Source organism: Apus apus, chromosome 16 (genome assembly GCF_020740795.1).
Source record: "Apus apus isolate bApuApu2 chromosome 16, bApuApu2.pri.cur, whole genome shotgun sequence".
In the NCBI taxonomy this organism is placed as follows: domain Eukaryota; kingdom Metazoa; phylum Chordata; class Aves; order Apodiformes; family Apodidae; genus Apus; species Apus apus.
The window spans coordinates 3,179,400-3,320,274 of record NC_067297.1 but is presented as its reverse complement, the minus strand read 5'-3'; the positions used below and the strand labels follow the sequence as shown (position 1 = coordinate 3,320,274).

General features: G+C 54.1%; 1 protein-coding gene across 1 annotated transcript; it reads right to left on the bottom strand.

Annotated features, from left to right (window-relative positions):
- Positions 1-53,933: 53,933 nt before the first annotated feature.
- Positions 53,934-120,035, bottom strand: RBM19 (RNA binding motif protein 19). Its single transcript, XM_051633605.1, has 25 exons — positions 119,915-120,035; positions 118,602-118,784; positions 117,945-118,070; positions 117,696-117,734; positions 116,533-116,749; positions 115,222-115,478; positions 114,518-114,592; positions 114,188-114,266; positions 113,445-113,516; positions 112,263-112,463; positions 111,298-111,428; positions 110,804-110,925; positions 109,992-110,088; positions 109,381-109,491; positions 108,356-108,556; positions 107,764-107,881; positions 106,502-106,662; positions 105,204-105,264; positions 103,447-103,526; positions 101,925-101,980; positions 100,412-100,528; positions 75,207-75,312; positions 68,880-69,000; positions 62,053-62,165; positions 53,934-54,594 (listed from the first exon to the last, which is right to left on the bottom strand). The coding sequence occupies exons 1-24, from the start codon at positions 119,948-119,950 to the stop codon at positions 62,074-62,076; spliced, it is 2,859 nt and encodes a 952-aa protein (XP_051489565.1). The 5' UTR covers positions 119,951-120,035; the 3' UTR covers positions 53,934-54,594; positions 62,053-62,073.
- Between the last annotated feature and the right edge of the window lie 20,840 nt (positions 120,036-140,875).

Sequence of the window (140,875 nt, the reverse complement as noted above, 5' to 3'; positions counted from 1 at the left end):
TTTCCTCCTTTTGTTTGATCCACGACGTTATTTTTGCCGGGCTGAGAAAGGGTTTTCTGCCCGGGGAATGTAAAACAAACCTAAAAATAGCTCCTTGTGAGCCACAAAGCATCACCCTGCTCTGCGGTTCCCTGCTTCAGGTGCAAGTTTTTCCCATCCAGCAAGGAGAGAGGAGCTTTTCCTGGGGATCAGCTTCCTCTGGGCACCCGGGGTTGCCCCCACTACTAGAGAAAAGGTGTTTTGTTCAACCTCAGGGTCTCAGAGGGTTCCTACATCCACGGCAAGTCCTTTTTCAGGAGAACGCCCTGGTGCAAAGCTGACCTGTTATTTTAGGGCTGCCCTGCCCCCAGCAGCTTCTATTAGCCAGAGGGAAAGAAATAAATCCTATTTCTGAGAACCTTCATGGTTTCACCTCCTCCACGCTGGCACCCTTCAGATACTTCTGTACGAGAGGATTGCGTGGATGATTTGGGATCAAGAGGACCAGAGGTTTCTCTGGGCTCTTTCTCCAAGAGTCTTGCAAACCTGCCCATGCACCCAGCCATGCTCCTGCATCAGAAATGGTGGCACCCACTGGTGGTGTTGAGAGCTTCACCTCCAGGTTTTCTGGGAGGTCTCAGTGTTTCCTTGTGCTCTGGAGCCCAGGGCCTCTCTCTGCTGTGAATCAGCACTCAGAGTTCCCTGAGTTTAAGTGGCATTCCAGGGCCTGAAGGGGCTCCAGGAAAGCTGGGGAGGGACTTGGGACAAGGGCAGGGAGGGAGAGGACAAGGGGGGATGGATTAAAACTGGAGGAGGGGAGACTAAGGTGAGACATGAGGAGGAAATTCTGGGCTGTGAGGGTGGTGAGAGCCTGGCCCAGGTTGCCCAGGGAAGCTGTGGCTGCCCCATCCCTGGCAGTGTTGAAGGGCAGGTTGGATGGGGCTTGGAGCAGCCTGGGCTGCTGGGAGGTGTCCCTGCCCATGCAGGGAGGTGGATCTAAATGATCTTTAAGTTCCTTCCAACCCAAACCAGTCAGGGATTCTATCATAAACAGGAGCTCTACATGCCTGAAGAACCCCAGGCTTCTGCAGTGGCTCTCACAATGGACCATCAGCTCCAACTCAGCCCAAACCATCACTTCTTCTACTGAGCATGGCTGAGAGCTGAGCATCACCCAGCCCTGCACCACCCCCAAGCAGGCATCAGGGTGTGAGGAGGGTCCTGACACGGGGCTGAACAGGGTGCAGCCAAGATTTTCCTCCACCTGATAACACCCCAAGGCTCTGCTCTCTGGGATGGGGCCGACGCTGAAGCAGAACCCTGGAGTATCTCCAGACTTGGGACAACTTCTGGAAAGCCAGTCTGATGGCCCTGCTGCCTGCATCAGGTGCTGGAAAATGAAGATCCAGAATTGAAGACAAACCTGTGTCTCCCATCCCATCCCTGGTGGGTTGGGGGGGGGAGGGAAAGCAGAGGGAAGCAGGGAGCCAACCCCCCCCCCAACCCTGAATCCTGGATGGATCTTCAGCAGCCACGAAGAGGAATAAAACCCAAACAAACCCCCAGCCCCCCCCCCTCCTCCTTGTCCCCAACTGCTGATGGAGGAAGAAAACCCTGCAGCAAAGGACCCTCAAGTGGGTAATCTCTCCTTCAGATGTGCCCCAGCATCCCCCTGCCATGCCTGGCCCAGTAGCCACCACTTGAATTAGCACCAAAGGATTATGGGAGGCAGAGTCATTAATCTAGGTGACAAACAGGACTCTGAAGGAATATTTGCACCCCGAAATTGAAAAGATTAGGCCATATTTGTCAAGGATTGGTAGGCTTTATCGCCTCCAGAGCAGATGCTGTTAAATATTCATGAGCTGCATAAGTGGGAGAAGACCTCGCTAGGCCTGATGACTTTCAGAGAGAGGAGGGAAAGGAAAAAGGGGGGGGGAGGATTGAGGGTGTGTGGGGGGACACGGTGGCATTGCCACATGATGGTGGCACGGGTGGGGAAGGGGATGTGTGGGGTTGTTCTGTGGAGAGGGGATGTGGCTGGTGGGCAGGTGGAGGATGAGGGTGGTGGGACCCCATCCATCCATCCATCCATCCATCCATCCATCCATCCATCCACCCACCCACCCATCCCACAGGGCGTTGGGTGCAGCATCTCCAGCCCCTGTGCAGGCAGATTTTGCCTTCCCTGCTCTGCAGGTGGAGCTGCAAGCTCTGGGGGAGGTCACTGCTGTCCCCTCAGCCAGCCCTTCCAGCACCCTGCAGATGGGTAACAAAGGGTCCTTCAAAGGACTTGGGTGATGAGGTGAGCTGGGGCTGGTGCTGAGGGACTTGGGGGCCACCAGGCTGGGACTCTGGGTGTCCCCAGATGTGTTCTCTGAGAGAGAATGTGAGCTGGAGCTGGAGTGAGGTGCAGGGGTTGGGGAGGAAGGATTTCAGCTGTGGTGGGGAGATGGAGAGGTGGGGAGAGGAGCTATGGGGGGAGAGGGGTGGAAGAGTGGGGAGGTGGTAGAGGGAAGTAGCCTGGGGAAGGGAAATGTGGGCGAAAAGCAAGGTGATGAGGAGAAGATGGATGGATGGTCAGAAGGAGACAAAAAAACTGAGGAGGAAAGAGATTAAGTAGGAAAAAAATAGGAGAAGTAGAAAAATGTGCATAGTCATTGTCTTCTCCTTCACCTCCTAAGCCTTAACCTCCCTCAGGTTTTGAAATGACCTTTCTGAGAGCTGGTGACTCCTGTTGTTGACCCCTAAGTGGCTTCACTTAGGGCAGATGTCCTCCTGGAGCTGCAGAGCCAGGTAGAGGTTCTCACAACAAACCCCTCACCGGGATCAATCCCACGTTGGCTGGACTTCCCCAAAATGCAAAATAGTTTGGGGAAAAACCCCACAAACAGTGGAGTTTCAGGCTTCCCTGGAGACACAGGAGCTGCTGCCCAGGTCTTTCCCCCTGGCTCTTAGCAAGGAGGTCAGAGGGCTGGGGAGACCTGAGATCTCCCAGTCCTCCTCCCCAAGTTTTTCTCTCTGTATCTTCCAGACACACAGGGTTGGGCTTGGATCCCATTGGAACCAAAAACTCCACATTTCCCCCCAAAACCAGGGAGAATTTCAGCAAAGCAGAAAGCTTGGTGTGCAGCCAGCTGGTTCCCCTCGTGTCACTCCACTGATAAAGGGAAAAGCCAGGGCTGGCATGAGGAAAAAAACCATCAAATAAGCTGCAAAACCAGCAGAAACCATTGCCAGGCTGGTGGGGGGTGACAGAGATTTAATTTAGTGCAGTCCAGGGATTTTCTTTTAAAAAATGTATTTTTTTTCATGTTAGGGGAAAATCCTGATTCATCAAAACTCTTCCTTGAAAGAGCAGGTCGGACCCACCAACGTCTTTGCTCAGTTTAAAGAAAACCCCCCAAAGCAAGAAAAAGAGAACCAAGCTGGAATTTTCTACCTGGAAAGGGCAAATTGTTGCAGGGGTTTGCTGCTGGGACATTTGAACCCTCCTGCAGGTGGGTGCTGAGCACCCAACCCCTCTGCTGTGCCAAGCAGCATTTCCCAGGAGGCTGGGAACAGGTGTGTGTGGGTTGGGAGGGGGAAAGAAAATTGGGAATGCTCCAAATCTTCGTTTCTATCTCAACCTTCAAGAGATCTTCATCAGGTTGTGGCCTCAGTCAGTGAGAGGGAGCTGGGCTGCCCAGCTCTCCTTCCTTCCCTCCCTCCCTCCTGCTCTTCCCACTCTCCCCAGGCCCCCACCAGCCCTCACACAATTTCATGTCTTCCAGCTCTGTCCCTATTTGACAAACAGGTGATTTTGCTAATGAGGAATAAATGAGATTCACAGGATGAGAGAAAGGGAACAGCAGCTGTCGTGAGTGCAGGATGTGCTGGCTTTATTAAAATAATATATGGCCACATGCTTAGTATTAGGACTCGCAGTTTGAGAACTCCCATCTCATCCTCCCCCCGGCTCGGCTTCCCCCTCCCTCTCCTCAGCTCCCCCCCTGGAAGGTTTTCCAATCAGCAAATTACCGGCTGGAGAGCCCGGCCCATCCCAGGCCATGCATAGGAAATGTGTCCTCCTGGGGGCTGCGGTGCGGGGAGGGAAGGGGAAGGGGGAGGGAAGGAGACAGGGAAGGGGAGGGAAAGGGAAGGAGACAGGGAAGGAGAATGGGAAGGGCAAAGGGAATGGGAAGGGAAGGAGAAGGGCAAAAGGAATGGGAAAGGAAGGAGAAAGGGAAGAGAATGGAAAGGGAAGGAGACAGGGAAGGAGAATGGGAAGAGGAAGGAGAAGGGCAAAGGGAATGGGAAGGGAAGGAGAAAGGGAAATGGAGGAATAGGGAAGGAGAAAGGGAAGGAGGGAAAGGGAAGGAGAAAGGGAAGGAGAAGGGCGAAGGGAAGGAGAAAGGGAAGAGAATGGAAAGGGAAGGAGAAGGGCAAAGGGAATGGGAAGGGAAGGAGAAAGGGAAGAGGAGGGAAAGGGAAGGAGAAAAAGAAGGAGAATGGGAAGGAAAAGGGAAGAGGAGGGAAAGGGAAGGAGGAAGGAAAGGGAAGAGGAGGGAAAGGGAAGGAGAAGGGCAAGGGGAAGAGGAAGGGAAGGAGAAAGAGAAGAGGAGGAAAAGGGAAGGAGATAAGGAAGGAGAATGGGAAGGGGAAGGAGAAAGGGAAGAGGAGGGAAAGGGAAGGAGAAGGGCAAAGGGAATGGGAAGGGTAAAGAGAAGGGGAAGAAAAAGGGGATGGGAAGTAGAAGGGAATGGGAAGGGAAGGAGGAAGGGAAGAGGAGGGAAAGGGAAGGAGAAAAGGAAGGAGAATGGGAAGGGGAAAGGGAAGAGGAGGGAAAGGGAAGGAGAAGGGCAAAGGGAATGGGAAGGGAAGGAGAAAGGGAAGAGGAGGAAAAGGGAAAGAGATAAGGAAGGAGAATGGGAAGGGAAGGAGAAAGGGAAGAGGAGGGAAAGGGAAGGGGAATGGCAAAGGGAATGGGAAGGGAAGGGTAAAGAGAAGGGGAAGAAAAAGGGGATGGGAAGTAGAAGGGAATGGGAAAGGAATGAGGTGAGGAGGGATGGAAAGGGAAAGTGGAAAGAGAAGGGGAATGGGAAAGGAGAAGGGGAAGGGAAAGGAATGAGGGGAAGAGGCATGGGAAGGGAAATGGAAGGGGAAGGAAAAGGCAAAGGAAAGGGTTAAAGAGAAGGGGAAGAGGAAGGGAAAGGAAAGATTTTGGTGCTCCAAAGGGACAGTGATGAATCCTGGCAGCTTCCCCTGGGAATCCAGCTGCTGGACTGCCCATGGTGGGCAGGAGAAGGTGTAAGGCTCACTGGGGCTGTGGCTGGTGGTACCAGCCAGGAGGGAGGTGGGTGGATGGTCAGAAGGTGATTGGGGAAGGAGGTGGAGAGGTCTTGGGCAGGAGGGAGATGCTCGTGACTAACTTTAGCACAGGGAGAAGGCAGGGCTGTGGCATTCCTGGGATGGGTGACTCCAGGCAGTGCAGGATCAGCCCCATGTCACGGTGAGTGGCACAGCCAGTGGTTTGGTTTATTTTGGAGGAAAGCTGCAAGGGGAGGTTAGATGAATCCAAAGATAAAGCAAGATCAGTCCCTAGAAAGGGAGGGAGGGGGATTAAAGGAGGAAAATAATAAAAACAGAGGGTGGAAGCCAAGAAATCTCCCAGCAAGACAGGAAAAGTGGCAGAGATGGAAGGCAGAGGGGACAGTGGGACATGGAGTATCTTGCAGTACCTCCCTAGTAGCAGGTTTGTGGTAGCCCAGATGTTACCACAATCATGGCCCAGTAGATATTCTTTTTCTGCAGGTTTTTCAAAGCTGAGTTTTTATTTATCTCTCTTCACCTGGACTTTTAACAGCTGGAAGAAGGTGCTTCCTTGGCTTAGCAGTTTTAGTTAGAACCCAAAACGTGGTCTACAAGGGATACTTCTGCTGCTGGAGTACCAGGGAAAGGTGAAGTTTTTAAACAATATTTCTATGGCCCTAGAAACTCAAGAAAAAACCCCAGAGATGGGCTGACAAAGAACCTAACCAAGCAAAAAAGTCCTACAGTCCTCCCCCAGAACTGTGAAGTGGTTAAAAAGAGAAGATACACTATTAAGAAACAATTGAAACAATTTAAGAAACAATTAAGAAACAGTTGTTTGTTGTTGTCCACCATTCTTCTGGTTCAGTTTTTTTTCTGGTGCAGTTGGTTCTCATCCCCAGGAGAAAGCTGCTTGTGTCTGCCCTGGGCTGGAGCTCTCCTAGGGTCAGTGGGACTGAGCTCCAGCTCTGGTTGAACTGGTGCCTGAGCCTTTTGGCCAGCATGGAAGGGTTTAGCTCTCACTTCTCTGGGCTCCAGCCTGGAGAAATCCTCCCTTCCCTGCAGGGCAGGCGAGCAGGGAGGCAGCTCTGGGTGAGAAAGGGTAGAGTGAAGAGGAGGAACAAGGAGAAAAGTAGATGGTAGCATTTAGATTTATGAACTGACTAAGGCTCTACAACCCAGAGAGCTTTTATCCCCCCATGAACATCTCACTGATGTTCTCTCCCAGCCTTGGAAGCTGCAGCATCATCCCCCAGCAGCCCCTTTTGCATCAGTGCCTGGACCACAAACCCTCCTCTACCACCACAACCACCAAATCCCAGCTCCACACACACACACACACTCACTTCCCAGCAGCTTTTCCCCGTCCCTGGGAACACGGAGACCCCCCCTCCCTGCTGGGTTTCCAGGGGCAGGTCCACACCCCCCCTCGGCTGTTTGCTCAAGCAAGCAGGGAGCACCAGCACCAGGTAAACAAGTGCTCGGTGAATAATTGACTCCACGAGCGACAGAAGAGCTGCTGGTTAACAATTTGCTGGGCAAATATTATTTGACCATTTCTCGAGCTGCTTGAAGAGGACAAATATAACCTCCCTCTACCTCGGGAGCAGCTCGTGTGACAAGAGCAGGCTGCAGCTCCTCAGATCAATTATTGACAGGGGACAATGCAGCCCCGTTTAGGGGTGTCACAGCAGTCCCTCGAGTCCTCTTGCCACGGAGGCACAGGTCAAGCTCTGGTCCTTGTTGTCCCTCTTAGTCCAGGCGGGGCCACCAGAAGGGTGGGCTTGGTGGCTTCATCACTGCCTTGGCAGCTTGGAGGGGAGGTGGGCCCCCCCCCCCTCCACCTCTCCAGGGCTGCCAGTAATCCCTGTTGTCCCCAGGTCTCTGGAGGATTAAGCTCCCTTCTGAATGCTTTGGGGAGCCCGGGGAATGAGAGGAAGCATCTCAGCTTCTGCAAGGAGGGGGGGGGGGGGACAGGACACACACACACACACAGGGGATGGAGGAGGGGACGAGCTCCAGCAGGGAGGTGGCAAACTCACCCCCCCCCCTCCCCAAAACGGCTCAGGTTTGGGAACAAAAAGCTGTAGTGACATGAAGAGCATCCCCCGCTGAGGCCCCGGGGCCGAACTCCTGCTGCTCTCCAGGCTGCGACGTGCGTGGCTCCCGGTGCTCCCCCCGCACCCATCACCCCTGCCCCCCCCTTTTTCCTTTTTTTCCCCAGGTACCCGCAGCTCAGGGAGGTACCGGGAGCTCTGGCTGGTGCTGAGGAGAACAGGGAGAGGAACGGCCTCTCTGGTGACCCAAGGGCAGCCCCGATGTCCCACCCTTGTGGTGGCAGTGGGGGGGGGGGACACACAACCAGCCGACCTCTGCAGCCCCCCCCGCCCCGGGGAGGGGGGTTTAGCTGCTCTGCTGGGTCCAAAGCACCGGACACAGGTGCTGCCCCTCCCCTGGGGCTGCTTGTGATCTGAAGCCAGCCAGAAGTTCTGCTTTTGCCCGGTCCGTGCCTCAGTTTCCCCAGGGGTTTCCCAGCGCCGCGCTGCTTCTGGCTGCCGGTTTCCTGCATCCCTTGGCGACGGGGAGACTGGGAATGATTCCAGGAGAAACCTCTCGCTCTTCCGTGGAGGTGAGGAAGCCAAAATTGTCATTACTGCATGATGAACTCACGACAGAAACAGGAAGAACAATCATAAGGGGGATTTATTATTATTATTTTTTTAAAGCTGCCTTTTTTAAAATTTCAAAACATTAGAACTTGAGGAGACTTTGGTTGCTGTGGTCACAAGTTTGGTGGAAGGGAACTGAAGAGCAAGCCTTGCTTTCCCTCAGCAGCTCCAGCAGGGTCCCCACCCCTCCCAGCACAGCCCCCATTCCAGGGAGTGATTAAATGTAGTATTATCTTATTTATTTTGGCTTCCCTCCTTGCCAGTCCCCTGCTGTAAATTAAATGATTGCCGGGTTAGATTAGCAGAAAGCATATGTGGAAATTACCTTTTAATTTCTTAATTACATTGCACTCACCTGCAGCTCAACCTGCCAGTAGAAGGGAAGTGTGAAGTTAATTTCCATTGATGTATTATCCGCATTCTTATAAATTAGGAGCCTATTAGAGAGGAAGTGTATCAAGAATTCATTGTTCCTAATCACCCTGTGGGACACGGATGGGATCTGCTTTCAGGCTCTGGAGGTGTCCTACAGAAATTGGGTTGGTTTCAGGGCTGTGGGAGATGGTGCCTGAACCTGAGTTGCCCCCAGGGAATGTCGCCAAGGGGTGAGGGATCATCTCTGCCCGGTCAAGTTGGCAAGGATGCAGGAATAGGAGCCCAAAACCTGGTATTTTTCTCAGCCCCAGCTTGTTGTTGCTCAGGGATGTTCCAGCAACAAGTTCACATCACGATGCTTTAGCCACAGGAGCTTGGACAAGGCTAGAAAGGGCTTGGGGGTGGTTTGGTGGCACCTCCTGAACCCTGGAGCAAACGAATCAGGAATTTCTCAGCTCACCAGCATGTTCCTTCCTTCCTTCCTGGCTGCTTGTCAAGGCAAGAAAGAAGGAGCCTAAACCTGACCTTCTAAAATGACATGCAGGTCTCTTGGGCCCTCAGCTCAGAAGCTCCAGCAAGTCCCTGGGGTGTCCAGGTGTGCAAGGAGCACGTTCCATGCTCAGTCGTGGTGTTTTTTCACGTTGGTGGGATCTAAGGAAACGAAATTCACTGTGAGAATGTGTGAGCAGCAGAACAGGGACAAAAGGAGATCATGGCATCTCCATCCTTGAAGGTTCAAGAACTGGCTGGTCAAACCCCTGAAAAGCCCAGTCTGAGTCCAGTGCTGGGCTCGCCCTGGGCAGGAGGTTGGATCAGACACCTCCTGAGGTCCCGTCCCACCTGCAACATCCTCTGCTTCCCTGTGTTTGCTGCACCTCAAGGGGCTGCAATTACCACTCGTGGCTCCACTTTGAGCCCTGCCAACCCCACCTGAACCCCACGAGCGGGGTGGCCCAGTTCCCTTGCAACCCCAAGAAACCACACTCCAGCTCCAAAACCCTCCAGCAAAACCCAACGCTAGGCCAGAAACCACCTGAGTTTTCATTCCCCCCCCCAACTCTGCACAGACCCTCACCTCACTTGACCGCTCCGCACTCATCTCAACCTCCCCCATCCCCCACCCAGAGGTCACATCACTAATTAATCACCCTGAAGAGCCCCTCAATTAACTGAAGCCATGATTGCCCTGACCTGTTCCCTGTCGCCCTGTGACGTTTGGCTGAGGTTGTTCTGTATTACTATTATTATTATTATTATTATTATTATTATTATTATTATTATTATTATTATTATTATTATTATTACTACTACTACTACTACTACTACTACTATTATTATTCTTCAATTGTGGCAATGATTGCACCCGAAACCATTAGCACTCATTACTCCTCCGGTGGGTAATTAGAACAAGGCTGGATGAATCGCTACCGACTCTAATGAAGTTGTTGCTTTTTTTTTGGCTTTCTCATTGTCATTTATGGCGGTCAAATTACCTTTCTGCAAAGCCAAGCCTAATATCAGCCTCTTCAGCTACGAGGTGGTGGGGGGTGTGTCGGTAATTACTGCTAATTGATGGGGGGGGAGCGGTATAAGCGGGGAGCGGGGCGCTGGCCAAGGTGCTGAGCGGGCTGAGCTGGGTTTCTTTTTTCTTGGGGGGAGATGGGGGGGTTTGTGTTGTGATCCTGCCCTTCCGTTGTTCTTTTAGTCCCCGGTTCCTCTCCAGCTGGAGAGTTGGGAGGGGAGAGACTTGATGAAATCCAACAGGGGCAAACGCGGAGTCTTGCATCTGGGGAAGAGCAGCCCCATGGATCAGTAGAGGTTGGGGGCTGAGCTGCTGGAGAGCAGGGTAGGGGAAAGGGGCCTGGGGGTCCTGGTGGGCAGGAGGGTGACCATGAGCCAGCAGTGTGCCCTTGTGGCCAAGAAGGCCAATGGATCCTGGGGTGTGTTAGAAAGGGGGTGGTTAGTAGGTCAAGGGAGGTTCTCCTGCCCCTCTGTTCTCCTTGGTGAGGCTGTATCTGGAGTATTGTGTCCAGTTCTGGGCCCCTCAGTTCAGGAAGGACAGGGAACTGCTTGAGGGTCCAGGGCAGAGCCACAGAGATGCTGAAGGGAGTGGAACATCTCCCTGATGAGGAAAGGCTGAGGGAGCTGGGTCTCTTGAGCCTGGAGAAGAGGAGACTGAGGGGTGACCTCAGCAATGGTTACAAATATGTTAAGGGCAGTGTCAGGAGGACAGAGCCAGGCTTTGTTCAGTGATGTCCAGTGATAGGACAAGGGGCAGTGGGTGCAAACTGGTGCATAGGAGGTTCCATGTGAATATCAGGAAGAACTTCTTTCCTGTGAGAGTGCCAGAGCCCTGGGACAGGCTGCCCAGAGAGGCTGTGGAGTCTCCTTCTCTGGAGACATTCAAACCCACCTGGACACGTTCCTGTGTGATGTGCTCTGGGTGACCCTGCTCTGGCAGAGGGGTTGGGCTGGGTGGTCTTGCCAGGTCCCTTCCAACCCCTAGGATTCTGTGATTCTGTGATTCTGAGTTTAAAAACCAACCCCACCCCACCCCAAACCAAACCACCTGCCCCTTCTCTTCCCGGCAGGGCCCCACGTTTTGCTTCCATTGCTTTGGGTTGAATCCGTCCTGGCTCCGTGATGCTCCTCTCTTAAGGTGTGATGGAGCTGGGTTGTGTCAAGGCCAGGTAGGTGAAATCAGCCCCCCTTACCCCCACAAGGGCTGAGGAACAGAGAGGAAGGGGCTTGACCACCTTCCTGGTGGGCTCCAGAGGAGGATGCCCTGACCCACAGCTCCCCTCCTGGGCTGGGGCACAGAGGGGTTAAACCCAGGTACTCAGGGGATAAACCCAGCAGGGAGCCTCCCCAGGTCAGTTAGGAAGCTACAGCTGTTGGCACCTCTTTAGGTGACAAAGTTCTGCCATCAGGTGGTGCTTAACCCACCCTGAGATGTGCCAGGCTGGGGAGAAGAGTGATAGAGGAGCCTGCACCACCCGAAGGGTTGAAGCTCCAGACCATACAAACATGAGAGGAACGGGTTTTAAGCAGGTGATGATGGACAATGCTTCCCATATGGTGTCAAACCTCCAAGCTGGAATGCCCATCTCCCACCAGGGTGTCCTCCAGCTGCAGGTCTCCTGCTTGGCTACAAACCAACCCCCCAAAACCAAACCAAACTTGCAAGCTTATGTAGAAGTTTTTAGACAAGGACTGTATTTGCAGGTCTCAGCCTGTAGTTCTTGGCTCTGGAACACCACAAGTGCCTTCTTCACCCAGAGAAGATTGCTGGTGGTGGGAGGCTGGGCTGGTCTTTCCCTCCTTCCTCCCACAAGAATCCTTCTCCCATCACCCAGTTCTGAAGCAGAGGAAGAAGCAGTGAGGACTGATTAACCTCCTGAGTGCAGCAGCACTGGGAAGAGTCCGAACTCAGGTGAACCTAAGGACCATTTGGACCACTCTGGACTGTGCCCAACGTGGGGTGGGCCTGGATCTACCTGGGGGCTCCACCACATCACCCCCAGACACCTCTTGCAATGTCTCTGTAGCATCATGCTGCTGCTGCCCTCTGCCTTCAGCAGGCAAGTCCTACTGGGCCACCAGCAGTGAGGACTAGTGGTCCAGGGCTGCACTTGGCCAGAGAACCATAGAGTGCTTTGGGTGGGAAGGGACCTTTCCAGGTCACCTAGTTCCAACCCCCTGCAGTCAGCAGGGACATCTGCAACTAGATCAGGTTGCTCAGAGCCCCATCCTTGAGTGTTTTCAGGGATGAGGCACCTCCCACCTCTCTGGGCAACCTGGGCCAGGGTTTCCTCCTTATATATCAAGTGTGAATCTCCCCTCTTTCAGTTTAAAACCATCACTCCTTTGTCCTGGTCCTACAGACTCTCCTAAAAAGTCTGTCCCATCTTACAAGTCCCTTTGAGTACTGAGCTGCCACAAAAAAGCTCTCCCTGGTTCCTTCTCTTCTCCAGACTGGACAGCCCCAGTTCTCCCAGCCTGTCCTGACAGCAGAGGTGTTGTGGATCATTTGGGATCATTCCTGTGGCCTCCTCTGGACCTGTTCCCAGAGCTCCACCTCTTCTTTCTTACGGGGGGAGGCAGGTGGTGGCCCCAGTTCATACCACCAGCAGCCCCCAAGGTCTCCTCCCCGTGCTGAAACCACCCAAACCGGTGCTCCAGGGAGCACCCAGCCCATTCCCCAAAACAGGGCACGGCCAAGACCCCCTGCCCACCCCAACCCCTGCCCAAGGAGCTGCTGGTCCAGGCCCTGATGAGATCGTTGTCATCAGGGAGCAGGGAGGTTAATTGCTGTCCCCTTTGTGTGCCCTGGGAGAGGAGACCCAGCTCAGCTCAGGAGCAACAAAGTGGTTTGGACTGGGAGTGGAGGGGGGGGGAGGGAGGGAAGGGGGGTGTTGGACAAGCAGGATTGTGCAGGACTTTGAGCAGAGCTGTGTCTTGTCTGGTCTAGCAAAAGAGAAGTGCTTAACAAGTATTAAGAGACACAAATAATTCTCCTTTTCTCCTCAGGCTCATTCTTTTCTCTCTTTCTCTTGGCTTGTAAATCCTGCTTATCGCATCTGAATAGCAGAATGGTTTCACACCGGACCTTTCATCTGGCCCAGAGCAGCCCCCAGAGGGGCAAAGTGGCTGAGGATTACCTTTGATTTGATTTGATTTCTTCCACTCCTCCCCTCCCTCCTGGGTTGTTGGTGTTGTGGGGTTTTGGTTTTTTTTTTTTTCTGGTTGGGGTGGGTTGGTTTTTGTTTCTTGCCCCTCGCTCGGCGTTTGTTCTGGGAAGGAGTGAGGAGCAAAGGAGGCTTAAGTGGGGGATAAAAGGGGGGGGAAACCCCTAAAATAAAAAAAAAGATGAAGCGTGGAGGGGGTGTTACAAACTTAAGGGGATCTGGATCTATTCAGAGTGCCTTGTCCACAGCCTGGCTGCTTTTGTTCCCCTGCCATTCTTTAGCTGATTTCTTCACTCCCGGTAAAAGGGCTTTAATTCCCTTGTAGATACCGAGAATCCCTCCTTCTCCTGCTCTCCCCTCCTTCTCCTCCTGCAGCCCCGTTGCACCCTCTCTCCCACTTTCTCAGCCTCTTTATCCCGTGTCCTCCCAACCGCCAACGAAGCCCAGGAGTGGTGGAGTTTTGCTTTCAAGAGGGTGAAAGTGAAGGAGCAGGAGGAGGCGGAGGGGACGTGTGTGTGTGTGTGTGTGTGTGTGTGTGTGTGTGTGCACCTTCACCTGGGTCCCACCTGCCCCAGGCTGGAGGGGGTTTTTTGGCTCTCCCTGACTTTTCTGACATAGGTTTGGACCCCAGGATGTTTTATGCACAGTCTGTTCAGCTCCCAGCTCCAGGACGTATGGCAAAGGCCCTCAGGAGGGAGCCAGCGTTGGAGGACGAAGAAGGATCTCACCCCCAGGCCCTGGTGGAGGGTTGATGGAGCTGGCAAGTGCCACCAGAGGGCAGGTCAGGAGGTGGGTGTGGGCTGGAGACCTCCCTACAGAGCTGGGGTGGGTGTAACTGGGCTGGTGCAAAGGTCAGCAGAGCAGCATCCCCACCACCCACCGGCCAGTCTTCCCCCCCACTTAGTGAAGACAGGTTTGGCCAGATGGGGAACATCTCAGAGCACCAGGCTACCAACCATCCTCTGCCCGTGCTCCCGGTTGCCAACAGTCTGGGGGGCAAACATGTGCAAAGGAGATGCTTTTCTGACTCTGAAACTCGTGGTCCTTGTGCAGGAACGGGTGGTGCCTGACCAGGAGATGCTCAGCTCCAAGTGACCATGCCATCTCCTGATGCACTGGGAGGACAATCCCTCTCCCTGCATTCCAGGAAGGAAGACTTCACAACTGCCTAGCCAGAAAAGGCAGTGGGTGTTTTTGGAGGCTGCCTTTGCTCCAGCCAAAGGTTCAATCTTGAGGACTCGAGACCAGTGAACAGGTTGAATCTGCTGGTCCTCAGTGGTTCTCACCATGGGAAGAAAGATGCTCCTCACTGGTTTCCAGGGACAGGGGATACAGAGCCTTCCCCTGGGGTGCAGCCCTGGTTGGAGATGGAAAACACAGCTCAGAAAAGTCGTGCTGAGGATGAATGGGTGGTTCTTTCCATTTTCTTTTTGGTACACAAAACCCCCCCACTCCCCTCCCCTCAGTGAAAGCAAACAGGTCTCCCACATTTCCTTCCTCCCATGGGAATTTCATCCCTCCTCCTCCTCCTTCCTCTGAGGAGGAGGCAGCACCATCCAGCCTCTTCGGAGCAGAAGCCGGGGAAGGCGCAGGGAGGAGCAGGGGGAGGGAAAGGAGGAGCTGGAGATGTTTGCTAGCAAATAAAACCTGTGTGCTCAAACCCTCTTCCTCTGCCCACCTCCCCCCCCCATCCCCGGCAGCGTTTGCTCAGCAAACACGGCTAATTCAGCACCTCGCCAGCATTTCGTTCTGCCTGCAAAAGCAAACCCTGTATCCCAGGTCCCCAGTGGCCTCCCCTCCCCTCTCTTCCGGGGGGCTCTGGGGCTTTCTGGTCCAGCAGTGGAGAGAACCCCAGAGGTGGGGCAGGAGGACCTGGGGATGGGGTCCTCAGGCTCTGTTAGGACCATGGAAGACTTTGGGTGAAGTTGGGGTGTAGAGGTAAGGGCAGGTAATGAGAAAGGGGGAGAAGAAGCAGGGGGAGGGGGTGGCTCCAATTCAGGGTGTGAAATCAAGGATTAACAGGGCAAGGGACAAAGCTGCACCCTGCATCCCTGCTGGGGAGCCAGCCCAGCTCTCCACACCTCCCTCTATGCCCCTTCCCCAGAAGATGAGCCTCTTGGTGGGGTTGGTCCCACCAAGACAGCACGAGGAGCTGGGGGGGGGGGGTGGAAAAACCAGCCCTCCCCAGCTGTTCTCCAGCCTTCAAAGCTGGGACTGGTTTGACCTGTGTCAGACCAGTGCCCAGCAAGGAGGGCACTCAGGGGGAAAATGCAGAGCTGGGGGGGCACGAAGAGGAGTGGCTGGACCTGCTGCTGCCCCGTGGCAGCCCCGTGCCCCCCACCTCTCCATCATCCCCCCCATCCCTCCATCCCTCCCAGCCTGGTAAATCCCAGGTGGTGGCAGCAGGTCCTGCCCATCCTGCCAGGCAGCTGGCACGGAGCTCCAGGGGCAGATAAATGCTTCATGGGCCTCCTGCGAGGAGAGAAGGCAGGAGAGGAGGCCAAGAGGGAGCAGATGTCACCACCTGAGCTCCGTGGCTGGCTTGAAGTGACAGGGACCTGCTTCCCATGGGGAGGAGATGGCTTTCCCCACCACTTTCCTTTTTTCAGGAGCAAAGACCTGCTGTGGCCTTGAGCACCCACGTGCTTCTGGCTCAGGCACGGGTGATGGATGTCTGGGTGCCCAGAGCACGAGGTCCTGCCAGGATGAAGGCCAGCAGGACGTGGCTCTCAGAACAGCTCTACCAAAAGCCACGACACAAAGCAAAGCCCCACCAAGCAAGCCAAGCCTCCCTCGGGCTCGGTCCTGGCTTCAAATCAGGGTGTCCCTCAGTTTAGGTGAGAAGCTGAGCAGAAGGGAAGGGCCTGTGCACTGTGCAAGCAGGATGAGGAGACCCCCAGTGAGACACAGCACCTGGGTGGGAGCTCTCTGGCAACCTCCAGCATTTCTCAGGAATCTCCAGGGTTGCTCTTTTTCATTTCCAGGGTGCAGAGTGAAAAGCAGGAGGTTTGGGCGGCTCCTTGGGAGGAGAAACACTTTGTCCCTGCCTCTGCCAGACTGGCTGCAGGCAGAGGAGAAGCCACATGAGAGAAGATAAGGGTGGAAAGCCCCAGAAGGGCCTTCAGCTGCCCCACCAGCAGAACCAGGCAACGACAAGCTGCAGAGCTGCCCCCCCTTAATTTCTCCCAGCTATTTTTGGGGACAGCCTTAGGGAAATCATTAAAAAAGAAAAAGCTATGACAGCATTTTGAGCTGTGCCAGCCCGTTCAGCACAGCCCGAGAATCCAAAAGAGAGGTTCTGCCTTCACCACCCGGGCTTCTCTGGGGTCATATCGAGCAGTCAGGAGGTGTTTTTTTCCCTGGGAGCCTGCAACGATCTAGTGAGCCACCAAAAGGAGGAGACATTGCTGCTCCCTGTCCCCGGGGGACACGTGTGGGAAAGGATGGAAAACGTGAATCTCTCTGCCAGGTGCAGGGTGGCTGCTCAGGGAACCTCTTCAAGGGGCTGGGAATGTTTTCCCTGCAGACAAGCTGTTCACACCTGTTAAATTACAGCAGCCCCCCCCAGCTCCAGTGACCCCATTTTCCTACCCTGTATCCATCAGCAAATCCTCATCTGAAGCTTGGGTGTCCCCTGGAAGGAGCTGGTGCTTTTTGACTCAACCCAGCGTCTAGAAATGCCCTGGGGAGCCTTTTGTGCTGTTGCCCCCACCCTGGGGGGTGAAGTCCCCAAGGTTTCTCTCACCCCCCAGCCCTTCCCTTGGCTCCCCAGGGCGGGTGTGGGTTTGGGAGGTGGGATTTGCAGCTGGGACCTGCTTTGTGCTCCCAAGATAGCCAAGCTGGGAGGGTTTTTTTTTCAGCAAGAACCTTTGAATGGAAGATGTTTGAGCAGTTCAAAGGCAGGCAGGCAGCAGCAGGCAGGCCTGCACCATGTCTGTGCTATCTCTGCTGGACACAGCAGAACTTGGGGACATGAAACCCAGGATCTAAAACTCGGCGTGGCCTTTGAAATATCCTCACTCAGAGACTGAGCTCGACAGAGCGAGGCACAAAAACTGGATTTGGAGTTGGGCAGGGGCAGGGAAGGAGCAAGATAGGAAGGAGAAATGCTGCTCCTGATGCTGCCTTGGTGCCTTGGCTCTGAAATCAAAGCCCCAAGAGGAGCTGGGCAGGGCCCTGCTGTCCTGTTGCTCTGCTTAGCCGTGAAAACCTCTTTGCTTGCTAAAAAACATCCCACCCTTCAAGGCTTTGGGGTTTTGTCTTGATGAATTTCTTGTTGTGGAAGGTGCTTCAGAACCAGAGCTGTGTTAAGTCAGAGCTGGGAGGTGCTGGTGGGACGGGCAGGAACAAGCTGGTGTGGGGAACCTCTGCTGTGACCTCAGCCAGGGCTGTCGCAGAGATCAGAGAAGCCAAGAACGGTTTGGGTTGGAAGGGACCTTAAAGACCATCTGGTTCCAACCCCCCCCCCGCCACAGCCAAGGACACAGCTCTCTGCTCCTGCTGCTGCTGGTTTCTGAAGCCACCCAGATGTTTGGCATCTCCTGGGGGAAGCAAGGGGAGGACGGACCCTGCGTGTGAGCTGAGCTAGTGTCATGGTACCCACTGCTGGGACCATTGAGGCTGGATATTAGGAACAATTTATTCACAGAAATGGTGGTCAGGCCCTGGCACAGGGCAGTGGTAGACTCACCATCCCTGGAGGTGTCTAAAAACTGTGCAGATGTGGTGTGAGGGACCCAGTTGAGCAGACGACTGGATAAAGTTAGCTCCATGGTTGGACTTGATGACCTTAAAGGTCTGTTCCAACCTAAACAAATTCCCTGATTCTAGGATCCTGGAGGTGACTTTTTTTCATCAGCTCCCACACGTGGGTGCTCACACTGGTCACCTCCTGGGCTAGGAGAGGCCAGAAGCAGCAACGTCCTGGTCCCAGCCATGTCTGCAAGGGGTGCTGCCCTGCAGAAGGAGCCCTCCTTCATGCCCCTGCTCTGCATTATCATCCCCCCTCCCCTTTAAATTCATCTCCCTCTGCCATCCGGGGCTGTCCCTGCTGGAAAATTACTCTCACAAAAGCTCCCTCAGCAGTAATTACCTAAATGGGGGGAAGGGAGGGGAGATCCATTTAGAATCCACTTCATTGCAGGATGAGCTAATTAATTAAGGGTTTCACTGACAACTGGAAGGGAAAGAGTGTGTTAAATAGGAAGGTTTTCAGAGCTTGATTTATGGGATCTGACACCCATGGTGTCTTTGCCAACTTGCCTTCCCCTGGGCTGTGGGGTCCTGCTCGTTGTCCCTCTGGGGATGCTGAGGGAGATGTTGCCTTCCTGGGGCTGCCAGAAGGTTGGGGAACATGTGGGGGACAATCTGGGGCTGGGGGGGAGGGTGGGGAGGTTTGCTGGCAGATGAAGCTGGGCTTGGAGGGGGCTGTGGCCACCCAGCTGGCAGGGCCACCCCATCTGCCTGGCACAGAGAGCTGGGGAGGAGGAGGAGGGTGGAGGGTCCTGCTGGGGGGGGGGGAAGGAGGTTGCATGAATTTGGGTCTCAGCTGCCTCCACCTTGTTGTCCTCCACCTCCAAACCCTGCCTGTGGTGACCTCGGGGGGGTCCATGGGTGGGGGTTGGGGGTGGATGGGGTGCAGGGTGTGGGTTCCCCTGACTCTGAGAGGCCCCAGATAGCAGATTAGCTCTCTCCTCTGCCACTGGCTCCTTGCGTGGCCCTGGGCATGTCACTTAGCTCCTTCCCTGCCCATCACCCTATCAGGTCCTTGGCTTGGACCTGGCAGACCCAGGAGGACCTTGGGAAGTGTTCCTGGGTACCAAACCTGGTTGCACATCCCCAAACCTGCTCCTCACAGAGCTGGCACCAGTGCTGACCCCCCACCCAAGTCTCTCTTTGGGGACCGATCCTCTTCACCTCATGTTTGGAGAAGGCCCCAGATGTCCTCAGGGATGGGGTGAGCAGAAGACAGGACCAGCCTGGCCCCATCCACACATGGCCAAGGGGGAGCCTGGGGGGGGATTTAGGCTGCCCAGGATAAAGCTGCTTGGCCCAGGATACCCTAAGTCACAGCTGGAATGAGTTTGTTGGGACTCAGATAAGACTATCTGGACTGAGCTGGAGTTGATTGAGGGGGGGGGTGACTTCCACTCCCCACCTCGAGCACCCCTTTGCTTTGACAGTGCTCTCCTCACCTTCCCTTCTGTTTATTTTCCTGGGGTTCTTGGAGTAGGTTTTGGGGCTTGCCCTGCCCACTCCCCCTCCCCCAAATTCAGCCCCCAGAGCCTGGAGCTTCTCACCCACCCTGGGGGTCTCAGGGGACAACCAGCTGTGTGCTTGGCTGGGGAGAAAAAGACAACCTGAGGGATGTGTTCGTTTGAGGCAAAGGTCAAAACGTGGAGGGGGAAACCCAAAACTAAAAAGAAGAGGGGAAAAATGAATAAATCAGCAGGTTTGGGGAGGGGGGTTAATTTGGGGGGGGTTGTTTGTTTGCGTTCGGGAGAGGCTGTGATTCCCCTGGGAGGGAGGAAAACTGCCAAGTTTCACACCTTTGCTGGAGGTGAAAATTTCTCACGTTGGGGTCTGGGGGGAGAGAAGAGGAAGGGGTGGGGGGTGGGGGGTGGGAAGAAGAGCAGCAGTTTCCTTCCACTTCCATCTGCTCCTCCAAGGATGAAGGGGAAAGCCGGACAAACAGCATCCCCGGGGGGAGGTGGCAGGGGCTAAGGTGGGAGTGATGGCCCTGGGATGGGGACAGGGTAAGGCTGGAGGGACCCTACACCCTGATCCCACCCCCTCCTTCCCCCAAACCTCTCCTTGTTGACTTTGCCAATTGTTTCAGCCACTTGAGGAGGCAGGGAGGGGGTTAAACCTAAACAAACCCGACGTGCCAAATAAATAAATGAAGGCCCTTCTGGGGCTTGGGGGGGGGGGGGGGGGTGGCCCCGTGTCTGGCAGGCCTGTGCTCCCCCCCCCCCTCCTGGAACTGCCCCCATCCCCTCCCAACACTTTGATTGCTTTTCTTTCCCTTTTTTTTTCCCCTTTTTATCTTGATGGCTTCTCAATGGAGGGACCCGATCGCATCTGGGAGGAAAATGGACCAGATTTCATTTCTCACACGAGTCACAATGGCTGCCCTGACAAAAGGGGAAGGCGGCTTCATTGTCCCCCCCCCCCCCTGCAGCCTCCCCTCCTGCCTCTGTCCCCCGAATTAACCCCTTTCACCCCCTGCCTTTGTGGTGACACCACTTCTGGGGGGCTGCAAGAACAAAGGAGGCAGAAAAGCCCGGCCGCGTGTCCTGGGGAAGGGGTTGGTTGGGGGGGGGGGGTGTGTGTGTGTGAGGGGGTGTTCCCTGTCCCTGCACGTGTAGGGGGGTTGGAACTAGGTGGTCTTTAAAGGTTCCTTCCAACCCAAACTGTTCTGTGGTTCTGGGACATGGAGCTGTTGGAGAGAGTCCAGAGGAGGAGCAGCTCTGCTCTGGAGCCAGGCTGGGAGAGCTGGGGTGTTCAGCCTGGAGAAGAGAAGGCTCCAGGGAGACTGGTTTGGGTTGGAAGGGACATTTAAATCCAGTTCCAACCCCCCTGCATGGGCAGGGACACCTCCCACCAGCCCAGGTTGCTCCAAGCCCCATCCAACCTGCCCTTCAACACTGCCAGGGATGGGGCAGCCACAGCTTCTCTGGGCAACCTGGGCCAGGGTCTCACCACCCTCACAGCAAAGAATTTCCTCCTCATGTCCAACCTCAATCTCCCTCTTCCAGTTTTAATCCATCCCCCTCATCCCATCCCTCCCTGCCCTTGTCCCAAGCCCCTCCCCAGCTTTCCTGGAGCCCCTTCAGGCACTGGAAGGTGCTCTCAGGTCTCCCTGGAGCCTTCTCTTCTCCAGGCTGAACATGCCTCTGTAATTTCAGAGTTTGGGAGCTGGTTGGAATCTGGGGATTTCTCTCCTGTTGGTTTCCATCCTCGGGGGTCTCACCTCAGGGAGGGTCCCATGTTTTGTGTCTCCTGATGGTTTTGACTCCCACACTCCCTTGGATCTGCTGGGAGGTGACACCACTGCCATCAACCCTGCCAGAACTCCCCTTCTCCCTGCAATCCCTGCCCTCTTGCCCTGAGCTGCACCCATCTTTGAAGTCTAAAAATAAGAAAAAGAAAGAACAACAACCCATCCCACCCCGAGATCTCCTTGCCCCCTCCCCAGTCCTCCCACCAAGCTCCTTGGCTGGAGCCTCCAGCCCTTTTCTTGCCTCCTCGGGGTGTCCCCAGCTGGGACAGCCACTTGCAGGTGAGTAGGACAGAGAGGGGAAGGATCAGGCAGGTCTTTTGGGAAGGGATTTAACTAGCAGTGGGATTTCCTTCCCCCAACACCAGAAGGTCACCACGTGCCTTGCAGGGCAGACAAGGACCATTCCCAACTGCAGCATCCCTTTAAATACCCAGGGACTGCCCTCCCACCCGGGGCCTGCAGGAGGTTAGATAAGAGAATAAAAAACCCACAATGCTTGGCCCTTTTCTTTTTTTCTTTTTTTTTTTTTTTTATCTTTCCTTTTTTATTATCTTCTTATGGCTTTAGAATTATCTCCACAGACACTACATGAATTTAGTCAGGGCAGGTAAGGTCAGACTCAGACACAGTCGCTCATATTTATGTATATTCACTGGGCAAGGGAGATAAATGGGAAAACAGGCACGGAGAGGGATGGGGAGGGAGGGGGTGGGGAGGGTGGGATCCATCCCAGGGGAGGGTGGGATCCATCCCAGGGGAGGGTGGGATTCATCCCAGGGGAGGGTGGGAAGGGGTGGTGGGGTTGGGATGGAGGGGGGTGTTGAGCAGGGTGTGGAATGGAAGGGGATTTGGGAGAAGAACAACACCTTGAGGCTGCTGCTTCTGCTCGAGCTGGGGAAGGGCAGGATTCCCTGGAAGTCACCATGAAAAGTCATGAGGTTTTTGGTCAAGGCCAGTCTTCTGCACCTTTGTGACCGGGGGACTCAAGCCAGCAACCTCATGGGTGGGCTCATGAAGCAGGTTGTAGTTAGGTCAGGCTTTGGTTGCTCACTGAAGACACCAAAAAAGTTAGGTGAGATGGCTCTTGTTCCTGGTCTTTGGCACTGAAGAGAGTGGTGGGTGATGTGTCTGGGCTCTGGCTTACAGGTCAGATGTCATGGAGAGGTGGAGATGACTGTGTCATGGAGAGGTGGAGACGACCACATCACAGAAAGCTGGAGATGACCACATCATGGAGAGGTGGAGATGACCATGCAACAGTGAGGTGGGTACCTTGTGACCTCACGCTGGCTGTGGCTGGAAGGAGGGTGATGGCAGAAGGGTGTGAGTTGTGGTAGACACAGGGCATGGGAAGCCCAAGCTGGGGTTTGAGAGGTGCTGGGCTGGGGAGCTTCCCCAGAGGTGTGGGGACACCAGGCGGCTGCTGCAGCCCCTGCTCAGGGCAGGCTGGGGGGGGAACTGCCCATGGTGGCCTTGGAGGTGACTGAGCTCCTGCAGCAACAGGTCCCCTTCCTCGGGAAGGCCCATCAGGTGTGGGAGCTGGAGTAACCTCCATCCCGGGCAACTCCAACCTCCTGTGTGGCAGAGGGACCCTGCAGGGAGAGGCAGGGTGACAGGGAAGCCCCAGCCCAGGATATTGGTAGAGCTGCCGAGGTGACCAAACCACCCACCTGAGCTCCAAGTGCCCCCAAGCACCCATTTTGCTGCCACCTCGTCAGGAGAAGAAAAACAAACTGAGGGACCCAAAGAGTCAGGGCCAGCTTGTCTGACCCTTGTGCCAGGTGGCACCTACCCACCTAGGGCTTCACATGGTGACCTGTGGGAACCCACCCTTGGTGTCCACCAGCACCCCAAGGGCTGGGCATCACCTGTCTCCTGCAAGGAACACTTCCCAGGGGCTCCACGTGGGCCAGGAACACAGCCAGGGAGGTGATTTTGGCCAAGGTCTCCTTCCCTCACAGGGACCTGGGTGGGAGGAGGGGACAGAGAAGAGGCACAGGGACCAGATCTGGGCATCAAACTGTTAATGCCACGAAGCCTCCTGAGATGCCTGAGTGGAGGGAGATGCTTTTTTTTTCACGGAAAATATACAATAGACCAAAGAAACTGTGCAGAAATTGCAAACAAAGCACGCCCAGGAGGAGATAAAATACTGAGTACAAGGGCACCCACCGATTAGAACTTGATTTAAACCCACTTAATTCACTAAATAATAAATGCAGATTTACCAGAGGTGTCAGGACTAAAAAGCATCCCCAACAATGCAGTTATTTAATAACTGTTTGCTCTCAATGTCAACCCAGCAGGGCTAGAAAATACAGGTAGGGAAGGGGAGACCAAAGGGTTTTGTTCTTCTTTTTCTCAAGGCCTGGTAGATCTAAGGGGCCAAAAGAAAAGGAGGAGGCAGAGATGAGCCAGCCAAGATGAAAGCTCCTTTTACCCAGGGTAACAGGGAATCCTGATGGGAAGTGGGAAGAGGGACAAGAGGGAGGGAGTTCCCTGCTGGTGCCCAGTGACAGAAGGGGAAAGAGGTGGTGGTTGCAACCAATGTGGGCATCAAGCCCACGGGAACCAGCTTCAGGGGTGGCTCCTCCCTCCACGGGCAGGTGGTTTGCAACCTTTGGGTCAGATGTGTCTGTTGTCCTGGAGAAATGAAAGAGCTGGATGCTCTGTGGGTGACTGGGGATGGGGGCGAAGTGGAACCAGGTGGTTTGTTGGGCTGGTTTGTCCCCCCGGGGTTTTGTGAAGGGTGATTTTTAGTGGCCCTGGGTTGTTTTTTTCTTCTGGGTGCTGCACTGGCAAGGTTGGGACTGCCACCCCCCAGGACTGGGAGAACACAGGAGAAGTGGTGTCAACCTAGCAGAGTATTTCACCCAGAAGCTGGAGGAAGGTCTCGGGGTCTTCGAGGGGGTTCAGCTCCACCTGGGGGAGCCCCAGGTGCTGCCAGATGTGCTCTGGGTGGCCAGCCACCTAACAGGAAGGTGGGTTGGGATTTTTCAGCTCAGTACCCCGGGCATGGAGCATCCCTTGAATATTTTTGAAGCTGTTGAACCTGATGGCCCCACGTGTGGATGCGCTCAGGAAAAGTGGTGGTTTCCCCCCCCAAAACCCCATCTTCTGGCCTCTCCTTCCTTGCCTTCTGCTCCATGCCCACCCTGCTCAGCATGGGTTGGGAAATTCAGGCTCATTGCTTGCTGAATCCTCTTTTTATTTGGTCTTGATATATAAATTTGGTCTCTACCCCCACTGCCACCCTGCTGGTGAAGGTGAGCTGCTCCTTGCCCAGGTCTTCCTTGCCCCAGGTCCACTGAAGGCCATTTCCAGCAGCTCCCCAAGCACTTACTGAGCGAGTTGATGCTGTTGAGAGTGTCAAGCTCTGCAAAAATAGCTCTGGGGTGGTATCAGTAGGTGGTGCCCACTTTGGTGGGCAACACATGAAGGTCCTGGCAGGGCTAGGGTGGGACCTGCAAGCCTGAGTTGGTGGGTGACCTTGCTCTGCTGGTCTGAAGGGGCTCAGCACTGAAGTGGGCTGTGCCAGGGTAGAAGGAGGTGGATTCATGGATTTTGCTGTAGCCTTTGGAAGGTCTAAGGCTGGTTTGTTGTGCACCCCATGGGATGTGGCATGTGCATCTCCAAGGCCAGCTTTGACCCTTGCTTTGAGGAAAACCAGCTTCCGTCCCTGTCGTGCCTTTCTGGTGGTGACAGTAAAGCCCAGGGTTGGAGACAGCTCTGCTGGGGGCAGGTGGAAGGTGGGAGGTCTCTTGAGGGGCTGGGAATGAGCCCAGCTTGTGGGACACTTTGCTGGGTGACCCTCCAAGAGGGCTGCTGCACAGAATCATAGAATGGTGGGGGTTGGAAGGGACTTCTGGAGTCCAACTCCAGAGCAGGATCACCCAGGGGAGATCAGACAGAAATCTATCCAGATGGGTCTTGAAAGTCTCCAGAGAAGGAGACTCCACAACCTCTCCATGTCACCCTCACAGTAAAGTGGTTTTTCCTCTTGTTGAGGTGGAACTTCCCCTGTTGCAGTTTCTGTCCCTTGCCCCATGTCCTGTCACACCACTGAAAAGAGACTGGCCCACTTCTTGACACCCACCCTTCAGATAGTTGTAAGCATTAATAAGATCCCCTCTGTCTTCCCTTTTCCAGACTGAACAGCCCCAGGTCTCTCAGCCTTTCCTCATCAGACAAGATGTTCCAGTCCCTTCATCATCCTTGTAGCCTCCCTTGGACTCTTTCCACCCGTTCCCTGACTCTCTTGAACTGGGAAGCCCAGAGCTGGACACAAGACACTTTGCTCTTAAGTGATTAAACCAGGGGAAACAAATCTCTTCAGTCAAATCTGACCAAATCTGGGGGGGAGTAAGGGGGTGTTTCCAAGCCCACCTCTTCCCTCCCCATGGGAACACTGCTCCCAGGGGGGCTGGCAGCACCCACACCACTCCTGGCACTCCCCAGCCCTGCAGGTTTGGCTGAAGGGCAGGGGCACATCCCTCAATGATGCTCCCAAACTCCCCCCCCCCGCCCCGGGGGTGTGTCCATCACCCCATCTCCAAGGAGGACACCCCCAGCCTCAGCACCAGGGCTCAGGGTGGGCAAGGAGGAGCCCCCACTCCTCCCCTAGCCCCACGTGTTCCCAAAACCCCAGCTGATCTCCCCCCAAAATCCCATCCCTGGCGGGGCAGCAGAACACAAAGGACCCCCCCCCCAACCCCTTCCAGCACCACATCCAACCCATGCTGGAGGTCTCTGCTGGGCTCCCCTTCCTTTCCCCCCCCCCCCCATCCTCCAACCTCCCCCCCCCATCTCCCAGCCTTATCTTCTGTTGTCTTCTTGTGGAAGGAGAGATAAAAGTAATTCTTATGGATGCTTCTCCAGCAGAGGTTTTTGCCTCCTCCTCCTCCTCCTCCTCCTCCCCCCCCCCCGCCCCAGCATCTCCCTGCTCCGTCCAGATAAAGGGTGAGGACCAAGCACATGTCATTTTCTTTGTGCAAAATCAATATGCAGCAAAGTTTATCTGTCCGACATAGCGGGAAGCGCTAATTTCATCCGCGTCAATTACTTTGATGAACGTTCAGACCGTTCAGGGTGTGAGAACAAGATAAAAGAATTACTGCAATAAAAAGCAGACGCCCTCCGAGGAGCAACTCAACCCCCCCCCCCCCCCCCCCCCCTTTCTGCTCTGCCCTCCCCGCCCCCAAATGGCCCCTCCTAGGGTTGGGTGGTGCTGAGAGGGGCTGGGGGTGGATGACCAAGCTGTGGAGGGAAGGGTTGGGAAGCCTGGCTTGATGGGGAGGAGCCCAGGTTGGGTGAAAAAAGGTCTGGGTTGGGTGAGGAGTCAGCCCCCCCCCCCCCCCCCGCTTTAGGTGTGTCGGCATTGCTGGGCAGCAGGGACCTCCCAGGTTTGGAGGTGGCTCGTTTGGATGTGCAGGGAAGAGGTCAGGGGCATTTCCAAGGTTTTCTGCTGCGCTGCTTGTTCCTGGTGATGGGTCTGTGAGCCCTGTCACACCCTGCTGGACACGGGTGTGGTGGTGGAAATGCCAGGGCAAGTCACTGGGAGGGATGGGAGGGAGGGAGGGGTGGGTGGGAGGGAGGAATGGGGGGAGGGAGAGAGGGAGGAATGGAGGGAGGGAAGGTAGAGGGATGGCAGCCCAAGTCAAGGCTTGGAGATCCACCTGGAGAGGGTGAAAGTTGTCACTGAGATCACTCAGGGCAAAAACTGACTCCTGTGCTGTTGCAGAAATGACCCTCAGCAGAAGTGGTTCCCAATGGAGCCAAGTGTGCTCTTCTCCATCTCCCCCTGCTCAGCAGGAGCACGTGCCAGGGCCTCTTTCAGACCCCTCAGATCCCATCTATCCCAGGAATCTCATCAGCTGGACACTGCCCTCCTGGTCCCGGGATGTGCAGGGGCATGGAACAGCCTGAGGTCTCCTACAGGGGGTGCCAGGAAGGTGGGGAGTTTTCCACATGGAGGCCTCAGGGGGTTGTCCTGGCAGGCAAAAGCTGACCCAGCTCTGGCTAAAGTCTCATCCTCAGTCAGAACCTGATTCTTGCCCCATTTTCATGTGGGAGGCATCACCCACCAGGCAATTTGGCAGCCAAGCCCCCTGCCCCAGGCAACCAAAAGCCAGGATGGGAGGGGGGTTCTGCTCCAAAATCCCTGCACCCTACCAAGCCTTGCTGCATAAGAAGTCACGTGAGGCATAAAGAGGTCCTAGAAAGCCCCCAAAATGAGGATGGGTGCAGGAGGGACAGGCAGGACCCAGCTCCCTGTGTGCTGCAAGGAGAGATGCTGGCAGTGGGGGGTCCCGTGGGATGCAGCCAAGGCTGGGGGGTGCCCAGAGGCACAGGGACGTGTCCCTGCTACCAGGCCCCAGCTCCCCCATTCTCCAGGGGGTCACCCCCGGGGTGGGAGGCATCCCCCACCCCAACTTGCACCCTGTGCTGTGCCCCACAGATCCACCCTGGGGTTTCCACCCCAGGGAGCAAGCTTTGTGTGGGGGATGCCCCTCCAGGAGGGTTTTTTGGGGGAGGAAGCAGAACTGGTGGCATCTCAGAAGCAGGGGGAGAGTATTTGGGCTGGCAGGGGACAGGGAAGCCCTGGCAGTTGGGCACCCCTCTGCTCGGGGGGGGGGGGGGGCCGGGGGTGCCTCTCTCTCCACTGGCTACAGGGGGAGCCAAGACATCGAGCTAAGCTGAGATGTTCGTTTTATTCAGGGAGGAAGGTAGGGAAGGCAGCTGGGGGTGGTGTGATCCCACCAGGGCCTGATGAGGGCTTTGGGGGCAGCTGGGGCAAGGCCAGATTTTTGTGGGGGGTGAGGTTGGAGGTGCAGCACCTCAGCACCCTTGGGGGATGGCTCCATCATGTCTTCACCTCTTCACCCTTGCTGGGGCAGGTAACCTGGCCAGGTGGTCACTCATCCCACCTTTCATCCCCCGGGGTCCTGCAGTGAGGAGTTCCCCACCGTGGCAGGAGGATGTCCCTGCTCCTGGGGGGTATCCAGGACAGGAGCAGGATCACTGGTGACAGAGAAGTGTCTCAAAGTCACCAGAGGGAACATAACATGGGCAGGATCCCAGCCCCCTTCCTCCTCCTCCTCCAGCCCAACCCAGTGGGTCTCCTTGATGTTGGTACCACCATCTGGGGTGGTTTGTGCAGCAAAGAGAGACCCCAGAAGAGATGAACTGAACCAAGAACGAGCTCCACCAATAAGGCCCTCCCAGCCAACAAGAGCTGCAGGATGCTGTCCTCTCCAAAAACCAACCCCCCAAGCTGTGGCCTTCAGACTTGCCCGGGGAGGAACCATTTCATTTCAGAGACAGTTTCAAATCACCTCATTAGTTGCTTGCTGGGGGTTTTGTTTCGTCTTTCTTAAATGAGACAGTCCTTAATGGCACTTGGAGGGTTTCACCACGAGTGCCAAATGAAAAGTCTGTCTAATTAGTGACACTTTGTTTGGGAAGAATCATCCAATTCCACTGTTGTTTGGAACATGCAGACTGGGGCAGTGGGTGTGTAAGTGTCTGGGAGAGGGAGAGACCAACCCACCAGCTGAGTTGTGCAGCTAAATATTCCAGGGTGGGTGTCAAAGCATCAAGTTCCTGCTTAAGCTTGAGGTTTAGCTTTAATTGGGACTGTCTGGGAGCTGCCTGGGCTGCTTGGTCCCCCCCAAAAAAGCCTTTAGGCTGAGGAGGGCTGGGGCTGCTGGAGATGAAGCCCCGATGAGGAGTCAGGGCAGGATGTGGCCCCCCCATTCCCAACCTGCCCCTCTCCCAGCTCCCTCCTGGAGCACACAGTGGTGCTGAGGCTTGGATTATCTTCATTTCCAGCTGGAGAGGGATGCCAGCCCCTTCGATGCACGCCTGGGAGTTTTGTTCACCTCTTTCCTGCAAGAGGGAGCAGAACCCGCTGGGGGAATCAAGGGACCAGCTCCCCCCCCATTCCCACCTCCCGGGAGCCGGGTTCCCATCCAGCTGACTCTTGCTCCCCCCCCCCCTGCCTCTCCCGGCTCTCTGGGTGCTTTTTTTTTCGGGTTGAGCTCCACCCTGGGATAACCACCTGGACCCTCCTGGGTGACCGATGTCAACGTTTCCCAGCCAGGGGTGACATCCCAGCCGCTCCATCCCGGGATGCTGCTGCTTCCCCTGACTCCTCGGCTGCATCCCAGGGCGGGGCAGGCCCGGGACCCTGGGCCACCTCCCCCACTACAGCCTGGCAGCCCTCAGCTTGTCCCCACCGCTGTCCCCTGCCTTGTCCCCGCTCCTCCTGACCTGCAGCCCCCTCTGCCGTCCGCTGCTCCCGCCCGGCCCCGCCGCAGCCCGCAGGGACCACACACCCCAACTCCCTTCTTTTTCCTTCCTTCTTTTCCCTTCCATTTCCCCCTTCTTTTCTCTTCCTTTTAATTTCATTTGCCCCCTTATTTTTTCTCTTTTTTTTTCCTTTCTCCCCTCCCTCCTTTTTCCTTTTTCCTTCTTTGTTTTCTTCATCTTTCCCCCTTCTTTTCCCTTCCTTTTCCTCTTCCTTTTCCCTTCTTATTTTCCCTTCCTTTTCCCTTTTCCCTTCTTATTTTCCTTTCCTTTTCCCTTATTTTCTCTTCCTTTTCCCTTCCTATTTCCCCTTCCCTTTCCCTTCTTATTTTCCCTTTTCCCTTCCTATTTCCCCTTCTTTTTCCCTTCTCATTTTCCCTTTCCCCTTTTTACTTCCCTTCCTTTTCCCTTTTCCCTTATTTTCCCTTCCTTTCCCCTTCTTACTTTCCCTTCCTTTTCCCTTCCTATTTCCCCTTCCTTTCCCTTCTTATTTTCCCTTTTCCCTTCCTATTTCTCCTTCTTTTTCCCTTCTTATTTTCCCTTTCCCCTTCTTACTTCCCTTCCTTTTCCCTTCCCATTTTTCCTTTCTCCTTCTTATTTTCCCTTCCTTTTCCCTTCTTATTTTCCCTTTTCCCTTCCTATTTCCCTTTCTTTTTCCCTCTCATTTTCCCTTTCCCCTTATTTTCCCTTCCTTTCCCCTTCTTACTTTCCCTTCCTTTTCCCTTCCTATTTTCCCTTCCTATTTCCCCTTCCTTTTCCCTTCTTGTTTTCCCTTTTCCCTTCCTATTTCCCCTTCCTAACCCCCCTCCCCTTCTTATCTTCTCCTTCCACCCCCACCCCTGGGCAGGCCAGGCTTGGTGAGGCTCCGAGCAACCTCTTCACTGCAGGGAGGTTGGACTGGGGGACCTTTCAAGGTCTCCTCCAACCCCAAACCTGCAGTGATCCCATGCGTGGCAGGTGGAGGAGGTGTGTGCACAGCAGTTTGCACGCCCAGCTTGGCCTGCACACGAGGGGTTTGCACCCAGGCACCTGCCAACCCAACTTTGCTGGGTCTCTGGAGCTCCTGGCAGCCTTGCCATGGCTCTTGGAGTTGGCCCAAGGGTTTGGGGGGGGACTAAGGGAAAGGTGGAGGTGAAGGACAGTGGCTCAAGGCTGGCCTGGCTCTGCCACCAGCAGAGGACAACTGACCCCAGTGCCCACAGCCACCCCAGTGATCCTCAGAGCCTGTTGCTTCTCATCCTGAGCAAAGGGTGGGTCAAAATCAATTACAAAAGGAGAAATTAAAAGGTGGAGATTTTAATTAAAATCCCATCTTTTTTCTTTTTCCTAGGCTGAAGCTGGCTTTGTTAATTGAAATGAATTAGTTTTGGCCTTAAATGAATCAAATTAAAATGAAAGTTAACATTATGGTCAATCTGTGTTAAAGCCTGCACAGAATATAATCTATTCACATTTAAATGAAATATATATATATATATAATTTGAAATACATATATAGAAAGATAGTTGTACATACTTGCAGTTTTAAAGCAAGTTGCATTATCAAACCACCACAAGTCAGACTTCAAGCCTGAGTTCCTGGAGTTCCTCTTGCTAAGAGCATAAAAATTTCCTTTCCCTATTTATTTCCTATTTCCTTCCCCTATTTATATCCTGTTTCCTTTCCCTATTTATTTCCTATTTCCTTCCCCTATTTATATCCTGTTTCCTTTCCCTATTTATTTCGTGTTTCCTTTCTCTATTTATTTCCTATTTCCTTCCCCTATTTATTTCCTATTTCCTTCCCCTATTTATTTCCTATTTCCTTCCCCTATTTATTTCCTGTTTCCTTCCCCTATTTATTTCCTATTTCCTTTCCCTATTTATTTCCTATTTCCTTTCTCTATTTATTTCCTATTTCCTTCCCCTATTTATTTCCTGTTTCCTTTCCCTATTTATTTCCTGTTTCCTTCCCCTATTTATATCCTGTTTCCTTTCCCTATTTATTTCCTGTTTCCTTTCTCTATTTATTTCCTATTTCCTTCCCCTATTTATTTCCTGTTTCCTTTCCCTATTTATTTCCTCTTTCCTTTCTCTATTTATTTCTTATTTCCTTTCCCTATTTCCTTCTGCTTTTCTCAGAGCCTGGTTGGGCCAAGTTGGGAGGGGAATTCAAAGGTTGAAGGCAGCAAAATGTGATTTTTGCCTTCCCAGTTCTGGAGGATAAAGGCACCTGAGAGGAGGAGTTTGCTGGGGGACAGGGTTTTCAGGTCCCTCGCTGTCATCAAGACCTCCTGTCTTCCAAGAACCTGCTTAAAAGGGAAAACTGATGTTCAGGACCTTTTTTCTTCCCTGTTCAGCTTGTTTAAGGCTTTGTTCACAGCTTGAAAAAAGGGGACGTGCACAGCCAGGCCACCGTGCTGTCCCCGCCCGCTGCCAACAGAGGTGGGGTTTCCTCTTCCCACCAGCTTTCCCAGCACCCCAGCCTGAGGATGAAGGCTCCCTCCACACCCTCCACACCTCCAACAGCAATTCTGGGGCATCCTGAGCTGCTCTTTGGGATGGAGACCTCCAAACCCCAATTAATGTTTGCCCACCACCTCCAAACCCCCATTAGTGCTTGCCCACCACCTCCAAACCCCCATTAGTGCTTGCCCACCACCTCCAAACCCCAGTTGGTGCTTGCCCACCATCTCCAAACCCCAGTTAGTGCTTGCCCACCACCTCCAAACCCCCATTAGTGCTTGCCCACCACCTCCAAACCCCAGTTGGTGCTTGCCCACCACCTCCAAACCCCAGTTGGTGCTTGCCCACCATCTCCAAACCCCAGTTAGTGCTTGCCCACCACCTCCAAACCCCCATTAGTGCTTGCCCACCATCTCCAAACCCCCATTAGTGCTTGCCCACCATCTCCAAACCCCAGTTGGTGCTTGCCCACCACCTCCAAACCCCAGTTGGTGCTTGCCCACCACCTCCAAACCCCAGTTGGTGCTTGCCCACCACCTCCAAACCCCAGTTAGTGCTTGCCCACCACCTCCAAACCCCCGTTAGTGCTTGCCCACCACCTCCAAACCCCCATTAGTGCTTGCCCACCATCTCCAAACCCCAGTTGGTGCTTGCCCACCACCTCCAAACCCCAGTTGGTGCTTGCCCACCACCTCCAAACCCCAGTTAGTGCTTGCCCACCACCTCCAAACCCCCGTTAGTGCTTGCCCACCATCTCCAAACTCCTATTAATGCTTGCCCACCACCTCCAAGCCCCCATTAATGCTTGCCCACCACCTCCAAGCCCCTGTCTAACAGCAGCATCTTTCTCTCCTGTCTCCTTCCCTCCCTCCTCATCCCCTCTTTGTCCCGGGAGGCTCCCCCGGGGCCAGACTGTGGGTTAGTTCAAGTCTAGCCTATTTAGATAACCTTCTGGTGGGTCTGCAGAGAGCTGCACATCCCTGCTGGAGGATCTCACTACAAATGAGCCAATCCCCCTAATCTCCTTATCGTTGTAGGCCCCAGCCTCGGGGCCTGGTTATCTATCCGGATAAAAGAAAAGGGAACACTGCACAGCACCTATCCCAGCAGAGACCCCTCCCCTTTAATCCTGCCAGGGTTGTTTCTCCCTTGATCCCCCCCTCCCCGTTGCAAATCCCCAGGGAGAAGCCCCCCCCCCCCCCCCAACCCCTCTCCCCTCCCTTCACGCCTGAGCAGGGAGGCAGAAAGGACAGGATTGGACTGGGAAGCACTGGGATGTTCTTATCTCCCACACCTGGAGTGGGAAAAAAGGGATTGGGGGGGGGGTGGCCATAAATCCACCCCCCCCCCCCCTCAACCTCCAGCTTAGAGGGGTTGGGAGCTGCTCCCTGCCCCTCCAGAGCTCCCTGCCTGATAAGTCCCTTAATCATTCAGGCCCAGGAGTCCCCCGGGGTGCAGGCTAAGCCCCCACATTCCTGCCCAACACAATCAGGGCTCTTCCTCCCTCCCTCTTGCCATTTTTTCCCCCCCTCCTTTCATTCCTGCCCTCCACCCTTTCACCCCTGCTGTAGCCCCCTCTTTATTCCCCATTTTTTTCCCCCTCCTGTGTCCCCCCCATCCCTCCTCACCCCCCCCCCCCCCTTTTCCCTCTCCCTTTGCTCTTCACCAGCCCCTTCTCCAACCCTCCCTCTAATTTCTGATTAATATGTTCTTAGCCAAGGAAAAGGGAGAGGGGGAGAGAGAGAGAGAGGAAGAGAGCAGGAGAGAAAAGAAGGAATCTTCTAAATAAATCATTTAGTCATGTGAGGAGCTAATCTCCAAGTGACTGCCTGTGTTTATCTAGTTTTTAGCAGTGCATGTTAAATAGTGATATGGGCCTAATTTTTTTTTTCCCTTTCTTGCCTTTTTTTTTTTTTCCCTTTCTTGCCTTTTTTTTTTTCTCCTCTTTTTCCCTTTTTTTAAAAAAAATATATTTATTTATTTTTTTTCCCCCTGCTGGAGCTGCCGTGAAGGGATTTTTTTTTTTTTTTAACTTCATTTCCCAGAAAGAAAAATGGTGAAAGCAGAGATAAGGTTCCCCCCCCCCCCCACTCCCCCCCAACCTTGAGCAGCTCTTCCCCTCCCCTCTCCCTGAACCGGCGCAACGGAACAAGATGCTGCAGAGAAGGGGGCAGCCCAGGACTTGGTTGCCAATTGCTTGGTGCTCTTTCTTCACACCAGGAGGGACTCGGCACCCCTGGGGACCCCTGGAGCACCCCAAGCCCCTTCCAGCCCCCTCCTTTTTGCAGAGGTCCTGCTGTCCCCTGCCTGACCTTGGTCTTGTCACTGAAGCACCTGCCTCTGCCCCACCACACCTTCTACAGGGTGTGGTGGCATCTCTGATGGGGTTTGGAGCCAGCTGAGCTTGGATTCTGTTGGGGAAGAGGCCAGTTTGGTGAAGGAAACCCCTCATTTTGCAAGAAAGCAGGGAAATAGTTCCCTTGGGGAACCAGCCAAATGTTCTCCCTTCTCTGGATTTTCCCTCTCGGTTGAGGGGGAAGCTGACCTGAATTTTGAGCCCTTTCTGGATCCTCCTCCTGAAGAGATGAATGTAGACAGCAAGTGGTCCCACTCCCACCTCCCCCTGGGGCATCACAAACCCTTCCCATTTTTCTAGCTCTTTTTTTTTGGAGGGGAAAATAAATGGACAGGCTGGGGATGCTCAGCTGATTGTTTCTCTCTGCTAATCATAGAATCAGATCATAGAATCCCAGACTGGTTTGGGTGGGAAGGGACCTTCAAGATCATCCAGTCCCAACCCCCCTGCATGGGCAGGGACACCTCCCACCAGCCCAGGCTGCTCCAAGCCCCATCCAACCTGCCCTTCAGCACTGCCAGGGATGGGGCAGCCACAGCTTCCCTGGGCAGCCTGTTCCAAGGTGTCTAATGGAGGGGAATGGCAGGGACCCCCCTCCTAGGACAGGGATTTGGGGGTGGATGGGAAGATAAATGGTGGAGAAAGGAGGGTGGAAGCCATGGCTGTAACTCAACTTCTTGAAGAAGACCTCTCTTCCCTACAACATTTTCTCCAGATGTTCTCCAGCCCCTGCAACTCACCTGCTCCCCGGGACAGCTGGGCTAAAAAAAGTAGGAAAAGAAATCCAAATAATGATTTGGAATGCTCCAGGAAGGTCCCATCACAAGGGGCTTTTCCCTGAAGCCTTGGAAAACCCTCTGGCCCTTCCCCTGGAACTACACCAGAGCCTCCTGGGTTGGGTGGCTAATGAGTGGGGCAGGAGAGGAGCTAATTCCTGCTGAGAGCTGGGAGGGGAGGGAGCCCAGAAGTGATTGCAATTAAGCCCTGAGCATTAAAAACCTGGTAATGAGGGGTGAGGTGGAGGGGAGGCAGAGTGGTGATTGAAATGATGGCCAGTTCAAATATGGAATGGCTGAATGTTCTCTGGGAGAGATTTATCTCTGCTTGGGCCTCCCCTGCTCATTTATTTCCTTAACCAGCTCCTGATTGGAATATTCACCCACTCTGCCCATGGGGGGATGTTTGGGCAGGGTGTGAAGGTCCTTTTTATTTTTTGGGGGGGTGGGAAACATCCTGGTGGGCTCATCCTGCTGAGACCTGGCAACTCGGTGCATCTCCCAGAGGGCTGGGCAAGGTTTTCCATCCACACGGGGAAACTGAGGAAGGGTGGGAAACTGGGAAGGGTTTGAGAAGCAGCAAGGGGAGGGGGGGCTGTTGGCTGGAAAGGGGGCAGAGGGGATTAAATTGGAAGAGTTTAGGTTCTCCAGAAAAGAATGAGGGAGGATGAGAGGTTTGCAAGACGTTGTGACCCCCCCCACCCCCCCCCCACTCCTTGTTGAGTGACCAGGAGGTGGAGAGATAAAGGTGAAAGTCCTCAGGGGGAGGCAGCAAACCCTCCTCATCCTCCTGCCCAGGGATGGAGGGTCTGGACCCTCCCTCCACCACCACACTGGAATGGGAAAAAAAAAACCAGCAAGAAGTGCCAGTGCCAAAAATCCTCCCTCCCTGGCACATCCAGCCTTTGGGAGGGTGGTGGTGTGGGGACCCCTTTCCTGGCAGCAACCCCCCCAGCCCCCCTTCGTCTCCCCCTCCATCACCCCCTTCCCAGCCTGCTTCCCCCCTTCCAGAGCATCCCTGGGGCTGGGAACAGCTGTTGGAGAGCTGAGATCTAATGGCTGCCTGGAGAGCAGTTAGTGGATAATTAATATTTGCAGCACAGGGCTGTGATTGCTCTACATCTTCCTCCTGACAGCAGCGTGGGGAGGGAGGGAGCCCAAACCTGGGGAGGGGGGTCAGTGCCCAGCAGGTCAGCAGGGACCTTCACCCATCCCATCGCCCGAAATACCTGGAGATCCTGAGGTTCCCTAGGATCACAGAATCCCAGCCAGAAGCCCAGACCTCCAGCCATCCCACCACCCAAAATACCTGGAGATCCTGAGGATCCCTGGAATCATAGAACCCAAATTTGGGTTGGAAGGGACCTTCAAGATCATCTGGATCCAACCCCCCTGCATGGGCAGGGACACCTCCCACCAGCCCAGGCTGCTCCAAGCCCCATCCAACCTGCCCTTCAACACTGCCAGGGATCATAGGAAGCCTCTGGGTGCAGAAAGAGGGTGTCAAGATGTGGTTGTGAAGGTGCTGGGGCTTGGTCCCTCCATCCCATCCCAACCAAACCTCAGCCCTGGCCTGGAAAAACCCTTGGATGAGCTCCAGGGGGGTGAGAAGGTTGCTCCTCCTCCTCCTCACTCACCTTGTGCCTCAGGAGAAAAGGCAAGAAAATGGAAAGTGCCACTTGAGCTCCCTTGCCAAAAAAAAAGAAATCCTGGCTGGTTCCCTTTCCTGCCCCTGGGGAGGCAGGATGGGGGTGCTCTGTGCACCCCCAGCCTTGGGATGGGGGTGAATAGGAGAAATGGGGATCCCCCCCACCTCCCCATGGCCCAGGCCTCTGCACAAGGAGGTGGAAAATCCCTCCTGGTTTGTGTTCAGTGCTGAGAGGCTGGTTGGTGCTGGGCAAGGATCCTTCCCAGGGGGGGAGCAGGACCACTCAGGTCTTGGGGAGACCCTCCCAGGACCTGTGGGAAGAAGCAGCTGTTGGTGCCAGGGGCTCTTCTGGGTTCCCCCAGGTGACACAGGGAAGGGGAATGGAGTCTGGGGTCTCACCTCCATCCCCAGCTCTGTCCCCAGCTCCATCCGTGCCTACATCCCTACTGACATCAAGGAGCTGACATCTGGAGCTGGAAGGGACCCAGAAAGACCACCCAGAGCCAGGGAGGGGTCTGCTCTGAGCATCACCCTCAGTGGCTTCCCAGCAGTGTCTCTGTGCCTCAGTTTCCCCACTGGCCTGACACCATAGCAATGCTTCTTGGCCACAAAGCTATGAAAAATCAGCTGCCCCAAGGAAAAAAAGTCCATCACTTTGGTCTCCCCCCCTCACCTTTCCCATCAGGGCTGCCAAGACCGCCCAAGGAGTGGGCACAGCAGTAATTAACAGTGGGTAATTGCACCCTTGTGGGCTCCCCTCAGCACCAGAGGAGGGACAGGAACCCACCAAGGCAGAGGGTGTGATGTGCTGAGGAGGAGGAGCTGAAGAGCCCACGCAGAGGAGCCTTATTCTCTGCTCTGCCACTGCCTTGGTCATGTCCCTTCATCCAGCCCATCCCAGTTTCCAGCCTGGACCCGTCAGCACTGGGATGGGGCCAGGCTGGAGGTCTCAGGCCCTGCTTTGGGGTTAATATGAAAAATTATCCCCCCCCCCCAAATCCCCAAACCCCTGCACTTTGTAACTGCCAGATGCCCCTTCCCTGGAGCCAGCACAGCCACGCAGGGACTGTCCCCAAGGCCACCTGGGGCTGTTGCCACCTCAGAGGATGGTCCATGTTGGCTCTCTTGGCTGGGGGAGGGTTTTCCAGGGGGGGCCCAAGCAGAGGATGGCTGCTCTCCCTCTGCCCTGTCCACTCACTGGCTTTGGAGCCTGGGATATGTGGGCCTGTCACGAGTTGAGCAGGTCTCAGCATCTCCCACTATTAGGGAGGAGAAGGTATTGAAACAAGCAGAGGAGGATGAACGTGGAGGGGGGACCTGAGAAACCTCCCCCCCCCCCCGCCTTGCAAAAGGATTTTGGGGGTCGTGTCCCCTCGCTGGCAGCAGGTGCCACAGGGCACCAGGATCCTCCTGGGGCTCCAACCCCTGGGGAGGTGCAGGTGGGGGTGGGAAGCCTTGCAAACCTGGTGCCAGGGAGGGGGGAGGAAAAAAACCCTTGGGCTGGAGGTCTGAGCTGGTGGGTGGGTGGGGAGCACCCTGAGTTACACTGACACCCCACGGATGTGTGGGACACCAGGGGACAGCAGGACAATGCTTTGGGACAATGGGTCACTTCAGGGCAATGGGAAGATTCAGGACAACGGGTCCTTCCAGGACAACATTCATCCTTGTCTTGCCTCCAGCCCCATCCCCAGCCGTGCCTTTCAGCCCCGGGTGCCCCCCAGCCCAGTCCCCCCAGCCCAGTCCCCCCAGCCCAGTCCCCCCAGCCCAGTCCCCCAGCCCTGTTCCCCCAGTCCAGGCCCCCAGCTCAGTGCCCCCAGTCCAGCCCCCCCCCCAGCCCAGTACCCAGTCCAGCCCCCCATTCCAGCCCCCCAGTCCAATCCCCCCAGCCCAGTCCCCCAACCCTGTCCCCCCAATCCAGGCCCCCAGTCCAGCACCCAGTCCAGTCCCCCAGCCCAATCCCCCCAGTCCAGCCCCCCAGCCCAGGCCCCCAATCCAGCCCCCTAGCCCAGTCCCCCCAGTCCAGTACCCAGTTCAGCCCCCCCAGCCCAGCCCCCCAGCCTAGCCCCCCATTCCAGCCCCCCAGCCCAATCCCCCCAATCCAGCCCCCCAGCCTAGCCCCCCATTCCAGCACCCAGTCCAGCCCCCCATTCCAGCCCCCCAGCCCAATCCCCCCAATCCAGCCCCCCAGTCCAGCCCCCCATTCCAGCCCCCATTCCAGCCCCGCCTTCCAGCCACCCAGCCCAGTCCCCCCAGTCCAGGCCCCCAGCCCAATCCCCCCAATCCAGCCCCCCATCCAGCCCCCCCCGCCCAGTCCCCCCAGTCCCCCCAGTCCAGCCCAGTCCCCCCCCCTTCCCCACAGCAAGCCCAACCAAGTGGACAATCAGGCTGCTGCTGCCATCGCTCCTGGGATTAAAAGAAATCCCCTCCACAGGGGTGGTGGGGGGGTCACCCCACAGCAGCAGCACCCACCTCCCACCCACCACCCGCGGGGGGGCTGCTCCATCCCTCTCCTTGCTCTGAGCCCTCCAGCTCCTCCTCAAACCCCCTCCTGGGAGCCTGGGCTGGCACGGGTGGGAGTTCCCAGCTGGGGAACAGTCTCAGCTCAGCTCCGGGTGCAGGACCAGGCTGGTTTCCTCCTCCCTCCGCAACCCTCTTAGGCTTAATCCCCTCTTTAACGCCTCTTGGAAGGGGGTTGGGAGCAGCCCAGCCTGCTCTGACCGCCCCCCCCCGCCCCGGGTTGTTCTCTCATGGTCATTTGGAGAACTCCCGACTTGCCAAGAGATCAGAGGAGGCCGGCAAATCCTCGCTGGGAAGCTAAAGGGATTGTCACGCTGCAAGGAAGTGTCCTCAGAGAGCAACCTGGGAGCAGCTCCCTGGCTTTGTGGCTGCAGGGCTGGGGGTGGTGGACCCCGAGGGGGTTTGGGTGCCCTGGGTGAGGTTTGGGAATAAGGAGCTGGGGTGAAGCAGTGGGAGGGATGTCGGTCTGGGGTCTTCCCGCTGCCCAAGGGGTGCTGGGTGGGATGCAGGATGGATGGTCCCACCTCTCTGAAGCCCACCTGGGATGCTCAACCCAGCACCAGACTTTGGTGGTGGGGCAGGCTGTGGCTGCCCCATCCCTGGCAGTGTTGAAGGGCAGGTTGGATGGGGCTTGGAGCAGCCTGGGCTGGTGGGAGGTGTCCCTGCCCGTGCAGGGGGTTGGATCTAGATGATCTTCAAGGTCCTCCCAACACAAGCCAATCCATGATCCTATCATCTCCCAGCTTCCCCCAACCCTGGCCCCAAAACACCTTGCTCTGAACCACCCCCCTCACTAACTGCACCCCCTCCTTGGCTGCTCCCACCAAGTCAGAGCTGCCATCCCAGGGCCCATCTCAGGGCAAACCCCCTCCCCAGGAGATCCTCAGCAGCCCCGGGAAGCGACACCTTTCTGTTCCTCTTGAAATTAATCAAACCCAGAGCCCCTCTATTAATACTGTGGTGGGAATTAAAATCATGCAACGCATTAAAGATGTAATTTAAAATTAATAACTCATAATTATTTATCATGGTGTATCAGCGGGGCCATGAATTTTCTCTTCTCACCCAACATTCATTTCCTTCCCTTCCCTCCTTCTTCTGCCTCTGGACTATTATGAATATCTACGAGTGATTTTTTTTTGGGGGGGAGATGCTGAGTTTAAGATATAATGTGCTTAATTTTTTATTTATTTTATTCCCTCCCCCCATGTTTCTTGGGGTGGGTGGGAGGAGAAAGGCTTGGCCGTGCTGAAGAGGAGGTGGGTGCTGCTCAGTGCCATGTGCTGATGGCTTTGGAGCAGCCAGTTGGTCCCTCCCTTTGCTCCCAGCTGTGCTTGGTCATGGAGGATGCAGAAGGACTTTGGGAAAGGCCACAGGAATGGTGAGAGGTTTCCATCTCCATCCTGCTTGGGACAAGAGTGGGACCACCAGGAGCTTCCCTGCTGCCCTTCACCCCACCCAGGCTTTGGGGTGAAGCATCACCATGATGTGCAAGCTGGATTCATCCCTGCTGGCCTTTGGCCACCCCCAGCAGCTCAGGGTGGGGGGCAAATTGGCCCTTTCAGAGGGAAAATGTGGAGGAAGAGGAGGTGAAATAGAGGGGGAGGGGGAGCAGGAGAGTGAAGCCCAACCCCAACACTGCTCCTGCCTCTGCCAGTGGTGGGAATCCAACCCCAAAGAGCAGCTGGGGAATGCTGGCAGGAGTTGGGGGGGGGGGGGGGGAAGAAGAAATGAAGAGGTGAAAGCAGCTCTGTCTCTTTAAAAATAAATAAATAGATAAAGACTAAGGAGAAAAAAAAGAAAACTGCAATAAGTGTATGCAAATGTGTTGAGCTGAACGTGGTGTCTGTGAAACAGATGAGGGAGAAAGTGCTTGAAGCTAGAGAGGAATGAGGCAGCCAGTGCTGACCTCGGGGTTAATAATTTTTACTTCTCCATCTCATTCCCTCCATAAAAAAAAAATACGAGGGGGGAGGGAGGGGAGAGGAGGAGAAGGAGGGAAGGGCTGGGGAGCTGTGGTGGCAAGGGGAGCACCCATGGGTGGGAGCTGGAGGGGCTGGGGGGTGGGGCTGGGGATGATGTGGGCTGGGGTCGAGCCCTGGTTGCTGAGCCAGGGGTTTGCAGGAGGCATGAAAGGCCTGGGAGATCCAGGCTTGAGCTCTCCTGGGGGTGAGGGTGGATGTTGGGAATGAAACCTCCCATGAAAGAATCCAAATATTGTGACTTGGGCAGAGCTGCTGAGTTCCCCACGTGGGTGAGCCCAGCCTTGGCAGAGGAAGGGAGGGGGGGGGAAGGAAATGCTTCAGCATCACCCAGTGCTTTGATCAGCTGGGGAAACCTCTGCTGGGAAATGGTCCTTTTCCCTCAAATCAATGGTTCTTAATGGGAAAATCCATCTGCTGCCCAATTCCCCCCAGTTTCAGCCCCCAGCATTCCGAGAGGCCTGCAGGGCTCCCACGGGCTGCACCCAAGGTGGCCTCAAAAGTGGATAAATCAGAGAGGATAAAGCCTCCAAGTATTTCCCAGTGTAAATATTTCTTAGCTCCCCTGTCAATCCCCAACCAGCAGGTTTTTCGGTGTCTTCTAAATGAATTTCCTTACATTTTGCTGCCGTGGTTGGAGCCAGGAGGCTGCAGCTCAGCTCCTGGGATGGTGCTGCCTCCTCTGCTGAGCTACAGCTGCCTGAGCACCTCAGTCAAACCAAAGGTGCTGATTTCTGTCCAACCCAGGCATGTTTTTTAGCTGAAACCCCCCTAAAATTCCTTCCTGGGTGCAGGTGGATTTTCCATGTTACTGCCTGCATCCATCCCTGCCTCCATCCCTCCCTGCATCCCTGCCTCCATCCGTCCCCACATCCTTCCCTGCATCCCTCCCCACATCCTTCCCTGCATCCCAGCCTGCATCCCTCCCTGCATCCCTCCCTGCATCCCTCCCTGCATCCCTTCCTGTATCCTTCCCTGCATCCCTCCCTGTATCCTTCCCTGCATCCCTCCCTGCATCCCTCCCTGTATCCTTCCCTGCATCCCTCCCTGCATCCCTCCCTGCATCCCTCTCTGCATCCCTCCCTGCATCCCTCCCTGCATCCCTGCCTCCATTCCTCCCCACATCCTTCCCCGCATCCCAGCCTGCATCCCTCCCTGCATCCCTCCCCACATCCCTCCCCACATCCTTCCCTGCATCCCTCCCTGCATCCCTCCCCGCATCCCTCCCTGCATCCCTCCCCGCATCCCTCCCTGCATCCCTCCCCGCATCCCTCCCATGCAAACCTGACCCTCCCCTCCCCACCCCACCCATTTCCATCCTCCCAGATCTCCCAACACCCTCACCACCACCCCCCCAAAAAAAAAACCAACCCAAAACCCTCCCGGTCCCGCTCGGCCGAGCCCGTCCCCCCGCGCCCATCACCGCGGCGTCGCGCCCGCGCCGCTCGGGGCCGCGCCTCCCTCCACCCCCGCTCTCGGGCTCTAAATGGAAGCGGCAGATCGATCCCGAGTGTGCCGAACTGACACGGAGGCTCATTAGGGGTTAGTTTTCATCCTCCTGCTCCCTGGCAGCCTTCACATTATCCCATCAAATTTATTTACTATTCCATGAATACATAAGCAGCGGGGAAACGCCGGCTTTTTATATATTTACACTGTAGATATTTCACGGGAGAGTTATGTGTGGCTCTGAGGCAGAGCGCGGGGAGCCAGAGGGGAGCCGGAGCAGAAGGAGGAAGCAGCTGCGAGGGAAGGAGCCAAGCGAGAGGTGGGGGAGGATGAGGATGGAGGAGGCTCTGGCCGGGAGGAGTGACCCGCTGCAGACGGGGGGTTAGGAGCAACCCCCCTGCCCGGCCCCCTCTGCAAGGCTGGAGCTGCCCCCTCCTCCCCACCCACGGCACCGGGGGGGGGGGTGTCCCCCAGGGTTTGGGGATGGATGGAGGGGTCGGGGTGCAGGGGTTGGGGTGGGGGGGGGCGGTGAGAAGAGGGAGCGGAGGGGGTGGGGAGGCAGCAGGGCACCTCTGGGGACATCCCTGCTCCCGGCCGTGTGGGTCAGACCCCCAGCTGGAGCCCGTTTACCCCAGCAAGGAGCAGGACTTGCTGTTGGGATCCCCAAACTGATCCCAAGGCTCATGGCCACGCTGGGATCCCACCCATGGAAGCCCTGGTGGGAGGGGTGGGGGGGGTGCAGCTGCCACCTCGGCGATGTCCCCCAGCCCTCTGGCAGCAGGGACAGGCACAGCCCGTGCCCTGAGCTGTGATGGATGGGCTGGAGCTCCCTCCAGCACCTGGTTCCCACCTCCCACTCCTTCCCAACCACCCTCCCCAGCCAGGCCCCACTTCATGCTCCCTGCACTGGAGCCTGGGGGCTGGGAAGTCGGTCACAGGTTGTGGTTTTGGGGCAGGGGGGGAGAAGGGGGAAATGGCAAAGAGGGGAGGTCACTCACAAAACTCTGCCTTGGCAACACCAAGCACCTCTTTAAAATCCAGGTGGGATTATATTCCAAATTACAAGAGGACCGATTGATGTCTCCTTTGGTTTTCCCTCCTCAGCTCCAGGTCCATCCTGGCTGGAGGAGGAAGATCTGCCCCCCTCCCTGTGTGGTTCAGGACTTCATGGTGCTCAGCTCAGGATGCTTGGCTTGCCAGGGGGAAATAACCCCTATTTTTTCCCCCCCCCCCCTCCTGAAATTGGTCCATCTAACCCAGGAGGAGCCTGGCTGAGTTCATTCCCAAGCCAGCTGTCAGGTGTTGGGATGGATTTGTGACACCAGGAGGGCTGAGGGCCACAGCCACGTGTGTGCCACCAGCCATGGCACCAGGGGGTGGTTTCACACTGTCCTGCCTCTCCTGAAGGACACACGGACACCTCAGCACCCAGCCAGGAGCAGGGCTTGGGGCACCACTGCCCTCCCAGGGGGATCTCAGCCTGGTTCCCATTGTGGGCAGGACCAGAAGAGCAGGAGGCAGGAGCAGGACTCAGCTTCCTCCGTTCCAGCAAAATGGATGCAGGGGATTTACAGCCCAAGTACTTGGAGCACGAGGGTGGGATCTGCGTGGAGCCCTTCCTGGTGGCTCAAAATTCAGCTTGATTCCCCTTTCCTGCACCAACCAGGGCCAGCTCCTCCAGCAGCAGGAGCTTGGCCACCCCTCCCCAGCGGCAGGAGCAGCTCTGCTGTCCCACAGCTTTCCTTGCTGAAGACATCAAAGGATCTTCTCCCTCCACCCCAAAACAAGATACCAGAGCAGCTCATTTTCTGGCCTCTCCACATCCAGCTGAAGCTCCATCCACGGGCTGAGAGGGGGACAGAAGAAAGGGGACAGGCCCTGTCCCTTGAGAACCCAGCTAGAGAAGAGCAAAGATCCCCGTTTCCAGAGGGAATGTAAGGGAATAATAATCATAAAAAAGGCTAAAATGAAAAAAAAAACCCCACAAAGCAAGCCTGATGGTGTTCATTTTAACTGATCAGCCACTTGGAGCCTGATGCCATTAGAGAAAATAAATAGACAAGAGCCACTCGAATGGTACGTGCAGAGAGGAGATGGGAACAGAGACAAAACGAGAGCTGGAAGACAGGAGGAGGCACCAGGGCTCTACAGGAGAGGGAAGAGCTGGAGAGAAGCTGCTGCCTCAAGCCCCTGTCTTCTTGGGTCCTCCCAGAGCTCCCTTTAAAAGGCACTGGGTGATGGAGCCCCTGGTCCCTGCCCAGCCCCCTTGGCCCTGCTGTGTCACCTTCATCACCCTCAGGCTGCAGCAGCAGAGCTCTGGGCAGCATTCTGCTGCTCCCAAAGCATCCCTGAGCTCTTCCCACGGGCTGCCAGAGCCATCCCTGGGCATAGGGGGGGGTGATGGATGAAGGGGGGTGATGGATGAGGGGGTGACACAGGTCCCAGCTCTGCTGGCTGCCTCCCGTGGTGGGACTGTCCCCACAGCGTGAGCAGCCACGGGTCACAAACTGGTTTGAGTTGGAAGGGACCTTAAAGATCATCTAATTCCAACCCCCCTGCATGGGCAGGGACACCTCCCACCAGCCCAGGTTGCTCAGAGCCCCATCCAACCTGCCCTTCAACACTGCCAAGGATGGAGCCCCCACAACAACCCTGGGCAGCCTGTTCCACCACCCTCACACTGAAGAATTTCCACCTGCTCTCTAACCTACATCTCTCTTCTTTCAGCTTAAAACCATTACCCCTCACCCTCTCACTGCAAGCCCCTGCAAAAAGCCCCTCCCCAGCTTTCCTGGAGCCCCTTCAGGTACTGGAAGGCCACTCTGAGGTGACCCCAGAGCCTTCTCTTCTTCAGACTCAACAACCCCAACTCCCTCAGCCTGTCCTCATCACAGAACCCAAGGATCATTTTCATGGCCCTTCTCTGGACATGTTCCAACAGCTCCACATCTGGGGGCACCAGAGCTGGCCACAGGGCTCTAGGTGAGGTCTCACCAGGGTCAACCCCTCCCTCTGCTGGGAAAAAGGGGGAAAAATTCAGCAAAACAGCTTCACTGAGCGTTGGGGGGGGTTTATTATCTGAGCCTCTGGAGCCCTGTGCTGGGCACACACAGCCCATGAAGAGAGGAAAAGGAGGTGGGAGATGCCTCCTCCTCCAAGAGGAGGGCTGGGAATGGAGAGCAGCAGCACAGGGTGGCTGTCCTAACACACCTTGCCAGAGATGGGGTTTGGTTCTTGTTGGTCTCCTGTTCCCCTGGCCCAACCAAGCAGGCAGACCCTCCTTGTGTCACCCCTCCATCACCTGGGGCAGGATCAGTGTCCAGCAGGGCTCCACATCCTCTCCATGCAGATCCTGCTTAAGACATCAGTGTTCGGATCCACCTTCTCATGCAACAACCAGCTTTGGAGCCCCAGATTCCCCTAAAGCCCCCCCAAAATCTCACCAGGATCTGCCAGCTCTGCCACAGGGACAGCAGCAACACGGAGCTGTCTCCTGGTTTCCCATGGAGAAATGAAGACATTGCTCCTCTGGAGCTGCCAGACAGTTGCATAAACGTGTTGGGTTTGGGGTTTTGTTGGTGTGGTTTTTTCCTGAGACACCCACTTTCTTCCTGAGACACCCACTTTCTTCCTGAGACACCCACTTTCTTCCTCCTCTCTGCCCTGTAACACTTTCCACCCCAGCCTGTTCCATCCCTGGGTCCATCTCTCTGGTATCACCTGATGGTTTGGAAGCCCTGACTCCCCCAAACCAAGGATCCCACCTGAAATCTCCACGAGCAAGGGGGAGAGGGGGCCAAAAAAGGGGCCAGCAAACAGCTCAGCTGGTGGAGATGTGAGAGGAGAAAAGGGGAGAAGGGAGAGGAGCTGCAGGGAGGGGACAGGGCTGGAGGGTGAGAAGAAGCACCACAAGGTGAGGGTGGGGAAAGCCCCATCGGAAGCTGCTGCTGGGAAGGGGTGGTGGAGCAGGACTGGTCCCATCTGCTCCCCCTGTCACCCTGTCCCTCCTCCCGGTGCTCTCCAGTGGGCATGTGGCCCTGCCAGGCTGCAGAGCGATTGCTGTCGTTTGCCTCTGCCCCGGGGGCTTGGTGGTGATGGAAGATGCTTCTGTTCATACAAGAGAAAGCAGCAAATGTCCGGAGGGGGGGCGGGGGGGCGGGAGGGAAAGCAAAGCAAGCAAGCAGAAAAAGAAAACCCAGAGGGTTCTGGAGATGGATGCGACAGCCCCGGTGGCTGCTGGGGGCGAGGGAAGGGTTAACCACGGGTTCAGGTGGGGAAACGGGAAGCTGAGGAAACCCCGGGAGTAGGAAGAGCTTCAGAGGAGCAGCCGGCAGAGGAGCGCTGCTGAGCGGGCCCGCAGCCAGCAGCCCGGGGTCCCGCAGCCCGCAGCCCAGGGTCCCGCATCCCGGGGTCCCGCATCCCAGGGTCCCGCATCCCGGGGTCCAGCATCCCGGGGGCCCACGTCCCGGGGGCCCGCATCCCGGGGTCCCTCATCCAGCATCCCAGGGTCCCGCATCCCGGGATCCCGCAGCCAGCATCCCAGGGTCCCGCATCCCGGGATCCCGCATCCAGGGATCCCGCAGCCAGCATCCCAGGGTCCCCCATCCCGGGGTCCTGCATCCCGCATCCCAGGGTCCTGCATCCCGCGGTCCCGCATCCCACACCCCGGGGTCCCGCAGCCCGGGATCCCGCATCCCAGGGTCCCTCATCCAGCATCCCGGGCTCCCGCATCCCACAGCCCAGGGTCCCGCAGCACAGGGTCCCGCATCCCGGGCTCCCGCATCCCAGGGTTCCGCACCCCGGGCTCCCGCATCCCGCATCCCTCCCGGCCGTCAGTCATTCCCGCACCCCCGCCGGCTGGAGCCAGGGCTGGAGGAGCCGAACAAAGGAGGGAAACGGCTCTTCCCGGCTGATCCTCCCGCGGGGACAGCAGGGACAGAGGGAGAAGGTGCGGGGGGGGGGGGGGGGTGTCAGAGGTTGGGGGCTGTGCAGAGCCAGGCAGGGGCGGGCTGAGCACCCTGCCAGCTGCAGGTCCTCCTGCCAAGCACTCGTGTTGGTTTGGGCCCTGCTGTTCCCCACGGTACAAGCTCCCCCCAAAAAGCCACAATGCCAGGAAAGCCAGCAGGGGACACGGTCACATCGGTGTCACAGCATCACCTCCCTGCCAAGGACCAGGTTTTCCAGAGGTCACACCATCCCAGCCAGCAGCTGCCCCTCCTGGAGTCAGGAGGTTTGTGCTGAGAACCTCTCTGGTTCCCTGCACAGTTATTTTCCCCTTGGGAAAGGTCCCTCCACAGCCAGCCCAGCCTTAAAGGGCACTTCCAACATCAGCTGAGCTGCAAAAGCAGCTTTTCCACCACCCCCCAACTCCATGTCCAGGCAGGCAAGGCCAGAAGGGACCATCCTTGTCCCCAGCTCCAGGTGGGGCTTCTCCAGAAAGTGGGGACTGCAGGTGCAGGAGAGCATGGAGAGAAGGACTTTGCAACTGGAGTCATCTCTGTACCCTTCACCAACTGACAAGGCTGCTGAGAAGGGCCAGGTCACCTCCTCTCCTGGGTCCTGCTCCTGCTGAGGGACCACCCAGGTCACTTCAGCAGCACTTGGGCAGCACAGAGCCCACCACAGGGGACAGGGATGCTGGAGGCACTTCTGAGCCCACAGAGCACCAGGACAATCCCCACAGGGACAGGCAGGACCTGAGCATCTGTTGTGATGGACCCAAAAGTCTGCACTTTGGTGGCACAAGAGGGACACAAGAGGGTGACACAAGAGGGTGACACAAGAGGGTGACACAAGAGGGCCAGCCAGCCTTGCCAGTTGGTGCTACCCTGTGACAAACCCACTCCATCCAGTGCTAGTTTAAAGCAGCAACACATTCCTGAGCCTCTTTCCTCCAGCCAACACCTTGGGACTGCTCAGCCCAGCCCAGCAGAGCCCTGGGGAGCAGGGCAGAAGATGAAGAGCCTACCCCAAAGCTCCGAGCTTGCCTGCAAGACCCAGAAGCTCCCCTGGACTAAATTCTTCACCCAACCTGCAGTTCCCTTCCCAGGGTGGTCACAACAACCCAACACAACTCGGGAGCTGGAATATTCGTGAGCAAACCAGCCCCTGAAAGCAGCCAGGAAAGGTTTGTTGAACACATTCAGCTCATTAATCCATGGGAGAACGTTGCAATTCCCTCTTTGCTGGTCCACAAACAGAAAGAAGCTAAATTCATTAGGTTAATATTTGTTGAGACTTATTAGTTTAGCTCTAATTTCAGGATCAGGTGGCATTTTCGGGAGGTTGAAAAGCGAGCTCTGGAGATTCACTGAACCTAAACCAGAGCAAGCAATTTCACATTTTGTCAAGAAGAAAGTCCAGATCCAGTTGCTGCTTTGCTTTGAACACCCTTCTCCCACCAGCTGGGAGGGAAATCAGCCATTTCTCCTCCTCATCTCCCAGTCTCAGACTCGTTGATATTTAAGGCAACCATGGACTCGGTGGTGGGGGGGCAACCCTGGGGCCTCCCACCCTGAGGTCAGTTGGTGAAGGACCTTGGGCAGGTTTGGGGTGATAGGGCATTTCCCAGCCCTGGTCAGGCTAGAAGAATTGACCCAAGACCAGGCATCCAACCAAGCCATCACCTGTGGGGAGGGAACAAGGGTAAGGCAGCCCAGGGACCTTCTCCCAGGAATCAGCCTTGCTGAAGGGGTTGTCTCCTTGCTTGGATGGTGGGCACCTCTGCACACCTCTCGTGAGAGCTCAGAAGGTCCAGATGCTTTTCAGCCACCTCCTAACTGAACTGGACCAGCGAGGCTCAACTCATGTGAGTGTTGCCCTCAGTGGCCAAGAACCAGAGAGACCCACCACCCCTTGGCATGAGGAGGCTGCAGGGACCTTGCACCCGAGTTGAGACTTGCCTGGATTTCATTGCCCCCACCTGGAGACCTCACTCAATAAACCAAGTAAGTGCAGTTTGGCTGTGACAGGAACATAAACCACAGCTGCTGACCCTGTCTGCATCTCTGTTGCTCCATGCGTGAAGTTCTCCAAGCCCCTGGAGCCAGGAAAAAATATGTCAAGGAAGAGTGTGTACAACCAGGAGGACCCCACTGCATGCTTCAAGGAGCTGGAAAGAGCCAGAAATGCCCAGGGTCCAGTTGTCCAGCAAGGCTCCTGCCCCAAACATCTCCTCTGAACGGGGCTGGATGCTGGAGAGCTTACCTGGGCTATGGTCTGCAGGAGGTGGGAGAACCTGGGCCCATCTCCCCTGGGAAGGACACTCCACTTGGAGGTAACAAGGTGCTTCATTCCTTGCTCCTTAAGAAAACTTCTAAGGAAGCAGAACAGGTTCTGAAGTGTCATTATCTTAATCACAGCACATTCACCACCTCTGGAAAAGCCCAGGGTCAGGTTCTCAGCTGGTGGAAACCCCGGGAGCACCTTGGGGCCTCAGCACCAGCTTGGGCCCCCCAAAACTCAGGTGATTCCCAGGGCTGGGGTGCAGCATCTTCTTCCTCCCCCACCACCTCTTCTTCTTCCTCCTCCCCTGCCACGTTTCTTCAGCCCCAAGCTCTTCCTTTTCCCATCGGGAAGGTCCCCATCCCCTGCTGGAGCAACCACCCCTTTCCAACCCCCAGCTGGGGGCCACCCCTGGCCCCGTCCCCAGCCAGCTGCTGGGTGGCTGACCCCCTGCAGGCCCCACGCTGACAAAAGGCCTATCTTCTCTCCGCCTAAATGATTTAAATTCTAATCAAACATCATTTATAGCACATCTCGGAGCCGTCTCCCGGGAGCCGCTCCCACGTGAGCCGTTGCCAGGGCAACCGGGGGGTCTCATTTCAGAAATGTCAGATTGCATTATTGTCTTCACACTTCTCTGATAACCCGGTGTCTCTCCCTTTCCCAACGTTTCCCCCCCCCCCCCCTTTCCACACCAGCCACCCCCAACCCAACTTCCCCCCCCCCCAACAACCAACTCCATCCTTCCTCCTCGTCCAGCTCTTCCCGGCAGGAAACCACCGGCTCCCTTGCGTTCCTGGCCCCCCCAGTATCACCCTCCCAATGGCCCCTTCATCTCCAGGGTTGTGTTATTGATGGTGGAGAGGAAGGAGAAGGTTTGGTTTGGGCTGAAGGGGAGATGGTCCCACCATACTCCTCAGCCAGCCTTGGCTTGGTGGCCATGGGGCTGTCCAGGGCTGCTTACGAGGGTGGACAGAGTTCAGAAGAAGCTTTTGGGTCATAGAATCATGGAATGGCTTGGATTGAGAGGGATCTTCCAAGATCATCCAGTCCCAACCCCCTGCATGGGCAGGGACACCTCCCAGCAGCCCAGGCTGCTCCAAGCCCCATCCAACCTGCCCTTCAACACTGCCAGGGATGGGGCAACCACAGCTTCCCTGGGCAACCTATTCAGGGTCCACCCAGGGGAGCCACACTCTCCTGTAGACCCTTCCTCCTAAGGGCATCTCCCAGTACATCTAAAGTACGTTGTCCTGCACCACAGGAGAACAGGACTTCTCCTGCCAAGGCTTCCCAGCCTGCCCCATGGGCACCTTCTGGAGTATGGCTGCTCCTCTGCTCCATGGTGTTCCCCATGGAGAGGCTCAGCTTGATGGTGGCAGCTCAAAGCTGTGTGGGTCTGTTGCAGGAAAAGCAGCAGCACCTGGAGGAAGAGCACCACCACAGAGAAACTTCTGGCCTAAGGTACCTCCCAGGTTAGGCTGGAACTTCTAAGCCAGTTCCAGATCCACAGCTATGTGAGGAGCCTGGCCAAGTCCTCCCAACCAGCCCAACTTCCAGCAAAGCTGTGGAGTCCAGGACAACCCTTTTGTTTCACCACAGCCTTGTAAAAGAACACACAAGAGTCACTTGGTAATCATCTACCCAACCATGGCAGAACCCCCTTGTGAGGGCACATCTTATGCCTGCCCATCTCACACCATCCCAGCAGTCCCAGTTCCCTTCTTTTTAACCCCATTTCCCTGCATCTCACCAGAAGCTGGTGACAGGGGTTGGCCTCAAAGAGCTGGGCCAGGGGTGGTGCCATCCCCATGATCCCTGGGAGCTGATACAAGCCCTTGTGTGCTGTCCCATATCCATCCCTCCATCCCCTCCTCCCTCCATCTGCTGGGCTACTTGGCTCCCTGATAAACCCCTAATGAACCTCCCAATGCTGCCTCTTCCCAAAGAATAAACCAGCCCTGGCCCAGGCGGTTAATATTTAACTGAATAAGGGCCATAAATATGGAAAATGGGACTTTTAATTAAATAAGCAGCTTTTAAAAGGGCCCTTGGGCCGAAGAGGCTTTTGTTTAAATATGATTGATTTGACATGTCCTTTCCCTCTCCTGCTTTCTCTCCCTCTCTCTCCTCCCTCCTGCTCAGTGCAGGGATGGGAAGCAGGCTTGAGGCCTCACCATCCTGCCATGGGACCTGCACCCTTTCCTGCACCCCAAAAACCTCCCTGCAGCCTCAAGCTGGGACTGTGGGAGCTCTCAGGTGGGTGTCCAGGCAGGGACAGCCCTTGGGCTTCATTGCAGCTCATCTGATCTTCAGGAGCTAAATTGGAAGAGCTTTCCCTTGGCTGCTGAACCACCCATTCCCCAGCCCAGCTGCTGGTACCCTTCCTCGCCCACCTCCCCCCCCAGGGCAGGATCTGGCATCTCCCACCCACCCAAACTACATGGTGGGTCCCTTCCAGGGGGAAACTGAGGCAGGGAGCTGGGAATGAGCTGCCAGGTGAGCAGCACAGCCAAGGGAAGGAACTTTGCCCAGTGCTTTGAGGCTGGATTCACACCCCTTCCCTCCCCTCTTCCCCCCCCGCCCCCCAACTTCACCACACACACAAACACACACACAGACAAGACTTTGGAGCAGTAAAACCAGGTCTTAAATAACAGCTTGGCTGTTCTCTGACATTTGGGTTTCAGTGGCTGGAGCAAGTGGCACTAATTACTGCTCAGTTACCCAGGCAGCACAATGTGACCAGAGCAGGGGGTTCATGGAATGCCACGGGCTGCTGGTGGCCACCAGGACATCTCCAGGCTGCTGAAGACCATGGGGAGGTGTTGGGTGGACCTGCCTGGACCAGCAGCATCAGCCCATGCTGGGTTGATCCTCCAGTGGTGACCCACTGTGTCCCCCCTGACATCTCCAGGCCACCAGACTTGGCTCTGGTAAGAAACAGGAGTGGAGGAAAGTGATGGGAAGCTGAAGGGCAGAAATCATTAGGAAAAGATGGGAAGACTAGGAAAAGGACCAAGCTCAGGGTTTAAGCCAGAGCTGGAATGGATGGAGGATGCAGCATCCATCCCTGGTTTGAACCAGGCACAGAGAAGCTGGAAAAGGCAGAGAGAGCAGACAAGGATGTGCCCTAAAAGAGATGTCCCTTAGGCTGAGGGACAGGAGAAGAGGCTGGTGGATGGTCCCAACCTGGGCACACAGCCAAGGTGCTCTCAGCTGGTCCCTCCTCTGTATTTTCCACCCCTGGTTGCCCCTGTCCATCCCCTGTGGACACCATGGGCCATGGCCTGAGAGCACAGACTTAATCATCTCCACAAAGAACCTGGGGGAAGCAAAGTCTTCCCTGGACCTGGACTTGTTGCTTTGATGGGATTTCACGAGTGAAGATGTGGAGATGGAGGGGGGAAAAAAAAAACCCAAACAACAGAGAGCACTACGTTAGAAAAGTGCAGGCTTCATGTCACATCTGGGTATCCTCAGGCATGAAAATGCCCAGGACAGTGTCCCCAGTCTGGGGTCAGACTGTGCTGCTGGTGGGACCTTCTCCCCCTTGAAATGACAGTGGAAAGCCCTCAGGTCAAGGTGGATCCCACAGGATCACCAACCCTCAAGGCAACCACAGCTTGGTTGGGAGACAGGAGAAATCTATGGCTCACGTGAGGGTGGGGAAAGGGTGTCCTGGATGTCCCCAGGCCACCAAGGCCACCACACGTGGACCTTTGCTGCAGCTGCCAACGTGAAACTCAGCACCTGCAGCACGAGGGCCTCGCTCCTCTGAGGGCTCCCAAGAAATCCCACCCCAAACCACAGCCAAAACCCCAGGCCAGACCAACCCAAGTGCTCAGCCCTGACAGAGCCAGCACCATTTTTGTGGCATCAACCTCAAATTCCACAACCAACCACCTGAGAACACCCAACTGGGAAGAGAAGCAGCATCACCGGGGAGGTCTGATGGAACACGGGGCTGTTCCTGAGGACAGGAGGCAAAAGGCAGAGCTTGCCATGGCAGGGAAGAGATAGAGGATCACTCTTTTTTTTTTTTTTTTTTTAAAGGCATGTGGTTCTCAAAAAAGAAAAAAAAAAGGCAAGGGAGAAAAAAAAAAGCAAAAGGCATTAAAAAAAGGCCCCGTGTTTGCAGCCAACACGTGTAATCTGTTGCAGCCCTTGTCAGACAAAACAGTTTTGCCGTAAGACAGCGATTCCCAGAGGGGAAAGGGGTGAAGTGAAAATACTTTATCAGCTGCCTACATATGTAAAGCAGTCCCCTGGTTGAAAAGCAAAGCCTCTTTCCTTTGGAAAGCTGGGAAAAGGGAGATGGGAGGCGACTGCCTGGGAGCGGGGACGGAAACGACACAAGGCACAAAGCCCCAGGCAGCAGAGCTCAGGGCTCCCTCCTCAAATGTGCTTATCTCCTTATCAGGACCAAAAACCCAACTGTCTAGCTGGGGAAAAGGTGTGTATGAAACCAATCCAAACAAAGCTGAGCTGTGAGGCCGTTTGGAAAAGGTCTTAAAATAGATGCTCGGGTTTTAATGGCTGGGAATTCTTCGTTCAGATCATTCCGAGCAGGTTCTGCTGGAGTCCCTGGGCTCAGCAGGGCAAGTGTCCATCTCCTCAGGTTTCTGTGCCACCAGGTTGGGAGGTTTCTGAGATGTGAGGAATCACATCCCTGCCTGGATTTAAGAAGCCGTTCAGGAGCTGCTGGTAGACAAGGGTTCTTCCTCCTGCTCCCAAGTCTGTTTAAAAGGCTGGGAATACCAAGACCTGGACATAAATCAGCCCTGAGGGTCACAGGATGAGTGGACTCTGCTGGCAACACGTGTGCTGGCTGCTGAGGCCCCAGAGGTGGCTTCTCCCTCTTCATCCATCAAAAAGAGACCTGAGAAGATGAAAAAAAAACACCTCAAATTAATGCCATGTAGAGGGGGACACTCTGTGCTGCTGCTAGGCTGGGGGGGACACAACCTGCCCAGCTCCACCCCGGGCTTGGGATGAGATGTTGGGGCTCTTCCTGCAAATACGGATGCACACAGGAGGGAGGTAAGAAATGGGGGTTGGGGAGGGGGGAGGAAGAGGAGAAAAGAAAGGCAAGAAAGAGGAGAAGAAAGGGAAGGAGAAGAGGTGGTGGGGGGAGAGGGAGGGAAGGAGCATGCGTGCGTGCCCATCTGGGCGATGCATCACATTGAAATTGTCCCGCATTAAAAATTCACCAGGCAGTGAATTTTCAAGGGATTTGTAGTAATTAGATGACAAAATGCTGGCAAATCTCAGGCTTGCCAAAGATGTTACTCAGGGGTCAAAGACTCGACACTTTTGGCTGGGTAATTTGTAAGTGTCAATCACACTCAGCCATCAGAGAGAAAGGAGAGATCTAAGGGTTGAATCCTAACGAAGTCCGAGGCTCTGCCTGCCCCCCCCCCTTCACCCCCCCACCTCACGCAGCCGCACTGGGTGCTGGGGGCTCTGGGCACAGAGACTGACACAGAGAGTGGGCTAGGGTTGTCTTTTTAGTTAAAAAAAAAAACCCCACCCAACTTCCCAGCACTTCAGTTCTTCATCCCGTTCCTGGCGGGAGGAGAAGCCGCCCCGGCTCGCGGTGACGGGTCCGTCCCCTTTGTCCTGCAGGATGCTGAGCTGTGACCCCCCCTGGCATCAGCCCCTCCATCCCTGCAGACACGTGCTTCCAATTGCTCCTGGGACAGCCCATCCTGCTGTTTCCCAGGGCTTTCTTAGCCCAGGCTGACACCCCAGGCTGGATTTGGCTGTAAATGAAAGAAAACCCAGCTCCTGCCTGCAACCTGCCTGTTTCTGCCTCCCCATCAGGTGTCAGGGAGCTTTTGGAGCCACCAGCACCACATCTCTGCCTGGCTTGGTTTGGTTGAAATAAAACCTGGGTTAAATTTGGCCCCTGGTGGGATGTTCCCAGCCCCAGGGAGAGGTGAAGGGGGCTCCTGCTTCGGGCTGAGCCAGCAGCGGCAGCTCGTGCTGAGGACTTGCCCGGAGCCCACGGGGAGGAAAGAAATGAAAAGGTTTTCTACTTAGAAATCAGACCACAAACTGCAAAATAAAGCTTCACCCAAAGCAGGGGCAGCACCCAAGCACTTCTCCAGCTCCATCAGCACCAGCAGGATGGCTGCTAACACGGGCTCCACTTAACTCCAGCAAGATTTTAGGTCACCAAACACAGGAGAAGGCAGAAGAACAATCTCCTCTCCATCCCTCCTGGCTCCTGAAGTCCTCATTACACCTGCTAAATCCCACCTCTGGCTTTGGGCTGGTCTAGGAAAGGGACAGAGGGACACAGGGAGTCTCCAGCCACCAGCTCTGTAGTGCTGCAGCTTCTGGACCACCACCAGCTTCCATCATACCTCAGGGAAAAGACCCTGCACACCCCAACCCCACTTGCCAACACGATGAAATAAGCCAAGTCACAGGGGGAGAAAATAATAACACAGGAGGTTTGCTTGCTCCATGCCACCCAACATACTAAATTTTGCAAGTGTCCTCAATCCAGCAGCACGGGGAGGGGAGAGGGGGTGAGGGGGGAGGTGGAAGGGCAGGAGGAAAATCGCCTTTGGCCCGAGCTGATTTCAAATCCATTGCAATTCCTCGCTGCAGGACAGCAGGGCTGTAATATCTGGCAAGTCAGCCAAGCAGCCACGTGCTGCTCTCCAGCCCTTGTGCTGCCCTATATAAGGGAGCTGAGGGGACTGTAAAAGTGGCTGCAGGTTTCTCCTCAATTTCAAAAGTCATTTAGCAGCTGCAAAGCACCGCCTGGCAACAGCCGGCCCTCAGAGGGGTTCAGCCTTCCTTCAGCTACTCCTCAGCTGCACTTCCAGCTTCTATTCTGCATATTTAAATAGCTCAAATCACAGGTTGAGAGCTGCTTTGCCAGCTTTATCTCTGTCTTAACTTTTTATCTAACATCACCTTAAGGTGCTGCTAGAGGAACGTGCGTTGGGAAGCCGCGCGACCTGGGGCAGGGAAGGACTCAGTGACCTCCTGAGCTCGTGTTGCTGCTGCTCCCACTGGTGTCCAGCACTTGGGAGCCTCTCCCAGCAGCTGGGGGTGCTGGTGGGTAGCACCTCCTCCCCGTTGGACCCTGCTGCCAGCAGATGCAGATGGACATCCCACCTCACCACACCTGGACACGGCTCCCACTGCTGCCTCGCTCGCTCTTGCCGGAGAAAATTAAACCAGCAGACAAAGCAAAACCTGAATCTTAGTTGGGTGCACATGAATCAAACCTTTTTTCCACCCCCCCTCTTCAGCTCTCCTGACAGCCGTCCCTCTTGCTTTCCTACTCTGGCAGCAATCACTGTCCCAGCAGCTCTGCAGAGCCCTGGGCTGGGGATGTCACACCTGGGGACAGGATGACATCAGCTCCAGGAGCACCAGCAGGACACATGGAAACACCCACCAGCCCAGCACTGTCCCGGGGCTGAAGGAAAGAGCTGAGCCTAATTACATGGCACTAATTACAGACTGCAGGGATCCCATCCTCCTGCAGGTCCGAGCCAGGGGAGGTCAGATGCTGTCCCTTCTCCAGGGCCCTCCCTGTTGCTGCTCCCTGGTCTCCCTGCTCTGGCACTGGTTTTGCTTTCCGTATTTTACCGACTCAGGTCCCACCGTGCACACACCCCATGTCAGCCAAAGCTGGTTGATATTCTCTGCCTCTCTTCCCAGCTCCAGTTTGGGGTGAAAGCCTCCCTTATTAGCCAATTTGGATACCCATTTACTGCGAATTACTGAGCCTGATTATTATTCATGAATGGCTAAGTCTGAAATCTCAAATCCTGCCACGCGGTTGCTCTCCCTCTCCAATGCATATATTTAGGGAAAACAGGAGGGAGTGTGGCTCAGTCACACAGAGCTGGGCTCTGGAGAAAGGAAAGCTGCAACTTGTCTCCTCGTTCTCCTGTTTTCTTTCCTTCAGAGGAAGGTGGTGGTGGGAGGCTGGGAAGTGGTGGTGGAGGCTGGAAGGGGGTAGTGCTGAGGACTGGTCTTGGTGTGACCTGGGGTAAAGTCCAGACATGCCATAATAGTAAAGGAGAAGCTCATGCTCCTCAAATCACAAGCACATCTCCAGCCAGCATCCCAGCCCTTCTCCACAGGCATCAGTTTCCTGCTGTCCCCTTCCACGATGGCATGCAGCTCCTGGGAGTCACCTCGGGGCTGATCTGTGGTGGTGACTCCTCCGAGCCTGTCCCTCTGCTTCCAGGGCTGGGTGTCCATGGCAAGCCCTGGTTGCCTCTCCCAGAGGATTAGCCAAGGGAAGCCACTGCTGCTACCCCATTGCTCCCCTGCCTGCCACCAACACCTTCCCAGCACCCAGCAGAACCAGGGCCCCTTGGATTCTCTCTCCGTGCTGATTTCCTTGCTGTCCCCTTAAGCAGGTAACAGCCCACACAGGCCCCTGGCAACAGGCAGCAATAAAGTAAGAGCTAGTTTGACATGAAAACCCTCTCATTCAGTAAAAAAAGAAGCTGCATTTTAATAAAATCCTCATCCAATTCCAGAGCCAGCCCCGGGGAGGGGGATGCGGCGGGTGCCCAGGGAGCAGTTGCAGCTCCCACCCTGGCACATTCCCACCCGCTGGGGCAGGGGGTTCAACCCTGGCTCTGCAGCCCCCATGGGGACCCCACACCATATCCAGGGGTTGTAGAAGACATGACTGAGCAAAACCCACCGGTTTTAGCTCTCTGATGGGCCTTGCCCCAGCCCAGAGAGGCTCCCCTGAGCCTGGAATCACCCGAGCAGCCCCAGGACAGTTGGTATCTCCAGCTCTGGTGACCATCTGGGCAAGGGCTGCTTGTCCCCTCTGCCATGGGCATAGCCTGGATACACCACACTCACCTCAAAGAGGACACCAAGAGCACCCTAAAACAGGAGGACAAGGGGGAATGGATTGAAACTGGAAGAGGGGAGATTCGGATCAGACATGAGGAGGAAATTCTTTGCTGTGAGGGTGGTGAGAGCCTGGCCCAGGTTGCCCAGGGAAGCTGTGGCTGCCCCATCCCTGGCAGTGTTGAAGGGCAGGTTGGATGGGGCTTGGAGCAACCTGGGCTGGTGGGAGGTGTCCCTGCCCATGCAGGGGGGTTGGAACTAGATGATCTTGAAGTTCCTACCAACCCAAACCATTCCATGATTCTAAAAGCACCCAGATCCCCCCCGGGAGCAGCTGAGGGGTGACCAGCACACACGGTGACACCAACCCCACGTTGCCAAGAGCCAGCAAAAGGAGGGGACCAGGGCTAGAACTCCTCACAGCCTCATTACCACAATTAGTGTGCAATCATTTGCTATAGATACAACCCTTCTGAATAACTGTTACTGCTAAAAGAGCCTATTATCACTCCCAAACAAAATAAGCACATTACTGCAGAAGCACCACCAGGGTTAAGGACCAGTGGGAGGCTTCCCAGGTTTAACTACGTGGACAGTTAAGGGAGTTTGAATTATTTTATCATTAGGATTGTTTCAGATTGGGGGAAAAAAAAAAAAAAGCAAGCAGTAGGGAGTGATGAATTTCCTGCAGAAGTACTTAGGTCCTCATTTTAATTCAGGGTAATGAGCAGGGATATGCTCGTCTGCAGAAAATTCCTGCTGTAATTTTAGGGGTGCAGAATGTGGGATTCTCAATCCACAACAAAGAAGTGGAGTCTTTGCTTTGGAGTAGGAATTAACTCAAAACTGTTCTCCAGAGCTGTGATCAGCACTTTCATAATTAATGTATTAATATATATAAATATATCCATATGTAACTCTGTATATACATACACAGCTCCCCCTCATCAAACAGATTTCCTTGATACCAAATTGCCTGAAAAATTAACCAATGTCAAACTGCTCAACAAGATAAGTATCATTAAGGGAAAAAGAAAAATCATCATTATGTTTGAAGGTGTGTGGGGGAGAAAAAAAACCCCAAACCCCTCATCAATGTGTGTTTTTTTTTTCCCTCCTCCCCTGTTTCCAGCCCGGGAAATAACATCCGATATCAAAGGGTTAAATTAATTTTCATTAAAATTTAAATTTGAGAAGGCTCCCTCTCTTCTTTCCTCCCTCCCTCCCCCTTTGAAGGTTTGACTGGCAACCATTTCATATTTCAATCTCGGCAGAACAAATTGAATTAGATGTTGAAACCAAACTCTGCTCTGTTCTCTAAAGCCTACATGCTCTGCTTGCGCTAATCCTTTTCGTCGCCGCTGCAGACCTCAGAGATGCTCAGCAAGAAACCTGCCCTGCCACAAAAGACAATGAAGGGAGAGGGGAAGGGAGGGGAGGGGAGGTGGAAATAAAAGGGGAAAAAAAAAAAACCCCAACAAAAACTAACAGGAAAAAAGAAACCACAACACCAAACACTCAGGAAAATCCCAGCCCCGCGAAGCTTCGCCGGAATTGTGTGGAGGGGAGAGATGGGGAAGGGATCCTGCTTGGATCCTCCACCCTCTGTTGGGTGGTGCTGGATGGTCCAATCCCCCCCCCACCCCAGGGTGCTAAATCCCTGTTTCTCTGGGATATTCCCCTCCCCTCCCCGAGCTGCCCCAGGACCACCGAGGTGCTGCTGCTGCCACCCCCCCTGGCCGGGCAGAGGGAGCAGGGACGGGAACGGTGCTGAGCAACGTTGAGCAAGAAAAGGGACAAATCAGAGATTTCCCCAGCACCATGTCAGCCAACCTGCTCTGAGAGTGTTGCTCCCACACCTGTGCCTCAGTTTACCCACCCATCCACCAAGCACAAACACCAGGGCGATGCCTTGGACCTGCTGAGTGTTTTGCACCACAGGGGGACAGAGTCCCGGGTGCTGAGCCCAGGGCAGGGCTGGCTGCTGGAAGGAGCTTTGCAGGGAAGCTGGGACAGGACATGTCTGGAAGCACCAGGGCTCTGAGGAACACCTCATGTCCTGCTCCAGCACTCCTCACCTCCATCCCAGGCTGGCTGCAGAAGGTGTTAACAGCACATCCACCCGGATGTATCCTGAAATCAGCTGCTCCAAGGGATCAGACCTTTATCTGGAGGCCCCAGCCCTCACTGCACACATGCTGCATGGGACAGGCAGTTGCTGAACCCAACTGGGACTACTCCTGCTGTCACTAAACACCTTCCCACCCATCAGCAGGGCCTCAGTGCTGGGTTCAGAGGACAGCTCTTGCCTCCCCCCAGCACCACTCTGGATGTGTGCATTGCAACATCCCAAAAACCAGGGGGTCCACTGGCCACTTGGGTGAGATTTAGGAATTATGGCTGTGAAAATGGGAGCCACGTGTCAAAACCATTCCTGTGGTGGTGTTGGGCAAAGCCAGCCTGGCTGCTGACAGCACTGCAGGGACTTTGTCCCCAGCAGGAAGGATCTGTCAACCCAGTGCCCAAGTCACCTCCCTATGGCAGCATGCCCTCATCTCTCCTGGCCCTGCAAGAGTTTCTCAGAACAGGATGGGGTTTCCTCACCTTAGAGGTGGGTGGTGAGTCCCTCCCTGGATGGAAAAGGGTGGCACCTAGGAGTCTCCATTGTGTTTTTATTACACTTCTCTGGATGTTGTGGCTGGTGAACAGGTTTCCTACCAGCAATCAAGGGTCTTCACCATGACCACCAACACAAAGGAGATCCATGAGCCTGTCTCACCTCTCCTGAACCCAGGCAGCATTGACTAGGCAGGCTCAGAAGGAGGTGAGGGGCTGGCTGAACTGCACTGTGTGTGACCACAGGAAGCTATTTCATCCTGGCTTCCATCCCACACCCTCCAGCCTCCAGAGATGCCACTCCAAGAAGACACAGGCCAAGGAGGAGTGATGCCAGTCAGTGCTTGAGGTGGCACCAACCAGACCCTGGGGTGCGTGGTGGCCGGGGAGGGAGCAAAGCTGTGGAGGCCCTGGGTGCTGGCAGGGAAAAGGCATTTGCCAAACTATCTGTTTTCCTAGCAGCAGCTGCAGGTTGGGCTCCAAACAGGCACTTTTTTGTGCTGCTTGGTTGTTGTGTTTTTTCTTTGGCAGCCCAGCTGCTCTCCCGCCAGCCGAGCAAGGGCCAATTCACCACTCGCCAGCGATTTTCTGCTGCAACAGCAACTCTGCTGCCTTCCCTGGTGGGAAAGCAAAGCCTTGTGCTGGGAGCACAGGGAAACACACACAGTGCCTGTGCCTGCTTCAGCACAGAGCCTGAACCGAGCCCAAATCCAGGCTGTACCCTCTCAGACCGTGGCTACAACCCGGGAGGGTGACTGGGAGGAGACCCCAGCTCAGCGGACACTGAACCTTTGCAAGGCCACCTTTCCCCTCCTGGCACTGCCACCCCCTGTGGCACCCCAGGGCATTTTGACCCTCAGGCCCCAGTACCCACCTTGCCAAAGCCAGGCAGCTGCTAGATGGCCTCCTCTTTGTTGTTTTCCTCCTCTTCCAGATGTTCCAGGATTTCATTCAAAACCTCTGATCGTTTTCTCTTCTTTGGGGAGTCTGTCCCAGCCCGGGTGGCAGCAAAGGGGATGAAGGAGAAGAAAAACAGCAAAGATTACGACCCAGGCTGACACAGAATCACCTCTAGCTCATCTCCTGCTCCTTCCAGATCCCTCTTCCCCCTCTTGGCCCCATAACTATCGTTTCTGTCTCCTCACAAGCCAGGCCTCAGCAGGACACCATGGCTGGAGGTGTGACTTCAACCTCCCCCCCATGCTTTTTTGGGCTTTGGTTCACAGGCTTTGCTGGAAGCAAAAGGCCCCAGTGTCCAAACAGGCTCGGGGGTGATGATGACCCTTCCTGTTGACCCCAATTCTCCCACCTCTGTCCAAGAGTGGTCACAAAACCAACCCAGGTTCAGCAAGGCCCTTAGCAGGAGACAGACCCACCATCTCCCACCTCAGCTGGTCATGGGTGAAGGCAAGAAGCTGGCTCTCCCCCCACAGCAATACCCCTGCTTTGCTCCTGCTGCCCCACACCACCACCACTGTCCCGTGAACCCCTCCACACCATCAAGCTCCCAAAACCACCGTGGATCCCCAAACCCCTCCCTGTGGATGCTCCAGCCTGCGGGAGGGTGACAACCCCCCCCACCCTGGGGGCTTGCCAGCACCTGAGCCAGCATCCCAACCCTGCCTCAGCCCCCAGTGCCATGGGTGACAAAGCCATTTGGTCCCCATGCTGAGGCTGAGGTCAGCACCGTGTCCTCTCCAACAGGCAAGAAGTGCCCTCTGGGCAGGAGCTGCAGTGCAGCCCCTTCTCCCCCCTCTCTCTTCCCCAGCCAGAAGCTCTTGCTTGCGAGCAGCACATGGAGAACAGCTGTTTAAATCCTGCTTTCAGACATCAAAAGCCTCGCTGGGTTTCTCAAACAAACAAACATACCATAGGACTAAAGAAAAGGTGTAAAATAAATAAATGGAACAAGCTGTGCATTTTCTTTTAGTATTACAGCTGCTGCGGGAGATAAACAACAAGTAAATGTCACAAAACATCAATACAGAAGAAATTAACCTGACAAAAGCTCACATCCCCCCTCTCTCTGCCCCCCGCCCCCCCCCCCCCAACTCCCCACAATTTTGCATTTCTGGAGTTCCCATCTAATGATTTTATTTTTCAATTAATTCTTTGACAGAGAGCCAGAACCTGCCTCCCTCCCTGCCGGGGGCTGGGGGTGCTGGTAACCCCCTCCCTGCCTCCTAGTGCCCACCCACTCAGCTCAGGGGAGCCCAGGGGGGGCTGCAAGGTACCATCCTGGGACCCTCCAGTGGCTCTTCCCAGTTCCAAAAGCACACGGGTGTTTATCCCTCCTTGCTTCTCCCCCAGCAAGAAACAGCATCCAAGGTGGTCCCAGCTCCCAAATCCATTGAAAGGGAAAAGTTGTGTCCTCCACCTGCCACCCCTTCCCCACCAGCCTGAAGGGAGGTGACCCCAGGGGGGGTTGCACCCACGGAGGGGACGCTGGGTGCCAAGGGAGCATCCCTAAGGAGCACGGGGCACCCAGGGGACCTGCCAACAGCCCCAACCTTCCCCAGAGCCACCAGCTCAGCCACCGCGACCGTCCCTGCAGCCGCCTAACGAGGAGGGGAAAGAGGGGAGAAGGAACAAAACCAGGAGGGGTGGGGAAGCAAATTGGTTTGACTTCCGTTGTGCTGCTCCAAGCTGGTTAAGGTTTGCCCGCTAACGATCCCATTTGCTTCCTTTAAACAATGGGTAAAGCTGGTGGGGGTGGGCTGGGAGGGGGATTACCACGGGATTAGAACGTGGCAGGGTTGCGGATGCCACGTTAATCCTGCAGGCTTTGACTCCCCGGCTCTGGCATGTGTTTGCATTAGTTACAGATGCTCTCTGGGAAAGAAAGGGAAAAAAAGAAAAGCAAAAATAAAATGAAGGAGAAAGGAGAGGAAAAAAAGAAAAGGGAGCCCCCAAGGCTGGGGGGTGAGAGACAACGGTCACGGCAGCCTTGAAGGAGACCTTATTGCAGCCTTTCTGTGCTTAAAGAGGGTTTGTCAGAAAGATGGAAGGAGACTTTCTACCACAGCCTGTTCTGTTAGGACAAGGGGTAAAGGTTTTAAACTGATAGATCTAGGTTGGACATAAGGAATTCTTTACTATGAGGGTGGTGAGACACTGGAACAGGTTGGCCAGAGAGGACGGAGATTCCCCATCATAGGAAGTGTTCCAGGTCATGCTGGATGGGGCTTTGGGCAACCTGGTCTACTGAAAGATGTCTCTGGATAGAGAGAGAGAGAGAACGGGTCTGTGAAGAGGTAAAAGAAGCACTTTAGGGGGCTGAGGAGAACCTGGGAAAGCTGATGGGGAAGATGCTTCCCAACCTGCCAGGGAGGGCCTGAGAGCAGAGAAACACCTTCCCTGTAAACCCTGGGCTTCCAGCAACCTACTGCAACAAGCAGGGTGAGCTGCAGTGGGGGGGTCTGCTGCGTTACACACACCCACAGCCCCCCTACGTGACCAGGGGTCTCGCTGGCAACACACACAGGCCAGACCCCTCCCCAGGCAGCTCTCCCTCCTCCACCCGCCCCGCAGCCTCCCCATCCCCTCTTTCCACCTCCTCCTTCCTCTAAACCACCCCCCTCCTGCAAGTCGTTCCTTCCCGCCTCTCACGCAGAATTCCCCATCTGTCAATTTAATTCTTTGATCGATGGGAAAGAGCAGGAAAAACCGGCCCAGCACAGCTGGCTTCCCAAGTTAGTCCTGGCAGGAAACCGCCGGCCCCGCTGCCGCCGGCTGAGCGCAATGTTTGTGAAGCACAGAGAACACAAGTCAATAGCAATTTAGCTGGATTGGGAGCAAGTACCTTCCCTGCACGGACAGAGGGTTCCCAGGAGAGAGGGAACGTGTGCAGGCCCAGGGCACGGCTGCCTCCTTCCCAGATATTCTCCCAGCCAGGCTCATCGGGATGGAGCTGCACCGGCAGCCTCTGCCCCGTGGCCGGGAAGTGGGGGAAGGAAAGGGGGATCACAGAATTGTCCTGGGTGGAAAAGATCCTTAAGATCATCCAGTCCAACCATTAACCCGACTCTACCAACCATTAACCCGACTCTACCGAGTCCAGTGCCTAAACAATGTCCCTCAGCACCACACCTACACGGCTTTTGGATCCACAGGGATTCAACCACCTCCCCAGGCAGCCTGCGCCAGTGTTGAATTGCCCTTTCAGTGAAGAAGTTTCTTCTGATCTCTCACCTTAACCTTCCCTGGTGCACCTAGGAGACCGTGAGGTGCTCACAGAGCTCCTGTGGGCTGTGGTTGGGTGATGAGGGAATGCAGGAGATGGGCAGGTTGACCCCAGGTTGCTCTCACCTGCACAGGGCGTGCATCCAGATCCACCCCAGGGTTGGCAAATCCAGCTGCAGGACGCTGGGATGCCTTGGGTACTGTTTTCACAGAGCCAAAATATTCTCCCTGCTGGCTTCAGAGATGCCAGCGACCCTTGTTCTCCAGATCCCCCTCCCCAGATGAGGGCTGAAGTGCTGCTGGCAGCAGGGTTTGTCCATCCCTTGCTTGCCACTTCCCTGCTCCACATCACAGGCTGGATTAGAGGTCTGAAGGCCAACCAACCATTGGCCAAGCCTTCCATCCTTCCCACCTTGCCTCTGCATCCCCAGCAGCCTCAAACCCTGTAGCTGGCCAAAGGTCTCCAGCCACCTCACAGCAGCGGGTCCCACAAATTAACACCACACGTTGGGGTGCAAGTAAAACTCAAGGAAAGTGGTTGGGTTTTTCTCCTAATACAAGAACCTGTTGCCTCAGGACCGAGAGAAGAAGCTACATTCAGAAACGAGCAGAAAGACTTCAAGCTCTTCCAGACTGTGGTCAGAGGCAGGGGAGCAAGTGCAGGGGACATCAGCCTGGCTCCTGACACCTCCAGTGAAAGCAGCTCCAGCAGCCAGTGACCACGTCAGAGGTCCTCACTTTTTCCTGGAACATTACAAAGACTCCAAACAAGCCTTAAAGAATGACCTGAAAGCCACAAGAAATGGGCAGGAAGCTGATTCCACTTTATTACACCTATTGAAAAGATGGCTCAGAAGTGGCTTGATTGCCACGACAAACGTCTGCACTGAGAAAAGATTTAGGAGACCAGACTTCTCTTTTAACCTAACAAATAGCTGCAGAGGGAGGGCTGGGAACTGGAAGGCAAATCTCTGGAAATGGGTGTCTAGAAATAAGGTGCATCATTACAGCAGAGAGAAGTCAGCGGTAGGATGTGTCCCTTGCAGCCCAGGTCTAGACTTCACAAAGTGTTTCCTTGCTAAGACAAAAATGATGGGGCTGACAAGGAGCTGCTGGGTGAGGGGTTTTGGTTGCTGCTGCTCAAGACACCAGCCTGAAAGATCAAGGTGGCTCTTTCAAGATGCAGAAACCTGCCAGGAGGGCAGCAAGACAGAGCAGGATGAGCTCGTTACTCAAGTTAAACTCACCATCAGACCCAGGGGAGTGCAGGTCACTGGGTTGTCCCACTGGACCTGGGTGATAACCACCCCCCCAGGACTCAGGGCAATCTTCTCCCCCTCTGTTAGCACTCTGCAGCCTCTCCTACACACCCATCCACCAGGAGACATCCATGCAAATCTACTGTGTCCACAGCAAACCAAAAAACTGCACAGAAAAGTGGCAATGGAAGAAGAAAGAAGAGGAGCTGTTCAAAATAGTTACATTCCAATTGCACAAAACTTGGGGGAAATGTGTCTGAAAGCCCCATGAGATGGGCAGTTCTTTGTCCTGCTTAGCACTTTCACCTCTTCTGCTAGGTGCAAAGTCCTTAGCACGTTCCCTGGTGGCTTTTATTTCTGTGGAATCACCAGGACAAGGGCCAAGAGCAGCAGAGGCCACATGTCACACACACCACACTGCTGCAGCAAGACCAGCCTCCCCAAACAGCATGGGCATCTCGTGGTGCTGGAGGCCTCTGGGTCCAAAAGGATCACAGAAGCCCTTCAGAGAAAGGAAACAAAAAGACTCTCCCATGGGATGGCAATACTCAAGCCTGCAGAGAAAGTCAGGGCAGGAAACATGGGACAAGCTGAGTTGGGTGGTGGGATAAGACCCACCTCATTCACCACACTGTGCCTTTTGAAGGCATCTGTCTCCACGTCCTGCTTCTAAGGTGCTGCTGGCTGGGCTTGGCTTGCAGAACAATGTGAGGACAGCAGCAGCAGTGGCTTTTGGTGGCAAAGAGCAGCTGGAGACAGCAGGGACCTTGGTCTTGACTGTTTCCTGAGCCTTGAAGACTCAATCTTTTTTCTCCCATTCCCAGCTCAATCCCTTCCTACCTAAACATAAGGGACCTGAGTGGCCTGACCACTGCAGCCTGCAAAGCTGTGGGAAGACCCTCACGGGTCACCCACACTGAGGTGGGTGAGGAAAACCCATGGGGACATCCATGAACAGCACAGGGATGTCCAAGCTGCTCCTACACCTTGTGGGGAGAGGAGCAAAGTGTGGGGAAGTTGGTATGGGCAGGAAAAAATGAGCTTGGTTTCTGAGATTGATTTTTCCTTTAGGCTGCTGGGCATCACTGCCAGAGTCCCTGCATCAAGTCCACCTCAAAATCAGAAGGCACTTCCCAAAGAAATCAAATCCCACCTGTGAAACTCCAGCAAGCCAAGACTCTTTCTCCCCTCTAAACTGAGCAAGGTAGAGAGGAAGAAAGGAGATCCCAAACATAAAAAGGGGTGCATGGAACACCACACCTCTGCCCTCCCCACCTGGTGGAGACTCATACAGTGTGTGCCCTACTTGGGTGGGCACATCCACCCCCAGCAGACCTGTCCTCCTGCTGCTCACACATGTCCCCAGCAGCCCAGCTCTGCACTCAAGCTCCAACACACACCTAAGCACCACTGGGCTCCTTCCCATCTCCTTTTTGGCACCACACGGGAGATCAGACATGGCCCCCAGCACATCCCCCTTCACTCCACACCTCTCCAATCATACCCACCACCCTCAGCTCTTCCCCAGTCTGCAATACTCAGGCATTTCACAAACAGGAGGGTCCTGCTGGAGTCAGGCTCACTGCTCCCAGCGCTGGGGACTGCAACGCGCAGCCCCAGAACTGCTTGTGCCACCCCCCCTGGGTGATGGGCATGTGTGTGATGAAGCGGGGAGGGGGTGCAGGAGGAAGGGCATTGATCTCCAGCTTAGCTCTCCAGCCCAGGGGAGCCCTTCCTACATAAATATTTGCCCAGCAATGCAGTTGTGCCTGTCGATGGCTGTCAATAGGAGCCCGCAGTGCTGTTATCCGCAGAGCCGTCACTCCCGGGAACCCAGTCCCCTCTCCACATCTCAACCAATGGCCCCAAATGATTTGTCCTTTCTCATCCCTGTGCTGCGTGTGGGGAGCCTGTCCCCCCACTATGGAACACCCTGGGGTGCAAGTGGGGGCAGCAGAAGCACTGCAGCTGGCAGTGCAGGGCAGCAGCATCGGCAGACGGGGAGTTAACCGGCTCACACGCACACGGCGCTGTCAGACAATGGCCTGGATGCCTCTTGCTTCCCTCTGCACTCGCATCCTCAGGGCTCCAGCATCTACCTGCCAGATCCAGCAAGCAGCAGGGAAGGGGCTGGCAGGGAAAGGGTTGGCAGAGAAAGGGCTGGCAGGGAAAGGGCTGGCACAGAATGGCAGCGTGTGCCAGCTGGGCCGGTGCCAGGCGGGGGCTGTATCCACAGGCCAGAAGGATGCTGCTCTGTTACCGTGGAAATGATCTGCTGTTTTCCTCCTCAGGGCCTCCACTGTCTCCTCTGTGTCTGCCCACTCCAGGACCAGCCTCCGGCCGTACAAATGTGTGCTGTGGCACAGGGCATTGAAGGCTTTCTGCAGAATTAAGAGGGAAAAAAAAAACAACAGAGAAAGATGAGGGAGGAAACAAAAACAGGCTCGCGTGAGGGAAAGCAAAAAGGTGTCCCTCCCTCTGCCCTGAAACTAAAAGGCCCCCAGAGAGCATCCTACTTGGAGCACTTTGCTTTGATGGGGCAGGATTCATCTCCATCAGTGGCTTTGACTCGGTCATTTATCTTCTATGTCCTCACAGCAGAGCAAATAGCCATGGCCATTCCTGCAGGCTGCTGCTGCTGGCTAGGGAGGGCTGAAAGCCAGCAGAGCAAACAGCTCAAGGTTGGCTGCAGCCTCCCAGCACCCTGGGACACACACCTGAGCCAGGAAAGGCTGTCAAGGGTTGGGGCAGCACCTCACCACTCTCCCCCTACCCTGCTCTCTGCAGCAAAGCACAGCTCCAATGGGAGCAGAGAGGTTGCTTTCCGCTCAGGGGCAACGAGTCTGAAGAAGCACCAGCTGGCCAGGGAAAGCTGCTCTCCTCTCACCAACCCTTTGGTGATGTTGGCCATGGGGGCAGCAAATGTGGCAGAGCCAGAAGCCACGGCAGAAGTCCTCTTCTCTTTTTCCCTGTGGTGGTTTTGCTGTGTTATACAAATCCAGAGGTTTCCTCATTGTTAGATCCTGCTTAATAACATCCGTACAGCTATAATCTCTTGCTGATGTTGAATACAAGCACGCTGGCCAGCACAGAAGCTCAGACAGCTTACTATGCCTGTAGGCAGCCAGCAGAGGCTTTCAGGAAACAGCCACTTGATCCAGGGAAGGTTGACTTTGCCTTCATTTCCCACAGACTTTCAAGGAAATTCAGGACTGATCCGGATTGGGCCCATCATGGGAACACACAAACACGCCGCTCAAATATTTTCATCCCCGGGGGCCCTCAAAGTGCTCCACAGCAATGCAAGGAAAAGGAGCCCAAAACGCTCCTTTAAAATCCCCAGCTAAGGCTGGGATTAAGTCCAGTTCTAAGCTCTGATGACTTGATGATCTTAGAGGTCTTTTCTAACCTTCATGATTCTATGCTTCTCTGCAAATTTGCACCCCCGGAACAAACACGGCAGCTGTAGGACCACAGAAACACACCCCACTGTCCAACAGGGACATGTCCTCTCATCTGGAGGCCCCCAAAAGCAGCACCAAGATTGACCTGGAGGAGCTCAGACCTTTCATCCAAGCTGTTTGCTAGAAGGTACTTCTGTTCCACTGCGGATGTCCCCAAATGCCACATCTGTGGGCAGAGGGGCTCTTCCAGCTTTGGCTGCCGGGACCCTACCTGAGCCACCAAGTTCTGACACTCAAAATAACCCCCAAATTTCCAGTAACCAGCACTCAGTAGCCTCTATTTTCCCTTCCTTCCAACTCTCTTTCACTCATATCATTCTCATTCAACGTCAAAAAAAGAGCAACGACCAGCACCAGCTCCACAGCATGGCTGAGATTCCCAACCTTCCCCACCTCCCAGGGTGACCCCGGCAGGGACACGTGCCTCCTTTTTGGGGGGCACATTCCCCTCGGAAGGGCTGCAAGCCTGGCTGCTGCTTCTGCAGCTACAGCTGCTTTTATTTGCCACTGCTGTTGTTTTAAAGGCCTATTTTCCCTTGGAATGGTATCCAATTAGCAGAGCAATGTGTTGGCTTAAATAAACACTCGGGGGGAGGTGGCAGGAGGGAGCCGTGATGGCTGTTTACGTTGGCACAAAGAGCTATTTCCAAAGGCTGGTGAACAACTGCAGATCTAATCACTGGGTCTCATTTGTTAATTTGTACTTTTTTTAATTTCTCACTTCCCACAGCACAAGGAAGAAGAAGGTTGGAAGATGGGATACAGCCCTGGCAACCTCACAGCAGGTCTCCGAGGAGGGCAGATGGTGCCAAACGTGTCCAGGATCATGTGGGCTCTTGTCCTCAGAGCAGCTTGTTCTCCATGTCCTCCTTGTTGCAGGATTGTTTCCATATCCCACCATTCAGCCCAGTCTGGGATGAGGCACCCTATGGATTTGTGGGGAGCACTGGGAAAGGCCAGGGAGCAAAAAGGAAGGCAGACGTTGCTTTCAAGTTGCGTTGGATGAAAGAAACCTGCTGGGAGAGATGCACCTGCCAGCAGCTGGGAGCACAGACCCTTCCCAGCCAAACACACTCCCCAAATGAGCTGCTTTCCCACCAAAAAGCTCAGGATGCTGGGATTGAGACCACAGGCACCCTCCCAGCCCATGTGGAAAAGGTCATGCTGGGACCCCTGGTCCCCACAGACCAAGGTGGGCTCCCAGAGCTGGGGCTGCAGAGGAGAAGCTGTGCAGCTCAGGTGAAAACCAACTGCATTTCCCTTGGTTTGGGAACCAGCTAAAAAAGAAAACTTAGCTCTTCATTGCTCTGTGAGGAATTCAGACTTTTTCAGGGGAAAAAAAAAATAAATAAGAGAAGCCACTGATGATTTAAAAGGCAATGGGATGAAGGGGAGGAGAGGGGGAAATCTGCCACTGTTGCTATTCCAAATGAGAAGTAGGGAATAAATACATTTTAATTACTTGAGACATATGAAAGAGGACAAACAGACTGATTTCCAAGGAAGGGGGGCTGGAGGTGGGAGCTATTCTTGGGGTGCAGCTCCTCCACCTAAGGGTCTGCCTTCCTCAAACACCTTCTTTGAAGACCAAAGGCTTGTTTGTTTAGTTGGATCCAAACCAGGGACAGAGAGGTGTGGTGCCTGCTCATCCAAGAGAGAGACTCACCAGGAAAGATCTCGAATGATGATGGCTTGGTATTATCCTACACCTTTAGGAAAAGGGGAGTCCCCACCACACCAGGCCTGGTGTCCTTAAATGCCAAAAAAGGACTTAGTTGAAGCTGAAGAGCTCCAGCAAACCTCTTCACAGGTTTGTTTTTTGTTTCTTGAAAACCCTCTGGCCACCTGCCCCAAAAACCCAGGATGTGAGTATGCTTCAAAATGTCATTTCTGAACCCTCTTGGGCAGGATTTTGCAGAGTTTGGTTCAGGCTTAATGTCACAGCTCAGTAGGGCAGGATTTTGTGACTAGCTAGAAGAGCCTGGATGGTGGACGGAGAGGCAAAAAGAGCAGGGAGAAGAAGTGGAGAAGCTGGATCAGCAGCTTAAAAATGCTTGTGGGATCCAGAAAGGCCATTTCAAAATGAAGGGGTGGAGAATATAAATTCATATGAAGCCCAGGCTGCTGGGACAGGACAGACACAGCCCTGGAGCAGACCCTGCTGTGCCAGTGCCTTGGAAAGGCAGAGATCAAGAGACTGGCCCATTGCATCCATCACCCCCCAGTGCTACAGCTCCATCCCTCAAGCCTGTATTAATTTGGAGGACAGTGCTGCTCTGCCTACAGATTCCCTCTTGCCCTATTAAATACTCAACCCAAAGAGCCCCCAGGCTGGAGTCATTAGAGGGATAAAGGGTCAACAACATTAGGAGATTGGTAAATTTCCTTTCCTCACAAGAACCAGTCCCAACTGAGGGTGCTCTCTGTGATGCCAGCTGCACACAAGGATTTTTCCTTCCATGTGTGTGGATTTTGGAAGAGTTGACTGTCTTTCCCAGATGGGCCATTTCTACTTGGAAACCAGATGTATTTTTTGTATTGACAGGGGAGAAAAGTGGGAGCTCAGCTTCCTGTTAAGAGTTCAAGAAGAAAAACAATCCCACAGACAACCCTGCACAACCAGGAAACATGTCAAGTGGTTCATGCTTCTTTAACTGGAGTGAATTTGCTGTCTGTTCCCCTTCTCACTTCCTCAATCCCACGCTCTCCCAGCTTGACCAGTGGGTATGGAAATCCTTCCTGTGAATATGACACTGTCCCTCCCATTGCTGTCCTGTCTCCTGGCCTGGCACGTGTGCATGCTGTGATCTGCTAAGTGCTCACGACTCAGAAGAGAGAGGGCTGCTAATTTCATCTGATGGCAGCGTGACACTCCCCGTCCAGCTCCATCCATCACCCTGGGAGCCACCAAACAACCCAAGAGACAGCCCTGGCTGCAGATGTCACCGTGGGAAAACCAGGCTCTGAAGGACAAGCATCTCCATCTGAGAAGGAGAAGATGCCACCAGCAGCAGTGTCCCGTGCCCCAGCTGCGAAACCCAGCTGGGCAGGACAAATCTGCAGGCACAGCCCTGGGGGGTTTTGGAAGGGGAAACCCACATCCCCCTCCTGGCTTTGGAAAATCTCCCACAGCAGCTGTGATGGCTCAGAGAAAAAAGACAAACCCGGGAGGTCTCAGGCTTTAAATGCCCAACAAAGCCACCCCGACCACCGAAGGACAAACCCCGCCGTGTTTTAGGAGACGCTTATAAGCAATTTCCAGATTCCCACTCTGAGCAAAAAAGTCACTGATAGTCCCAGCTATTCAGCTCAGAGGTCTCCAGGCCCACTCCCCCCCTCTCTCATTTCACTTAGCAAGAAATTCTAAGCCAATTATGCCCGTGTTGACAATATTCAGGATCCTATTCATCAATACCCAGCGCATCCTCTTCCAGACGGCCAATGGAGTGTACTTGATGTGCCACTTGTGAGACAATTAAATCCCTCCAAGAGATGAGGGAGGGGAAAAAAAAACCCAACAAATACAACAAAACAAAACGAGAAGGAAGAAGAGGTGCTTTGCTGGAAAAGGAGGGAAAAATCCTGAGTGATCTTTTGCAGGGCATCTTGTTGCTTGCACGTGAGCTTTGGGAGTGGTGCCCTGAGCAAGTGGCCTGCCTGGTTCTCTTCCCTCCAAGAGGGGATAGAAGGGTTTCCTACCACTGGGATCTGTTTGCCCAGTGCAGCTGGAATCTGCCACTGGGTGCCCAAGGGGCTGAAGAGGGACAGAAGACAGACACTGTGCCTGTGACCTGTTTCCTTCAGAAGCCAAGTAGAAAAGCGGGTGCTGCCTCATCCGCCCCCAGGTTGAGCAGTCCCTGGATGCACCTTTCCACCAAATGCTTCAAGTTGCCTTAGGAAAAGATGAATTCCAAAAACCAGGAGGAAGGCCTGGAGAATGTGGCCTCCAAGAATGGCTCTGGAATGAAGCAGTGGTTCAAGTAAAGCTGCCCCGAGGTGGGTTTTGGGCCCAGCTCCCCATGGGGGGAGGGACCCACATCCCTGAGGGGTCACTGCACCCCACACTGCCAGGGAGGACAAATGCTGGGTGGAAGGAAGTTGGAACTGGGATCAATAGAGGACTAACAAAGAAACTCTCTGTACTGTGATATCCAGGAGGTCAGGCTGGAAGGGATGATCTAATAGTCCCTTGTGATCCCGGATCAATGAATCCTGTCTACAAACATAAACACAGGCAACACTTGCTGCCCCCCCCCCCTCTCCTTCATCTCCACCTACAGTCTCAAAAATGTGGAGTCTGGGGGAGTCAGTGGAGACATGTGGTCCCTTCCTTTCAGCCATAACACCCCTTGGCTTGTGCCCATGACTGTTCCTCTTCCAAATACTGCACAATCACCAGAAGCAGGGATGAAACCTGCCCTGCTCTGGTGCTGGGAATGCAAATTTTCCATATTTGCTGTCAACCAGCCCACTCTGAGCAAGTATCCCTGGCCAGGCCAGCCCAGCACAGCTAGGTCCCCTCTTCAGACCAAGGCCATGACTGGATTAGAGAACTTGATCTCTGTTTTCATGCTCAACAAGGCAAAGCAGACACAGACCTTTCCCCCCAACCTTTCGACCAATTCACAATCACTCTCTCCTCCCATGGTCACTACCTGAAAAACACCAGGGTAAGGCTGCTCATGGGGGGTCTCAAAACACACACAGGAACTGATGAACACAGGCCTTGTACAGTTTATAAATCAGTAAACTCCCACAATATCCAAAAACTCCCCTAAAACCAAGGCAGTGGTGGAGGTGGGACATGTACTCGGGTTCCCTGGTTTGTTATCATTGAGTCAAAACCCCCCCCTTGTCTCAAACCTGAAAAATGACAGGAGTTTTTAGCCTTTTTATCAGTTACATTACACTTATCCCCATTATGGCTTAGGTTGCAGTTTCTGTTGTGTGACCTCCAGTGGTTGTCCACAACAAGGCTTCAGCCTCAGAGCAGCTTTGCTAGTGGATGGGAAGAACCTGCCCCAAATCTGGGCAAAGCCTCAGAGAGACAAAGCCTCCCTGCTCCCTTCCTCATCTTCTGGTGAGGGTGTCAGAGGGGAAGGAGAACCAGGTCTCCATCTCACCTTGGCATCCTGCTTGGTGAGGAAATCCACAAACCCAAAGCCACGGTGGGATCCTGTTCCTGCCATCTTCTTGGGCAGCCGGACGGTCTTCAGCTCCCCAAAGGTGCTGTGAATTAAGAGGGAAAAGCAAAGACACTGTTGAGATCAAGGGAAGAAAGAACCATCCTTTTATCCCAACCCATGGCACCACCAGTCGCAGACCCAGGTTGCAGAAGAGCCAGTGCTGAGGACTAAGGTGAGCAGAGCCCTGCAGCCACTCTGCTTCCCTGAGAGCCAAAGCACCTCGTGCCAGCTGAAAACTCAGCTTGGATTTCAAGGGTCAGCCTTACTGGTTGCAAACCTTCAAAAAGCAAAATCTTTTTTTTCATTTAGAAGTGCTACACTTCTCCCTTCAGGAGATTTGCAGAACCCAAGGAGCCAGCCCGCATGCCCTGCCCTGTTGAGGGTGGACAAAGGGCACCCCCAGAGCACCAGCAGGCAGGGCTGCTCCTGACCACCACCATCAGAACAGATTGACTTGCACCTCTGAAGAGGGGTTGATGTGCACAGGACACAGGCAGGAGCCAGAGCTCAGCCCCATGGAGACCTGTTCTCTTTGCATCCCTAGAGCCTGTGTGCAAAAGGGTCACCCCTCTGCTCCACAGATGCTGGCCATAATTTTGAAGACTGGATTTCTTGACTCTTGAACACTTGCCTTGGGTCCAGCATTTCCTGCTCGGCGTCCAGCCACCCAGCTTCTCTCATGGGCTGCAATAAACTGCTTGTATCTAAGCTTGCTGAATGTAACAGATGAATTCAGCAGACCCAAATCCTGTGGAACAACCTCTAGATCCAACAGCCCTTCAGACAAGTTTTTGAGTGTCAGCAAAAAACCAGAGCAGGGAGAGAAGGGGGTTCCTGCTTAGCTGGAGGGTGTGGGGAAGGGCTGGCAGCACCCACACCCCACCACAGCCCAGGGACACCTTGTCATGGCCTGCCTGTCCCTGGAGAAGGAACCAGGCTCCTCAGCACCAAAGCACACAGCCACCCCACCAGCCTGGACCTTGTCCAAAAAGCCTAAAAACCAACCCAAAAGCAGCTCTCACCAGACACCCCCTCTCCAGTGCCACCCCCTGGAGAAATTCCAGGACAAAGCCAGTGCCTTTGCTGCATCCAAGCTCCTGCTTCCTCTCCTCCTCCCCTCACGCCCATTTATCCAACACGTGTGCACAAACTGCAGGCAATAAATATTTAATGTGGACCAGGCTCTGAAGAGATGTGTTATTTTATTTGAAAATCTCCCCAGACGGGCACATACACCAAAGGAGCCTGGGATGCAGCAGTGCCAAAGAGCACCTGGGAATAAACACAGTCAAGGCCATAAACGCTCTCGTGAAATGATATAAACTAAATCCTGGGAGTTAACCTGCTGCACCAGCAGCATGACCAGGCATTCATCTCCCCAATTTCCTTAGGCAACGTGGTGTGTAAATGTACCGTTATGAAGCCTCAAAATGAATCTGCACGTCTTCCTCCTCGGTGCTTTCCCTCCCTCTTCCCCTCCAGAGCTGGTTCAACACAAACAAACAAACCAACCCAAGCGGAGGGGAGGGAGCAGCAGGGGCCAGCAAGGATACTCAGCTCCCACAGCAGCAGGAGGGTCCTTCTGCGAGGAGCTGTGGGTGACAGCGGCCTCAAAAGCTCTACAGGCAGCTCCTCTCCTGGGCAGCATCCCTGTAGGATCTCAAGTGTCCCAGCTGGGTTCAGGGAGAGGGAAGGAGAGAGCTCCCAGCCCAAGGAGGTGAGCATCTGGGGAAGAAAGTCAAGCCAGCAGGTGGCATGGGCAGAGGGAACACTTGCTTTGATCTGTCCCCCTGTGGAAAACATCACAGGCATTGGCTGAAGGGGAGAAGAACATCTGCTAAGGGAATACAAGCAGAGTATTTGCTGAAAGTGAGGAGGTCTCAGACAACACCTGCTCTGTACACCAAAACACCACGTGTCTCCCTTTGGCACCAAGACTCAACAAGCACAACAGGCAAAGAGGTGCCCAGGGACTGTGGTCAGGGTTCTAGGGGGAAACCATGGTGCCCCACATCAGCCTGGGAAGAGATGGGAGAAGCTGGCTCTTCCCATCTCCAGCGCTGGGCTGGTCACAGGCAGCTCCCTGGGGAGGCAGGACAGTGGTACCCGCTGAGATGGCTCCACCGCAGGAAGCTCCAGCACAGCTCCCAGCAGGGAACAGGCAAGGAGGGGCTGAGGAAAGCTGAGGGGCACAGGGCTGACCCCACCAGGGCTGCTGAGTAAAACACCCTCCCTCCCACTGCGGTGCTAATTAGAAACCACAACACAGCAATTACCATCCCGGGAGCTGCGAATGAAGCGGAGAGCGCGGGCCTTTAATGTTCTCCTCTCCAGCAGCAGGCAGAGACTCACACCTCTCTTTTCCAATTATTTCCTCTGGATTTGGGGGGTGGGGGGAAGGAGAGAGGCAGAGGCGGATAGAACCCAATTACCCCCTGCAGTGCCAGGCTCCCAGTACCCAGGTGTTGCCTGTTTGATCCCACAGCAGCTCCATCCATGCTGCAGCTTCCCAGCTCTGGGATGGCTGGGCAGGGATGAGACCACACTGCTGAAGCTGCAGGGAAGGGGATGGTGGAAGGGAAAGGGATGCAGCTCATCACCCGAGGAGTGTCTGAGCAAGATGACATGGGGGAGAAGAAAGCAGCTTTTCTACAGGCTGCTCAGCTGCAGCTCGCCTGTAAGATCCCATCGAGCTGCTTTGAAAGATGTTCCCCCAGGGCTGGGGGTGGTTGGGGGTGTCACAGGAACTCAGACCTGGTGCCACTGTCACATCTCCTTCCCCTTCAGCACACAGCTCTGATGGGTGTAAACAGTGTGACCGTGCAGCACAGACCATAGGGGGTTGTTCCTTGGAGCTGAAGTTTCTTTCTCTGTAGCAAACTTGAGGGAGATCAGACAGTGCTGGCAGCAAAGCCTGCTGCTGGCACAGAGCACAGGGCTCCATGGCTTACAGGGAAGTCCCTGGAGTTATCCTGAGTGTGAAAGCTGAGTGGATTCTGGATTGGTACCCACTGGCATCTGCATCTTCTCCAAGAGCTCCTGAGTCCCTGTGCCAGGGCTCAGCTAGGGCACAACTGCTGTAGGACTTGGCTGTTGGAGCAAAGCCCTTTCCTTCTTGAGACACTGACATGTTTGCAGGCACAGAATCACCAAATCCTTTTGGCTGGAAAAGACCTCTTAAGATCATCAAGTCCATCACTAAATCATGTTACTTTCTGGTGAGTCCTGGCCCTGCCAGACCCACATGCTTGGATTTGTGGCATGATTCTTGGTAGCACTGCACTGGGCTGTGATTTCATCCCGAATGAGAACAGCCAAGGTCTGCAGCAAAAAATAAATGTCCTTTGTATGCAACTTCCCCGTGGAGCTGCTCAGTTTCGGGGCAGGGGGAAAAGCAAAGAGCAAGAACTTTCCTATGGAGGCATCAGGTTTGTAAAGCTCCCAGCAACCTGTCATGCACACAGCTGTTCTGTTGCCTCCTGGCTTCCTTCCCCTCATATTCATGAGAAACGTGTCCAAACAGCAGTCCTCTGAAATCCTGAGTCCCCACTCAGGGCCTGGAGGGCAGTGCTGAGGTGTGGGGTGGGTCTGGAGGACGTGGCTCTCCTGTGGGCAGCTCCCAGGCCAGGCTAGCAAGCCTCCTCCCCTCCTGCCCGGGCTGGCTCCCCCAGGCTTGGCAGGTTTCCACACTGCTGGCTGGAAGGGATGGCAGCCCTGAACAAATGCTGCAGCTCAGATACTTCCCAAAAGAGACCCTTTCTTTCATGCTGATCCAGATTCATCCATGCAGCAGGGAAACCAGTAAAAGCCTGGATTGGCCCTGGCTGAGCAACGATCCAGACACAAGCAGAACACAGCCAGGAACCACCTTTTCCTTGACAAGTCCCTGGCCCTAAGCAGAAACACATGATGTTCCCAGAGATGCCAGAAGGGACATCCCCTCCCTCCCACCCACCAGGGATCCAGCACTTCTTCATGGCATTGCTGGCTCCCAGCCACTCTCCTGATGCTTTGGCAGCTCTTCCAGTGGTGCCACTGCCATTCCCTCACTTCCCTGGCTGACCAGAGGGAAGAGGAGTCCATTTCTCCTCCATGCTGTACTATGTAAGCTGCAAGCTGGCTGCAGGTCAGAGGAACATCACTCCTTGGGATTGTAATTATATCCTTCTGGCACAGGCCAGCTGGGAGGCAAGTCCTTTGCCTGCTCATTAGAGGACATGATATTGCTGGTAAAGAAAGCACACGTCAGCTTGGTACACACCACCCTGCTCACCTGGCTGTGCCTGCTTACTGAAAAGTGCTTGTGCTCCATCAACACAGCCAGACAGTGGAGGGCAGAGGAGGACAGGCATCCAGGTGGTCTCCAGAAACTCATTTCTCTCCTCTGTCAGCAAAACACGAGTTCCCAGCCTGCAGCTCCCTCCCCTTCCATCACCACTCCTGCCTTCACAGCCCCAGCTCCACCACAGCATGGCCAGGCGGGCGAGTTCTGCACCACCTGCTGACTCGACCACCTCTTCCCACAGCTCCTCTTCTCCCATTTTGGGTTTGGGTTGAATTTCTGCTCCCTGCTTCCAAGCCTCTCCCCAACCTTCCTCAGCCTCCCATGTCTAAGTCCAGCCCACTGCTGCCCCAGGCAGCCCTGATAGCTACTCACACACACACACACATTCATGGGACAGGTACCTATAGATGAGATTGAACAGTACTCCAGCTGGGAAATGTCCCCTCCATCTCAAACAGGAGAATTTCAAGTGCAAGCTCCTTGGGACAGCCAAGACCTGTCCAACCTGACCATTATTTTCAAGGACTCCCTGGTTGTCAAGCAAAGCACAACTGACACCACAAAGCCACACGCATGGTCAGAACGACCACCTTCTGTCCCATGCCAGAAGAGCAGATCTTCTTGAAAAACAAACCAACAAAAAACACCAATAGGCTTCTCCAGACACACTCAGATGTCCCCCTGCATGGGGCAGTCCTAAACCCCTCTCTCTCTGGCTTATCTCCCTTCAAGGAAAACGAACCAGCAATAACCACGTTGGAAAGCTGGTTATGAAAACCTCGAAGCAAGGTTGCCAACCTTCTCCTGGGTTGCCACCTACTGCTACCACCTCCTCCTCTCTCCCCCTTCTCATCCTCAAGCCCTGATGCTGCCTAAACCCCCTCACGACTGCTGGCAGCCCCAGGATGGAGCTCAAGCCAAGGAGCCAGGCAGCAGAACCACTCATCAGAAATGGCTCTGGGCAGGGGACAACGAGCCCAACAGGGACAGAAGTCTTTCCCTTCCCTCACTGCTCAAGCTCTTCCCCAGCAGCAGGCTGCAGCCAAGCTCCAGCCCAGCAGAATTCACACAATCCCACTGCAATGGTCTTTTTCATTGTATTATTTCCCCCCCCCCCTTCACCCCCAAATAGGACCTTCCCTCCCCCAACAAATTACCTCCCTGCCAGCCTCTGCTTCTGCGCTGATTTGCTGATTATGGGGTCGGGAGGGGAGTGGGGGGAAAGAGAGGAATATAATAATGGTCCTTTTTCTTTCTTCCTCCTTTAGGAACGTGGGACCCTGGCAAATGGTTTTGCCCCTGGGCTGAGCCGTGGCCAGTTCCACCCCCTGCATGAGAGAGTTAATGAAATACGCAGCGGAAGGTCCCTCCCGCCTCCCGCTCCAGGACTTGGGCTGACTCCACTACAGCTAATCCCATTACAGGAAAATAACGTGGATAATTCAAGCTAATGAAATCGTTACAAGAATGTGGACAGCCAGGGGTGGACATTCAGAGCCAATTTAACACTCCTTGGTGTTGTTATCCCCAGCACAGGAAAGATCTGAAAGGAGGAAGGGAAAGGAGGAGAGGAAGGAAAGGAAGAAAGGAAAAAAAAAAAGCCCTCCTCTCTTGTTAGCTTAAATCCTGTTAGAGTTCAGGAATTAATCTGCCACCTATCTCCCCTATTACTGTTATCATCATCATCAATAATGTCTCCTCGGTAACCTGGGAAAATTAGCAAATGACTGAGCAGGAGGGTGAGGAGGGAACGAAGGCTCCTGCCAGGCTGAGCCAAGAGCAAACCCAGCACTGCCACCATCTCCAGGGCAGGAGACAGCAGCAGTGAGGACCTGGCAGCAGAACAGCTGTCCTGGAGGATCCCCAGCCCACAGCTGCACGGATGGAGGGATGTGGAAAAGCAGGTCCTTGCCTGCCCCGGCCCCACTGCAAAGCTGGTCCTGCATTCTGGCTGTGGTTCCTCACCTGCACTGGACAGACCAAGCCACCTTCCAAAGCCCTAGGAGAGGCTAGCAGTGCTCCAGAGGAGGACAGTCATGGCTGTGCCTTGTTCTTTACTACATGGATCATCGGGTTTTCCAGCTTCCTCTCCTCTGTCTTTGTTTGGAGGTCTCCTGATCTGCTGCTGCAGCAAGACTGGATTCTGCTCTACACAATTCCTGCTCTTCAGTGGCAGCCTCGTGCTGCTGGGAAGAAGTGCTGCTGTCTTCTCCAAGCTCAGCTGCTTCCAAGTGCTGCTGTCTTCTCCAAGCTCAGCTGCCTCCAAGCACTGGAGCCCTTCCTGAGGCCCATTTCCCAGGAAGCCTTGGCCTTGCTGCCCAGGGCCCCCTGGGGCAGGTCTGAGGGCAGAGTCCCCTCCTGGCCACCTGCACCCAGGGAAGCCACGTGTCTGGGCTCAGCACTTCACCATAAATGGCTTTTATTGGCACTGAGCATTTCCAGGCAGGAGCTGCTGGTCCTGCTGCACTCCTGGATGCACTGAGGTACCTGCTCCAGACCACTTTTGAGAGGACCCACATTTCTGCAGGAGACAGGGGTCTCCTTGAAACAAGGCTGCCCATCAGCAGCACCCTATGTCCACAAACATCAGGAATGCCATTCTCAACCCAGGAGGCTCTCTGGGATCAGCGCTGCCCACCACGTCCTGACGAGGCAGGGGCCAGCACCAAGAGGTGCTGCAGCCCTTGAGCTACTGCTAAGGAGCTCAGCCACCACACTGGGGAGCAAAGTGGGGATCCCAGGCTCCTTCCAGCCTCAGTTTCCCCATAGGAGTGACCCCATGAAGCTGCATCTCTCCCATGTTTCCAGCTCTCCTGCAAAACCACAGCTGCTCTTTACCAACCTCACGGAGACAGACAAGGCTTTGATCCCTCCATGAAGGCAGCAAAGGGACTTGTGACTGAAAAGAACGACCCTGCAACTTGAACCTCAGCACCTTTGGCATGAGAGAGACAGCAAAACCCCACAGCAAAGGTGGCAGAAAAGCTGGAAGTCCTGCAAAAGGGTGACCTGGCCTTGCAAGAGAGAGAAGTCACCTAGGGGAGCCTTTGATGGGAGAACTGGGGCCAGAGAAAGGTCCATGGGCTGTGGTGATGGGACACATGGTGTCCATCCCTTCCGTGTCCCATACGGAGACTCTGAAGTGTTGTAGTGAGGAATCCTCCACCTTCCTGCCACTGCAGCACAAATAACCTTTCCCTTTTTTTGGGGGGGCTTGATTTCCACCTGACTTGTAGGAAATCAACACCAGCCAGATTCCCACCTCCAAATGTGGCTGGAAGCGACCAACGCTTTCCAAAAGCAGCCCTGTCCAGGGGAGGGGAGGGTGAGTCCCAGGATGTGCTCAGCAGGAAGGGCACCATTCCATGTCTCCAGGACACTCTCTCACAACCATGTCCAATTCCATCCAGACAGTGCTCTGGGCACACCTGCCCCAGCAACTCTTTATCTTGCCAACGACTTCAAGAGCATCATTTGCAAAGTTTGTTAGGAAGGAAAGCTAATTAGCATGTCACCAGCTAGGCACAAAGATCTTCTGCTTTCTCTCTACCCTGCCTGCTCAGCAGAGGACCCTTTGGTGCTGATTCCCTCTCCCTGCTCCCCGTGTCACTGTGGCTCCTCCAGTTGGAAATACATGTCCATGCTTCTTCCCAGCAAAGGTTCCTCTGTCCAAGCTAAAGGCTTCACCAGGACTGTCCTCTCTGCTCCCTCCCACCTGCAATCTTTTTATCTCCTGCTCCTCCTCATCAGCTCAGCACCCATCTCTCACCAGGGACCACCAGTTGACTCATTTGATTCCAGTTTCACTGTGGTGTCTCCTCATGCTCCTCAGAATAATGGTTGCACTGGTCCCACCTCAGAGGAACACCCACCAGGTCCACCTAGAAACCAGCTCCAGAGAAGCTGGTCTAGCTTTTGGATTGTCCTTGCTCCCCACATCTTCTGGGTGCAGAAAACTGAAAGTTTAGCTCTTTTTGGAAAGCTCCAGAGGCTCCAGTGGCCACAGATGTGCTTCTTCCAAGGAGCTGTGAACTTACTCAAGAGACTCCTGCTAACGTTACATCCTGGTTTATGAGGATGGAGCTCCACCAGCAGCAGCAGCCCTGGGAGCTCCAGTGAAGAAGGCTCAGAAACAACAGCTTTGGCCCCAGACCAAGCAGCAACCACAAGACCTTCCCTCTCCTCACCACACGAGGCCTCAAGCCAGTGGCTCCTTCTCACCACTTCAACACCCTGTTTAAAAACCTTGCAAAACATTTTACCTCTTCTGGATTTATTTTCCTTCACAGTTGCTTATGAGGGATCTTATCAAAAGCTTTCTGAAATTCCAAGTAAATTAGTCATTAGGCAGGTTTTCAGAACAGTAATTAGGCCACTCAATGCCCCTGATGTATTATTTACCTGAGAAGATCTACATAATTAGGCCTCTTCTTTATAACTGGTATTACAGGCACTAAATTCTACTCCAGTCTATCGTGTAATTACACAATTAGGCTGCCTGCTAAACAGAAAAGGAACCAATTCTGAAAACCAAGCAAAAAGGAAAAAGAAAATCACAACAGTCATTATGATTTTTTTTAAATCCCCCAGCACCAGCCCAGCAGCAGGTCTTCAAGTTTTCATATCCCTCCACTTCAGTCCTTTTTAACCAGGTTCCTTGATTTTGCTGGGTTGAATCCTGCTTTTTGGGAGGTTTGATGTTGTGTGAGAGATGCAGTTTCTTGAAGGGATTTGCTTTCAAGGCTGGTGTTGTCGAAGGGGGGGTTTCTCCCTCCCCTGAGGGGTGCAGCTTCCCTCTCCTACTCCTCAGCTCCCTGCTCCTCCCAAATCATCCTGGTTTTTCCCCCCAGTTTCCCTGCCTGCAGCTGGTGGAGGCAGCAGGAAGGGTTGCTATGGAAGGATTGTCACAGGGATTTAAGCCTCCAGACCTGGCTCCTGAATTTAACAGGGCAGCATGGCAAGAAGAAAGGTGGGAAGTGCCAGGATGGAGGGGATGAGCACCAGCCCTTGGGAGATGTGATGTGCAGGAAACCACCCTGCACCTTTGGGCCAGAGGGATGGACCTAGCCAGGTCTCCTCCCACCTTTCTCCTGGTCCACCTGCAAAGCAAGACCTCAGCCCTCCTTTCCTACCTGTGCCTGCCTGTGGGGTGCTGCCCCAGCAGAGTCATGTCCTGTCCATGGGTCCTGCCTTTGCTTCCTGGTCCTCAATGACAGAGGAGCCATCAGGTCTAATAGAAGGTGGAGAGGTTTTGGTTTCTTTTTTTTTTTTTCAATCTCTGCATTGTTACTTATCTATGTTAGAGTTGGTGAGACCAAAGGAAAACAGCCAGGACTCACTGAGCATGCTGACAGCTCCCAGAGAAGACACCTCCCTATTATCCACAGTCATTTTCAAAACTGATGATCTGCTATTTAGCTAAAGCACGAATACATTTCCTTCCAAAACTTTACATCTCCACGCTCAAAAATCTCCCACGCCCATTCCCAATGCACAGGAGAAGGTGCAGAGCTGGAAGGGGAACACCACAAGCTTTAGGAAGCCCAAGGTTCAGACCCCACTGTTGGGACTTGCACTGAGCATTGCTGGTCCCAAAGAGTGGGAGCTGGTGACCCAGAGGACTTAACAGCAACTGTTGCTGGACACATGTGACTACAGAGGTCATTCAAAACCAGCAGAGAGGTTGAAAGTCCCCCTCTAATATTTTTTAGGTTTTGCTGCTGCCTCTCTGCACTCCTGCTGTCTTCCAGAGAGCTGAGCTCTGCTCCCAGCCCTGCTCATGGCAGGGTCCTTCCCTCCTCTGCCACCAGGTCTCAGCCCTGCCAGGCTCTGCCCACTCTCAGGTGCTGTGATTTCACCAGTGACTTTCTTCTGGAGGTTACTGTCACTTTTATCTTTTCTTTTTTTTTGTGGGAGAGGGAGAAATAAACGTTGCAGGATAGCAGAGCAAAGTCCATCTCTACCAGGACAACTGAAAGAGGACTTGTCTTCAGCCTTCCCCAGCCTCCAAGGACCAAACTACAGCTTCTGACACCCCCTCCCACAGCAGCTCTCACTGAGATGTACAAACCACCGTGGTCTTGACCTTTATATCCCAAACCTCATGATATCTCAAGTCCTCACAAGGACTCCAACAGGAGCCTCCAGGGCTGGAAAGCCCTCCACAGAGCTCACTCTGCTAAGCCACGATTGTCCCTGCAGGCAGCACCTTGCAGGACCAGGGTTTAGGAGCCACCAAGTCACTGCAGTAATCACCAGCAGGTCAGGATTTCAAAGGAGCCCGCAGCTCCAACAGTGCTGGGATTTGAGGGATTTATCTCTCTTGGGCTCTTTTGAAAAAAAAAAAAAATATATAAAATCCTGATCAGAGTGAAGCTTTGGTCAAAAAGAAGTTAGGCTAAAAATAGTGCTCACAGGAGGGCCTGGTACAAATCTCTGCTCCTCTGGGATTCTTATGAATCAGCTCGTTCCAAAGACAAGGGGAAATTTGTCCAGTGAGCAAATGCAGTAAACACAGAATTGAGCCATGTCCCCCCCAGAGGGGCACCCAGGGCATCCTCTGGAGAAAGCAGCCTTGCTGTGAAGATACCAGCTGCACCCCTGGTCAAAAAGATCCCAATCAATCTCAAATTCAACTGTAGAAACTCTTCCACTGAGCTGGAAGTGAATAAATATAGAAGCTATGAGATATTTATAGGCAGACAGCTATTTTAACACAGCTTTGCTTGAAAGAGAAGCCTTATTTAAGCCTTGTCCCTGTAAAGCTGCAGGATGACTTAGAAAAATAACCAGATGAATTATTTTCATCAGGAGAAGAGAGAAACATGTAGGGGAGATGAAATGCATGCAGGTGCATTAGGAATGTGGGAGCTTAAGCAAAGTGCTCCTGTTCTGGTGACTCAAATACAACAGGGGTGGGGAGATCTGAGGCCAGAGCCCACCCTGACCACACCTGAACTCTGTCAGGGATCAGAACCAGAGTTAAAAACAGGTTGGGAAGCATCATGCTCCCCTGACCAGCACTGTCCTCTCCAGAGATGAGACCAACAGCAAACCACTGGATTCAGTCAGTGCACTCCAAAAGGAGTGTGAGCTGAGGAACGTTTCTAGTCTCACTGAATTTACTCCAATAATGGTCCAACTTGTCCATCCCATCCCCAAAACTGGAGGTGCAGCTGTTACCCAAGCAACAATGGTAGCTCTCCTCCTGGTGTGCTCCATCCTTTGCTCACCTTTTTCCCCAACCTGCACAAAACCCACTAAAGGTCAGAGGCTGTTTTGTGCAGCGGGCCACATCTGCAGTGGGCCACATCTTCACAGAGCAACTGGGGCCAACTCTCAGAACACACAAGAGGACACAAAGTGATTCCATGGTGCACTCATTATCTGAGCCATCATGGGATTCAACCATGATGTTTCTACTCTGCTTCTGCAGAAAGCTCATCACTCTCCATCCTTGCAACATCTGGATGAAGAGGACAAAGATGGGAAGCCTGGCAAAGAGCTGCAGGTGGAAGTCACCAACCTCAGCTGACCTCCAGGCTTTCAGGGCAAAGAAAACTGTGGAGGAAGTAATCACTGGTTGGGCTGGGGTGCTTTTAATTTATTTCCTTATTTATGTCTCAGCAGGGCTGCACCACAGTGTGGCTGGATGGGAGGAGGAGTGTGCATGTCCAGGCACACACCAGCAGAAGCAGATCCCCCCCGTGTTAATGGAGAAAGGCACAGAGTGAACCACCATGGGGCACTCACCACCTCCTCCACGGAGGGAGATGTCCCAGAGAGGGGGGACATGCCTTCCCACATCATCCTCACCCAGCAGTTCACAGTATCAGTATGCAAACACTGGCAGCCATGAACCCTGCCAGCACAACCTTGCTAATTTAATAAATGGCCTTGGACGAGGTGAAGTGTCTGCTTCAGTGCTCCCCATCCCCCTGCCCTGCTCACCCACCCACCCCCCCCAACTCAAAGCCTCCTCAATAAAACAAATTAAACCACCCAACAAAACCACACAGCCCGAGTGTTTTACAGCTCTGCTCTCCAGTGGGAGCCAGGAACAAAAAACATAAATGGAAAAAGAGGCAGGGGTGGGCAGGCCAGCTCAAAGGCAGCGCTGAACACTGAGCAGGGCGTCTGTGCAGTGGGGTGAGCTCTCCCTGTCCTCCCCCTTCAACTGGCCCCCCCTCAAACCTTCACGAAGGCTTGTGACAGTGTGCTGGGTGCTGAGGATGGGTGGCAGGCAGGAGCAGATGCTTGCCCCTCACTGAGTGAGGCTGCCAAGGCAGCGTGGCAGCCGCTGGCCTGCCCAGGAGGTGAACGATGCCAGGCAGGAACGAGGGGCTGCAGGAAAGAAGGGGAACCATGGTCTTCTCCAGCTGCCAGGGATGCCTGGCCCTGCTGATCTGAACAAGCTGTGATGCACACACGGATGTGGGGTGAGGAAAAAAGAGAGAGGGAACAAAACACCCCAAAATAACCCACCGGGGCTCACTGGGGTGCAAAAGGGCCCGAGTTTGCCGTCCCCAGAGGGGGCACCGCCAACAGCTTTTCACCACTAGCTGTCCAGGCAGGGACAAAGGCCTGCAGAGAGCTGGGAACAAAGCAGGGACCTCATTTCTCCATGCTCTGAGGGTTCCAGACCATGGTCTTTCAACAGAAGACCTGGATTTGTAGAGGCAAAACAGGGAGGTCCAGCCCTCGGAGCTGGTACACAAGCTGCCCACAGTGGAGCTGGAGGACTAAAGGAGATGGGAGCACGTAACAAGCCCCCAAGAAGAGATGCTTTGCTTGAATCAAAGCACTAGCCAAGAGCTTTCCTTTGATTCTTGCACAGATTTTGAGCAACAAGGCTCAGGAAACCATCTCCCACCATCACCTGTCTGCCCCTGAAAGGCCACAACACTCCACGTACCTCCCAGAAGCAACATCTCTGCTTCAAGGGGAAAATCCCTGACATGGGAAAGAATAAAAGCTGATGCTGAGAAGAACCACCACAGGCTGGTCAAATACAAGGTGCCAGATGACAGCCAGCTGCTAGGTGCAGAGCTTTAGTCCTGCAAAAGGAGGCTCCAAGAGCTTTCCTGCCAGCACTCACTGCTCGTAAGGTCAGTGCCAAGGAGGGGGACACCACCCAGGTGCCAGTGTCCCCAAGGGATGGGGCTATGTAAGAGGAGCTTGCCTTTGGTTCCCACACTGGAAGATGGTCTTTTTGAGGAAGAGGGCAAGGCATCAGAGCCAGGAAAGCAGGAACAGAGTTGATGAATGAAATGGAGAAATGCTTGGATCCACAGATTCTCTCACATAAGCACCAGAAAGCATCAAGAACACCCAGCACTCAAAGCTGCCCAAAGCTGGTGGTGCTGCTGCTGGAACAGGACTTGCTGCTCTCATCCTGCACTGCCAAGGGTCCAGGGTTCTGTGGGCATGAGATCAGGGGACTCCTCTTCCCACCCAGGCAGGTTAATACCCTCCCAAGGTTTATTGCAAAGCTTTTCAGTCTCAAAAGGTGCCATTTCTTCCTGGGGTCTGCAAAACAGGGAGACCTGAGCTGCTGTGCCAAGTGCTGCAAGAAGTATGGCCATGAAGGATGAGAGTAAAAGGTGAGGAGATGATCCTTCTGGCCCTAGCCCACCAAAAATTATAAGAGCACATGTGGACAAAAGCTGAGACACCTTCTAATAATACAAATGGCTGGGGATGGTGCAGAATCTCTGATGCCTGAGAGCCTTGCAGGGGGAGGGAGCTGCCAGCCAGGATGGGCTTGGGAATGCTGAGCCTGCGTGGGAGCTGTCAAGAGTCCCAGTCCTACCTCCTGTGATGGTGAGAAGTCCCTGTAGAGGTGACAGCTCTGGCAGACACAGTGAGCAAACAGCTGAAATGGGGGAGAAAGGAGAGAGGAGGCAGCCAGGGAAGTCATCTCTGCAGGCAGAGCCAGGCTGTGCTCGCTTGCATTAAACAAGAAAAGGGAGGCAACTGGTTAAAAGACCAACTTTGAAGCGTCCTTGCTGCCCACAGGTAGGGCAGGGCAGGTTGGCAGCTCCCCTCCTTCCCTCCCTCCTCCCCTCCCAGAGACCTCCCTGCTGCAGCAGACCTAATTTCATGGGGTTTTTGCCCAAGCAGCGGGGCGGAAAACGATCATTGGGAGGCAACGCCTGGCGAAGCACCCCCAGCTCCCCCCCCCAAGGTGAGCAGCCCCAGCCCTGTCCCACTGGGTCAGGACCACAGCAAGGAAAGAGGCCACCAATGAGCTTTCCAACTCACAGCCGTGGTGCAGAGGGGGGGCACGTGTGCTCCCCCCAGCCCCGTCACCCTCCTGGATGCTGACGAGAGAGACAGCGCAGTCCTGCGTGACAGCGTGAAATTAATATGATTTTGGGGGAAGTTGGCAGTGAGTAATGAGCAGCTGAAATACCTCCTTCTCCACCCCCTCACCCCACAAACTCTTTTAACCCTTCGCCTGCTAGCACAGCAGCAGGATCACAGGGTGGGAAGAGGAAGATGTTGAGTTAAAGAGAAGCAAAGAGGGGTCCGTGCAGCCCACCTGACAACTGCATTTGCAGGGCGAGTTTTGGCACAAATCCCAGTGGGGCTGGTTGTGATCAAGTCCAGCCTCACCAAAGGTGCTGAGATCAGTGCTCCTGGGCTTGGGAAAGTCATCTTTGCTGCCTTTCTAATGAGGCCCCACAAGGGGATGTCCAAAAAACATTTTAGGGGGCTGAAGCAGAACTGAGCCCATCCTCCAAACATCCTTGGGCAAACCCCACAAGGTCACCCAGGAGGGAGACTGCCTGATGTGCAGAGACACACGAGCAGCCCCCTCTGCTACCAAGCAGGTCTGTGAGAAGAAGAACAAAGGAGATGGTTTTCCCAGGGTCAACTTCTCTGGTATCCAATAAAAGGAGAACTTGGTCAGAAAAAAGTCCTATCTTCAAGGGCAGCTTATGTGAGCTCTTGGATGACTAACAAGGAACAATCCGTGACACCATTTCCCTGGGAAGAACAGCCTCAGGACCTTCCTCCTGTACTTATTTGCACCAAGTTCTTAAACTTAAAATCCCCCCCTCTTCTGCCAGATGCCTGGAAGTGGTCAGGATGCTGCTGGAGGAGGAGGAGGAAAGGGAGATGAGAAGACAGGTCAGCTCAATCTGCCTTAGCTTGGTTCCTTCAGGAGAACCCAACTGTGGGCAGAAGAACAGACAGAAAAACTTATGGTGCCACCAGCTGCAGAAGCCAACACAGTTCAAAGGCCTTTGGCAGGGGGTTTGCCCTGGGGAGGTCAGAGGCTGGACAATGAAAGGTCCTTAATTTTAACCATATCCCAAGGCTTCAAATCCACTGGACTGGAAGAGGCAGAAATGCTGCAGGAGGCTTGAGGATAAAAAACAAACCCACAACGCACACAGAGATGCACATAAAGGATATAATGTCACAGTGAGGAGAAAACTGTGATTCATCAGAGAGGCTTGTTCAGGACCTTCTCACGAAGCAAGACTGAAAAATACCCCTGTGGGTGTGGTAGGGGAAGACAGGAAGGTGGATGGGTCAAGGTCAGCCTGCAAGAAGTCAGGTTAAGAAAGGCAACAGAGACAAGAATTGAAAGATGAAGCAAATAAGCACCCTGATTGCTCCTTGAGTGAAAGGCTAAGACTCCAGCTCAAGAGTTAGTGCAGTGCCATTTCAACACTGTAGATCCTGCAGTCCCCTGGATGCCAGCCCCCAGAGTAGCCTCAGTGGCCCAGGGACCAAGATGAACAAGAACTGGCTACAACATAAGGGAAAACAACATGTGCTTCCTTCCACAGACACAAACACAACCAAGTCCTCTTCATTCTGACAAAAGGAGACCTTCTAATGCTCATAGACCCGAGGGGTAATTTAGAGGAGACAGTAACTCCTACAGGCTTTTTTTGCTTCCTATCAAGAAGGAAAAGCCCACATGTATGCACACACATGTGGCAGTCCCACCTGGCACAGAAAAATGGCAAAAAAAAAAAACCCAAGCAAAAAAAATAGAACACAAAACAAACAACCCCAGTTACACTAGAACATGACATTTCCAAAGCAGCCCCTTCCCCATCTCTCTCCACCTCCACGAACCCCTCTGTGCTGATGAGTAACTGAGTCTGTGCATCAAAGTTATTAAGTTCCACGGGGAGGTTTTGGTTTGGTGCCCTGGTGAGAGATGTTTCAGCAGAAGGAAGCAGCCTAGAAACCCCCCTTCCTTTGCCTTGGACAACTGGACTGCACAAAAGCAGCAACCAAAGACTCCTCAGCAGAGGTTTTGGGCCAGCAGAAAAGGGGATCTGTGGATATGGAGCATGTGGAGAGCAGGAGAGGGGAGAGGAATTCTAAAAATCAAGTATTGCAATGGATATTCAAGACAGGGAAAGATGTGCTGAAAAAAAATCCTTCCTCCTGCTCTCGGGAGGATCCACCGTTTAAAGCATCCCCACCAAGATAACAGAGAGTTAAATTTTTCCTTATCCATGTTAAATCCTTTATGATTCAAAACCTATTCCACTCTCCCCCACCCCATGGCTCATTTTGGACAGTCAAATTAAAGTGGTCAGTTCTATTTCTGGTCTCTGAATATCCACCCAACCCTTGCTGTGTTTGGGTTTTCAGCACATAAGGAAAAGGCTTGAAGAAGGACCAAAAAAAAGTGGTTTTCAGGTAGTAGGAGAAATAAACCAGCCCAGCAGTGCCCTGTATTCTCATCTGGAGCTCCCAGTTCATGAGGCTGGTGCATGTACCTGGAGCTGCTGCCCAGAGAAGCACCTGCACCCTGAATTTCCCTGTGCACCTGCAATACGGACACAGGAGCAGACAGGGATTAGCAAATCCCTTGGGGTAGGCTGGGCAGGAGAACAAAGACACACACAATCCAAAGGCCTCAGAAAAATGGATGGTGTGGTGTGCTTTGGGGGTCCAGCTGAGGGGGCAAGATTTACATCTTCCAACAGCCCCCCAGGAAAGGGGGAAGCTGGGGTGGCCAGGAAGTGAGGAGCAATCAGCCAGCTTCCTGACCATGCTGAAGAAACCACAGCCAACAGACTCACAGTTTTGACAGGTGCCATTGAATGAGGTGGGCAGAGGGGCCCCACACAGCAGGTAGGTGAGAAGGGCAGAGATGCTCCAGGGTGGAAAACCTCCAGGGCAGCATCCTGCAGCCCCCTCATGCCAAGCCTGCTCCTCCTGAGCTGCTCAGCAGCCCCACAGCCCCAGCATCCTGATGAGGAAGCTGCAGTCCAGCCTTAATGCAAACACCACATCATCTGCTGGCATCATCAGAACCTGCCTGCATTCACATCTCCTGAGGATGTGGCCTGGAACTGCCTCACTGATGCTACTTCCAGTGCATGCAGCCCTGTGGTGCTCCTGACGTGGGTCTGGGAAGCCACCTTTGAAATGGGAACCAGACAATTATCGCTAGGGATAGACCAAAATAGGGCAACAGTGATGTTAGCATGGGAACCCACCCCCGTGCTGAAGACACCAGAGCACACGTGTGCACCTACATGTGCACTTGGGTACAAACCACCACCAGAGAAGCTGCCCAGGCTCTGCCTGGAACCTCAGGATACTAGATGGCTTGGAGCAGGAGCTCAGCAGCTCACCTGTGGTGGTTCAGGCTATCCTCTTGGTAGCACACTCATTTGCTTGGTTTTGCCATCTCATCTGAGATCTCAACACAGGAGACCCACGTTGCCAACAACCTGAAAGCATCAGCCAGCTCAAACCAAGCCTCCTTGGCCAGGTTCTCAGTCTGGAGATGGCTTTGGAGACACCAAGGGCCAGTCACATCTCTAAACCAGAGGTTTGTTTCCTTGAGAACACGCTGCAACCAGTCCCACCCAAAACCAAACCAAGCTCAGAGGCATCACTGCTGCTGGTGGTGCTCAAACGTGTAATGAGACAGGTTCCAGCTCTTGCTCCTAAACCTATTTTTGACAGATTTCCACCTGAACACGTGCCTCCTGGCCAGACATCCCACAGTCCTTCCATGTGCTGGCACCAACATCCCACAATAACTACAGGAAAGCTGGGGGGGGACTTCTTACAAAGGCTTGTAGTGAGAGGACAGGGAGTGATGGATTAAAACTGGAAAAGGGGAGACATGAGGAGGGAATTCTGTGCTGTGAGGGTGGTGAGAGCCTGGAACAGGTTGCCCAGGGAAGCTGTGGCTGCCCCATCCCTGGAAGTGTCCAAGGGAGGGCTGGATGGGGCTTGGAGCAACCTGGGCTGGTACCCCCTGCCCATGCAGGGGGTTGTATCTAGATGATCTTGAAGGTCCCTTCCAAACCAAACCTTTCTAGGATTCTATGATCCCAACTCACAGGGGGAGCTGGGACCCAACAGATGGGTGCAGAACACCCACCCACACCAGCTCCTTCCCTGGGGTCCTTCTGCTCGTGCAGACTCCTGTTTGTGCCCCTCTCTGAGCACAGGCTTCCAAGCACTGGGACGAGCCAAGGTGTGAGCACAGCCCAGCTCTGCACAGACACCTTCTGGCAGGGCTGAGCATTTGAGCACACTGCTTCTCCCCAGTCGTGTCCCTTCCCCGAGGCACCTAAGCCCCAACTCACAAAGGTTGTTAAGTGAGTGATCAATACTGGCCTGAGTGACCCAAGCAGAGAATTGAGCAAGGTATCCACACTGGATCCCACAGGACCAGGCTCTCTCATCTGTGGCTTGCTCCACTGCTGGATTTTGTTCCTCTGCCTCCACAGCCAGCAGCAAGGGAGGGTTGCTGGGCCACAGGCACCAGACTGTGGAAGACCAAGACAAGGGATATCCCAGGACAAGGGATAGCAGGTTGCTCTGGGGAACACCTCTGTATTCACCAATAAGGGAGCAAAACCTATTAGCTTTAAACCAGTAAGGACACCCAGGCAGGACAAGGAGACATTTAGGTGGTGGGCTCTGCTCATCACCCCAACAGTTCTCCACCTCTTTCCCAAGTCTTCAGCCCTGGTTCTAGCTGCAGCCAGCTGGACCATCTTGATGAAATGACTCAAATGCAGCTTCACCTGTTCACAGATAGAACCCAGATGAGTAGGGAATGAACCCAACAGTGATTTCCACCCCAAGAAAGGGTTGATGATCTGCTCCATGTCCTTCCAGTGCCAGCCCAGCATGCCCAACATCTGTGCACCTAGCAACTCTGCCCTGTCCCCCCTGCCCCTCAAATCACATCCTCAGTATTTTATCTATGTCAGTTCAATTTTGTTTTGATTGTAAAGGGCTAAGAGCATAATAAAGAGAAAGTTTGATACGGATCAGAGTCACATTTGCAACGCACATGCCCCCACCTGGGCTGCAGGGTGCTGGGGGCAGCTTCCAGCTGTGGAAGAGGGGAGGAAAAATCTGCACCTTGGCTTTTCACAGGATACACCCAGGGGCACATCATGCCCAGCAGACAGTGAGGAGCCAAGCAGGCCATCTGGCCAGGAGGGACAGATCTGGCCATGGCAGGAGGAACAGGCAGAGCAGTGAACCCACGGTTACTGGGAATCCCTGAGCCTGCCCATCACCTCCAGAGCAGAACTCCACCATGGGCTCAGCAGCTCCTGGGGCTTCTCCCCAACATCCCACTCACCAGCTTCATCTCCCCTATTTGCAGTTGTGCAGCCCCTACCCCCAGCAGACCCCTACACCACAAGGACATGCTGACTGAGGCTTCTGCAGCCCCCCCCACATTCAGGGACCAGCTAACTGCAGAGGGACAGCATGGAAGAGGAAGCAGCAATGGATTCTGAGCCATTTCTAGCACAACATCTAGGGTTTTAAAAGCCAAAACCATCTCTCAGAGAGAAAACTGACCTCAGACTTCAGCAAGAGATGCTTGCAGCACTGTGCATCCCAGGAATATTCTAATTAAGGCTGCCCAGCACTTGCTTAAATTCACATGTTTATGAAGGGACTAGTATGTTTTTTTTCTCCTCTGCTTTTTAGCAGCCAAGATTTCCACAGCTTCAACAGGCCAACCTTACTGTGGGCAGGAGAAATTGTCTCCAGTCAGGTAGGCTCCATTACTGGGAGAAAGGTGTGAACAGCAAGCATGTCTGGCAGACAGATTCATTATACCACCCTGTCCTTTGTAATGGGAAATGAAAAGCCCATTCTGGTAACTACACTTTATTATAATAGGTCAGAAGAAGTGAAAGGCATCATCTTATAAAATTAACTTCCTAACGACTGCCTTTAAAAAAATCTCCCTCTGCCAGTTTATCCACCTTATCTTTCTTCAAGATTTCTTTTTCTTCTGGAAGTGCCATGGCTCCAAAGTCTTGTCCCACTGGCTGTCTTCCACTTTTCCCCCCCTCTCTATCAGAGGGAATAAATTTGTCTTCTCCTAATCAGTCCCAGGCACTTGTTTTGCCAGATGCAATAAATGCCATGGCTTTGTCAAGATGGAGAAAACAGTCAGCAAAGGAGTTAAAATTAAAAGAGACACCCACCCCCAAAGGTCTTCCCAAGCAGCAGAATTACTTTCTTTATAGCAAAGCCAGAATATGGAGACAAATGCACCTGATAACCTGTTCTGTGCTCTGGCACAGTTTCTCTGCAAGCTGCTTCTTAAGTCCAACTCAAGTCCAGTCTCTCAGCTGATAATGATTTTACAGCTCCACACAATGTGTCTCAATTCAGCTCTTAGAGGTGAAGGGGCAGACATGAAAGCATCCCCCCCACTCCAAGTGCTGACATCTGATCTCACTCTGAATTCTGAGAAGGAGGGTCTACCACAATGAATTGGCAGAGGAAGGGCTGGAAGTGATGGTCATTTCAATTTTAGGAGAAGACACAGATGCAAACCCCAAGATATATAAAGAGCAAACAACACCTGCCCCAAAACATGCTACTGGAGATGCAACTCTACCAACTGCTTCCTTCAGAAGGAAAAGCAGCAGGAATGTCCAAGTCTGGGCAGACTTTCTCCAGCATCCCTCCCTCAGCTTGCATTTGACTGGGTACAAATCTTTAACAAGTCTTTTTTTTCCCCTCCATCTAATTGTTCCCCTTTTGGGGAAAATAAAACCTCCATCTCCATGAAGTGTTCTATGCCAACTGCAAAACAGCCTTAGTTTTAATATGCATGAAAAGAGGGGGAAGGAGGATGGAAGAGGATGCTGTGAAACAAACAGTTAATTGGAACTTCCAATGAGGGCTGCATGGATCTAATGTGATAGACTTTCAAGGAGCCTAATTTTCAGAAATTGCCAGGGCTCCAATCTGTGAAAATGTGGCCTTTCACAGATCTCCAATTCAGCTTGCCACATCTAGAGGTCTTTTGGGGAAAAAAAAACAACAAATCTTGCCATAAAAGCCCCCCAATTTGGTAACAAAAATTAGCAGCCTTCATGGGATATCAATCCCTTTGTCTCTCCTCCCTTAACTATTCCACTTTGGAAAGAACTAAGGACCATTTGTCTTTTGTTATTTTTCCAGGTAGTAAAGAGAAGAGTAGAATCTAACAAAGAACAAAAATGGGGGGGCAGGGAAGGGGGAAAACACACCCACAAAAGCTAAATCTTCACACCTAGCCCAAAACCAGCCCCTATAATTGAAAAGTGTTTCTCCCACTGAAGAAAATAACACCTATTGGGTCTCAAAAAAATTAATATATATATCTCTCTCTATCTCCTGACAGTGTGAGAGAGGCTGACACCTCCAGCAGAAGATGGCAAGACACATTCTGAACCAGAACAGCCATCAGGTGTGGTGTGGGAGGTGAGCAGCACCTAAGGCTCACAGAGCCATGCAACAAGACATTTATTTTGCAGGCAGAAGACTCTACCTGTTCACCAGAGCATTTGTGACTCCTGGGCAAAGAAAATGAGGCAGCAGCATCCTCCAGCTCAAGAATTAGAACTTGCTACCCTCCAAGTCCAAAATTCAACACATTTGCTTTGAATCTCCTGGGAATTATGAGCTTGGGGAAAAATCAGTTTGAATTTGACACCCACTCATAGTCCTTTCCCAAGGGACTGGCTGCTCTCCTTCCTCCCAGGGATCCAGGGTGCAGGGCAAGGAGAAGCACTTCAGTGCTGGATCCATAAACCAGGATCTTGAAAAGCATCAAGACAACCAGGATTCCCTGAACTGCCAGTGCTGAGCAGCACCCCTACAGCAGCTTTCAAAATTCATGTTTCAAAAGACCCAACTTCAGTTTTGCTGTTCCATTGTCACTAACACCTACCATGGCTCCATTTAAGAGGGAACACACAGCTCCTTGACAAAGCTGAAACATGGGAATATTTCTTTGGGGTTACACATGTTTGTCCAGGGTAATACTATACATATATATAAATATAAATATGCAAGCAAAAATAAAGATACAAGCACACAGTGTATGTAAAATAAACGTGTGTGTGTATATATATATATATAAAATGTCTGTATACTCATTTGTTATTTTTTCTCCTGCCCAGACAATTGTGATGAAAAAAGCACTTGCAGAAGGAAGCAGGTTAAGAGACAATATCAGCAGCAGGGCTAGAAAGTGGCTTTTGAGCCTGTGAAACAATGGAGGAGCTGCTTGCCCTGCCAAGCCCCCCCACCTCTGCAGGCCATGCCCTGTGGGGTGGCCTGGGGGTCCTGTGCTGTCCCCAGGCTGGCTGTCCCTTGCTGTCCCCAGCCAGCTTTTCCTGGGCAGGCTAAGAGTGCCCCCTGCAGCCACACCATCCCCTCCACTGCCCAGGAATGCTTGGCAATTTCCAATAAATAACTAAGGAAAGACAAATCAGACAGGTTCCTAACATGCAGCACGAGCTAAAGGCTCCAGAGCAAAAGCATCTCTGATTTAAAACCACCCAAAAGCAATCTAGGAGGATGAAGTGTTTAGCAGGGCTCTGCCTTGCCTGGTTTTAGCCACCCTGAAGGCAAGGAGGGATGGCAGGGGTGGAGGGAAGATTTGTGGGTGTCCCCCCCCCCTCCCAGGCTCCTCCTGGCTTTTGTTTTGAGGATAAAAACCCCACATCCCAGGCCAATGAAATGGATGTTCACACATCACTCTGAGCACACTGTCAACAGCACAGGGCTAGAAGCTGCATGTTCTTTGCAATATTAATCAGCCTGCTCCTCCAGCCCTCCTCTGTGCAGCATCGAGGTGCCAGACAAGAGGAAAAAAATATGCCCAAAGCCTCACAGTCTCTGCTGGCCTTGTCTGTCCTCACAATATTCATATACACACACACACAAGCCTCCCAGCTCCTTGAACTTAACGCAGGGCCCCAGAAAACAGATGCCCCTGATTCTGTTTCCTCTAGCTTTATGAAGGTCCCAGTGGTGTCCAGTGACAGGACAAGGGGCAATGGTCACAAACTGGTACTCAGGTTGAACCTAAACACAAGAGAATACTTCTTTACTCTGAGGGTACCAGAGCACTGGGACAGGCTGCCCAGGGAGGTTGGAGTCTCCATCTCTGAACACATTCCAAACTCACCTGGACGTGTTCCTGTGGGATCTGCTCTAAGGGATCCTGCTCTAGCAGAGGGTTGGACTAGCTATCTCCAGAGGTCCCTTCCAACCCACCCCCATTCTGGGATTCTGTCACCTCTATAGCCACACAGGGCTGGCTGAGAAACCACCAGTGCCCCACAGGCTACACAAACTCAGCAGGGTCACTTGGGAGTCCAGGTTTCCTGCCCTGCTTCAGCAGAGTTCAAGGCAGTGTTGAAGCAAAAGCATCTCAGCTGCACAGCACAAGAAAAGCCTTTTGTTCTTCTACAGGGATCTTCACATCATGCCTCCTGTCACCCTTCCAGCAAGGCACATCTGAGAGTCAAGCCATGGTTTGTCTCCAGTCAAATCCCCAGAGCTCACCCCAAGCCAGTGTTCCAACTTTCAGCCTTTTCCTCACCACCTGACAAGAAAGCAGCCACGTGGGAGCCACTGCCCTTGCCTGTGGTCAAGCCAGGAGGACATCACATGCTAATGAAGTAGGTAGAACTCACCAGACATAGGGAAATGAGTCTTTACCCTGCATGAAAGGAAAGAAAAACCTCACCGCCCCTGTGGCTCCTCACAAGGCAGTTTCCACTGTGTGGCCTGGAGAGGATTCAAAGCATTAAGTGATTCCTCAACTCAGTCACTTTGGAAAGAGCCACCACAGCCCTGACCAGATGAAACCTTAGCAGGACCTGTGCAGAAAAGCCACCTCCTAGCACAGTGCCTCACCAGGCCCTGCAGAATGAGCTATCACCCTTCTTTTGCAGCTGGTAAAAACTGGCGGGCAGAGCTGGACACCAATTGCCTCAAATTCCATCTGCAACTCAGCAGCAGAGCAGGGACCATGGCCTGGGTCAACAAGCAAGAACTGCTCATCCCAGGAGCAGAAAAGATGCCATAAGCTGTATTTTACAGTTTCACCTCTTTTCTGGGATGCATGACAAGGCTCAGGGAGTCACTGCACAGAAGGCCGAGGATACAAAGAGATGAGCTGCTGCCCACAGGCTGGGATCCCAAAATCCCACTTCACCCCAGCTAGCACCTCTCCCCCTCCAGCTGTCTGCAGTGACTCAGGGGTGCTGAGCATCAGGAGAGCTGCTCCACACCCTTCAGAGGCAAGAGAAGACCACCTGAGGATGTCTCACCTCCTCAACAGGAGGGCAGGTCTCAAAGCTCTGTGTGGTGATGGGCCAGCAGGGCTCCAAAAATCCTGGCTTATTGTTCTATCTCACCAGCAGAATTTCTATACAGGCACAACCTGACCAACCATTTCCTTCCAGTAAAAGGCTCGTTGACTTCCAGAGAGAAACCAAACCTCATATTTACAACCTAGCATCAACATGACCTCTGGAAATCACTCCAGCTCCAGAACATCCCGCAGACCCGAGGGGAAGTGCTTTCCTACCTGAAGAGTTCCCTGATTTCCCTGAGGGTGGCCTGGAATGGGATGTTTCGGACCAAGATCTTGGAAGTCTTCTGCTTCTTGACAGTTTGTTTCTTTCGGGATGATTTCACAGCAGGCCTGGGAAGCCAACAGAAAGGGCAGGTGAGGACCGGGCTGCAGCAAAACACCCACCACATCCTGACACCTTCAAAAGCAGGAATGCAGAAACAAACGGGTCAGCTCATCACATCAACACCCTCACTGGCATCTGGCAACAATGGGAAGGTCATTCAGGATGCCAAAAAAGGAATGAATTTCAGTGATTTAAATCCAGCTTGCTGATTGCCACTCCCTTTTGTTTTGCCATCAAATCTCCTTGTCAGGAGAACATATTATTTGATATAACTCAAATAAAATAACTTCATGTAAGCTCATTTTGATCACTTTTCTTACTAGCTTAGCAAATAGCAGAGGACATGTTAAAACAGGTGACTAATTTGAATGTTTTCTTCTTCAGACTGGTACTGCTTTTGGACAAGGTAAGAATTTACCCACTACAAAACACAGCAGCTTATTTCATGAAGCAAAAAGCATTCTGGATTGCAGGCTGGATACCTGCTGAAGGGATTTTTAAAATGAAAATGGATGGAAATGGTTTATTGAAGAAGTAGAAAGTGCAGGCAGGGAGCTGTCAAGACTGTTTCTGGTCCCCAGGGATCAGATTTTCAAACACATTTTGGTATTTCAGAGGTACCTCCTCCAGCAGGGATTCCAAAGGGTCTAATGGACATTTTTTAGGTGCCAACATTCACCTACAAACATCTGGATTCATTTTTTTTAACTTTGCATTTCAGATTCTGAACTGAATAAAAACCAGGAAGGAAACCCTAAAAAAGCAAGACTCTTAACTCCAAGTAAACCCATCCACAAGGAGCCATCTCTGCACCTGACAACTCAAAACCAAGAAGTTAAACCCAATTCTTTTTTTCAAGCAAGGAAAAAAACCACCCACCCTTTGTCTTGATTTGATCAGGATTTGCAGCAGCTTATTATTGTTAAGCTACTGTTCTCCCTAGGCTGAAAGAATTAATTACCCAGAGAATATTTGTCTTCAAGAACTCTTTAAAACCACTAGAACTTGGGCTGACAGTTGATTTTGCAATGTTGACCCAACTGTTGGCAAAGCAGAGGTTTTAGAGGAGTCTGGTCCTTGAGTGCAGAGGAAAACTCAAGGGCCTGGTTCTCACTTTGGGCTCATTTTTGGGATCCCACTACTCCATGTTGCATTTTAACTGAAAAGCTTAGGGATTTTAATTGGAAATGTGTCATTCAGTGAGCAAACCACCTTCACATCACCCACTCATCACTTCTCAAGTCAGAGTGACTCAAGTGACACGACAAGGGCTGATGTGTCCAACAGAGCAGCACAACAGCTCACATCCCTCATGCTGCAGGGGTGCCAGGTAAGAAATTAAGAACCCACCAAAGCATTTCTGCAGCTTCAATGCTACCACGTTAGAGAGGTGTCCTTTACCTGACAGCTCTCTCTGAGATCTTCACTTCTAGCTTATGGTCATCCACACAGCAGCCCTAGGAGTAAAAAGAAAAAAAAACCAGTAACAACCAAAATCCAAGTCACAACAGCTTCCACATTTCCAGGACACAAGCACAACATTTCATATCTTGCTCTTTTCCATATATTCTTCTTCCTGTCCAAGTTTTCCTCTGTTGAACACCACTGATGCAAGGCAAAGCTGTTGATATGAGCTTGGAGACAGCTTGACTGAGTGAAGCAACAGCCACATCCCTGATCTAGTTGTCCATCAGCCTCAGCTCTGCCACTCAACTGGCAGAGATGGGTCATTTGCTGCCCTGAACTATGGTTACCTCACCTTCTAGACTGCAAACTCCTCAAGGCAGTGACCATCTTGCTTATAATTTGTTCCGGAATGAGCCAGAGATGTCTCATTGGCCATCAGCAGCCAACACAGCAAGGAAGTCTTTTATCTCTTGCTTCCTGGGCCTCCAAGAATTTCCTGCAGCCCAGCACTGCAAACAAGCAGCCTCTTGCCTTATCAGCTCTGACAGGGCAAAGGCACCACACATAGGGATCCTGGAGCCCTGCTGCCCACTGCCTCCACAAAATACCCTTCTTCCTGCTTTCTCTTCCCCAGGATTTTGTCTTTGAAAAGGATGGAGAATAGACATCTACTACAGGGCCACCCAGGCTATGGAATGTGATGTGGGACTCATGGATTGTGGCCACAGAACACACACAGATTATTCAGAGCAACTCCTTCACATCTGCCTAGAGAGGGATCACTCACTGATCTAGCAGCAGAGTGAAGGGTTTATTCCTTCAGAGAGGGCTTGTAGTGAGAGGACAAGGGGGAATGGATTAAAACTGAAGGAGGGGAGATTGAGGTGAGACATGAGGAGGAAATTCTTGGCTGTGAGGGTGGTGAGACCCTGGCCCAGGCTGCCCAGGGAAGCTGTGGCTGCCCCATCCCTGGCAGTGTTGAAGGGCAAGTTGGATGGGGCTTGGAGCAACCTGGGCTGGTGGGAGGTGTCCCTGCCCATGCAGGGGGGTTGGATCTAGATGATCCTTAAGGTCCCTTCCAAACCCAAACCATTCTGTGATAAAACCCTGTGGCATGTGGCAAGCAAGAGGCTAGAAGCCCCTGAAGTAACAACAGTCACAGAGGGCAGAGCTGAGCTCTGCAGCACTACATACTAAGCAGTATTTATTCCCGTTGTGAGTAGGGGCCTGGGTCTCCATCACCTCTGCAAAGGGAACCTTGCAAAAGAAACTCATCACATTTCAATCACTGCCCATTTTCTGCCACCCCTGTATTGGGTGAGCACTGGGAAATGCTCTTCTCCACAAGGGCTCACCCCTCTACACACCCTCTTTCCTCACAAACCTGGCCCACTTGAGAGTCTTCTCCACCTGCACACTGTAGCTCTGATATCCCTTTTTTTGAACCTCCCAGTTCATCCAAGCCTCTGCCCACCATCTCTGGAAAGAAACCTGGATCAATGACACTTCAGCTCACCTGGAGCCGACGCAGGGCTTTCTGGGCACTCTCTGGCTTCTTGTACTCCACAAACCCAAAGCCCATGGAGAGCAAATTGCCTGTCAGAGAACAAAGAGGACTCATTAAGCCAGCAGGAAACAGTGATGGTATTAAGCAGAAGATTTAAAACCACATCAGAAGCAAGCTGCCAACACTGGGGGATGACAACACCTAATGCAAGGGACCAGCCTGTCCCTGCCCGGGCTGTGTCCCTCCCCATCTGCACCCCTCACTGCCTTGATCTGAGCAAGGTGCTGCTCAAGAACAGCCTGGTTTGGTGCTGATGAGGAAGAGGAGCTGAGCCACACTGCATGGAAAAAGAGATCTTCTTGCTTTGAGTCATTTCAGTGCAACCTCCTGAAATGAAACACCAAGTCCTACAAAACCACCACGGGTCACAGTCAGGGTAAGTGACCCATCACAAATAGTTACACAGGATTATTTCTACACATGAAATGAGACCTTCAATCTGTCAGCTTCCCAGGAACAGGTGTGACTTTTGCTGCTGGATACCAGTATGTAGAATCCCAGACTGGTTTGGGTTGGAAGGGACCTTACAGATCATCTAGTTCCAACCCCCTGCACGGGCAGGGACACCTCCCACCAGCCCAGGTTGCTCCAAGCCCCATCCAACCTGCCCTTCAACACTGCCAGGGATGGGGCAGCCACAGCTTCCCTGGGCAGCCTGGGCCAGGCTCTCACCACTCTCACTGTCAATAATTTCTTCCTAACACTCAATCCAAGTCTACCCTCTTTCAGTTGAACACCATTAAGTGTATCCAGTTTCCACCTTCAAAACCTCAGTGGTAGACCCAGAGATCCACCCCCAGGGACAAGGCAATGGCTTTGGTGAGTGGTGTGAGATCAGCCTTGGCTCAGATGTTGTTGCCTGCTCATGTGGCTGCCCCATCCCTGGCAGTGTTGAGGGGCAGGCTGGATGGGGCTTGGAGCAACCTGGGCTGGTGGGAGGTGTCCCTGCCCATGCAGGGGGGTTGGATTTAGATGACCCTTAAGGTCCCTTCCAACACAAACCATGCAGTGACTCTGTGCCTGTAGCCTGGCACACCAGCACAACTAAAGGGTTGGCTTTACTTTTCCTTTCAATGAATCCCAGTTTTCAAGCACCTCATGCACAGAGAACCTTGTTAAGGTGAAATCCCCTGAAACTGTGCAACACCCTACCCCAAAATCCAGAAAGAAGACACAGCCCATCCAAGCCAACACTTGCCTGCAGCAAACTCTACCCAATCACCTGGAGAGAGACCATAGCTGATGTGACAGGCCCAGCCACTCCTCCCCACAGCCTGCTGGGCTCCAACCTGGCAGGCAGAAGGCAAACAAGGCCCACTCAGCACAGCATTCATCCAGGCATCCTTGAGGATCCCAGATAAAATACCTTGTGGGCAGGTTTAATGATTGCAGGGCACTAGGTTCCTTTCAACTTGCATCCTGCTCTCTTTATTGATCCTGAAGGAGTTGACTTCTCTGTCCTGATCTGAAGAGAGGGCCACACATCTCCACAAATCCCACAATTGAGCTTAACCTTCTCGACTGAAACCCCAGGTATTTTTTGGTTGCTGCCTGCAGCCATTTCAACAGGCACACTTCTAGAAACATGAAGGATTTCATACCAAGGAGGACAGAAATGCTCAGCCAGATGAATGCTGCAGCAACACCACACCTGAGCCCTCAGCAACCAGCCAAGGGAAGGAACTGAACAGCAGCATCTAGAGTACCTGTTTTGTCTTTCTTCTTGGATATTGTGCAGCTCTTCACAGCTCCCACTCTGGAGAACGTCTGCAAGGAATTTGGACACGTGATTCAGTCCCCTTTGTCACAGGCTGTCAGCTGGAACTGTGACAATGTGGCTCTTTTCCAGAGCCAGGAGAACATTCTCCCAGGCCCACCTCCCCCCAGCACACACCTGACAGGCAGGAATTGCAGCTCTACCCTCTGCAATTACTCCTTGAGAAACAAGACACCCACACAGACTTTTAAAGAAATCAATACACACGTGCCCCCAAAAATAATCCACCACTCCTCAGAACCTGCAGGAGTCTGGGGTGGCTCTGAAGGAACACTGTGGATTACAAGGTGTCCTCACGGCCAGGTGGGGACCTTAGTGGCAGATGACTTCTGTGATGTCCCTTGAATATGGCTCCTTCCCAAACAGGAGGGGCTGCCCTACAGGGACAAGCCACTCCTTCATAAAACTGCAGCCAGAAGGCAGGAAAAGAAGGGACAACTCCCAGCTCTCCTCTGAACATTTAGATTTGTCTCCAGACCTAGGTGGACCAGGGTGTCTACTAGTCCCACAGGCCCAAGGTGGAGGAGCATGGTCCCAGGATGACTGACACTTTTGGGCCATGAAATGTGGCTTTTCACATGGCTACAAAAAGTGGCAAAGACAAGGATTCCCAGTTGGCTTTTCCCTGTTTTGCTATTAACATCCCACATGGTGTTAAGAATGCTAGGATGTCACCCAAGGGTTTTGCTGAGGTGAAGCAGAGGCAGCCCAGTGCTGGCAGAAGCCTAGATGAAAAGCACATCTCAGTGAAACCATCATTTCTTTCCTGCCTTAACACCCAAAACAGGATCAGAGCTGCCCAAGTGCTTCTCCTTAGGACCAGCATTCCAGCAAACATGGGAAATGAGGAGTCTGAAAAGATTTCCTACTGCCTCCACCTGTCCTGAGGTGGAACTAAACCCCATCAAAAGTGTTTCAGATCCATTTGTCTTCATTGATGCCTGAACCTCCAAAACAGAGTTTCCTAGTCCCAGTACAACCCAGTGCTCTTGCACCTCCCAGTAATGCCTGCAATTTACTTCCTTTATATCCTCAGCACAACCGAGGTGGAGAACAGCTTGTCCCTTCTGCAGCAGAGCCCTTTCTCCTACTCCAGGCTAGGACTGGGGGCTCTGCTCTACCAGGCATCCCGTTTTGGTCCTCAACCACACACTCAACTCCCTCCCACTCCATCTGAGCAGACCATGCTAAGCAAAACTCAGTCCCCCCTCCTCACTTGTGGCTCACCTCCCTCAGCGTGTCTTCTGTGGTGGCAAAGTTGAGGTTTTTGATGAATAAGGTACAGCCAGGAATGCTTTCTTCTTCCTCCTCTTCTTCATCTTCCTCCTCCCCTTCTTCCTGTGCTGCTGTTTCCTCTGAGTCCTTCATAGCTGTGTCAGTGTCACCACCTGAAACAGAAAGACGAAGTCAGCTGTGCATGGTGTACAAATCTTGCTTTAGGATTCAGCAAAGACAGAGCTGGAAGAAGAAAACCAAGGCATAAAGACACTTAAGGACAGCTTCCACAGTGGAGCTGGGAGCTCCTGTCCACAGCTGGGAAGGGAACAGAAACCTGGATGGCCAGTGTTCTGCTGGACAGCAAGCCTGCTGGCATTTGCAGGTGGTCTTATCAGGGAAGTTGCTTTGGCAACTGTCCATCCATCCATTTCCATCCATTTCCCTCTCTTCCCAACTTCTCAAAGGGCTTAGTCATTTGCACTGCTCTGAGCACAATGAAGAGGCCTCAAAGCTGCTGAGCACACGACAGGGGAGAGGAGAGACCTGAGTGCACTGGAGACTGCAGTGGGACTAGGCCCTTATTACACATCAGGGAATACACACAAGTTCTCTCTCATCCCCTGACTCACCAGCTCCTTTCCTTGCTCAACCACTTTCAGAGCAGGTTCAGCCCTTCACAGCACAGCTGATGAAAGGGACAAACTACCCATCTCCCTTGGGCACTAACACCCCCTGGTGCTTTCTCTAGGCTTCTTTCTCCCTCCCTTCACCCCAGGAGAAGCTGCACTGGTTCAGGGGTGAGTGGAGACCCCCCAGCTCCATCCCAACAGCTCTCTGGCCCCACATGGCTCCATCTGGCTGCCCTCCCTGCCCCAGCACCACACAGCCCAAGCCTTTTTGGTCAGGTGGTCTGACCCTCCTTCACTCCAGCTGGTGGGGTATTTGCCATCAGGGCACAGAAAAAAAACCACCCCCTTTGAAGGAGGCTTGTCTAAGGAAGGGGAAGAGATCCAGAGAGGTGGGGGTGGGATAAAGGTGGGTGCCTCCCTCTGTGCCTGCCACAATGTGACATGGCCACGTGTCACCACCTGAAACCCTTTTGTAAGCAAGGACTTCACTGCACATCACAGAATCCCAGAATGCTTTAGGTTAAATATTTAGGCAAGAGTTCATTTTTACAGCCCCTGGGATGGAGAGAAAGAGGTTTTATTTCTGTCCCTGCAGTGGGAAATCACCCAGAGATATCTCTGTCCTAAAGTCCAAGCTCTTACCAGGTACTGGCCTTGCTCTGCCTTCCTTTTCTGAATCCTCAGGGTTTTTTTGCTGAGGGGCTGGGCTGAAGAAGACACCCATTGGAGCCCATTCCAGGTACAAAGGCACTGAATGAAACTGTGAAGAGAACACAGGAGAGACATGAAGAGTGGAGGGAAGGGCCTGAAGAAAAAGCTCTGCTCTCAGATTTGCCCCTCACTTGGTAACAGAAAACACTGGAAAAGCTGAGGAACTTCTGCAGGTGGCTAAACTCTCACCAGAGGACAGTCTGCATCCAGCCTCCCACAGGACCACAGTTTCCCACATACCACACTCTTGTCTTGTGAAAGGTAAAAGAAGCCCTCTCTAGGCCACCAAGGCTTTTCTAGATGTGCCACAGCCCCCTTCTGCAGGCTGGGAGCCCTACTCAGCCACAGCTGCACCAGGATGCACCAGGCATCTCCTTCAACCCATCAGACAGACAAACACCAGCTGTGGGCTAACTCACTCCCCCCAAAAACCTCTGCATCTCCCAGCTGTGACAAGCACTGCTGTCTGCAGCTCCACAACTAGCCAAGACCCATGCTCCTCCCCAGGATGCCTGCTCCTCACCTTGGAGTAGGCCAGCCTGGTGAAGGCCTGCTTGGCCTCTGCTGGCTCCAGGAACTCCACGATGGCTGTGATGCCTCCTTGGGGCAGCAGCACCCGGCCCAGGCTGCCATGCTTCCCAAAGATGTCCTCCAGCTCCTCCACACTCGTGCTGGCAGGGAGGTTCTTCACCAGGATCACTGTCTTACTCCGCTCACCAGCAGCCTGCCACGTTTGGTGGGAGAAGAAAGGGGAGACTGGATGGGAAAAAGCAAACCCCAGGATCTCACTCATGAAGATTTCAGATTCAACAGGTCACGCCTGTTCCCTCCATGTCACCCCTTTCCAGAATCCAAGAGGGTCAACAGCCACTTAGAAAACACTTCTTGGAAGATCCACACCCCAGCACCATCTCCTGATTCCACCAACACTCCTGTAGAGTGGTTAAGGTTGGAAGGGACCTTCATGATCATCAGGTTCCAACCTTCCTGCTATGAGCAGGGACACCTCCCACCAGCCCAGGTTGGTCCAAGCCCCACTCAACCTGGCCTTGGACACCTCCAGGGGTGGACAGCCTCCATGGGACTATTCCATTGCCTTACTACCCTCCCAGTGAAGAATTTCTTCCCAATATCTAAACCTCTCCTCTTTCACTTTAAAACCATTCCCCCATCACTACCTTCTCTGGTGCAAAGTCCCTCCTCATCTTTCCTGTAAGCTCCCTTTAGGTATGGAAGGCCACTCTAAGGTCTCCCCAGGACCTTATACCTGGAGGTTTCAGCTCCAGACCCACCCTGCTATGGACACAGGATTCCTCTGCCTACAGCAGGCTGACCACCCCTCTCCACACTGTCCCACCAGATATTCCAACCACCCTGAGGGCAGCTGCCTTTTCAAACGGACAGAACATTTCCTGAGCCCATCGTGCCTCAGTCCTGCAAGATGCTGAGGACTTAATTCCTCATTTCAAGGAGAGCTGAGTACACTAGGACTAGGCCAGATCCAAGAGGGGAGGTCCCACATTGCTGCCTTCAAGCTGGGCATCTCACCTGGCTGAAGGAATCCAGGCTGACTCCGTTCTCCATGAGGAACCGGCGGATCTCCTGGACCAGCTCGGTCTCTCCCAGGGCAACTCTCACTGCCACACTGTCCTTACCCTCCTGCAGGCAAGAACATCAGGTGACAATCTGACAAAGCTCAACACAGGAAAGCAAAAAACCTCATCCAGGAAGGTGCTGGGCACCTGTTGTTCCTACTGCTCTCCTAAGCAGATGTCAAGTGAATTTGGCAGGAAGGGAAAATGCTCCAGCTCCTCTGCAGATGCTGGGAGTTTTGCTGTTGGGAGTCAAGAACATCTTCCCAAGGGAAAAATAAGTTGCCAGCTGAGCTTTAGGGTGTGATTTCCCCACAGCTGGTTATGTAGAAAAGCAAAATTCTGTCACAGAAAAACAGAGTGGGCAGGGGAGCTGGGAGTGTGACTTTGTCTTCCAGTGACCAAGGGATTGTTTGGCTCAGATCCCCCCGAGAGGCTCCAACATCACTCAGCCCATGTGGTGTTTGTGGATGCACAGAGGCTTTGCTGCACAAAAAGACCAGGTAAATCCCTGGAAAGAGGTAGGAAAATGATCTCCCAACCCAGCTGACCAATAACCCAACTCACATGATCCAGCACTTGGCTTTTAGAAGCATTGTACTTCTGAGCAATGGCATCAGCCACGGCGTTGGTCCCCACGAACAAGGTGTTCCAGCTGTGGGAGCTGGGAAGAGAAAGAAAAGCCAGGTTGAGGGCCCTGCAGTCCCTTCTTCCACTGTTGCTGTCTCTGTACAACAGTCCTGGGAAAAACCAGCTCTGAAAGAAGTGTGGAACATCCTGAAAGAAGGGATAGGATGAGAGAGGCATGACTGGAGAGGGAGAAGAAAGGCAGCTTAGCTCTTCCTTAGAGGATACTGGTCACAGCTCTGCAGTTAGAGCTGGGACCTGGGTCAGACAAACATGTTTTTTCCAAGTGGTTTCCCTAAAATCACAAAGCCCAGGGCAAACAAGGCTGCATTCCTTTCCCTCCACCTCAGAAATTATCAGCCAACTCTTTCAAACGAATCTGTGACATAAAAAGATAAAAGTTCCCACAAGTTCTAGGAATGCAGGTGGCAAAGTGGAGGACAAAGAGTCAACTGGTCTGAAACTGCTACCATAAAGAATGACAGCAGGTGGACTTTCATTACACATCAAAGAAAAACTCCCACACAAAGCCTTTGAAAACCATGTTTCTCTCAACTTCTGCTGCTCACTGAGCTATGAGGTACTCGAACAGAGGAATCAAGTGGGTAAGAGGAAGGAAACAGAGCTGCACAGCAAATGCTCTGTGGACTTGGGGAATCTCTGCAGCCCCTGCCAAGACCCCACAGGCATTCCTGCCCCCTGGGGATTTGGCAGGTTGTGCCACCTTGCCCTGCTACAGGACACCTATGTACCTGCCACTGTTGGCCTTGTCCTTGGCCTCTTTCTTCTTCTTGTAGGAGGAAGACTCTTCTCCATCTGCATCTTCCACCTTTTCCTTTCTGATTGTAGATGGTAAGAGATGCATCATTCTGCCCTGGAAGGAAGGGAGGAAGGAAGAGGTCCAGCAGCTCTGAAATAACCCACAGGAGCTCATTAACTAAGCACTGGAGGAAATTTTCTGGCACCTCTCCTAGTCAAGCAGCCTAGGGGGGAAGGAGGGAACCTTCATTCCCAAAGGAGACACCACTGCAAGCCAGACTAGTCACACAATATGAGACACACTCAGATCTCCTTCTCCACCTCAGCTGTTGGCACATGGGAGGCTGTTCCAACCAAGGCTGCTCTACCAAAACCAGCTGTGTTCCCACAGTGCAAAGCAGCAGAGACTTCAACCTTCCCAGCAGGTCACAGAAGCCAACATTTGGCCACGTTCCTCACAAACAACCCCCCAGGAAAACCACCCTACCTGGAACACCTGCCCATCCATTTCTGCATAGGCCTTCACGGCGTGCTCGGGGATCATGTAGGTGATGAAAGCAAATCCTTTGGGTTTCTTGGTCAGTTTGTCCACAGGGAAATGGACCTCAGAAAGGGGTCCTGCAAAAGGCAAGGCTTTTCTATCAGAGATGTCTTGGTGGAGCCAACACCTGCTCTGAACCATGTGGCAGCTGAGGGGGCTTTGACACATGACACAAACCAGGCAAGCTCTGAGTAAATGCGTGGAGCACTGTGTCCAATTCTGTCCAACTTTGCAGCCCCCAACATAAGAAGGACATGGAGCTCCTAGAAAGTCCAGAGGAGGCCACAAAAACGACCCAAGGGTTGGAGCAGCTCTGCTCTGCAGACAGGCTGGGAGAGTTGGGGTGTTCAGCCTGGAGAAGAGAAGGCTCCAGGGAGACCTGAGAGCACCTTCCAGTGCCTGAAGGGGCTCCAGGAAAGCTGGGGAGGGACTTGGGACAAGGGCAGGGAGGGATGGGATGAAGGGCAATGGATGAAAACTGGAAGAGGGGAGATTTAGGTGAGACATTGGGAACAAGTTCTTCACAATGAGGGTGATGAAGCACTGGAACAGGTTGTCCAGACAGGTGGTGGAAGCTCCATGCCTGGAGACATTCAAGGTCAGGTTTGATGAGACCCTGAGCAACCTGATCTAGTTAAAAAGGTCCCTGGGCACTGCAGGGGTTGGCCTAGAGGACCTTGAAAGGCCCTTTCCCATTCTCTGATTCCCTGATTCCATGCAGCTTCAGGGACACAAGGGGAGGGATAAGGGCAGAGCACAGAGCCAGCCCCACAAAGCCCAGCAAAGATGATGGGAGTCAGTCCATAGCAGAGGGGTGGGACACACAGCTTCCTTCACTGCCATCCAGCAGGAAAACCTCTGTGTGCACCAAGCAAAGAGGCAGCCCTGCAAGTCCCACAGCAAACACTTACCATACTTGGAAAAGATCTTCTCCAAGTCTTCCTCAGTGCTGGTAAAGGGAAGATTCCTCACAAAGAGTCTCCCTGATTCAGACAGATCCTCTTCTTCCTCATCATCCCTCTTCCTTCTCTGCCACGGCTGGTGAGCAGGTTTGGGTGCAGCAGGTTCTTTTGGGCCATTCCCACATGGCAGCACCTCAATGCACCTCCCACCTAAACCACAAACCCAAAGCTCACGAGCTGCTCCCAGAGCCCACAGGAAACCACCACCCCTGCACAAAGAGCCTGGGCTTGGGACACTGACACAAGTAGCTACAATTCCACAAGCTGGGAGTAGAACTCTGCCTGATTTAATAAAAAAGGGGGGTGGGGGCTGTAAGACTAGAGTCTCCATAAGAAGCAGGATATCACTTGCTAGGCAGCTCCACAGCCTCCCTCCCTTTCAGGGAGCTCCAGCCTTTCTGCCTCTGTCACCCCAGCAGATAATTCTATTCTGCAGAGGATTTTTGCAAATAGAAATTTAGCAGTTCTGCTAAGGGCTAGGCCAGGCATAGCAACTTCCAGGGCCTGAAGGGGCTCCAGGAAAGCTGGGGAGGGACTTGGGACAAGGGCAGGGAGGGAGAGGACAAGGGGGGATGGGTTAAAACTGGAGAAGGAGAGATTGGGGTGAGACATGAGGAAGAAATTCTTTGCTGTGAGGGTGGTGAGACCCTGGCCCAGGTTGCCCAGGGAAGCTGTGGCTGCCCCATCCCTGGCAGTGTTGAAGGGCAGGTTGGATGGGGCTTGGAGCAACCTGGGCTGGTGGGAGGTGTCCCTGCCCATGCAGGGGGGTTGGGACTGGATCATCTTTAAGGTCCCTTCCCACCCAAACCATTCCATGATTGTATGAAATCCCCTGCACTACCCCAGACAGATTTAACCAGCACCATTTCTATACCAAGAGCAAGATACACTTCAGGCACATGACAAAACCAAGGGCAAAAACACAGCCAGCTCAGTCCCTTGCCAATTCTCTGCTGCTCCTCACAAAGCACCTGGTTTATCCCACGTCAGCTGAAAGGAGCAAACCACCCCCACCACCATCTGCCTGGGAAGAACTAAAACAACAGGAGATACTTCCACAGGGAACACTTAAGCAGCTGAGCTCCCTGCCCTGCACAGCAGCCAGAACAAGCAGGAACACACAGCCCTTACCTAAGTATTCTTTTTTTCTTTTCAAGGCCCTCTGCATTTCTGCTTCACTCTTCAAGTCAACAAAGACATAACCTTGGAGGGAGGAAAGGTTCAACTGAGCATCATGTGGTGAACAAACAAGCACTAATTGGCTAATTCAGGGTGAATTGGACTTTCTTTAATATGGATTCCTACAGATAAAGCATTCTGCTCTCATTTAAGTTTTGATCCAGCCTGGAAATGGCTTTGTCAGGCTGGAAAGCTGCCTTTTAAAAGCTCATTCTCTACAAGCAAAGCAAACAGCTGAAGGAGGTTTCCACAAGCGTCTCCAGGAGCAAATAAAAGCTGCATCTGCTGTTAGGCTGTGAGAGGAAAACAGTTCTGAGGACCTGTCCCACACCCTTCCTGATGGGGAGCTGCAGCAGCCCCAGCCTGTCAGGAGGCCCACCTGGGGAGGTCAGCAAGGTCCCTGGGTGTTGCTGCAGCTACCCGAGAGGGAGACACCTCTCCTTGGCATGGTTTGGGACGTTCAGGGAAGTTCTAGAGGCAGATCAAAGAACTGGGTCCTGCTGCTGCTCTGGAGGGAGCACAGCCAACATTACTGCGCCCACGGCATCCCACGGGCAGCAAGTAGGGCAGGTGAGCTGCAAAGTCACAGCAAGGTCTGTAGGAATCAGGACAGGGATTTGCAATTGCAGATGACAGGAGCAGAGGTGTGACTGAGAGGTCCTCTTAACTCCCAGATCCATATACACACACATTACCTGCATTCTTCCCCTGGGTGCTTTTTCCTATCCGGATGGCCACCGGCTTCAGGGGCAAGAAGAATTCCCGAATCTTTTGCTGCAGGAAGAATTGTAACTGTTTAAATAAGTCCCCAGATATAGGAAGCAGGAGGTTTCCACCTGAAGGGGTTTTAATATCCACTAGAAAGACATACAGAACATCTCTGCACAAAGCTAGTTCCAACGTTGCCCATACAACCCTCAAAACAGCTCCACAAGTGGAAACAGAAGCCTCTGGGAAGTTGTGCCAGGTTCCCCACTGAGAACACCCTCCAGGCTCCAGCCCCAGCTGGGAAACAAAGCTCTCACCTCTGTGATGTTCAAGGGGGCACCACGAAGCTTCACTGTGTATGGTGTGCTGGCTTCTGCTGAGCTGCCTTGGTTCTGCACAGGGTGGGAAAGGAAAAAAAAAGAAGTTGAGTGAAAACCAGCAAACGTCACAGCCCTGCAAATTGGTCCTGCCCAGCCAGGAGGGTGAAGAGTGGGAGAGAATCATGGAATGGTTTGGGTTGGAAGAGATCTGAAAGAGCATCTAGTTCCAACCCCCCTGCATGGGCAGGGACACCTCCCACCAGCCCAGGTTGCTCCAAGCCCCATCCAACCTGCCCTTCAACACTGCCAGGGATGGGGCAGCCACAGCTTCCCTGGGCAACCTGGGCCAGGCTCTCACCACCCTCACAGGAAAAAATTCTACCTAAGAATATCAAGAGGTTGTTGCAACTGGGCAGGAGGTGGCAACGAGGGGGCAAGGTTTGGCTAAGACAGCCAAACCCAGTCCCTAAAAGCTGAGTCCTGCAGGACAGCACTTCCTGCAGACACAGGGGAAGCCAGAAGCCCCTGCAAAGGGCACCAGCAGCACTTGTTTGTAACAGCTGCCACCCCCTCAGCCCAGAGAGCTGGTACCAAGGGGGTCCTGCAGAAATCCAAGCTTTCAGCTCTCCCCTAGAGTGACTGACAGGCCTCCAATGCCATCAAGCTCCTGCTTTAGATAAGAAAGTCTAACTCAGCTGTACCTTTGGTGGGGATCCTTTTTTCTTCTTCTCCCCTGGTGTCTCCTGCTGTCTTTGCTGGGCTTTTGGCTTCCCCTTTTTATCCACAGTTTCTGCAATGCCTGAATCCTCCTCACTCTCACTTTCCTCTTCCACCTCCTCACTATCTGATTCTTCCTCTGTGCTGGATGAGGAGGAAGAATCCTTCACCACTTTAGATTTCAGGTAATCCATATCTGAGAGGTCTTTGCTGGTAGCTGCCTTCTTCCCTCCTTTCTTGCCTGTCAGGAGAGACCAGAGAAGTTTTTGCACCCAAATGCTGCTGCTCTCTCCCCAGCCAGGTCAAAACTGGGAACAGACACAACAACAAGAACCACTTTCCCCTCCTCTACCCATGTTGTGTGGAGGAAAAGCTTGGGACTAGCAGAGCAATTTTATCTCAGCACCTTCAGACTGACAGTCTGGATCCATATTTTAAAACACACTTTTTTTTAAGCAGCAGTGAACATCTAAAACAAGTTACAAAGGAGCTTGGAGGACTCCATGGCAAAGTATTTTGTCTCCACTCTACCTGAATGCTTCACACAACCTAGGGGAGCTTTTCAACTGCTCAGTTTAGTTTTGCAGGGTAAAAGGACAAAGGAAAATGTTTCTCCAGAACACTCCTCCCCACCAAGGATCAACTGATCACTTCAGTTTCCCAAAAAGAGGGGAAATGCCATTGACTCCAAAAGAACAGCATGTGGAAATACCAGCCAGGAGGAGAGAGGCTCCCAAACCACATTCCTCACTGGTGCAGGGACACTGGAGACTGAGACACCAGCCTGCAGCCCAGATTTCAATTGTCTTCTACTCCACCAGACACAGTTTTCCTTTCAGGATCCAAGATACTGAACTCTGCCCATTCCCATCAACTCTGACAGGGCCCAAGGACACCAACATTCCAGGCACAGGCACCAAAGGCAGACAAGGCACCATCAGCTACTGGTTACTAAGTAAACAGAAACCACACCCAGCTCTGGAAAGCCTGGAGATGAAGGTGGCTGCAGACTAGGAAAGCATTTAAGGGAGACACACAGAAGGTTTTGCCCTGTTACTCTTCCCCAGGCATTGACTTCAGGACCCATGGAAAGCACAAGTGCCACCCCCTTAATACCAGGAGCTGCATTTCCCACATTTGGGAAAATATCCACACACCCAAAGGGCACAGAATGAGCCTCATGCTTGAGAAAGCACCTTCTGGATTGCACCAGCTCCATTTGGAGGCAGGACTCAGAGCTGGGTGCCATCAGCTCTCCCACTCACTGAGAAAAGGGTGACAGTTCCTTTGGGTACCTTGAGCTTTCTCCTCAGACTCAGAAGGCTCATTCCCATCCTCCTCCTCCTCACTCAGCTCCTCAGACTCATCTGAATCAAAGTTGAGATAATCAGCTGCTGCCTTGGATTTGCCCTTCTTGGGCTCCTCTGTCAAAGTGTCATTAGCCCAAGTGGCCACTTGAGACCGTTTCTGGTGAACCACCAAGAACTCCTGGAATGTTTCCTCTTCTTCCAGCTGTTGGAAATAAAAACACAACAAGCAGAGAAGCTGTGAAGACAGGAGAGCTGGAAGTGAGTTTGGATGCAAAGATAACAGCTCATTTCCAGCAAGGTTAAAAAAACAACAACCCAAGACAGGAGTTCACTTCATACTCACAAGGTGAGCACTTAAAAGTGACTAAAGTCTCCTCAAGATCTCTCAGGCCTTTCTTTTTCTTTGTAACTGATGTTTAGAATAAAGAAGAACACATTTAAAAAGAAAAAAAAAAAAGGTACAGATGAAATGTGACATACCTCACACATGGGTTAAAAAGCAGGACTGTGGAATCAGTTCTGGATGCTGGGTGGGCTCATGTAGGAATATCAGACTGGTTTGGGTTGGAAGGGACCTTAAAGATCATCTAGATCCACCTCCCTGCATGGGCAGGGACACCTCCCACCAGCCCAGGTTGCTCCAAGCCCCATCCAACCTGCCCTTCAACACTGCCAGGGATGGGGCAGCCACAGCTTCCCTGGGCAACCTGGGCCAGGGTCCCACTACTCTCACAGCAAAGAATTTCCTCCTCATGTCTCACCTCAATCTCCCTTCTTGCAGTTTTAATCCATTTCCCCATGTCCTCTCCCTCCTGCCCTTGTCCAAAGCCCCTCCCCAGCTTTCTGTTAACAAAAAGGAGCCAGAATTCCAGTGTGAAAATTCCCATCTTCTGCATTTCTTTCAAAACCTGAACTAACTCTGTCACATTTCAGCCAACACTCATTGTCAGGACCAGCTGACAATTCAAAAAATTGGTCCCCAAGGTTGAGATAGTTAAAATCCTGGTTTGTTAGAGCAGAACTAGGCTGTCAGGGAGCTGGTTAAATCATGTCTCAGTTAACAGCACAGGAAGGAGCCCAGAGTATCCAGCTCTTGCTCTAGACACAAACTAGCAAGATTGCAGGGATGCAATTCAACCTGCACTCACCTCCTTCAAGTTTTCTGTTGGATCTTTCTTCTTTTTGTTCTAGGAAAAAACAAAACCAACATGTTTAGAAAGGCTTCTTACAATCACAGCCAAGGTCATTTCTCTCAGGTCACCTCATGGGAGAGGGAATATGGATCCTAAGGCAGGAAATCCCAGGACTTCCAATGTCCACTCTGTTCCCTTCTCTACCCACCAGATCCTTCCTCTGCCAAGCCACTTAAGGGCCCCCAGGGAACACCCAGGACTCACTTTCTTTGTGCCTGCAGGAGCTGTGCTGGTCACAGGTTTCTCAGGCTGTTTTTCTGAGGCCTTCTGAGAGTGTTTACTCCAGGCTTTGGGTTTGGAAGGGTCACCAAAAGACTTGCATAACTCCACCTGAAAAGAATCAGATCTTTAATGAAATAGATGTTCAAGGGTCTGGTTCTGTAACTGCTGGATAAGCCTGACCCAGGAACCTGTCTTACAACCCTGAGGGGGTGGAGAGGGGTGTGCAGGAGAAGAAGAGGCCATTTCATACAGATGTTCACTCTAAAAAGCACAGGACACATGTTCACTCAAGGTGGGGGAAAGTTTGTTGTGCTCCCTCAAGCACAGCCACGTCAGCTGTCCTGCTACTCACAGATCACCCACCCTCTGCTCAGAGCAAGATGAATGACTTTAAGTGCCAAAAGGCTTCAAGTTCCCTCAGGTTATGACAGCTCCAAACCTGACATCACTGCCAGTGCATGAGCTGAGCCCAGAACCTCCTTGAGACTCCAGCATCAAGCTCTGCTGGTTTGCTGGAGAAGACTTCATCTCTAGGCTTCCTCAGCCCCTGGCTGTTCCTCCCCCTCAAAACAACCAAAGTCTCCACCAACAAACTCTCCTAAGAATCAAAAGAAAGTCTTTTTTTCCGTGTCAACTCACAGTGACTCTGGAGGTGTCTATGAAGCTCCTGTTGAAATGGTTCAGTGCTGTTTGAGCTTCCTCTTCAGACTTGTAACCAATGAAGCCAAATTTCCGGAACTTTCCTTCCTTGGTGAACTTCAGGGAACAATCAGTCAGGGTGCCAAAGGCAGCAAAGAGCTTCCTAAAACGTTCTTCCTTCATCTGGGACACCAGGAAGGACACCAGGAAGGACACCAGGAAGGACACCAGGAAGGACACCAGGAAGGACACCAGGAAGGACACCAGGAAGGACACCAGGAAAGCAGGTCAGCAACACAAGGAGAGATGATTTGCAACCAGAGAAAAAACCATCTGGTAACAGAGGGTTTTCCAAAGTGCTGGAGGAGCCACAGTGTAGCATGGACATACTGGCTCTCAGACTCCTCCAGCTCTTCCATGAAACCCCACCAGCTGCTCCCTGCAGTGTCCCCACAGCTGCAGGGTGTCCCCAGCAACCACAGCCCTGGTGACACTCCCACAGGGACCCCGCAGTGCCCACCCGCCCCCAGGCAGTGAGGGGACAGTGGCCACCACAAGCTCTGCTCCCCCCCACCCTGAGGGGCTGCCACCTCCCCAACCCCCTCCCCCAAGGCATCTCCCTGACTTCCCTTGGGAGACTCCCTTCCCAAGGCTCCCACCATCCCACCTCCCGAGGGTGCCTCCCTGCTCTCCCACAGGGAGGATCCCCCTCTCCCCCAGCACATCTCCAAGACCCCCTCCCCCAGGCATCTCCCCGACTCCTCCTGGGGCACCTCCTGCCCAGAACTCCCATGATCCCAACTTCTCAAGGGTTCCTCCCACCTCTCCCACAAGGAGACTCCCCCCAGCACATCCCCACAACTCCTTCCCCCCTCAGAGGCCCATCTCCAGGGCATCTCCCTGCTCCCTCTGCCAAGACACCTTCCTCCCCCCACCCCAGGACCCCCTCAGGCCCCGCTCACCCCATTCCCACCACCCCACGACCCCCGCAGTCCCCGCTCACCTCATCCCCACCACCCCAGAACCCCCGCAGTCCCCGCTCACCCCATCCCCACCACCCCAGAACCCCCGCAGTCCCCGCTCACCCCATCCCCACCACCCCACGACCCCCGCAGTCCCCGCTCACCCCATCCCCACCACCCCACGACCCCCGCAGTCCCCGCTCACCCCATCCCCACCACCCCCAGCGCCCCCTCCCATCCCGCGGCCTCTCCCTGCCCAGGAGCCCTCAGGCCTACCCCCTCAGACCCAGCTCCAGGCCCAGAAGCCCCACTTCCCACCCGCAGAAGCCGAAAACCTTGCGCCAGACTCACCCCGTTGGGGAGGTTCTTCACGATAAGCCGCGACATGTCGGCGACAGGACCGAGGCCTCCGGGCCCCGCCGCGCTCAGCGCCGCACGCCCCGCGAGCCGGGCGCCGCCATCTTCCCGCCGCGTCACGTGGCCGGGGGGCGGCAGCGCGCAGGCGCAAAGGGGCGGGGCCCGGGCCTTGGCAACGGGGCCGTAGCAACCGCCTTAGCAACGGGCCCCTAGCAACGGGGCCTGCGAGATCTAAAGGGGGACAAGCCCGGGGGGGGGGGGTGGAACGGGACATATTGGGGGACACACGCGCATCACGGGGGGGGGGGGGGACGGGGGACGGACACACGCGCATCACGGGGGGGGGACGGACACACACGCATCACGGGGGGGGTGGGACGGACACACACGCATCACGGGGGGGGTGGGACGGACACACGCGCATCACGGGGGGGGGGGACACACGCGCATCACGGGGGGGGGGGGACACACGCGCATCACGGGGGGGGGGGGGACACACGCGCATCACGGGGGGGGGGGACACACGCGCATCACGGGGGGGGGGGACACACACCGGCATCACGGGGGGGGGGACACACACACACACGCATCACGGGGGGGGGACACACACACACACGCATCACGGGGGGGGGGACACACACACGCATCACGGGGGGGGGGGACACACACACGCATCACGGGGGGGGGGGACACACGCGCATCACGGGGGGGGGGGGGACACGCGCATCACGGGGGGGGGGGGACACACGCATCACGGGGGGGGGGGACACACACACACACACGCATCACGGGGGGGGGGGGGACACACGCATCACGGGGGGGGGGGGACACACACACACGCGTTTCTCCGAGGACACTGCTCCTCGGGGCCGGAGGAGGGAGCTCATGTCCCAGCCCATGGGGACCGGACCCCCCCGGTTCGGGGGCTGCCGAGGTTTGAGAGTCGGGGCTGGGGGGGGGGCAAGGAAGGTGCAGGTTGTGCCGCGGGAGCTGCCCCGGGGCAGGAGAGACCAAACATCCTGGGAGGAAATAAAAATCCCCCCCCCCGGGGGCTCCTCCTCATCACCCTCCTGCCCCAAACACGCCCTGCTGGGGGGCAAAGGGGTTTTGGGGAAGCAGGACTCGTGTCCCTCAGCCTCCCCTCGGGCTCACTGCCCTTGCAGTCCAGCCTCCATCATCACCTTGCTCTGGTTGGAAAAGGACCATCAAGTCCAGCTGCGAACCCAGCGCTGCCCGGGCCACCTCTGAACCGTGTCCCTCACACCCCATCTCTGCAGCTTTCAGACACCTCCAGGGCTGGTGACCCCACCACCGCCCTGGGCAGCCTGTGCCAGGGCCCGACCACCTCTTGGCTGAAGGAATTGTTCCTAATATCCCATCTAAACCTCCCCTGGCACCACTTGAGCCCCTTCCCTCTTCCTCCAGGAGCTGTTACTCCAACCTCCTTTCAGGGAGGTGCAGAAAGCAAGAAGGTCTCTCTCTCTCCTCAGCCTCCTGTCCTCCAGGCTGAGGTACCCAAACCTGCCCCACCACCACCAGGATGGGCAGGGACACCACGTCCTTGTCCCCTCTGAGGCCAGACCAGGTTGCTGTGTCCATCCTGGAAGCTCAAAAGCACAGGCAGAAGATGGCAGTCAGGTTGCTGGGGGAGGGAGCCATCACCCCCCGCACAGCGCTGCCCACCCCCCAGTGTCCTGGCAGGGCTGGGGTGCAGGTCCACCCGCCTGAGCCCACGGTAGGAGCAGCAAGGGAAAAATCTGCACTTTTCCTGGGCAGGGGAACCCAGGAATGGGGCCAGGATCAGTGGATGGGAGACAGGAGAGGGTGGGATGCTCCAAGGACAGACACAGCACAAAGCTTTCTCACCCCGCAGCCCCCGCTGGGGCACCCAGGAGATGCTCCTGCTGCCCTTCGCCCGGCCCTTCCAAGGGGTGTCCAGGAGGTGTCACAGCACCAAGGACCCAGCTCCCTCCCCCCACCCTTTGTCCTCTTCTCCTGCCCCGTCCTTGGCTGGGCTGTCAGACCTGTCACTTGGGATGAAGGTTGGCACTGACAGGGCCACACTCGCCCTGTCACCAACACGTCCAGACCTTGTCCTTGTCACTCCTGTCCTCTCCAAGAGACTTGCCCCCCCCTCTCTCCTTCCCCATCTCCTCCTCACCTGCTGCTGGCAGCAGTGCCCAGCTCCTGCCCACCCTGCTCTGTCCTTGCCTGCTCCTGCCTCCAAACCAGCCACTGCTGGGACAGATGTCCCCTGGCCACAGCCAGTTGTCCTTCTCCCCACGAGTCCTTCACCTGGGGCTGCCACTTCCCTCCTACCAGCTTCTTCTGCAATTGGAGTCGGTTTTCCAAGGGCAAGAGCTTGGCGTCCTCCAAGGGCCCCAGGAAGAGCTAGTTCTGCTCTGGTGCTCACCCAAGGCTCTGTGCCAGGCTCTGACTCTTCATCCCAGCAGAGAAGCCTCAGTGCCCACGCAGGGACGTGGGTTTTTACAAAGTCCACGGAGATGTTCAGCTCTGCTCACCTCTCTTCTTCGAAAACAACCTCTTTTAGCCAAGATTCCACCCAGAAGCACAAGCTTCACAAATACCCGCTTTGGATTTAGCTTCCTTTATGGTTTCTGCTCCCCAGGGTGAGCCAAGACTTGAAGTTTACAGACACTTGAGGTGGAACAACATCCTTTTTCTGGCAAAGCTGGGGCACCAGAGGGAGGAAGCGAGTTGCTCCTTCAGCAGGTGGTTCTGCTGCAGCATGGGAAGCCCTTCCCCAAAGCAGGTTCTTTTCTGAGCAGAGAGCCCAGCAGACAAGAGGGAAACTGAGGCCCTGACTTGAGGAGACCCCAAGGTCTTGGAAAGCTTGAATATGTGTCCTGAAGATCATTCCTGTAGGGGACAGAGCAGGTGCTGTGCAGCCAGCTTGGATGGATCCTTCCTGGGTGCAGGTCAAACAGCCTGTGCTCCAGAGCCAAGGCTGAGGTAAAGATGGAGTAAGTTGGATTTGGGGGTTGAGTTTTCTCTGTCCCTTGTCTTTGATGAAGCTGTTCCTGTGCTGCAGATTGTTCCTACAGCAGCGCTGGACCTGCTTCTGGGGGAGAGAGGTCCCCAGCAGGATGGATGCAGGCAGCCCTGCTGGGAGCTCTGTGGGGGGAAAGGCAAGAAAAACCCACTCAGCCCAAGATGTGCATCTTAAAACAGGGTCACCACAAGGAGAGGTGGCAGGTGACATGTCTGGGAAAGGTGACATCAAACCCACAGCCAGGGTGCTGGCTGGAGAAAGCACCAGGTTGGCCCCTTCTGCCCCCCTGGTTAGCTCCATGGTGGGGTGCCTGGTGGCAGGTCCAGGTGATGACCACCCCCCCTTCACCCTCACTCCTCCAAACCCCCCCCCCCCATGCTCAGCAGAGGGGGACCCCAGAGCTCTGTCACCCCCACTACCCACAGGAGGGGGAGGACATGGTCCCTCCTCCAGCTCCATCCAGGTGACCTGTCAGCAGGCGTTGGGTGGCCAGGGGGCTGCAGGGCACCAGAGAGGGGCTCACCTTGCTGTAGGAGGCTCTGGTGGGTGCCTGCAGCCCAGCAGCTGGACTTTGGAAGAGCAGGGTTAGGGGGGGCAAGTGGCAGCACCATTTGGGGCATTTCTCATGGTGGGGGCGGATCAGCAAAGGGTCCCCAACATCCTGCTCCAGGAGGTGAATGCAGTGAAGTGCTGCTGAGGAGGAGAGAAAGAAAGAAGCTGCTGAAGATCCCATCTGTCCTTGGGTATGAGAAGAGAGAGGTCAGGTGCCAAACCTTCTGCTGTCTTTGAGAGCTGCTTCCCCTGGGCTGGAGCCCCCCCCCCCGGGGTTTGAAGGGGCACCAGAGGTTTCTCTCCCCAACTTCTCCAGGTGCCTCAGCCCTGCCTGTCACTCCTGGGCAGGCAGAGCTGTGACCCTGAGCTGGGGTGGCTGCTATGGTGACAAGCCAGCCTGTCCTGGACTGCCTGAGGCTGGGGACAGGCACTGCCAGCCCTGCCCAAGAAGGACAAGCATGGCCCTGAGGAGCCCTTCATGCCTGTCTGATCAGGACCTTCTCCAGCTGATTATATTAACCCCCAGATAAGTGAGGACAAGAAGGTGACCCAGCAACACCCACCACCTGGTTGTGGTGCCCTGCAGCCCACCAGGGCACTCTGCTTACCTGGGCAATGCTGTATTGACAGCACCTTCCAAAAGGCTGCCTGAAACTCCCCAGCTTTGCTGCTGGAGATGTTGGGTTTGGGGAGAAGAGATGGCTGGACCCTCCTGGCAGGAGAAAACTGCCCTGCCCCGTCCTGGAGAAAGGCAAAAAAAAGGGTTGAACAAGGTGGTGTTTGGAGATCCACCTGCCCCCTCACGTGCTTCACAGCAAGATGGAGGCAAGGAAGAACAGGAGAACAAAGTGACCTTCTGAAGGGCTTCATCCCTGAGCAGCTGGGACTCTGCCCAGCCTGGCCTGCTGGAGCTTCTGCTAGAGGAGAAGGTGCTGCTGTCCTTGCCTGGGGCTGAGATCCCTGCAGGGTCACTGTGGGCAGCAGAACCTGACTTTCATCCAGGCAATCCCTCACCTGAACCTGCTGTCTCAGCTGAGGGAACAATCTGCAAGCTTGTCCTGTGGTCCTGCTCTGTCCTCCGTGCCTGCAGCTTTGGGGTGGAGATCCTGTCTTCTCAGAGCCTTAAAGCTCAGCTGTGATGCTGAGTAATGAGCAGGTGGGGGTGAGGATGAGGAAGGGCAGGACAGATGTTCTCCATCACATCTCCAAGCACAAAGGAACTGCTGACACCAGCTGGGCTTGTGGTGGAGAAGGATTCAGAAAGGACTCAGAAACCCAGATATTCCCAATCCTCTGCATTCCAGGAGCTGGGGAGCAGAGGTCAGTCACCTGCATGAACCAGAAATGATCTGCCAGAACACAATTAACAGGACCACACTTGCCCTGGAGAGGACTCACCACCAGAGCAGGTCTCAGACCTCCCTCTCCCTTTCAGGCAGCTGATGCTGGTGGCTGGCAGGGCTGGAGGAGGTGGCCCACGAGGTCAAACCCCTCATGGCATCACCCTGCCCATGGTGAGGACCATCACCACTAGCCCACCAGCCTCCAGCAACACCTCTCCCTAGCAGAACCACCCACGGTCCATCCAGAGGGAGCTTTGGCATCGAGCCCCTAGGACTGATCAGAGTTTATCCCCTCTCCACCTTGATGCCACCTAAAGCCACGGGAGGTGATGGCTCTGCTGGTCCAGGCTGTCACTCACCAATGACACCTTTCCTTCCAGGTGACAGAGAAGGTCCAAATCCTTCCTAGGGTGTCCTGAGCCAGCCTTTGACATCTCTAAACCCAGGGCAGCCTCCTACCAGCCTTCCTGCTGCTTGTGGATGGACAGGACCCTCCAGCAGGAGACCAGGGGGAGGGATTTTGCCTGTTGCTGCTCCTTGCCCGGGTCTCTCCTCCATCCATCACCCCGTCCACCTACTTCCCTTCATATCCCTGTGTTTTTTTGGGGGGTGTGGATGTGTGGAACCGGGCTCAGGGGAGGGTCCAGGCAACAGCTGCCTTTGATCAGCACAACATGTGGGAGAGGGAGCACTTCAGGAATGCCGACTCCTGATCAAAGGTGGGAACACAGTGACAGCCAGGACTTGGCAAAACCCCATCCCTGCTAATCCCTGCCAGGGAGCTGGGGTGGGGGGGGGTGGGGAGGGAGGTCAGCTCAGAAACCCACCCAGGCAACCACCCCATCCAAGGGACCCTGATGCAGGGTGAGGGGCAGGAGGCTGCTCCCACCTGCCTCTGTCCCCCCCCCAAAAAAAAGGCTTTATCCCCTCTACAACCAGGCAAGCAGTGGGATTCCCACCTCTTCTTTTGTCCTTCATGTCTTCATCCCTGGTCCTGCAGCCCTGCCTGCCCCTCTGCACCCACCCCTGCAGCTCCTCTGGGAAGGGATGAAGGGAAAACGTGTCAGGGATGCCCCGACACCTCTGTAAAAAGCCCTGGGAGGAAAAAGAACACAAATTAGCCCCTTCCTGAGAGCCACGCGGGGCTTGGGGACAACAAGGACACAGCCACAGCCTCCCCTCCCTCCCAGGGTGGCAGCAGGTGACAGCCTGATGTGGGGGCTTGGCCCCAACACCAAGCTTGTCCCATGCCACCTTCCCCCATGGCTGCTCCTACCTCCCAATAATCCCAATAATGGTTTTCTCCCAATAATCCTGGTGGGAAGCCTGTCTGGATGGAGCAGGTGGATCCAGGCAAGGTGCTGGAAGAGCTCAGCCCTGCTCCACCACCACTCTTGGCTCTTCCCACGGGATCCAGAAAGATGTTTTCACCCAGGCACAGGCTCTTCCCATCTTCAGCAAACACCCCTCACAGAAACAATCCCACCCCACATTGCCCAAAGCTTCCTGCACCCCCTTGTCCTCACCCCCAAAACCACATCTTCCTCCACCCTGATGTGATTTGGGGGCTGCCTGGCTTGGCCAGGCCTCCTCCTGGGTCACCTTGGGAAGGGAAGCTTTTAAAAAGGGGCTGATAAGGGATATTCCCAGGGGGTCACCCCGTCTCCCCAGGCAGGGTCACAGGTCTCTTCCTCACCGTGTGTTGCCTGATAATGAGTCCATCAAGGCTGGGGTTATGGAGACAGGATTTATCAGCAGACCCTGGGAAAATCAAGCTGGGAAAATGTCTGCTCATTTGCCAGGCTGAGGAGAAGCTGTCAGGGAGAAACCTTTTGCTTTGTGTGTGGGTGGAGGGCTTGGGAGCTGATGGGGCCAGCATGGAGAGGGGGGCAGGATTTGGGAGGTGAAGAGCAGCAGGAACAGACCAGCAGCTCAAGGGTTAAGCTCCCAGTTTACCCCCAAAGCTGTGATGCTGTGTCTTGGTGCTGCTGATCAGCTCTGCAGGGAGCCAGGGGCACATGGAGAGGTTGCTGTGGCAAGTAGGGACAGCACAGACATCCCAGGATGGGCACCAGGCAGGAAGAGGTGACCCAGCTCTGTGCCAGTGGGACAAGGGGGGCTGTGCCCCATGCAATTCCCTCTGCCAGACCCTGCTCAGCACTGCCACATCCCCAGGGACACAGTCACAGGGTGCCAGTCCCAGCTCAAAGGATTTACCCACCAAAATATCCCACAAAGTGCTTTTTCTTTTCATTTTCCCCCCACCCGGTGAGAAACTGAAGACCTGCAGCCTCCAGCTGCCTCCGTGCCTGCTCACTGACCTGCACCTCAACCCTCGGAAGCTGAGCAAGAAAACCAAGGAGCAGAAAGGGAAGATGAGGCACAGGGAGGGCAAAGCCTGGTGGCACAGCCTGGGAGGAGCCACAGCCTTGCCCTCCAGAACTAAGGGCAACCCAAGGATTGTGCCAAGGTGCTCACCTGTGTGAGGCTTGTGGAGGTGGCCAGAAGCTTCCTGAGCTGCAGAAAGAGCCCTTGGCACGGGGATGCACCTGCCTCATCCCAAATGTGCCAGCAACTGGGCATGGATGGAGGAAGAATTTGGGAGAGCAACTTGGGAAGGGCAGGACAAGACAAGGGGTGGCCGTGACATGAGGACACGGGGCAGCTGAAGACCAAGGACTGCCCCCTCCTCAGCCTCTGCCCCACACCCCGTGCATCTTGCAAACACTTTTCCCTATCAGAGAGGCTTAGCAGGGTGAATATTGGAAGCACCTGCCTCCCTTGGCTGGGAATCAAAGGCCCTGGTGCTGGGATCCTGCAGCTCACACAGCACAATTATCCTCCACCAAATGCCACCTGCAAAAAAATGTAGGGCACCCTCTTCTCCACACCCAGCCTCCATGGGAGCACAAGGCAATTAAAATAAGCAAGGCCAGATGGTTTATTAGCCACTACAGAGCTGGGAGTAACACTTTGGTGCTTGTTCCAGCATGAAGGCATCAGAAGTGGGTCAATCACAGCTCTGTGTTTACCCCTCCCAGCACACACCTCGCCCTGCAGGAGTGGGAAAGGTGGGATTATGGAGTATTGTGTCCAGTTCTGGAGCCCCCAGCATGAGAAGGACATGGAGCTCCTGGGCAAAGTCCAGAGGAGACCACCAAGATGACCCAAGGGCTGGAGCAGCTCTGCTCTGCAGACAGGCTGGGAGAGTTGGGGTGTTGAGCCTGGAGAAGAGAAGGCTCCAGGGAGACCTGAGAGCACCTTCCAGTGCCTGAAGGGGCTCCAGGAAAGCTGGGGAGGGACTTGGGACAAGGGCAGGGAGGGAAAGGACAAGGGGGGATGGGTTAAAACTGGAAGAGGAGAGATTTAGGTGAGACATGAGAAGGAAATTCTGTGCTGTGAGGGTGGGGAGACCCTGGCCCAGGTTGCCCAGAGAAGCTGTGGCTGCCCCATCCCTGGCAGTGTTAACCTGGGCTGGTGGGAGCCAATGCAGGGAGGTTGGATCTAGTTGATTTTAAGGTCCCTCCCAACCCAACCCACTCTGATTCTATGCTAAATCTCCCTTTTTCTTTTGCAGGGTGATGCTGCAACTTGCTCAGCTCCAAAACCACCTCGTGCAGTTTATTTTTCTGCTGGCAAGGCTGGATGTGAGGAGCTGCCAGGCAAGGGGCTCTGGGAGCAAGGAACTACAAAGAGGGCTGACACCTCTAATGAATTACAGTAATACCAGCTCGGGGTGAACTCTGAAGTGCCTGTTTACACAATCACTGACCTCCCTTCACCCCCTCTCTGGTGTGAGCCTTCCCCCCCCCCACCTTGATGGATCCCAGCTGAATGGAAGCAGACCCCAGTGTTTATCATCTCCCAGCTTCAGGAGGGAAGAAATAACAGTGATTCCTGGCACACTGGCCACCACCAGTGACAAGATGCCCACCCAACACTTGCTCCAGGAAATCCCCTCTGCAGCATCTTCTCTACATCCCTTTCTACTGGGGAGGGGCCCCTGCACTGGAGGTGGCTCTTGCAGCATCAAGGTGTTGGGACCCACAGGGGATGTCACAGGATGACCTGCCCTTGGCCAGGAGCCACCCTGGGAGGTTATTCTGATTCTTTCCACTCTGGTACAGGATTTCCCTGTGTCCTGGGGCTGTGCCAGCTCCTGGGTCTCTGGGATTGCTGGCACAGCTGCTCCCTCTGAGCCAGCACCAAGCTGGAGGGAACCATTCAAGAAGCCCTGAGCTTGGGTGGGACAAAAAAATAAGCCAACAGAGCAGCAAGTTCCTCCTGCCACCACCTGCAACACCTCCAGCCAGCCCAGCCCCATGGGCCCAGCACCTCACTCCATCCAAATCAGATCCTGCCCCAGAGAGGGAAGCTGGAGCTCAGTCCCCAGCCAAGGGGAGGTCAGATGTCCCTGTGCCTCTGCTCAGGTTCAGGCAGACCCCAATTCTTCCTCCCTCTCTGATCTTTCCAACCCAGGCAGAGCCTGGTGAAACACCACAAACATCTCCACCCTCTGGGCAATCCCATCCTGTCCCATCTTTGTCTCCAAACAACCAGCCCTGAGCCTGGGCAGGGAGCAGCAGCACACACATGGGTAAGGGGCCAGTGAAGCCCCTCAGTGCCCCCCCTGCCCTGTGCCACCACTGCCACAGCCATGAGGGCTTCTTAGAGTGGAGGAGCAGCTGCAACATCATCCTACAAAAGCCAGAGCCTCAAACAAGATGTCCCACCAGCAGAGACACAGCCACCCCAGGGTGCCACCACTGCCCTGCCCCACTGCCTCCCAACTTGGGGCTGAACAGAGGAGAAAAATCCAGCTAGAGGATGGGTTGGGGAAGCTGGACCAGAACCAGCTGGTGGGGAGGAAGGGCAGTGAGATGCTCTGTGCCACAGCCACCTGCCTGCACTCCCCGTGCCACAGCTTCTTTTAACCCTGACAGTGAGGGACAGGCTTTAATGTAACCAACCTTTCCTTCCCCGGGTACTCAGAGGATGAACACTTCAGTGCTGGCCCCTGGGGAAGGTCCTTCTCCATTTCCCTGCTCACCCTCCGACCTCTTCGTTTTGTTCCAGAGTTATTTTTGGAAGTAAAAGCTTTTCTCTTTGCCCTTCCCCTGCCTCCCCCCCCCATCTTCCTGCCAGCCAAAGTGGCATTTTAAACCTCCTGCCCACCCGACCAGAAAAATGGTGGCTGAGGCAGGGGAGGGTTAAACCTTTCCATCTAGGAGACCTTCTCAACTCATTAACCCTCTATCAACTCAGCCTTCCAAAGAGAGGCTCTCAAAAGTCACTATGGGATGGACCTGCCCTCCAGGCGGGTCCGTGGGGAGGGATGAGAACCACCACCCCCAAAAAGGGGGCTGACCCCACATCTCCTTCCCTACAGCACCACCGAGTGCACTTGATGGATGGCAGCCCCGTGGTACCTACAGCCCCCCAGCACACAAACACACCTGCACCCCAGGCCCTGTCTGCACTCAGAGCTTTATGGACCAGCCAGGTTCACACCCCAAAAAAAGCTGTGGGGACAAAAACCAGGGACCTCACACCATCAGAAATACACTGGGTGGGAGATGGACCAAAGGAACAGGTCCCCAGTGACCTGCAACTACCACCCCCCTCCCCGCCTCCCCAGGGTCACTTGATTCTCTGCAGCACCAGGTGCCTGAGACAGGGACCCCACCAGGGACCCCACCAGGGACCCCACCAGGGACCCCACCAGGGACCCCACCAGGGACCCCACCAGGGACCCCACCAGGGACCCCTGGCTGCAAATGTTGAGGCTGGAGGGGGAAAGGCAGCTCCCTGTCACTCTCGGGGACCAGAAGAGTGGCAGGAGGGTTACTGGGAGCCAGGGGACAAACAATCCACCAGGGGAATGAGAAAAATCCCTGAGCTGCTCAGCAGCAGCCCAGCCCCAAGCATCACCCCCGGCTGGGGAGTCACCTTTTCCTCCACAGAATAAGCAGCAAGAGCAAACCCCCGAGGAGCCAGACACTTGGAAGCCCTCCCCATCTCCCAGGAAAGCAGGGTGCTACCCCTGCTCCTCACCCCGGAGCACAAGGACAGGGCTGTGATGAATTTTTTAAGAGCCCTCCCCTGGTGCCGCCTCTCAACAGCTGCGACTCAAAGATCTTCCTTGTCCCAACGAGGAAGGACAAGTTCTCAGCGCAGAGGACCAGGATGGATGAAACCCGGGCTGGGGCACCTGGCCGTGGGCTTCATCCTCAGCCCGAGCTGGCCGGGTGTTTGTGGGGGCAGCTGGGAGAGCAGCCGGCAGCGCAGCCCCGGGAGCGGAGCGGCCGAGCAGCCTCTGCCGGGGCCGCCGCCACAAGGTGTCACCCGCACCCTTCGCCCGGAGCCCCCCGAAACCCCCCGCAGGGCTGGGGGGGCTGCCTGTCCCGGGATATCCCCCCCCCCCCAAGGCTGCTCCGGCCCTGCCACCTCCTCTGTCCGACATCAGCGAGGACCAAAGCACATCCCGGGCTCCGCATCTTCCCGTTCCCATGGAAACGCAGCATCTCTCCCCAGGGACCAGCCCTCCCCGTCCTGAACCCCTTTCATGGACTGAAACTACTTCGCCTTCAAGTTTTCACCCACCCAGAGACCCACAAGCCCGGCTTTTCTGATTAAAAAATTAGCCCCCACCCCCCAGCAGTGACATGAGCAGACGTGGCACCTGCTCCCTCTTTCCCCCTGTGCAGGAGGAGGACCTGGAGGTGCTGAGCAGGTGCCAGACCTCCAACAGGAGAGGTTTTTCCCCTTTAAAACCTGTCCCTGAGCTGGAGAACACCCGTGGATCTCTCCAGAGCACGGATGCTGAAAGCTCAGGGAGAGATGAGAGTTTCAGAGAGGGGCTGGCTGCCCTCATAGGCTTGGGACATCCACCAGCTGATGTCCCCAGACACTGCCACTAGAGACTGGCTGCAGAGCTGTCTTCTCCTGCTGGCTGTGGTCCCTGGACCATCACTGACCACATCAAGGCGTTGGGGACAGCCAGGGAGAGAGGGGGCTGAGCTCAGCAACAGGGTTCACGGTGCCAGGAAGAAAGGAGGCACAAAACACCCTCCCTGTCCCCTTCCTCTTCTGCTCAGGAGCCACTGGCTGCTCCAAGACACACTGAGAGCAGCCAGTTGAGGGGTTTTCTCCTCAGTCCAAACATGACCATGGAGGCTTTTGGCTGGGATACTTGATTCTCAGCATGGAATTTTGCATCCAAACCATATGGCATCACCCTGCCAGCCCCTGCCCTCAGCCACTCTGTTCAAGTGAGCACCCTGACACCTCCCCTGTGCCAGCAGAGATCCCAACAGTTGCTGTCCAGCTCCTGTCCAAGCTACCTTCTCATTGCATGCCAAGAGCCCAGAGGAGGGTAAGCCCTGCAACTTGATGCTGGAAGGCAACAAGCTCCTTTCTTCTCTTACAGCCCAAGATCAAGGTAGCTTATAACCAGAATTCCTGCTGGCTCCGTTGGAGACACTTTCCAGGCAATGCTCCTGTCCCTGGATGGAGAAATTTGTGATCATAGCATAGCTTGAGTGGGAAGGGACCTTCAAGATCATCTAGTTCCAACCCCCCTGCATGGGCAGGGACACCTCCCACCAGCCCAGGCTGCTCCAAGCCCCATCCAACCTGCCCTTCAACACTGCCAGGGATGGGGCAGCCACAGCTTCCCTGGGCAATGGATCTACCTGGAGAGCCCGGAGCCACCCCTGCCACACAAGGTGGGAACACAAAGCTCTGATGAACAGCCCCTGGTCCCTTGGCATGTGGGTGACCACTACCCAGCCACCTCTCCCGGGCTGCAGACCAACCTAGTTACCCACAAGATCACACCAACCCTGGCAGAGGGAAACAAGAATCCCAGAAGCCTCCGACCGCCACCAGCAATAACACCACCCAGAGCAGCAGCGTTTCAACCAACTGTTAACAACTCAGCTCTCTGGAAAAAACTCCATCCTGGGTCTTTTCATCCTTAACCTTCTCTGCAGCAACACATTAGCCTCTCTGTACAGGCTCTTTGCTGCTTGAGCCAGAAGTGGGATGCTGCTGAGTTTATTACTCAGCCTCTGGGTTGGCTCCCCGGAGGCTCCAGCCCCCTCTGCTCTTCAGCTGAAGGTTGAGGAGGGGTGGGGGTTTAATGGATTGCTCTACAAAAAAAGCACGGCTGTTGGGAGCCCTCCCCCCCATGTCTTATAAAAGTCAGCACCAACAATAAGCCCCAAGCTTGGCTGCGTGGCTTCCCTGCTCTGCTTCACACACAGGTTATTGCTTGTAAAAGCCCCTCGCTGGAAGCAGCCGAGCTCCACCAGGGTGAGTCAATGATGCCTTGTCATATGTTCAATAAAAACCTCCCCACACTCCATTTGCTTTCCCAAGAAAAGAGTGGATATTTGTTGCTCTGGGGTGTCCAGAAAGGTAGAAAATTACTGGCCCATTAACAACTGCCCCTTGGCCTGTTTGGTTTGGGTTTTTCCACCCCCCCAGATTTAAAGCCACATACTCAGAATTGGCAGCCACCACCATTTGTTTTGCCCCAGATTGTTTGCAACACCCTGTAAACTCGGTGGCTTTTCGCTCCCTGGCTGAGGGGGTTGCTCCTTTGCAGCTTTTCCATGTGTCTCCAACATATGGAGCAATAAAAACAACCCAGCTCGTTGCTGGTGTCACAAGATTTTTTGGGGGACCTTGGGGTTGGGATCAGTATGATCTGGTGGAGACCCAAGGCTGAAGGAAGCTCATGTTTTTATGAGCCAGGAAATTGCAGGCTCAGCTTGGGCCAGGCCAGTTGTCTGGATGTGTCCAAGTTTCACATCATAACTTGGGGCTCAGTGGAGCTGTGGAGGGAGATGGATGTGGGGACAGATGGCAGCTGCGTGGGGGGGGTCACCCTCATCCAGGGGTGGGCACCAAGAGGTGGCCAGGAGAAAGCAAGTTGGTGGTTGAGGAAAACATAGAATGGTTTGGGTGGGAAGAGAGGACCTTCAAGATCATCTAGAGCCAACCCCCCTGCACAGGCAGGGACACCTCCCACCAGCCCAGGCTGCTCCAAGCCCCATCCAACCTGCCCTTCAACACTGTCAGGGATGGGGCAGCCACAGCTTCCCTGGGCAACCTGGGCCAGGCTCTCACCACCCTCACAGCAAAGAATTTCCCTCTGATCTCCAATCTAAATCTCCCCTCTTCCAGTTTAAAACCAGTCCCTCTCACCTCATCACTGCACACCCTTAATAAAAAGTCCCTCCCCAGGCCTTTCATGTACTGGAAGATGCTCTAAGGTCTCCCTGGAGCCCTCTCCTCCCCAGGCCTCAGACAGCTGGGCACCACACATGAACCACAGCATCAATCCACACACATGCACATCCTGCTCTCCAGGAAATCCCAGCAAGCACTACCAAAAACTTGGGTAAGACACTCAAAAACGTGAACCCCTTGGCTTCACTGACCCACAGCGAGCAGTGCAGACCCCAAGGAGACCCCAAAACCCAAGACCTCCTCTTGTTCCTACCCAGAGATTATTCCCATTGAATGACAGGGAATTTTTGATTCAAGTTTCCCAGCCACTTCAGCAGCAGGTGGGGATCCAAAAGCACAGGCAGGTCCTCCAAGGGGGTTGCGAGGAGCCCCCAAAGAGAGGCACATGCAACACAAGCTCCACCAGGCAGGATGTCCAGGGACATCCTCAGCAGGACACCCCAGCCTGAGGGCATTTAGCCTCCTAATGAAGTAAAAGGCAGCACATGAATCAAGCAGCCCAACTTCTGGTGTTTCCCAGCTGGATTCATGTGTCACTTGAATGATGTTGTCTTGATACAGGTTTTAGGGGTGACTTGTACAGTCCAAAGTCTTTCAGAGGAGCAGGGAATTAACTCCCTTCTCCCTCCTCTGCTCAGCTGCAGGGTCACCAGGAGCCCCAGCCCTGTCTCCTCTTGCCCAGGCTGGCTCAGCTCTCCAGCACAGTGCCCAGAGCAACCTCATCAAGCCAGTCAAGTCCCTTTGGGCAGCAGAGCAAGGAACTCCTCTAGAGCCAACTTCAGAGCCAGGCACTGGCACAGGCAAAGAGTCCAGGAGCCTCAGCCAAAACAATTTTCAGCCCAAACCTTCCCAGATATTGAGAAGACAACTGGTTTCCCTGCTTGGCTTCACTCCTTGCACTGGACAGACATTAGAGGGTGACAAAACCCCACCATCCTTTTGGGAAACACCCCCCATCAACCTGCTGGCTGCCTCCGACTGCTTTGCTGGGTGATGCTGTGGCTGCTGGTGGGACCCAGGCACACGTCCCAGGGGAAGCAGCCAAGGTCCCAACAGCCCCCAGCCCCTGATTGCAGGCTCTGAGGGGGGAATCCACAAACAAATATCTCCACTGGGCAGAGGGGAACACATCTCCCCTCCCTCCCCTGGGGCAGGGGAGCTGCAGGCAGGGCTGGAGTTTGTAAAGCAGCGTCCAGCTGTCATCGCTGGCATTTGTCAAATGAAGTGACCACTCTCGGGACAGGTACTATTTCAAAAGTGGACATCACTTTCAAAAAGTGCTAATGTACAAGGCTGTCAGGCCCTGGCCTCAGGAGCAACATCAGGTCTCTGATGTTTTTTGGGGGGGAAAGATAAGGCCGGGCCGGCGGCTCCCCGGGCGGGGCGGCAGCCTGGGCTGTTTCTGCCACTCACTCAAAGCACACACAGACCTTGGTCCTCCAGAGATGTCTGAGCAACAGCCCCCTCCTCCTCACCTTGCTGCTACAGGCAGGCACTGCTGTGCTGGGAGGGGAGCTCCAGCCTGCTCAGCTCAGTGCTGCTGGTCCCCAGCATCTCCCAAAGCTGCCACCTTCCTCTGCACACCACGTGCAGGACCTGCCTGGGCAGGCAAGGATGGAGCATCAAACCCCCAGCTCAGGGATGAAACACACCCAGCAAAAGCTTCACAGGGTGAAATCCCCACATACTTCAAGTCACTCTCCAAGAAACCTGCAAGGGAGGACTCCTTTTTACAGGGCAGGCACTTTTATAGGGCAGCCTTCACTCCTGCTCCTTGCTCCAAGGGCTCTGCTCACCCTGGGCTGCTTCTTCTGAAGCATTTCAGAGCTTTCCCCCAAAGCCAGTAACCCTCAGGAGGCCAGGAGGGAAGGTGCAAGCCTTGACCCCAGTGTCCATCCCCCCAGCCAGGACACAAGGCACTCAGTGACCTACACCAGGCTCTTCAGAACCCTCACCTCTCCTCAGTTAGCATCACTCCAGCAGAGAAGTTGCCTCACCCCTCACTTCCACAGTAAGGCCACCTGAAAAACCACCTGTCCAGCTCATTTTAACCAGAACTAAACACCTCAGGTTCTCTTTCTTACTGCCATTTCTGGAGACAGCCAAGCCCCAAGCTAGAGGCTCTTAGGAGGGCTAGAGATGGTCCACCTGGTTTACTGTGCTAGCTCCAAACAACAGCTCTTCCCCTTGAAGGGTATGAAAGAGTCCCTGTCTGATGAAGGAACCCAGTGTAGCCCTCTCCTCCAGAGGACAAGGAGATATTTAGCCCTGCCCCTCAGTCCCCCAGAGCTCCACACCCAAGCACTTGCACACAGCTTCACCCTGGACCATCATACCCACCCACAGGGACACCCACCACAAACACCCCTCCCTGAACACCAGCAGCACCCAGGGCAGAACATTTATGCACCCCCCAAATAACACAAACAGGCAAATAACACCTCCCCCACCCCAAACAAAAAGACTCCACATACCTTGTAGACAGAACATGCCACCATCATCCACCACCACCAGCAGCATCCCAACTGCTCTGGTGCTGGGGCTTATATAGGGTTTTCCACCCCAGGGAGGGAAAGTCCTGCCCTTTCACTAATTACCAACAGGTTGTTCAGCTAATTAGCCTCATTGAATTCACCTGGGGGTCTTTACCAGCTGTGCTGACAAGGACATCCCACCCAAAATCAGTGCAGAGGTGGTTTTAGTTGTCTGTCTGTCGTGTGGAGCTGGTCTGTGGTGCATGGTTGGAAATGAAATGAGGCTTTAGAAGTATTTCCTTACATGATGTCATGTTTATTAGCTATAAAAGAGCATTTATCTCATGAAGAACATAGCTCAAATTGCTTTGAGCAACCTGGGCTGGTGGGAGGTGTCCCTGCCTGTGCAGAGGGAGTGAAACTTTAAGGTCCCTCCCAACCCATCACTCTAGAATTCTAGGAGATTACACTGAAATAGCTCAAATGGAAACCAAAGAACCAAAGAGATGCCACAGAAACACAGAGGGGACCTTCCTTCTTGTGCAGCATTTTGCTTGGTCATTGTTAGGGTTCCCTGCCCATGGAAGGGGGGGTTGGAACTTGATGATTTTTAAGGTCCCTTCCAACCTTTTTGATTTTATGATTCTACCTTTCTTTGCAAATGATCATTTCAGGGCAGTTTAGGGGGAGAAAAAATCCAGTCTAAGAACGTTTTAAAAATGCTCAAAACTCCTATTCATGGGTAAGGAAATGGATCTATTGATTTATGATAAAAACCACAGTTGTTTATTCCTTATTAATAAAAGGAGTTGATGGTGGAAGGGCTTTAAGACCTTGGTTATACATGAATTTTCTAGGGTTATGTGTCTTTTTGGTGGGGAGGAGAAGCCTGGAGGTGTTTCATTGCCAGCAGGCTCCAGGAATGGATTGACTGTACAAACTCAAGACTCTTCCAGGCAAAAAAAACTTCTTCTCATCTGGGCAAAAACAGGAAATTACAAAAAGAAAAAGATGAGGAGGCAGAAGACTTTGAAGAAGGTTGAGTGAAGAGGCTACAGGAGAAACCAGCCCACTGTATCAACGTGCAAACAGCTTCAAATTCCAGAGTAGAGCATGAATTTTTAAGCTAAATTTCTGGGAGAAGGATGAGTTGAAGAAGCCCAAAGGGGGAGGTTGTCATCACTGAGACATCTCCAGGGGATGGAGAACCAGGAATGATCAGCCAGAAAAGGATTAGGCAGGGGAAGAAAACCTGACCAAGGAGCTGGGCTGGATCTGTGGGTTTGAATTAGTCAGAAAAGTCATGTGTTTCACAGAGATTTTCATTCAAATTGTTCATATGAAACGTGCAGGAGCAGAAGTTTAAACCAGCTGGTCTAGGAGAAAGGAGATGTCAAAGCAAGTGGCAAGACCTTTAATGGACCTTTTAACACTCCCATGGCCCAGCTACTGAGTTTTGGCTGCAAACCATGGGAAACTGTTGCTGCACCAACCCAGGGGTCTGTCCCACCAACAGGGCAGGAATGGGACAGGGGAGGATGGCTGGAGCAGGCAGGGATGTGGCCAGGAGGGTCATCACTCAGCATCTCACTGGCATCCTTTTCCAGCTTGAGCTACCAAATGTTGTAGCCTTTGCGGTTGCAGGGAGAAGGGGGTGGTCTCCAGAAGGCCCAGGAGGTGGGTTTGATGGATTTTCACAGCCTTGTCAAGCACAGAGAGTGAAAGAAAACAGCAGTGGTTTGATGAAAGACGTCTTCATCTGGGCATTGAAACACCAGTTCCCCAAGCTGGTCACTTGTGCTGACCTGTCCCATGACTCGGGGCCTTTCTGGACCTGAATTTCAGAGCTTTCCCTGAGCACAAGCTGCAGGTGAACCACGTTTTGGTGTCACTCCTCTCCTTGGAAGGGTCACAGTGTCTCTGTGAGCCCTGAGGAGGAAGAAACCCACCAGCTCCCACCACAGCTTCCCTGCTCATCCCTACCCCAGGGGGCCTGTTCCCCTTCCCACCTCAGACCACTTCCATCCACTCTATTTCCAACCCCATATCTTTATTGTTCTTCTTTTTACTGATTCTTCTTCCAGCCATGCTGCAGGGAACCATCAGGGGCACCCCCTGTGGCCTCAGAAAGGAGGTACCAGCTGTGGGAGAAGAAACACCCCACGATTTAGCAGCTGTCAAGGTCAAGCTAAATAACCCCTGGATGGAGAAGGCTTGGGCTGTGCGTGTGAGGCAGAAAACATCTTCCCCGAGGAAAAAACGACCCAAGAACCAAATCTCCTGCACCAGGAGGTTTCCAAGAATGAAAAGAAGCTGGGGATGTCCTGGCAGACGCCGGGACAGGGCTCCGGGCAGACGAGCTCTGCCCATTCATCAGGGCCCGTCAGGCTCCCCGAGCTGCTCGTGGGATAAATCAAACCACAAAAGGGGAAGGGAAGGGGGGGGGGGGGTGAAATAATTAAAAAAAAAAGTGTCCAAGGGGAAGGTGAGGGAGGGGAGGAAGGGGGGGACTGTGAGCAGGGGGAGAAGAGGGACCGATAAAGGCAGCACGAGGGAGAGGAAAAACCAGATCAAAGGCAGAAATTCATCAGAGATAACGGAATTATTTATTTTTCCTGCTGCTAGTGGGGTGTTTTTTTTTTTCCCTCCTTTTTTTTTTTTTTTGGCCCTTCCCCCCCCCTCCCCCCCCTCTTCTTTGAGGCCCCCCAGGCCTTCTGGGCTCCTACGTCTCCAGCCAGTCTGTTCTTCTCAGGCTTCCCATCACCCCACCCCAGCCACAAAGCAACATGTTCACTTCATCACGGGGCTCTGCTCTGCACAGCCAGACCTTTTGATCTCCTTCTCTCTCCAGTGTTTATATGTGACAGTGCAAGAAATGTATTTACAGTACCCGGGGCTCTGCTAGACACTGCCTGCCTTCAGTGGAACATTCAGAGTGGGAGCAGGGCAGGGGGGGGGGAGAGCAGCTCTCCTTGAATTCACCCGTCATTTATTAAAATGTTTATTTGGAAACCCACAGGCTCGTTTCTCTGGTTATTACTCAGAGCAGGATCAAATCATAACTCAGGTTCTCCGTGTCACACCAGACAAACCCAAGAGATGCTGGCAGAAAGTGTTTGATGGCCCCCGTGTCCATCCTCCTGCCCCAGCTGCAGGGAACTGGGTGGGCTCCCTGGACCTCAAACGGAGCTTTTCATCCCCTGGTTCATGGGCTCAGATCCAGCCTGAGCCAGTTGCTACTGCTGGTGGTGCCCTCTGAAGCCTCCTGAGAGTGGTGGGAGCCTGGCTGGGCAGGAGGGGTGGTGCTGAGAGCTTTGCCTCAGCTCTCAGGGACTCACACTCTGCTTTTCAGACTGCCTGCTTCCATCTTCATCACCTCCCCCCAGGAGCAGATTGGGTGTCTGCAAGAGGACCAAGCCGAGGAGGACCATGTCAGCAGCAGCCAGAGAACCTGGAGTCACCACAAAGCTCCTGTTCTCAGACCCTGAGGCCAGGAGAACAACTTTACCTCTGGGGTATTCTGGGGTGAATCTTCTCTTTCTGAAGATCATAGAATGTATGGGGTTGGAAGTGACTTTTCAAGGTCACCCAGTCCAAAGATGAAGACAGTCAATGGCCACCGAGGGCTGGTGGCCTCCTTCTTCTCTGACCCACCATCTCCTTCCTTGTTCCACTTCCTTGCCTCATACTTTCTACTTTGTTTTGGGTTTCCCAACACGACCACATGATGAACAATGAGGTTTCGAAAGGTACCAACTCCAAGCTCCCAGCTGCTCTAGGCTGACCTGTAAGGCCACATTTGGATGGAGCAACCTGGTCTGGTGGGAGCTCTCCCTGCCCGTGGCAGGTGAGTTGGACCTAGATGATCTTTAAGGTCCTTTCCAACACAAACCAGGCTGTGAGTCCATGAAATCAGTGAGGCTGGAAGCTGGCACTGTCACACACAGCGTGGTGAGTCCTACCTCACCCCAGAGCAGGGACTGCCTGTAGGAAACAGCCACTGGCAGGATGACCCTAGGACAGCACCAGAGCTCATCACCCACTTCCAAAGGTTCCCTTTTAACTCCTGCTTTCTCTCCATGTGGATTTAAGGTGCATATGATAAGGTGTCAGTAAAACAGACCTGACAAGAGAGGAACCACTGAGCTGCCACACTCCTTGGCTTTTGATGCTGGTTGTGGACTTGTGGTGGTGGAAGCCTGGGATTCAGGAACAGAAGCCAGCAGGAGCCTGGTCCCTTGTCACCTCCTGGGGCACACGGTGCTTCCCAACCCTGGGCTGAAGGAGCAGGGCCAGAAAATACAGACCAGTTCCC

Coding starts and splice junctions, on each gene's coding strand:
- RBM19 (XM_051633605.1), bottom strand. CDS start 119,950: ATGTCGCGGCTTATCGTGAAGAACCTCCCCAACGGG. Junction 108,557..109,380: donor GCCTGGATTCCTTCAGCCAG/GTGAGATGCCCA, acceptor CAAACGTGGCAG/GCTGCTGGTGAGCGGAGTAA. Junction 107,882..108,355: donor CCAGGCTGGCCTACTCCAAG/GTGAGGAGCAGG, acceptor TTCTCTTCACAG/TTTCATTCAGTGCCTTTGTA.